This window comes from Papilio machaon, chromosome Z, assembly GCF_912999745.1.
Source record: "Papilio machaon chromosome Z, ilPapMach1.1, whole genome shotgun sequence".
Classification (NCBI taxonomy): domain Eukaryota; kingdom Metazoa; phylum Arthropoda; class Insecta; order Lepidoptera; family Papilionidae; genus Papilio; species Papilio machaon.
The window spans coordinates 6,072,920-6,217,098 of record NC_060016.1 but is presented as its reverse complement, the minus strand read 5'-3'; the positions used below and the strand labels follow the sequence as shown (position 1 = coordinate 6,217,098).

Below are 144,179 nucleotides of genomic sequence, written 5' to 3'. Positions count from 1 at the left end.
ATATAAAGTAGAAATTTACTACAGAATTGTTATTTTTTTTCTTTTCTCAATTTACAAATTATTAAATTAAACTGTAGAAGGTATATCAGTAATTAGAGCAATTATAATAAGTAAACCTTAGTGTGATTTGCTGTAAATGTGTTTTTAACATATTAGTAATAAATTTTAGTGAGAATAGAATAACACTACCATAAAACAAGGCAAATAGAAATCATGGGATGAACAGACACAAAACTAGTTTTTTTATGATATTGAATGATTTTTCGACAGTAAATCAATTTATTACAATTATTTCTTTACACAGATGAAAATCTATGATTTTCTAAGTAAATCATTGAATATTAAGGCGTACAGTTTTGTTTCTATCCAGCACATTTTATCAGTACATTAGGAATCATAAGTTATGTTAAATTCTATCAAAGCTTCTATTCACCTACAATTATGTTATACAAATATGGTTTATTTATCGGCAGTATTGGTATATGTATAGTGATTAAATATATATTTATAAAGATAAATTACAAATATTATTTTCAATGTATATAGATATAACAAAATACATATACATTGAAAGACAAATCAATTACTTCTCTTTGTTGAAATGAACTACTTCTAGCAATTACTATGGTTACTATTTAGCTTTAATTTTAGTCAGTATAATATTGCTTGATATATATATTGGTAATCATTAAGCATTTAATAAGGCATCTAATGTTTTCAATATTACTATTTTTATATTGCATATGAGGTACGTGCTGGTCATAAAAAGCTACCATTTCAGACACTTGCTTTAGAATATTGGCTTGACAATGCATTAAATACTAAAGACTATATTCTATCACCTTACATTATTTTAAGTTTAAATTTAATGACCATTACGCGACTTCTCTGGTGTTATAAATATAATAGAAACATTATTGCTACAAACTAACCTCACAAGTTCACTTTTAACATGATTAATTTGCAGTGATATGAAATATGTGTGAAAGAATATAACAATAACAGCTATAGAAAAATACTCTTTGATATTTGATATTAATTAATCAATAAAAAACATATGACAACATCGATGTATAATTAGGTAGATACAAGATCTGCGCTCGAAAAGTGGAGCCACTAAAAGTAGGCAATAAGCAACTCTCTTTTTCATATATGTTACGCTGTCTATTAGGGATAATGAAATGACAACAATATCAGTAATGCCTGGTTTGAAATAAGATTGTGTGCATCCCAAATGTACTTAATTTACATGTCTGTTGTAAAGAGTTCATGCTTTATTTCCTCATTAAATTAATTTCAAGCCTCATGTTTCTTTTGTGACATTCAGAAAAAAAATCCAAAATATGTTAAGTGCAAAACCGTATCAAATGGTTTACGACGTTATTGTGTGGTAATAATGTTTTCATTTTAATGGCTTTATATTCAATATAAGGGTACATACACCATGTTTATGTTTGATTTATATATAAAGTTTGTATCTACCAAATAGTATATCAATGTGTAACAAATACATTTCAGTTATTACATTGCGATTTTTTATATAAACGATAGATTTTGTAAATACCTATGCTAAGGATAACCAGTGAAAAATTAATTCCTATATGTAATGTGGTAAAAAATTGTCAAAAAGCATCTTATCATGTTGTTATATATTCTATAGACTTTTTTATTTTTAATACTCTTATGGAATAGTTCAAAAACATTATGGGTTGAGCATGGTAGCTCTAAGGCATCTACATCATTGGTTACTGTATAGTTTTATAAAATATTTGTATTTAACATCTAAGAATACATTGTTATAGTAAAAATGTTAAAAGTGTAGATTAATAGCAGGCAAAATATGCGCCAGACGTGGTGTCGAGGAAACCATAGCCCGTACTACTACTAGCTTGTGATATGTGTAGGCAAATATTGAAGCTGTGCTTTTCGAGATAAATTATTGTGTATTTTTCTGTGATAACTATTAACTATTACCTTTGAATAAACTCTTATGAAGTGGATTTGAAAGTTCAGGCTGTATTAATGATGGCGTTTAATATTGTGGCTTGATGCACAAGAGACGCCATGATTTTAACTGCTAGTTGAGCATTGTATGTCTATCGTAGATGTTACGGCGTTGCTCACGGACCTGTCTCTTCCACTTGTCTTGCTGATGGGTGACACGGTTCAAGACGTTGCCTCTAACACCAAGTTGCTGTGGCGGTCCACTGATTGTGCTTTCATCCTGAAATTATCACACTAACTATTTTAAGATCTTAACTGACATTGATGACTTAAATCTAGATTAAAAGCTAGAAGTACTCATGAAAAAAACAACTTCTTGACATTTTCTGGTATTTTCAGGTTTGGTGATTTACCATTTAATAAATCTATGTCTATTATAATAACAATGTAAATCAAACTATAACAGTTAAAGTTCATAGAGTTAAAAAAGTAGCTGATATTGGGCTCAAAAGCCATAAATACTATTTTATACCAAAATGTTAAATAAAGAATGTTGCTTACATCTTCATTTGTATGCTCTTGATAAGATGCCTTAGCCCGCTTATTGATAAGTGGATCAAGACAGATCAGGAATCCCATGTAGACAACTAACAGCATTATTACCCAGATGACAATAATAACTACAACCTGTAACAAAAGATGGTTATTTAAAAAAATCACATGCCACTCATGGTCAATGTAAATTGAAACTCATGAATGTGTCAGCTACATGTGAGGTGGATAAAAGAATGTCTGATGTATTTATACAGCTTCAAATGGTAAGAGTGAATTAAGGTGGGTATAGTATAGAGCATTTACTTGTTTACAAAACAAGACGACACTCAATGACATGTTTTAGTGTATCACCCTTTATAAAACTAGATGTGCTTCGGAAACTGTGTATTTATCTGTATTATACCATTTGTACGAATGTTACATTACATAGAATTGCTTGAAAAAATGCTCTATTATGTATTCACCTTAAGAATGTAATTGTTTGTATAATCATCATTATCTCCCTGGCCTTTTCCCACTCACGTGGGGTCAGCACACAAGGTTATAAAACCTTAAAGTTTAGGCTTTAGTTTTTACGGCCGGCCGCCTGCCTGTCGCCAACCCTACTTGGGAGGAATTTGTTAAAATTAAATATAATATAAGATGAATTCAAAATAAAGCAAAAATAAAAATAAGTAAGAAAACATTATAAATAGAAAAACTTTAAGTTCATGTTGCTGCAGTTACTGATCCCCGTATACTTCAGTAGTACTGTTATTCTTTACCATCTCTATATTCTATATCTATATATGTTTGTATAATATATTTTATATATAAAAATTGTCTTTTTGCTAGGAATAAGCAATAAATTTGTTACCTTTATTATTGTGGTATTCCTACTTTCATATTTGCATTCACAACGTGGGCAAAATTCTTGTTCTCGTCCTTTTATTATTTCTCCAACTCGGGGCAGGATAACACCATCACAGTTGCTAAAAATATTTAAAAAAAGAAAGGTTTATTTTTCGTCATTTCTAAATACAGTAGATAATTGTTAATAGATGTGTATAGGCTATGACTTACAAAATACATAGATCCATTTTAGATCAATTATAAATTTGTTCTTACTCCTAATTATTTCTTGTCCTTAAATATTTTTATATAGAGGCGGCGAATAAGGAAGTGACCAGTTCAATTCAAAAACCCTGGGAAGCAACCCATAGATTTCCACAATTGCAGATGCACTGCCTGAATTTTAATTGCCAATTGTGGGGACACAACGCATATGTCAACATTCTATACACCCCTGCTCTGAAAACTTCTCTTCTTTATAATAAAAGGTTTGCAGCAAAAGGATTAAATTTTGGCCTCATGTAAATAGCTCCTTCACCAGGATTTTTTATTCACCATTTTGTATTTATAAAAACAATGGTAAAAATTTACTTCTGTAATAGTAATTTCAGTGAAAATATAAAATTTATGTAAAATACCTTTCATAACATATTCTAAAAGATAATTGCATCAGTATAAATATTTTTTTACCATTTGTTTGGTGGTACATTTCCAATGTACAGTTTGCGGTCCGATCCTGCTGTATTATTGAGAACGGCTGCTGGGCTCGGGCATACACACATACATCGCTTATCCTCATAAGATTGGGCCTATGGTACAATAAACATTTGCATTTTGTAATGTTTAACAGCTTTCCCAATTGAAATGAATGTTAAAATAAATATGCAATTTGCAGACTTAAATTCGAATCTATCGTCAAATTATATAGAAATAGCAGTTTATGCTGCTTTGTTAGGGTCCATATCACATATAGGTCATATCAATTGTTACAAGTGTTAACCAATCGTTTAACAAACGATCTAATATTAGCAGCTTCTGCTAGGAACGTTAAAGCAATAAATGGAGCAATTTAACATTCGTGCTAGGAAAAAATAATTTCTTCAATCTCTCACTCTCAATAAAATCTCATTACCTTAATTTTGTTTACATATTTCCTCCATAAAAATAAATTCAAACTTATAAATATAAATAAATACTTACGGATGTGAAAACTATGCATGTGACCGTGAAAGTTAATATCACAAATTTAAAATACAACATCATAAAAGTGTTTGGTAAATTTTATACATCAAAGATTGTACAAATCAGGTACGCAGTGCGCAAATAATGGAAAATGGAAATAATTTGATTTGTCGACCAAGAGACGAAAAATCGAAACTGATCTCTATAAATGGATAGATCATTGCTTGGAAATGACAGCTTCTACTTCGTTCCAACTTAAACGCGTCCATGGATGTTCCTGACAGATGTGTAAATCTCTATGATTAGTTCAAATTCTGACCACCGCCATTAATCGCGACCGTCAGCGCCAAAATGGTGGAAATCAGATAGATACAAAATACACGGTGAATAGCCTATCCATGTGCAGAGATCATTGAAACCAAAGAGTATATACATCTCAAGTGTATAGACAAAAAAATACCAAAGAGTATGTAATGTAAGCGGAAAATGAACATTTTGTTCAGTGTTATATTTTTAAATAGCATATTTTTTACCCATATTATTTGCACGTAAATGGACAAAATCAAACATGTCCTTCATATTATTAAAATACTATGTATTGTTACAATGTTGTTGTTATTCATAGTGCATAAAGTAATGATCGACACAGGTCTACAATTATTTCCCACTTTTTCAAATTTTTTTTATATTATAAGGTGCAAACGACCAAGCCGGCCACATGATTCTCATAGTGAAGCCATCGCTGCCAATGGACAACTGCAGTTGCAGATGTTTTGCCTAGCTTTAAGGAACGGAGGCGGGGATGCACTGAGAGAGGATATTTTCCCTTCCCATGCGTTCCCTGCTCCGCCAAATCCTCTTTCCATTTCCATAATTTCCTTAAAGAAAAGAGTGGAAAGGGAATGTGGACTAAAATTAGGTCTCCGGCACCACACTCATCAGACGAAACGCGGAATTACTTTCACTTCATGGTTGGCTTTTGTGTCTACACAGCTATAACTGTTCTGATATAGACATTTTTATTTGTGGGTCACGATGAATTTCAGGGTCGCTTCTGATTCCGAAAGGCACATTAGAAAAATATCATCATCATCATCATCAGCTCACTACATGTCCCCACTGAGGGGCTCGGAGCCTACCCCGAGTTAGGGGTGACTATGCTTTAGTCAACCACGCTGGCCCAGTGTGGGTTGGTTGACTTCACACATATCTTTGAATTTCTTCTCAGATATGCGAAGGTTGCATCACGATGTTTTCCTTCACCGTAAGAACCTCGGATTGCAAGTCAAACGCTTAAACCCTGAGCCACCGACGCTTATTATTATTAGAAAAATATAAATGTTTCTGTTTTTGCACTAGAGATTGTGACAAAGAATAAAGTTTTTTATGATTATTTTGATCAAATTTCAATCAGTTGCTCGAAGTTATAGACACAGTAAGTATTTTCTTATATTCATTTTCAGTTCAACTTTGTTTAAAATTATTAAGTTGTATTTTAGTAAATTCCAAAAAATAACGCCAACACTTTATTCCTTACAGCAATAAAACTTTCCTATAAGCCTGTTTACAGGACCTACTTATTTACTATTTATGTATTGTAAACACTGTACAAAGGAAGTAGCCACACAGGAGGTAGACCGCTGCTATTCAAACTTGGGGTCGTGCTCGGAAATATGACAATGCTTTAGTATACGCCAATGTGAGCGCACCTTTAGGTATCGTTGTCGGAGCGCTAAAACGTTATTCGTCTAGTAAACATTACTCCATTCCTTAATTTTTACTTTATTTTACAGTTTCAATAAGTTATACTGTAGAAATTATCTTGTAAGTGTTGTTTAAATTAAAATGAAATTTTATTTCTGTGTAGGTTCTTACATGGTGTAAAACACTAAAGGATATTATTATTTTGGAACTGAGCCGTGTGTTGTGTAGCTGAAAATGTTATGCATGAAATACTAATTAATAAAATCAAACAAAAACCTCTACAAGTAGAGTAGGAATCACACTAGTACTGCTTTAATCTGTTACGTATATTTTCGTAAGTTGGTCAGATTGTAAATTGATCTCCTAGAAAGTAAGTCAATTTATCTTTGCGACAAAACTAAAGCTGCATTTTAGCGCAAACCAGCCGTTATTGTTCCCAATGGAGCGAGCGCGCGAAATTCAACGCAAAGACTACCTACCTACACCTCCAAAGTTTATTGCGCACAAATTGTATGCATTATTTATTTAATTTAAAAGCGAAGAAACCCGAGCGCGATCATACGGCTCTACGCCGAAATGAGAACGCGAAAGAATGCGAGGTATAAATAAGTCGTCAGACAAGAATATAAAGGTGAAAGTACGTTGTTTTGTATGATGAAGCTTGGCTTGCTGAGCAACTGCGGCTTCTACAATTGTAGGCAAATATTTTGAAAAAACTACATTTGAGTCTTATGTATTTGCTCAATTTAAAAAAAAAATAACTAAGACCAAAAGCAATTCTTAGTGGTCACGATTCTTTAGTAATTAAAAGTTTAAACACTGTTTAATTGGTACGAGTATTAAATTTAGTCTAACATTTTTGTAACGTCGATTTTGGTGTACAGCGATGGATAGTATTTAGACTCCAGAAAAAAATTAAGCGTTACTTGAAAACTATCATCTCTTAATACGTAATAAAGATAACACTACTTAATTTTAACTTTTTAATACTTTTATATTACAAAAACTATAGTCAAATTAGAAAAACTATTAACAAAATCTTCTTGACAGAGTTTATCAATAGAATTTGGATTGTTAATGAGCATATTGAGTATCATAAAACAATGATGATGATAATGTGTAAAAATGCTCACTTCTCTGTATCTGTATCCGCATTTAATGCTAAATGTAAGTAAATAAATATTTATGTTTGTAAGTGTAATATCACTATGCCATTTCTAACGTGTCATACTTTAAGCTAAAAGATGGCGCTGGTTGTTCTGTAAACGAAAGTATCTTTATGATCGGTATGAACTTTTCGGTAACACTAACATTCTTCTAATAATAATAGTAATAATGTAAATGGTACATTAATAACGGTATCGAGAACACCGAATCCGAGGTGCGTATGAATGTGGGAGGCTAGAGAAGAGTAGCAGATCCGTGCCGAATGGGAGTCCGTAGTCTCTGTCTACCACCATGGATTACAGGCATGAGTTGTCTTTTTGTTAAAATAAGTATTCATGAGTGTTTCAATAAATTAAAGAAAAAGGTTACTGGAGCTTTTTTTAAAGCGTCATATGCACACTGTGTTCATAGTTAAAGTCTTCGGCTCTTCGAATAATATATATCGAAGAAAATTCTTTCTCGTTTTCATAAGTTATTTAAAAGTCCTCATCGTTTTACGCACCCGGGCCACGTCCTCGGATAGCGCGGCCAGATGACAAAATATCGTATAAAATACAAAGAGCACGGGGACTGCTTTGCATGTTTCATGGACTTTGAGAAATATGTGTTTAGTCTTACATAGACACAAATGTCTATGGTACTACAGAGATTTCATATTTTTTATTTGTCTATGTTTATACAAAAGGCAGTATGTGAAAAATCACGTATTTTTGCACTTCAAAACAATATTAATTAATTAATTTAATAAGATACGTTTTCTATTTACTTTACCTAATATGATACAAATTAATCAATATACGTCCATCAGTTCTCAAAAGCCCACCGTTAGAAGCACTATTAGAGGCTACATATATCTCAAACCAGTTAGATAAACGATATTTTAAAACTTATAACGAGTGAAAAATAAACTAAAGCGTAAATTGTGAACGTCATATCATTGTGATTAATGTATCATTTGCTAACAATTCACAATTACAAGTCTAAACCCGCAAAATTGACAATGAAAATAATGTTGAGTCTATTAATTCCCTCGACAACCTATTAACAAGGGGTAACACTCGTATTAAAATGATAAATGATTCTAATCATCATTTCTACATGACTGTTCATAATAGACCTCCCTTGGTCTTATAAAGAAAAAGTATTTTACTTTGAAGTATGATATTTAAGCGACCACCATGGTTCTTGTTAAGTTGGCTCAGTCTACCCTAACTTGGTCGCTATGTGCGTTAACTTTAACAAATTACCAAAGCAATGAGAGTGGAGTTGCGCAACTCAGTGTTGTCTCGCAGAGGTAAGAAAGATGAATCGTTCTTTTGACCCTTTACGTAAAAATTATTACACTCATCTAGAAAATGAGTTAAAATTTGTTACCGAAGCCCCAGTTTGCTGAAGGGTATGTTTTGTATTTATTACGACAAATTGATTGCAGTTGTAATTGTTTTATTTTGATACTTTATTTGTTTATTCATAGTTAGTTGTATTTGTATGTTATCGACTTAAGAATATGACAGATATTTATTTTTAAGTTTCGATAGTATTTAATAACAGAAATGAGAACTAAGAAGTGTTATCGAATAATATTAATAAATGTTTGGTGTTATCAAATTACAAGTTAAAGGAATTAACTAAAAACATTGCTTATTTTACTTTTTTTCTCTTAATGCAGTGGATAATGCAAATCTATGGCCAGACTCTAAATACATATTAATTTAAACGCAACCGCTAAAAACGGAAATTCAAAAGTTGCTCTCCCGAAAGGGTTGCTATTATTAAAATTAAAATTAGATTACGTTTTTCGGTTAAAGCCGTTGTTTTGCGAGGTAATTATCTTGGAGGGAGTGAGGTGGGTGATTAACAGCGCGCGATCTAATTCGATAGCTGTTGTAATATTAACAAGCATCTCGGTGAAGCAGTTTTTGGTATGTTTTTGATTGCAGTTTAGTCCCGATGATAATTACTTTTGGGAAAGGGTTGTAGGAACATCATGGATATAGGGTGTTTTAAATTTAGGAACAATATATCAAGTGATATGTTCACACCTTAAATATTTCAATCCTTTTTTACGATTTAATTCCCATAGAACAAACGTATTACATTGTTCTAATTACAAGTAAAAAATGTGCGTTGTAATAGTATTATAAAAATTGTTGTATGATAATCTTAAAAGCTCTGTATAGACAAAATCGTCAATAACTTAACTCATTACGCATATCAGAAAATGTATTATGAAGTATATCATCGACATATTAAGGGTAGAATTGAATTAGAATCAATATTATAATTATATTATTATAAAAGAGTACTAGCAATATGTGTTAAAGGATAATTAAAGGTGTAATTACTTTGAATCATCCTGTACATAATTCCGGGCGGTTGTTACTGTTATTGTGATTATGTTCGGGGCGAAGTTAACCCGGCACGGTATGACAGTGTTACGTCTGTGTACATGAATAATGGAATTACTTATAACTTGTATGCCCCCGGTGATAACTCGCTCTAAACACATAGTTAAAATTACATAAGAAATTTATGCGAAGATTCTACATTGTACAGTAGTAGAGAAATTATTTAAATTAAATTTAATCAATTTAATACTTATAAGTATTTAATGGTCAGTCTTAAATAACATTATTATTATATCGCTAGCTATCGCAAGCGACACAATCACAATTAAAAAAAAACTTAGCAGCCTATGTGTTCTTCCAGACTGTGTTATACATGTATATCAAATTACATCGAGATCCATGCAGCCGTTCGGGAGATACCTTGTAATAAATATTTTATATCCAGGATATGTTTGTTATCCTGGATAGATGGATGTTGACCAAAGAATAAAAAAATCAATTTTTAGTTTTAACATTAAATAAAGTGTACATTTTTTTGCTTTCACTACGACATGATTTAGATGTTACGTTAATTCGTCTACATTGGACATCAGTAGACCCGCACAGACAATCACAATTGAAAGTAGTAACTTAAAAACGTAAAGTAATAAGAACTTAAGCTTCCCTTAATTTATCAAACAAAAGAATTTCTAAACTAACGTTTTTTTTAATGCAACACCAAAGTTGTTACTAAAAGTCAGATTTACATTTATAGTACTTGCATATTTAATTTTATAATATTCGTATTTTTCTAATGCATCTAGTTCTAACGGCCGGCTTTAGGAAAAATTGTCTTTGAAGGGATGATCGTCTTAAAAGAAGTGTGATGGAAATCTTTGAGATACAAGTAAGAAGTAACTTTAAAAATCTCAGTGAACGGTTTAGATAAAATTTTATGACCATACATTTTGTCAGTAACTATATTCGATTGAATTACTAACTCGATTTCAAAAAAAAAAATTCGTTTTTTACATTTAATTTAGAATTAAAAGTTATTGCATAGATAAAATGTTGGTATTTTGATCGAATTTAGCCGTCTTTTTTTTCGTGCGTAATATAAACACTAAACAAAATTCCAAAGGTCTTGAACAATACTGAACATTTTCCATTTTTACTACAAAACATTTACGTAGGTTTTCTTAATAATTCTTTTGAAACTGGCAAAGTAAGTTGTATCCGATCATAAAATTATATTACCACAGAGTACTGTCGAATGGGCGGCCAGGAACCTTAAGTCCCCTCACTAGCACCATCTAATCGGCATCCTATGGTCCCTATAAAATCACATTAGGGCCCACAGTATACGTCTGGGGTCGCTGAGGGCTGTAACGCTGTAATGTAGACCTTTAAATACTGGACGTGACACACAGTTATTTTCAAATAAAAATAAGAGAAAACAAAGACTCAAAAGAGTTTAATTTTTTAACTAGTTTTTTTTTTCGGATATACGTACTAAAGTAACATTGCAGTGTCCTCATTAATAAAGGTCTCATATAAAAAAAGTATTTTCTTAAAAGGCTAAAAAAGTGGTCATAAATTGAGGGTACATTTTCAAGGACAATTTACATTTAGAGATGACAGATACAATATAGAGGAAAGATAGAGAATAGAAAAAATATTTTGTTTTTATAATTACGAGTATAAAAATTAAAAAAATATATTTTTAGGACATCAATTATATTACATTTAAAACGATAAACGATATTATCTAGGTTTTTTACATCCATGTTGTTCACCTTCTGCGCACGTTTTTGTAGATTAAAAATGTAATTAATTTTTTATTGCGTACTCTATTGGCTTGTGCAAATGTTGTTTTTATTTTTGACTTGCAAATACGCTCGCGGCAAATTAAGTGAATTGTAAAGTTTACTCTGCCTTGAGGCTAACGATTGCTTCATATTGCAATTTTAACTATACCTCTGATAAATTCGTAAAAAATATTACTCAATTGAAAATAACGTATACCAAGTTAATGGTCAATGAATAACAAGGATGTATGAACCGAGAAAAAAACCTCACTTCGTCGTTCAGTCGTCGTTCGTCGGTCGTTTCAGTGCATTAATGCCTTATTTGACATTGTTAATTAGAAGAGACAAAGAAACCAATATTTAACTTGAATTAAGAATATTCTTATTATTTTCTGTTTCAGTTTTATACGCACTAATATGTCTTAATTTAAATTTAAAAATGAAACTCGGAAAGTCTACTTATGTATAGGTCATAAAAAGGGCAGTTGAAAGCATTCTCTGTTAATCAAATTGGTAGGTACATTTTTTTTAACAAAATAGCGAGAGTTGCCACCGCACAAGTGGTTTAAGGCGAGTAGTTGTAAGTTGTAAGCAATAGTGAAACGTCACCCGTTGCACCGAAAATAATCAGATCAGGGGCACAAGTGGAAATTGAATTAGGGAGAATTTGACCCATTGGGTACTAAACTTAAATATGTCAAAGTAATCATGGACTCTGCTGCTATTGACACAAAACTTAACATCGTTTGAAATTTGAGCTACCGTGCCGCCTTTAAAAAAGCGTCTCTATTGCAGCGTCTTCAAAGGCGACATTAGCGCGCGGCGGATGTATTGGCATTGCAGAGGGGTGACCAGCTAGATCAATGCTTATTTGTATCTAATAGCAAAAAAACCAACAGATGCAGACATTTTACGGGTATAATAATGTACTTAGTCGGATTTAGATAGGCCTGCTTTGATCTCGGCTTTGCACTCCAGTGCTACCAACCTTTTATTGTCAGGTGACTGAAGATAACTTTTATTTTGGGTTCGCAGTACAATTGGCTTATGATTTGGAATGCCGATTGTCTATAATGAGGTGTGACGTAATGATGTTTGTGTTACAGCATTTGGGGGATCTCGAGAGAGATTTACTAGGGACAAATATTTTAAAAATTATTTTAAAAAGAAAGTTTTTTTATTCTTATACCAACATGGGAATTATTAACTTATAGGATATAGAAAGGCTACTGACTCTCATATACATCATCCTTCCATCTCTTCAATTAGGATGTGTTTGTAGTGAAACTTGGTGCTTTTGATTTTTCCACAATATCTTTTTTTAGATTCCAGTAATTTTTTTTTAATTCTTAAAATAAATAACGCACAATAACAGCTATTGTCTTATTTCGTTGCATTGATTAAACTAATTTGATGACTTAATAAATTCAATTTAGGTTCTAAAATCAGTTGCATATTTTTGAAATTGATTAAAATTTATAATATTACATATGTCTTTGATGTTTTATTAGTGTGTTGATTGACGAGTGCTAATAATAGTTAAAAATAAACAAAAGTAACATATTTTAAGCAAACAATCACCCTTATCCTTTCAAGCAGTCAGCCGTATAATCCCATGGGTACAGAGATACAATCCAACATAATCGATTATACGCCCCGAAATTTATTTCTATACTAGTATTTATGCAAGTTTTAATTCGGTGGCTTGCATTCTATTAGGCATTTATTGCTAAGATGATAAAGTATATTTAAGCTTGATCAATATTCTTGCAGCGGCAACCAGTTGGGGTCGGTGTTGTTCTACGGTTTGCTGGGCCATTTGTCGGGCTGGGACTCAAACCCTTGGTAAGCGCATGGGCGGAATGTTGTCGGTGTTCAACTCTAATTTTATTGTTATTTCAATTCTATTTGCCGTACCCTACATTGTACGAGTACATTTTTAGGGTAGTTTTTCTGATAATCATTGTTTGTGCTGTTGACGTTTATTGTTACTTGATTATTTATTACCACTTGCGCATTTGTCCTGTATCATATTTAATACGAGCGTCGGTAGCTCAGGGGTTAAGGACTTGACTTGCAATCTGCAGGTCCTGGGTTCGAATCCCGCCATGTACCAATGTGTTTTTCGATTTTCGATTTACATATGTACATTTATCCGACGTTCTTACGGTGAAGGAAAACATCGTGATGCAACCTGCACATATCTGAGAAGAAATTCAATGATATGTGTGAAGTCAACCAACCCGCACTAGGCCAGCGTGGTTGACTATGGCCTAGTCACCCCTAAACTTGGGGTAGGCTCCGAGCCCCTCGGTGGGGACGTATAGTGAGCTGATGATGATGATGATGATATTTAAATACCTGTATGCCTATTATTTTACTATGATCTGGATATATGTTATCACAATACAGAATTATATACAACATATTGGAACGTTATGAAAACAAAGAAGATTTTACAGCGATTTTTTTGGAAATCGCTATTTTAGTTAGATTTAATCTCAGCTAGACCATTTTAATAATTACAGCTAGGAGAATTCGATTTTCCTTATTTTAAAATCGCTTGATGATTTATAACAATTCTATAAAAAGTTTTTACGATGAAAGCCTGAATTTATAAGTATTGTAAAATTTTCATAACCTAAAATAACTTCTACAAAAAGGCTGACTGATGCTAACACCGTCTCAATCCTCACATTACGAAAAATTTATCCGAAAAACTTTCGACAGATCCTCATTTGGCGCAGAAAAAAAAAACAATTTGTTGAGTTCTCGCGGGGCAACATAGGACTGTCAACAATTTTATTCGGTGCTGAAAGTTTCCGCGCCAAATAGTATCATAAAGTGACGTAATGGACAAAAGTGGCTCTAACGATGCGCCGGCTGTAAGACCGTCTTAATCTCGTAAATAAAATATTAAGAAGAAATCACTGGAACCCAGAGAGGGGAAACGGTACAATTTTACGGCATGGAGATTGGACAGTTTATTTGTGACTTGATTTTTTTTGGTTCTTAAACCATCCATTAAGTTGCCATGTTTTTAGTCTATTTATAAGCGCTACTGTAGTTTGTCATTAATTTTTTTATTTAAATAGTATCAATTAGTTATAGTATCAATTACAAAAAAAAGCAGTTTAAAAAAATGGTTAATCGGTAACAGGTTTATGCTAAAAACACCATCACGTAAAACATCTTAAATCCAAATTGATTGATATAAACAAATACCATTATTATTGGGGTTTGATTCCTCAATTCGTGACCATCACTGAGTATAGTGCATCATACATATATTTTCCTTACTCCATAATAAAAATGTTCCCAACCAGACTGAAACAATATTAAAAATACATAGCTTCATGTTATGTCAGAAATTTTTCAATTGTATACGTCCATGGCAAAACCTCGAGGTTTTCCCTCGTAAATTATTCTACATTTTTCCTTCGCAAAGACATAATTAAACCCTACGGATAATAATTCGGATAGACTGGCCTCTTACCGTTATTCCCTTTAGACTCAATTTAGCTTGAATTTTAATGCGCATGAGTCGTCACTGAACATTCCTTAGAATTACCTTGATTGTTTAATTTAATTGATGTTAAATCGCATCGAAGGATACGAATTGTAATTGAAGTTCTATTAAAATTGAATGAAGCTGGTTCAGATTATAGAGATAGAAGGATTACCCACAAAACTCTATGAAGAACAGGCAACTATAAAGGAAATAGGGGAAAAAACCAGAAAAGCCGAATCAAGGAGTACGTGGTGGCCCACACTCAACGCTAGTTTTTAACATCTTTATTAAATATGGTATTAATAATAATTATATAAATACGCAGAGAAGGAATTAATATAAATTATATTACATAGATGCAGCATTTAAAATTTTTGGCCACAACATGAACACAAGTAAAACTAAAACAACGATCACATCTAAAACCCGGGAATAGCCCAGTCACAGTAAATAATAAGCCCATAGAACAGGTACATTCATTTAATAATTAACGTAGTCTAATCACACAAGGTTCAAAATGCACAAAGGATTGCAAAGCAGAATTGCAATAGACAAAAAAGCATTCAGAGATAATAGAGACCTATAGCGTTGTGCACACAAAAAGATGGCTAGAGACGTTTGAGATGAACTGTTGGCAAAGAATGGAAAAGATCACAAATCAGCAAGTGCTAGAAAGAGTAAGAGAAGAAAGAATAATATAAAAAACAATAGATGAGATTAAGGGAAGATACATGAAAGGTACATATGATGCTACATGACATATTTTGTATGGCGTGACACCTTATAATTGCAATAATAACAGGAAAAATACAAGGGAGAAGAAACACGGGACGTCCAAGGATATCGTTTGTGCAACTAGTGAAAAAGAGAGTAGACGTCATGCCGTATAAAGAAGTAAAGATAATAGAACAGAAAAAAGAGGACTGGAGGTTACTCAAAAGGCGACGTTGTAGTCCATACAATTAAAAGGTTCTTTTTAATGTAAAAAACGTAAATGACTACGTTAAATCATAGTAGTCTTTCTAATTCTAATCGTCTCAAGAATGATCACTAAACCGTATGATATCGTCATGTTAATTATAAACAAGTTGCTATGATAAAACACCTGTATAAAAACAAAGTGTTATCTCAGCTTTTGTACGAGTGTTTCGACAGTGATAACTGATGGTAAATTTATTATTATTAACTGATGGTTATTCATACATTGCCATAGTATTGACGATAATCAAATAATACGAATTAAACATTTATATATTATTTTAGTTATTTATTAGTATTTTAGATAATCGTTATTTTTTTTTGTATAAGTAAATTAGTATAAAATGTAAATAACATTGTTTTGTAGTAAGGTGGCAAAATAGTAAAACGCCATCTAAATTCAGAATAATAGCGAAGTAACCACTACTCCATAGACCTCATTTGCTAAAGCGTTGCCTACTTAGACAAATATCAATTGTTACCACAACTCTTTTATGCTTCATTAACGTTAAGCAATATCAAGAAAACACAAAAATCACCCCCAAAATTACAAAAATAAAGAAATACTAGGTAAGTGCTCTTACCTTTCAATTGTGACCAGTTACAGACGATATGCAACTGTTAACATTTCTTTATATTCTCGTAGAAATCTAACACAAATCGATAGAAGACGGAGGTCTGCGTGTGTTGGTTAGGGTAAAAGCCCCAAATTTTGTCGCGTGGCTCACACGTGCCTCTGGATTGTAACCCATCAGTTAAAGTTTACATGACAATTTGATGTCAGGTCGCTAATTGTTTACGATTGCAGCGGGGTCGTTTTGTTATCAAGTTTATTTGTCGCCGGAATTCGAATTTGTAAAATGTTATCCATTATTATTATTATTTTTCTACTTCACTAAATTCAATTTATGCAACCAAATATGAATTTGTCTCTTTGGATTGATGTCTGACATTTGTGTATTTTACATTCTTTAAGTAAAAATTCTCATATTGGTCAGTTCGACTAAAATCTAAAGTTATAAATTATTTTCATCGTCACTGTTAGGTTGCAAACCTGTGTTACATCTGTCAAGTCCATTTTAATGCAGACAAAAGGAAAACTCATATTTTATATGCGATTCTTGAATTACACTACATGAACACACAATACACAATACACACAATGAACGACATAAAATTTAGTAAATGTAATGTGTAAAATGACAACTTACCATTTATATTTCTCTTAGTTGCTATTTGCATTTATCACAGTATATCTAATATATAAAATTCTCGTGTCACAGTTTTCGTTCCCGTACTCCTCCGAAACGGCTTGACCGATTCTCATGAAATTTTGTGAGCATATTCAGTAGGTCTGAGAATCGGCCAACATCTATTTTTCATTTTGTTTTTTTTTTTAACTGCGCGCGGACGGAGTCGCGGGCGACAGCTAGTCTTATATATAAAATTATCGTGTCACAATATTTATTACAGTACCCTGTATATATTAGTTACTGTACCACTCCGAAACGGCTTGAACGATTCTTATAAAATTTTATATGCATATTCAGTAGGTCTGAGAATCGGCTACTATCTACTTTTCATACCCCTATTAAGTTTTTTTTTAACTGCACGCGGAGTCGCGGGCGACAGCTACTTTGTATATAAAATTCTCGTGTCACAATGTAAGTTACCATACTCCTCCGAAACAGGTTGACTGATTTTATTTGAATATTCAGTAGGTCTGAGAGACGGTTACTATCTATTTTAATAAATCTATTAAGTTTTTATTAACTGCACGCGGACAGAGTCGAGGACGAAACTAGTATTATGTAGGTATTTCTCGGGACTTAAATGTTTGATAATAATTATGTTTTAACATTATGGTGTACTTTTCTGGTTTTCCTAAACAGTATAGTGCAACAGGAAAAAAATATTAGAAGTAATTTTTCCAAAAGGCAATTAATTGTGACGAATATACATGAAGGGTCACACACTAGACTTATCTCGTAAGTCTAATGCAGAAATTTAATCTATTTGCGATAGATAAACTAATCTATTCGCTATAGGCCCGCCACGTGGCGAGTTCTCTTTCTCCCTCGAGACCGCATGACTTTTATCTCTCCTTCAGTCGCTAAGCTCGTGTCATGCCTTAACTAAATAATGCTATGTATTAAATGTTTTGAAAAAAAAACAACATTGTACATAATTCTACTGTAACTAAGTCAACGGTATTGATTATTATAAACTAGCTTTTACCCGCAACTCCGTCTGCGCGGAATAAAAAAACACATGATAAAAAAGTTCCTATGTCCGTCTCCTAGTTCTAAGCTACCTTCCCATCAATTTTCAACTAAATCAGTTCGACCAATCTTGAGTTATAAATAGTGTAACTAACACGACTTTCTTTTTTATATACAGACTAGCTTTTACCCGCGACTCCGTCCGCGCGGAATAAAAAATAGAAAACGGGGTAAAAATTATCCTATGTCCGTTTCCTGGTTCTAAGTTACCTGCCCACCAATTTTCAGTCAAATCGATTCAGCCGTTCTTGAGTTATAAATAGTGTAACTAACACGTCTTTCTTTTATATATATAAGATTATATCTTTATATAAACGTTTTTGTAGCGAAAGCTATGAGTTTAAGGGAACTGCGGGTATAGATGAACGTGAAAGACACGGTTAAATACAAGTATTTTAAATACAAAATTCACTAATAATTACTTACGGTTCCGTTCAACCTTTTATTGGAATTTTCATTATTGCCGATATTTTTTTAATTAGACCTACGAGTTTCTTATTACAGCACGAGAAAAACATTTTATTGTATTACTATAACACAAATTTAAGTGTATAAATAGATTACAAGAGTCCCAATAGTGTACTAAAATAATTTGAGCCCTCGATGGCCCTGCGACGGCACGTGACCTCTAATCATACAAATTGAGACATGCTCACTTTAACGTTCAGATAAACAATTAAGCTCTGCATAAAATGTATACGTCAAGTTTTGTGTTATTTAAACATTATAATTATATACGCTTTTTTATTTACATTAGTCAAAATTTTATTTTATTCGTTAAATTTGCAAATGCAGTAAATAAACAGAAAATAACAATAAGAGGAAATAATAATTGGATTTAGCGCTCGCTTTTAATACAACGTTAATTATGGTTTTAATTGAGGGAACGCGAATAACATATTTCTTCATTTTCACGAGCACAGGTTATACCTCCATCCCTGTAAGTACCGTCGGCAGACGAAAGCGCTTTTATAAAAGAAAATTGTTTGTGTGATAAATATCTAGAACGAATTAAATGTAATCTAATCTAATAATTTTTCTAATATAATGTAGAACGAAATTTGCATATTCAAACCTTAAAATTCTATTGCTGTGACATGTTTTTAAAAACATTGTAGTTTTTTTTTGTGAATGAGAACAAAAGGGACGATAATATGTACTAACACAAATGAAAAGGTAATGGAGTTCTAAGGTAAGAATTTTGTATGTGTATGACAATACGAACATAGATCGTCGGTGGCGTATTTGTTAAGCGCTTGACTGGACCGGAACAAAATCTATAACATTCAGGTTTATTCCCTGCTATATACCAATGTGTTAACTTCGAATTTCGATTTTCATGTGTGTATATTTATCTGACGTTTTTACGATAAAGGAAAATATCATGAAGCAACCTGTACATTTAGGCGAAAATGATTCAAAGCTATGTGTGAACTCAACCAACCCGCACTGGTCCAATGTGGTTGACTATGGCCTAGTCATAACTAAATTTAACAGGTTTCTGAGGGATTGGGGACATATATGTGCTGAAGATAAAATTTAAATATTTTTTTATAAGTAATATCAATCGCCAATCATGTTTTAGATTTTTTTTAAATAAAGCACAGTTAGCACAATTCACACGCTCGTGTCCTTATTAGTAACACTGAAACACTTTTTAAAATACCAGTTTTTAAATACTATTTATTAAGAATGCGTAAATTATGTGACTAAAAAGTTTTCAGCAAGTTTATTGATAGATTGATGTTTTATGAGAAAAAAAAAGTTTTAAAAACAGAGTAAACCGAAGCTTTATTTCTTATCAATGGTATAAGGTTATTTGATAAAATTTATTTGCAATCGTTACGCTGATTTTTGTCGGAAGGGCTCGTACGCTTCCGGCGGAGCTGTGGGGGGATGGGAGGCGGCCACATCTGCCGGAAGCTGGTACCCCCGTTCTATGTAACGTAGCCTACTACTGTCTCATTTTGTTTCATACATGTAAAAGATTCGCTAACTGTTTAATGTACAAAAGTTAGTTAGTTTTTGTTCTCAATTGTTGAAGAAATATTAAAAAAAAAAATTAATCAAGCTGTGAAATGAAGACTCAATAAGATTTTTTTGTACAAGTTTTAAATTTTTTAAATAAATGTTTTTTTTTTAAAACATATTATTATTGAATTTATTTTTGGTGCATGTTTGGAAGTCATTTTGAATTATTCAGCTATAATTATTTAGTTTATATTATATTTAATTTTAAGAAATTTCTCCCAAGTAGGGTTGGTGACAGACAGGCGGCTGTCCGTAAAAACTTTAAGGTTTATAAAACCTTGTGTGCCAACCCCACATTAGTGTGAAATGGCCAGGGAGAGGATGATTTTATTACTGAATTTAAGTAAATATTATAAAATAGGACTTTTTTTCTTTAAGCAGCAAAATGTGGTTTACTTTATTATTATTAAAAAAAAAATAGTTAGACACTGTTCAGTTATTCCGGTCTTTGATATTTTGGATGTCAACGTGGTTATAAAAGTGTGTGTGGGCTACAGATAGATAGATATTACCTAATTATTAGATAAGTATCACCAAAACTGTTTCCGGTAAAAACACTTTTGCGTACATTTCGGAAAACTGCGCATAATCATGTTTTTTTTTTTAAATAGTAGTTGAAACACGGACTAATTTGTTTATGGTTAGGCCCTTACTATTTTATCAAAAACTAGTTCAATGTCAAACGATTAAAAGCAAATTTTCCACGTACACGCTGGCTTTTGATGTTCTTTACTTGTTTGATCGTAATCATCCTAAACTTAACTTCAATAACATTTTCTAATGCACGTATTATACTTACTATATTTTTTTATGTAAAATATGACCTTCAAATAAGTATTAAGAAATTAACGATAAGGATCTATCGATTTTGGGGTAAAAAAATTTAGAGTTTTTACAGTATTTTCTTTTGATTGGTGATGAATAAATGAAAATGTGGTTAAAATGTACGTAGGAGAAATGTGGCACGCTCCCAAACCACCTTTCTGTTGACCATTTTCTATAAAGGAATAAAGCTTGTATGCATGTAGTTTAGTCAGATAAGAAATAATAATGTGATATTATTAGTAACTTTTACAATTTTTTATTATTATTAATAATACTTAAGTTACAAATGTATCGCATTATTATGACGACCTGAGTACCTTATGGTGCATTGCTTTTTGCTATTGCGAAACGTTGTCTGCGCCCATCCGTGGTTCCGCGTCTATCTACAAGACCCTAAAAAGGGTACATTGTGTTCTGTTGGTGCATGTTGTGAACTCACAGCGGACTTTGTTTAAATGTCATCTGTAATCTACAGTGTTCATATACCAATTTAGATGTTTTTTTATTACAGTATACTTGCAGTTTCCCTGGAAGTAAATAAATTTCTGGATATTCTGATGCAAATTATTTGATTACTAAACAATAACCTTTCTTTACTAAATAATACGCAGTGGGAAAAATAAAAATGTAATTAAAAATGACGTTATTATATCAACTTAAGATAAAAGAAATTTTATTATAATACATTTCTGTCTTAAGCCTTTATCATTATATTTTTTATCTTTTGCTAATACTAATGAGTATTTTTGCTAATATTAATCTTTTGCTAATATTTAAATAAGTACTTGCGTATTACAAATGCAAAAATGAAGTCCGCTTAAGCGTGTGTCTTAATTAATTCGCGGTATACTCCCGAAGGAACCACAGCGAGCGATAAAAGCGTCATGCATAATGTACGGCCGGCCAAAATCGAAAAATTAAACTCCCGCCATCTGCCGGCCGGGCTCGGATAATTACGAGAAGGGTTGCTCTTGTTTTGACATGTATCCGTCCGTTTGCAGGGTTATGATCTCTGCTAATTTTGCATATACATATCACGTATCATAACGCTACCCTCTCCACGGGCGTACGAGGACGGTGCAGTGCAGGTGCCACCTATGAAGGGTTTCCAGCTTTTGTATTCAGGTTGGAACAAAATGTAATAAATTATGTAAAATTAAAAAGTAAATTTAAATATAGCAAATTTCTTTATCGATTACAGTAGTGACATGTTTAAGAAAAACAATCTCATGTTAGGTTTCGACTCCGTTAACGTATCATCAATGACATATACTGTACTCTCTCTATTATTCTCTTTTAAAAAAAAGAGATATCGATATGTTTTTGAGATGTTTCAACAATAGCACGTTACCAGGAATCGTAACTAGCCCCCATGATTCGTAGCGTTATGTAGCGAGAAAGGTGTACCACGATAGTAAAAATACTCTACCTACCAAATTAAGGATACACTTAGAGATACAAGTTACGTATACATCAAAATAAATATTTATTAATCAAATAACATTGTTAGTACAAAAGTAACTTCAAATATCCCATTCTGTATCGTAGAAACACAACAAATTACCAGACATGCGTTTGTTTGTACTATTTTATCAGTAAGTTATTTTATATATGTGTATATATATATTTGCAAGTGGTCGCCCGGGACTTCGACACAGCGAAATTCAGAAAAATGCCTACCTTTCCCCCGCAAACATCAGCTACGTTCCAGTTAAAATCGGTCCAGATTTTTGCGAGATTACAAGGAACAAACGCGGATTTGCGGAAGCACAAATATATGTCAATTAGAAAAACAAAAACGGTTTTTCGTTATAAGCAATGTCATTATCGTGTTCACGAAATATGGGCTCATTTATTTTTATATTACTTACAGACATGCCAATTTCATTAATTGTATAGACATAAATAATATCAGAATATCCTGTGTTATCATATTACACAGTAATTAGTCTATAACAGTTTAGTTATGTACACAGTAGTAACATTAACATAACTATAAGAATTCTAAGTACGTGAAACCCACAAAGACAGAAGTCTGACAGGCGCGGTTACCTATACCATCGATACTTATATGTACAACAAAACTTGTTTGTTACCTTTCGCTATCGATTAGGGCATAATTAGGGATTGTGCGGAACACGTCACGTCTCATCCATCAGGTTTTCGGAGTTAGAAGCGTGAAAAGGTAACAGACACGAGAAGTGAATGGACCAATTAAATAATTCACTTAATCGTGAAGCCGTCGGCGGCGACGTAAACATGCGTGTGAGGGACGCGGGGTTGTCGGAGGAGGGCTTTCTGGAGGGGCGAGGGCGTGGCCGGTGACGTCACGAGCCTCCCGGCTCAGTCGGTCATCACCCGGCGCACGTAGCGGTCGCGGCGACGCGTCGCCTTTTCAACCCCAAAGTACGATAAAGTCGCCAAGATTTTCGACCGCCAGTATCACTCACCCTCCAAGGTGTTGAAGTTGGAGGACGACCCTTGGGGGTCATGTGCGATGTACTCCCCGGACAAGATGAAGTCCGGCGGTGGCCTGATGGCACCGCCGGGTTGCTTCCCGGGCCGGTACAGTCCCACGTACCGCACCAGCGACCCCCGCCGCTGCGTCCCCAACCCATCAGTGAGTACCATTGACTAACCTAACGCTCATCTACATCGTGCAGATATTCTCTCGTGATGTACCACGTGATCAAAACAAAGCTTTGTTTACAGGCTATAGGTTATTAATGACTTTTACTTTTCAGGAGCGGCAAGAACATTTTGTTTAATAAATATTTATTTTATTTGATGGCTCTGCGATTTGTATTTGATTTTCCGCTGGCATAAGCTTTGCGAGTGACATGGAGCTCCATGGGGGGGTGTTGTTGTTGTTTCAGCGAATTAAGTATTATATGATGCATAGTTTTTAGATTCAAAAGAGTACAAATAAAATTTTACTAATTTATATAAAAAATAGGTAACGTTTCAATCAGACATTTTGTTATTCAATGAAGTCTACTTTTGGCGACAGATAAGTCTGTGATGAACCCGACGGTTCCCTCGCCCAGTATTAGCAAATTTTTAAATAATTTAGGTAATTAAAAAAATGATTTAATTTTTAATGAAGAAAAAAAAAACTTTTTTAACTTTTTTAATTTTATGCGATATTAATATCGTCAATATTAACTCAATATTAACAAAACTCTTATGAGACTTGTGGTTTGACGTAAAATAAAATTAAAATACGTTAAAACGTACATTATAGAGTAAAAGAAATAGTTAAACATAGCAAGGGATGAAAGTTCAGCGATCAAATGGATGACGCCGACGGCTACGGCGTAGCGGCGTAGCACTACTGTTATACTCGTATAAGTAATGTCTTTATTAATTTTAACAAATTAAATACACATAACTAATTCGCATTCTTTATTCTATTAATTTATATCGATTATTGCATGTAAGGAGAAATATATAAATCTTTACATTTACAAATATTGAAATAACATTAAAGCAATCAAATTTCAAAGGTATTTTACATTAGTTACAATATCGTAATGTTTTTTCACTTATAGTAATATTAATTGTATTCGTTATTAAAAAATATCTTTAAAAAATATTCAAACTTTACATAAGCAACGAGGAAATAAAAGCATAATGTTTACATTAAAAAAAATATTGTAACATTATACAATAATTTACTGTTATTTCTAAGTGTTAAAATCAGTATTTGCTTTAATAATATTCGCATTATTTCTTAATTCTAAAAACTATGCATCTATTTTTAAATTGATAAATTTTCTTTCAGGTTTCACCAAGCACATTTTAATACTTAAATTTTAGTTTCAGCACGTTTTATAGATTAATTTTGAAATACGATAACACACATGTAGTCTGTCGAAATAAACAGAACACAATTTAAAATTTTTATTAGTTTAGGGTAAAAATATGTAGGTATGATTAACGGTTATAATAATGTTATAGAATAATATGCCGTAAAAGTTCTGATAAACATTCGAGATTTACCGGTGTATCTCTTTGATATTACATAAGATTGAACTACTTTTGGATTTTGGATTCAATATTGTTTACGGTCACGGATATTTTACAATCTTTTGTTTAACATTAGGATTGACGACCGTCCCTTAAGGGAAATATTTGGAGAGTGTAACGCTAGAGTATTGTGTGGGCGCGAAGTTTTTATTTTATTCTTTTACTATTATCGTAGATCCACTGTATAAATCGAAATACTTTCTACAAAAAAAAAAAAAAAACTAAAAATAACAATAGAAAAACTAAGAATACATTGTGTTTTATACCGTCCTTTTGCCAGTGTAAATAAAATAGCGTTTATATAAGACAAATTGTCAACGGAATCGCTAACGGATAGTTCTTTACACGGTTCGAATTGATACTAATAATTCCTTTATTGCTAAAAAAATATGCGCGTTTTTACGGACCAAACTCGCATCATTATTATTATGCTTTTCGCTATGTCATTTTTATATGTTCTTTTTCATAATCCACTTCATAAAAAATGGGTAAAAGCACCATTTAGCATTAAATAAGTAACAAAATTATTGTTTCATAAAATGAGAGTTATACTGACATTTTATAAGTTCTAAACACGACGCTCAATTTCATATACATTTTTTTACTATAATGGGTCTATTGTAAAAGCTTTTAGTAAAAATTATATTCAGTCAAACAGAGTTATAATGCTGTAATCAAATACGCAAAATAATTTATTTTTTAAAATAGTTAAATCTCTAAAACATTAAATATATAGTCAACGACTACGTTTGATGTTAACGATTAATTTTTAAAATAATAAAAGGTCATCTTCAATAAAATAGTCACGAAACGTAATGAAAGTTGTTACATTTCAAGATTAAGAAAATGTTAATAGTTAAATTTATCGTTGCAAATAATAGGTTAAAGTTATAAATAACACGGTGTTGTTTAATATTTGAGTGAATGATTGGATCTAAATACAGATATTTAGGTTGTAGGTATAGTGAAACATGTGATATTGTCCCACTGGATACAACCCGGGCTGTATCGATTCAAAGTATACATTAGCGTTCATTTAAACGGAACGGACTTTGCCCAGTTTGTATCTACGATTTATTTATTGTTCGCTGCCTTTGGCTTGATTTAGCTTATAAACTAATGCGTTCTAGCTGTTCAGGTTTTGCAATTTTATCTGATCGAATTTAAAAACTAATTAGTCGAAATGGTTGTGTAAATTACAGTCTAATGATAGAATTATTAGGTTTATTACGATATATGAAATAATACTATACTAATACATTATTATGCTTCACGTTAACAGCGACAGCTTCACGCAGCCGTCGAACGGCCAAAGGCAGTTGACGTTCGACATTATACCGGATTTAATACCAAACACTGAACCACAAACAAACTACAATTTACTCCAAAATATAAAAATTACAATATATTTATGGTAATACACTTTTTCACTCACATTTTTACAAAATCTATGTATGTAGAAGAAAGTCGTGTTAGTTACACTATTTATAACTCAAGAACGGCTGAATCGATTTGACTGAAAATTGGTGGGCAGGTAGCTTAGAACCAGGAAACGGACATAGGATAATTTTTACCCCGTTTTCTTTTTTTTATTCCGCGCGGACGGAGTCGCGAGTAAAAGCTAGTCTATATATATAAAAGAAAGTCGTGTTAGTTACACTTTTTATAACTCAAGATCGGTCTAACTGATTTACCTGAGAATTGATGGGGAGGTAGCTTAGAACTAGGAGACGGATATAGGAACTTTTTTATCTTGTGTGCATTTTATAATTCCGCGCGGACGGAGTCGCGGGTAAAAGCTAGTATCTAATAAAAGTCAAATATTAATATGAGCCTTGTATCGAATTTGACTTGCCTATGTTTATTTAATTTAGACTTTCAAAGGAAACGAACCTCAGACGAATAGCAGTTTCTATTCACCACTAAAAATGTATGACAACCACTTGACGTTGTCAATAGCGACTCCGTCCGCGCGGAATAAAAAATAGAAAACGGGGTAAAAATTATCCTATGTCCGTTTCCTGGTTCTAAGCTACCTCCCCATCAATTTTCAGTCAAATCGATTCAGCCGTTCTTGAGTTATAAATAGTGTAACTAACACGACTTACTTTTATATATATAGATAGATATAGATAACCTGAATGAATATATAATATTAAAATGTCAGCAGTAAAAATAGCTCAGTCAGTTAATTTTGACACTGAATCCGCGGAGGTATGGTTCTAAATCATAAAATAGATTCAATGCAGAAATATATTTTTGACTGATATCTGTCGGTTCCGAAACTATCATTGCTGCGATGAATATCCGATTTCAGATTTTTAGATAAAAACAGATACAATGTGTAATAAGTCTTTTATTTAAAAATATCTTTCCAGGGGAGCTTTTTATGGAAAAACATAATTTCTACTAAAAATTGCTAATATATAATTAATTCTTTATACACAACCTTTTTTCCATTTATATAGTATTGTAAATAGTGCAATTTAATATTATTATAGTATAAATAGTTAACAACATTAGCTCGATAAAAATTTTTCATATGTCCATTAAAATAATGCCTTACACCTTTTTGGTTCATAAATATTAAAAAATGGACAAAGAAAATACGAACGTAACCGTCTGATTTTTTTCAACATAAATGAAATAAGCAATATCATTACCCAGAATTAAAGAGAAATTAACACGTGCGAATCATCCGCTAAGCAAATAAAACAACATATCTACCTAACTCGCCAACCGAGCTATAACCTTCTATATAGCACAAATCTCCCGTGTAGGCGCTCAGTTTTATTGCATTTCTCGATACGACCTTCTCGTTTTGGCGCATTTTGTAATTGCCAGCGGGGAGTGAGACAGGTAGAGTCAGCCGGTGCTATCTTATTTTATTCATGGAGGCGCGAAGCTCCGCGTGGCGAGAGAGCCTTATACGGCGTATCTTGCGAAAAGCAAGGACGGCGAGCCCTCCCATGGCCGACTGCAAACAAAACACACCGGAGGGTGAGCGGCCACCGACAATTGTTATTCGACTTATATAGTAACGTCTACCTTCATAAAAGGAGGAATGATAATAATAATAAAAAGGAAAATGCATCTATTGAAACCTTTGATAGTATGTAAACAAGAAAGGGACGGCCTTCGATAGCTTCCAAATGGAATGCCGGCGTACAAATATCAAAATGTTTTATTTAATTATTGCCACATCAAATACTGACGTATTTTTCTTAAAACTTTTTTTAGTAATAAAATATTTAATTTCCGACGGCTTTCCAGCCTTAGCGGCTTAGATTAGGAAACCATTAAGTTATATTCTCCAAAGAGATAAGAAAGGATTATTGGCAGTGGTTATTTTAAAAAAAATATTCAAAAGGTCTACTACTACTACTTGAAGAACGGAGCTATTAAATCAAATAAATATGTTTTTCAACCGAACTTCATTTTCAAGAGCTCGACAATAACCAGACAAGTCCTTACTTTATTTATGTTGTATATCCGAGAATCGTCGTCGTCTCCGGAGACGGGATTAGAGAATGCACTTTCATGATTTTTCATTTTAAAATTTACTAAGAAGACTTTAAAATAAAATCAAAAATTTTGAAACTCGGTAAAGGTTTCATTTATTTATAATATTTAAGTTAAAGAGTTTAATATTATCGCACAAAGACCAACTGTTAAATAAATCTTATTAATATAATAAATGCGAATGTTTGAATGGGTGGATGTTTTTTTGAAAGTATTTTGGAACGGCTCAACGGATCTTGATGAAATTTGGCCCCGATAAATACGTTTTTCTTTATAATACTGCGCGAACGGATTCGCGGACGATAGCTAGTCTGCAAAATTTTTGCATTTGTTCATTTGAACTGAAATAATTGAAATATTTAATTTTAAATATTTGTATTTTTATACAATTAATTTTAAAGAAGTTAAATATTAATTATTATAGAAACGTGTACTAGTATTATTCAACAATCTTTTCATACAAATTTTATTACACTTTTGTCTCCTAACGTAATTGAACCTGTATTTCGGTAATCAAAAATATTTACTTAATATACTATTATAATATTTATAAAAATATTACTATAATGTTATAAATGCGAATGTTTGGATGGATGGGTGGATGGATGTTTATTTGAAGGTATATCCAGAACGGCTCAACGGATCTCAATGCAATTTGGCATAGACATAGGTTATAGACTGCAAGAACACATAGGCAATTTTGTTTTTTTAATAACGCGCGGACGGAGTCGCGGGCTACAGCTAGTCTTACATAAAGTTATCCAGTCGTTTTGGCGATTAAACTTCTACAATAGGTACACGTAAAAGAGCAAAATCACGCAAATACATATCTGTAAATCGTCCTTTTAAAATATAATATGACATCAATTGAAAAATGAAGTCAATAAAATTGGGTTCCAGTGATTTCATCCCCGATTAGAGACCGACCAATGCTTTCACTTGAAAGTACGGTACGACTTTAAAGATTTTCACAGTTATTTAGCTTTTTATTTCATACTAGCTTGTACCCGAGACTCCGTCCGCGCGGAATAAAAATAATGCACACAAGATAAAAAAGTTCCTATGTCCGTCTCCTAGTTCTAAGCAACCTCCCCATCAGTTTTCAGCTTAATCAGTTAGACCGATCTTGAGTTGTAAATAGTGTAACTAACACGACTTTCTTTTATATATATAAAATACAGATCAAAATGTTTTATTTGTTTTAAATATCTATAAGGGAATTATGTCAATAAAATAAACACAAAACGGTGTTTTTCATATAATATTGTATTGTCATCAGAACTAAAGATGTCTATCAAATTTCATTTCAATTTATCAAAGTAAGTATAATTTTCGCAAACAGACAGAGCATGTTAAATAAAACCGTTTAAAGACTAAATTGTGAAAAGTGAACTTATCAAAAATCTTAAATATCGAGAGGAAGTAGCTCTAGAATAACAAAAAAGTGTTTTATATAGCAGCACTTTTTTTTACATAAAAACATATTTAAAAGTACATATTTACGTTACATTGTAGATCATATATCTTCTATCTAGATAGAAAGAAGATATCTGATGCTAGATCATAGATCTAGCATCAGATATCTTCGAAAGAAAGAATCGAATCGAAGAATCGAAAGAAGATATCTGATGCTAGATCATAGATCTAGCATCAGATATCTTCTTTCCTTTAAATTCCATTTTGTACGTTAGTAGGTAGTTGGTGTTCAGTTTTGTACAATTCTTTTATCTTAAGACAGCTTTAAAATTCTATATGACAGTTGGAAGGCTCCGAGCCGGTCAGTATGCAGTGGACCAAAATCAAATATGTCACAAGCGTTGCATAAGATTAATATTTAATATTTTAGAAGGAAACACTTTAAGATATTACGTTTATCTGACATCAATTTAACAACAAAGGACGTTCTATTTAATCAATTCTTAACGGTATGTATTATTAGGTAAAACCATATGGAGAGAACAGAAACATTTGTCGAGAGAATAAAACCCATCGTACATACACAAGGAACGTAAATCGTCGAAACTAATATTGTATAGTTGCGTCGTGCATCGTTGAATCGTCGACGCGAGTCGTCTATTCGTTTAGTACAGGCATAGCGACCATATCCATCCTGAAAATTTCAGCGACTTCTAACGACGATCTCGATAAACAGTTTGGGAGCGACTGTCGTTGGCGATAACAAATAGATATGTCGGCTTCGGGCGCTGTAAACAAATCTTTATGACATTTTATTGCGTAAGTCGGCTAGTGACTAAAATCGTTGGATTTCGAACATTCACGTTGCGTTGTGTACGAAGGGCTATAGAGATCAGTCAATCATCAACATCTATAGTGAGCAAAAGGCAGTTTTTCTCCCCATTAAAAATGTAGGATACAGGGTTTTACAAGTCATTTTAAAAAGAACATTGTTAAAACACCGTAAACAACACTAGCTAATTTAGTAAGATCCACTTGGGATTTTATAAAATACTTAGTGTTTATTTTAAGTTAAATTTTTATATGAATAATAAAAATAAATAAATATAATGCGACATGGGAACAGAACATTTTTATAATATACTAGCTTTTACCCGCGACATCCCGCGTGTCATGGCGGTCGGAATGTTGAGTCCCAATATTGTCTGGACTTGGTCAGACCAACGGATAGGCGATCGTCCCCTTGCTCTTTTACCCTCAGCTTTCTCTACTACAACCAGTTTGTCTAGATTGTCTGTTTCTCCGGGTAATATGGCCAAAGTAACTGAGGACTCATCGGTAGCAAGTAGTGGATAGGCGCGCGCTAATCTTTAGTTGACGGAGAATGGACTTGTTGGTTCTTTTTGCTGTACATGGTATGCGCAACATTCTCCGTCAACACCACATTTCAAAAGCCTCGATTTTCTTTCGGTCGGCTGCTGGAATATACCATGATTCTGATCCGTACAAAAATATCGAGAAGACTAAAGCACGCACTAGCCTGGTTTTAGTGGCGTTTGACACATTTCTGTTTTGCCATATTCTGGTCAGTTTGCCATATCCTAAGTTGTCCTAGAGTTACATAATAACATAAATCCATTCTTCCATTCAAAATTTCGCATTCATTATTTTAGTAAGATGTCATTGAGTAGTTGAATGCTCATATTCTGAACTCGATTGAAGCACTTTTGCTTATTTTCGTCGCCCGGGTGCTGCTCAAACGCGACACAATACGGCGGAGCGGTGAATATTTAACTTGCAGTTAGCGACACATACCGAGTTAACTCGTGGTGCAGTTAAGTCATAATTGAGTGCGCACCGCTAACCGAATAGTTTGTCGCCCGCAAACTCCACTTCTGCAACTTTTCCTCTTTAAAGAGTGTGAATCGGCTTTTATTTTATTTAATACTTTTTTAATAAACATTTAATCGGAGACACAGGAACATTTTTTAGGACCAAACGACTATCATCAAACTGCTCTTTTGTCTACGAGTATGTTTTCCTCTTCCATGCATCTTTATCAGCCGTTAATGCGGCGGTTCAAACTACGCAAACGACCATGTAGATATTAAACCAGCCGTACAATTGTTGCTGGCATTTGTAGCCGCATGAAATCGATGAAGATTCAATGTAATTGCTGTTTCTGGTTTCAAAATCTAAATTACGATGCATATTGAGTATAAACAACCGGTAAACTAATGTTTGAATTCATCTTAAATAAATAATGCCATCGTAACCGACAATAAACTGCCAAATTCTATTCAATAATTTATTAACTTCATGACATATTATAATAAAACGTTTATAACTGGCCAAGAATTTACATTTTTAGTTTAGTATACAAATAATTGGTCCAGTTCTGTTTAACCTCTGTCATCTCTTCTAAACCAATAAATTAAAACATACACGGTCGTCAAAAAAATATAAGTACAAACATGAATATTGTATTAACTAGTACTCGAAAATAGTTTAGTTGTATTTTGATTAACATTATTTTTGAAAATCTCGCCAAATTCAGGATACTTAGCAGGCTTTGAGATTAGCGATGGGAAACTCGGTCTTTATTAGTGATTCCCACTGCGACAGCTTACTCGATTGGCTTTCATCCACCGCCACGGACTCAATTAAGCTGCTTTCATACTTGTGACGGATTTAAACCGATTTCAAAACCTTTGCTTCAGCACAATCTCATTATTCATCGACGGATTACGATTTAAGCATAAAATGGTGGAACTCAACTTTAATTGTAATTATAGACAAAGAACTGTTTTTTTTTTGTTTTAAGTGAATTCTTATAGAATAATGAGACAAACTAGCAAACAATTCACTTGATTTAAATTATAATACTGATCTTCAAACAATAGTTTATTTGATGAGAATTAAAAAGATTGAAACAAATTTTTGTACTGGTATTTGGCCGTGAAAATCCACGTTAAGAAATAATCAATACATTATTAAATAGAAGCAGCGAGAACTCTTAATTAGAACACAGACATATGCATTGCTTATTTATAGGTTTGAACTTGACACACAAATCTAATACTGCACTGATTCTCGAATGAAATTATTTAAAATTCCTCACTAACTATATACGAGTATATGGAAAATTGTTTTGTTTTTATTACTTTACTAGCTGTCGCCCGTAACTCCGTTCGCGCGGAATTAAAAAACTTAATTAGTATCCTATGTGTTCTTCCAGGATAAGTTCTACTGCCAAAATTTCATCGAGATCCATGCAGCCCTTGTGGAGATACTTTCTAACAAACAAACATCCATCAATCTAAACTTTCGAATTTATAATATTAGTAAGATTTGTTTTCATTAAAACCTCTACAGGTTTTGCTTGTTTAAATCTCACGCGAAGCTGTTACATTAACTGTTATAGATATTAGTTTACTCTCTTTCATATTATGGACTCCTACCTAGAGTTTTTTTTAAGTATTACACCCGTGCTTGGAGTCAGAGGGGTAAGGATCTACTGCGGATTTCCCGTGGCTTCTTCAACATTCATACTACGTACACACTAGTCTAGTCGTTTCTTTAGAATAGGAAATAGTATTTGATCTATAAAAGTATAATTTTTGGGAAAATTATTTCGTCTATACGACATAACGTTAGAGTTCATTTTAATTAACCCAATTAAATATGTATATAAAATTAAGGTCTTTGACATGTAATAAATTATTCAGTTTTATTCCATTATATTGTATTGTATTCACTTGTACAATGCTTTTGCGCTTGTGTAATGTTAACGGCGCTTATAACAACTTTTCTCTAGGAACGGAGTTACCAAAACCTGTTAAGCTGTAAGACGTTGCCATTTTAATAACTGAGAGAACGGCGGCGGCGCTTCGTAAACTTGAAATTAACTTGGTGCCCACGGGAGAGATATGCACTCCGCCCTGAATAAGCCGCCATGTTCACTTCTCTTACCGACTTTAATAACGTTTTAATATCACAATGAGCTTAAATATAATTAATTGAGTGAGAAATATGAGCTATATTTATTATGAATTTTCGTGACGTCATTTGAATTAGAATTGTGAGATATTTTAACAGTGAAGAGACAAAGAAGTCTGTTTGGTATTGCAATAAAAGAACCATAGATCACGATCTGAGCTTTGCAATAACAATCGTATTGATTGAATTCGACAATCATTTAATAGGTTCTGAAATTTGTAAAAATACATGTAAAAGATTATCTTTATTAAAGCCGGTCTGATGAATCAATAAAAAATCCTTTACAACGAATATTGTAAGAAAAAGTATAAAGCAAATAAAATACAGTGGCGAGATAAGGAATAATTCAACGATTCCTCGAATCACGCCTGGGCTGATCGGATGCATATTATCATATCTACATTTTAGGGGTGAATTTATGCGTGTTATCATTTTTACGAGAGGCCGCGGTGAACAGTCGTAACTTGACAGCTCGTTGGCGCGGGGTCGAGGGGCGGTTGGATTTCTTTATGCTCTACACCTTAAATGCTTTGAATTAAACTTACTCTTTATGCCAATCTTAAAAATATTTTAAAGCGTCCTTTGTTACTGTTATAAAAGTATCTTTTCAATTTTCTTTTCATTAAACTGTGATAACGATTAGTTCACTTTAAATACTTATAATATAATTGTACGTACTACGACATAAATTCCGACATTAAGATCTGTTCTGTTTACACTTGAACGAATTTTTACACAACAGTTGAAGCGACACTTATCATTGCGTTGCAATAAATGTTGCAATCAGAGACACTCGTGTTTGTACAGATAGAGACATTCGAAGTATACACTCAGTGTGTCATGTATATTGTTGTAGTCTAATAGTACCTTTAAAGTTTTAATCAAACAGCTTGTATCAAGTTAAATATCTTAACAGTTTTTTCCCCTAAAAAGTTTCTTAGGTAAAGTCGAACTGCGAGAATCAAACACACGACTGCTATATTTTAAGTCCATGCCTTAACCATTAGGCCATTGGCGCTTGAAATGATTTAAAGATGTGCAGGATTTCAAATAAATAATTTAAGCGATAGATACTCAGCCGCTATTGTCGGAAAAAGCCAGTTATTTATTCCGCCTTCTATACTGTCTATCAAATGTATTTATTTTTACTGTCCGAGACTATTAACGATTCAAAACTATTCGTATAATGTAGAGATTATTTATATCCAGTAAAGTTTTTAAATAAGGCGTGTGTTTCTTTACATATAAATTGTTGTTATTGTTTCAACTGAAGGTGTAAAATCGGCACATTTGTTTCAACGTATCATAAACCTTGTTTACAATGCCAGGCCATGTGCATACTCACACGCCACCCCACCTGTTCTAATTACATTGATTTTTTATCATCGATGAATATTTAATTTTTATAATATAATTTTATTTTAAAATTTTTTTTTACAATAACTTATATACTAAAAAATTAGCAGTTTCAATTTTAGTTTTCTATTCATGCCACTTGAAATCATTATATTAAAGTATTCCAGTTAAGGAAGTAAAGTAACGGACGTCTGAAAGTAGCACCGGTAGTAGAAAAATTGAGACGTAAATGGTTAGCGTGCTATGGGCATGTTATGAGGAAGGAAGAATCGCATGTGGCAAAGAGAACGTTAAGTATGAGTGTAGAGGGGTACACCGGTAGAGCCTAGGAAGGATGGATTGCGTGAAAATTGACATGTTCAAGAAGGGGGTGACAATGGAGATGACGGTAGACAGATTCATTTGGAGGACGGAAACCTGGTGCACCGACCCTACGTAAGTAGGACAAGGTCAAGGAGATGATGGAATTAAAGTGTTCGAGTTGGGTATAATATGACCATTTTTGCGTGTAAAATCTGAAAACCACATTAAAAGAAGCTTGTTTATTATTAATCTAGACTATTTTGTTTTCCATCAAACGTGGATGGCTAGCTTTTATTTAATAATTTATAATAAAAAAAAAACGATAACGTCGAAACAAAATATACTCTTTATTTAATTGTTTTAGTGGAGAGTTATGATTATAAACAAGCGGTGGCAGTAATTAGCAGCACGTGCGACGTGGTGGTCACCACTCGGCTATGATTTGGGGACAGTACGGTTTCCGGTCCCAGGCACGCGATTTCTCTACACAATACATAGAAGTTACAAACATTTGGTATTAACCCAAAATATATTTAATACATCGAAAAAGCTTTCCATAAAATCACAGCTTTTTAACTGTTAAATATTTCACAGACTTTTTTTATTAAACTAAAACAAACTAAGATGTTGTTTGTTTTTTTTATCATATTTTCATTAAAATAATGGTATTATTGTGAAGTAACTTAACAATCTTACTGACTCATATTGTTTTTTATGAAAAAATTCGACACGAAGTGGGTAAATTTCAAACGAAATATGTCAATAAAGCCAATCAAGTCGTCAGAACTTTCTTAAGTTGTAAGTGAACACAATTTATCGATTTGAGGCGGCCTTTGCTACCCCATACGTCAGTTTACAGCCGATATTGATAGTCGGTGACAGAAGCTTCGCTGTCGTCCCCTATGGCGGTTTTTACTCACCTTATTTTCCTGTTATTCTATAATCATTCAAAAGATATTCGACTTTATTCCAACTGATCAAGGATGTCGACACTTTTGTACACATGCAGCCCTGTAGCCGTGAGTGCAAACAAAACTTACGCGACATCCAAGAAAATATTTTCTTTGAAGAAACGTGCGGAGGTTTTCCCCAGTTAGAGGCTTAGGTGGATTTTCTTTTTTCTCCCTCAAATGCGACCTTTTCATAACTGTCCGGGATCGATTCGGTCGAAGCTTTGGTTTCTAAATCCAGTTTTATTCAGTTCTTTGACAGTAATAGTATTAAACTCTTTCCCGCGGTGTTTTTGCTAAGAATTTTGTTTATTTACATACAATAGATTTAGTATTAATTGCGATTAATAAGAGTAGCTAATTTCTTAAATAGCCGCAAAGAGTCAAAATGAATTTATAATGTATTACAACGTCTGAAAGCCTAAAAAGATTCTGTCTCTCATACCATAGGTTCCGAGGGTTGTCATAAACTTTTGGCAGACAAATTACATATTTAATGATTGTGAATATTCATTATTCACAAAAATTTTAACATAGAAAATAATAAAACAAAAGCGTAAACAAAATTACCACAATAATTGACAAGAGGCGGGTAGTTGGTTAAACCGCTAAAGTAGTCTAGCACTTGTCGTAAAACTTTAATACAATTCACCGACCGTTGACGACCGCTGCATTTACGTGCACCGCAACGGAAGTGTGTAGTTAAAACAAGATGGCGGAGGGGTGCGGTCACGTGACCGAGCCGGATTCACCCCGGCTTCCGGCGCTCATTCACAAACATGTCAAGTGTATTGCGGGTAGTTTGATAATTATCGGCGTCATTACTTCAACCCCTAATGTTTTTATGAGTGTTATTTTATAACGGTGCATCTGTTATGATTTTGCAAAACGATGAGTTTTGACACCCTATCGTTTTGTGCACGATCGCCACTTTATTTTAATTTTAAGAAATATAATTTTACTAAATTATATATATATTGATTAATAATTTTTCAATAAAAAATATATAATTATTAAGATAATTATGTCTCAGAATAATGTAAAATTCGTGATAAAATAATATCATTACCGAAGACTTTTTTCGGAGATACATAAAACAACTTACATGAAAAAAGAAACAAATAACTATTTTAGTAAATAGAATAAGTTTAACTTCGTTACTGTCAGATTTGTGGCTTCTTGTGACAGATACGTACCTGAACTTTGCCAATGCACGATCGATCAGGTTAAAGTTATTACCAACAAAGAAAATTCCAAGTAGCGAAGGGGATATTTTATAAATTGGTACGTTTATAAAATTAAGACTGCTATACACCTTTAGTTTTAGATAACTGCAATCGAATTGCACAGTTAAATAGTAAGTGTTTAGGCAACATTTTTACAGTCAGTTAAACTGTACAGTACTTAGTTTTCTAGCTGAATAAGTGTAGCGGGCTTTATTCGTTGCACTTTAATTCCGAAGAAGGAATTTATAGTTTAACTAGTTGTAACTCGCGACTCCGTTCGCGCTGAATTAGAGGAAAACTTAATTAGTGGTGTGTTCTTAGAGACTATGTTCTTTATTTATGTCGAATTTCAGCGAGATGCGTTTAGCCATTCTAAACTCCTACATGCAAACATTCGAAATAATAAAATTAGTAAGATTTAATTGTTTCAAGTAAGAAATTATTATCTCATTTTTTATACTATAGTTAGTGCATTCTGGGTATATAAAATAGATATTGTTGTTATGGTAAATAGATTGTTTAATTGTAATGTATCGAAGCATATAGAACTACGTGATATAAATTTTGTCACCCTTATTTAACCTATGAGAGACTGAGCTTTTTTTAAAAAAAATGTATCACCTAAGATCAGTGATTTATTGTAATCGTTCGGTTCATTTCAACTAATTTACGTTTACGATTTTAGTATTGGTAAGTAACAAATTCGCAGATTATTATCAATAAAATAAGCATGGTGTTGCATCTGACGATACCGGATAAAATCATGTTAATTATTCATATTAATAATGTATTTGTAGGAAATAATCAAATAATTTCACACCGTCACAAGAATAAATAAAATAATATTTTCTATTTTTGTTAAAACTTTTCTTTTTATTTCATAGTTTTGTTAGCTTATATTTTTAATTTTCATTTAGTTGTAAAATTGTAATTACTTATACTTGTGATATATATATTTCAATATTTTTGTACTATTTATTGGAAAAATGTTAAATTTTTTTGTCAGATGTTTTTTTTTTATTTACTTGTACTTCCCCTAAAAATATAGACGTACATGTATATGTTATAAATCATATTCTCTTCACAAAAAAGGAATCGTTAGACAATTTTTTATTAACTAGTACAAAGATACCATAATAGTGCATAAAAACTGCCTCCTTTCAATAGCCAATAATTACATGAAATTAATCACCATTACGTTCATTCCGTATCGCTCAGTCTCCCCTCAAAGGACACAATAAAAAGCCGCCAAAACGGCGTGCGTCTGGCTGTCAGTCCGTCTGTGTCAATCAATTAGACTGGTGTAGAGCGCAGACCGGCACGCAGCGTCAAATCTGAAGCCCCGCCCTATATTGATCAGGCCCGCCCAGTTGCGCTGAAATTTGTATTGCGCACTACAAATTTCAGCGGCGTTATGCTTCCATCTACTCTTTCGTAAACCATGCTGTTAAGAGGTACAACGTTCAAATGTTTTGCGGCTGACGCTCGAGTTAAATGCAATTCCTAGTAATTTCAATTTAGCAATGAATTCGAAATCTGCTACTCTCTTAAATTCGTTGAAACTTAAATGCAATTCGATGCTTACCGGTATCGGTTAAAATGTTCGTTAATTCATTAGTGTGCATTGAAGTTACAAGATAATTGCCTAATGAAGACAGCCTCCTAAAGTATCTTGTAAATTTTAATCAACTTGACCGGCACGAATTGTAGCTACCTACAAAGTTCTTGAATAAATTATGTACAAATTGATCTAATCGATTTACTTTTGAACAAGAAGTTGCTTTAATAAGATTACGAGTTACAAATTAAGTACATGTTTTGACATTGAATTTTGATTTATAATTTAGTATTTTTTTTATAAACTTCCAACCTCCTACAATTATCGATATTTTATGAAAGTCAAAAAATTTAAAGAGCTTTCCTTGTCCCAAACCTAGTTGCCTAGATTGCATTATAATCTGATCTGTAAGGAATAATTGAAGAAATATCTACATAACATAACATAACTCGTAAAACGAGCCTCTGTTAAGATCCGTTTTTTTGTACATAAATTATTAAAATAAGAATAGATAAAGTAATAAAGGTTCTTACAATTTTTTATAAGTATATACATACATAACTAACAATTATAGATATCTCTTTCGATATAAAAAGACTTACTTTGTTTTGTTAATTAGGTATACTAACAGTGTTTGTTATTGCGGTAATAGGCTCTTATTTCAGTGCACTAGCGAAATAGCACAACCATTAAATGGCTTAAGCGTTCCAGTGTCTATAAAACTAAGTACCTCCAATATCTACGGCCACATTGAGACAGCCGTGGTCGTAACGTGAATGGCGCGCTGCTAATGAAACTCGTTAACGATTATTGTTACATCTTAACTGATTAACCCTTACTAACCTACGTATACAGTTATACATCTAGAATAAAGAAATTTTAATAAGTAGCCGCTTAGTTTTTCCAGATTATGTTATACATAGTTGACAAATGTCAAAGATACGTTGAACCCTCCCAGAGATACCTTCTAACTAACATCCATCCATCCATATATCCATCTAAACTTTCGCATTTATAATATTAGTAAAATGTGAATGATGTTCCTGAACTGACGTTTTTATTTACACATGAATCTATTTTGATGATTCAGTTAATTATTGGAAAATATAGTTAGGTAGTTTGCTGACTTTTTAATGAATTACATTTTTTTACTAAAGCTACAATACGATGTGTCCAGTGTTTTTCAAACGAACAGTGAAAACTATAGATTTTTATTCAAATAAATATTCTTTTAACTATAGTTTAAAGCTTAAGATGTTTTTTGGCATAGTTGTTAAATCAAATAAGCCACCTTATGATAAAAAAATCTGAACTGTAGAAATACGAGGAGTAAATCTAGAACTTTGATTATTTCTCGAGATGAAGCTGATACAGCAATTCCCGTCAACTTTTTAATCAGCTTATTAAGTTTTTAACGTGGAGGTTTAAGGTGGAATTACCTATTGCAAAAATAGAACGGAATTTTAAACGTCAGTTTTTTTACTTGCCAATCTGAATTCAGCTGCATATTAACTGCATGTTATAATTAAATGTTTCGTGTAAAATTAATTGTTTATCGTGTCATATTAACGTCCAAGTATTGATATTGTGATTAAAATTTATTCGATAGAGAAAAACAATAAATAAATATAACTCAATATGAATACGATCATTCGTATTGTTTTAATATTATTATATAAGATTATCATAAATATTAAAGTGGTATTAAAAACTTTTAGTACCTAAAGTTGTTTCAACAGTTCAACGTCAGAACTGTTGTAGTAAAAATCCATTAGGCATACACGTTAAACCTCGTTCGAAACTGTCGATAGAGTGCACCCCAATTATCAATTCACAAAATCCAGCTCGCATCCGAGTCTTTTAAAAGCCGCCTCCCTCTCAAGACCCCTACCCCAAAATAACTCCTCTCCGAAGCATTAAATACAATATCTGTAAATTGCTTCTAAGTACCGCTACCCTCATTGGGTATTTTTATCGTCATTACCATAATCTTCGACTATCCGTCCTTTTCCTTCCTCGCTTATTAGAAATTGTCGTCTCCCTTTATCAAAGCTTTAAAATTCCTTGGCAAATTTAAGGCTCATTCTCTCATGATTTAGGTAAGATTGTTCAAAGTTCTCGGGTACTTTGGGTACGATTATGTCGGTGTAATTGCGGGCATAGGCGTGAGTGCTTTGCGCGTTTTTTAAACTTTAAGTTTTAAACTTCCTACTTCGTGTGAAACAGATCAGGTGGCGCCATACTGATAGCCGTGCCCGTAAATTAAATTGTCAGCCTTAATAGTGAGTAATTACTTTAGTAAACTCGCTACAGAGTACTTGCCGCCGTAATTGATTATACGAGTAGGACAAAATTATATGTATAAAAAAGATTTGAGTATTTGCATAAAAATATATGTTTCTTATACGTTTTTGCAAGATTTATTGTGTAATTGAAAAGAATTGGTTTTATTAGTTTCATTACTTAACAAAAATGGCATAAACTATGAGATGACTCTTTATTTTAGGTTTATGAAGATAGTTCAAACTCTAAACTCCTTAAGCTTTCAAACCCATTCCCGTTTTCTTACTTATCATCATCTTAAAGATTAATGCTATAGTACAGATAGTGTTTGGTAAAAGTTTTAGTTCGACATGAAATTTTAAATTTAAAGACAGATTTTTTATTTACTATTTTTGTGTGTTCTGTTAACCTGTATGTCAATAAGTTATTTTTTGATGTATACAATGAGTATTTTAAAAATATATTTATTTTTATTAATTAAACGATCATTCAATCATCTATCAAAGTAATTTAAAGTCATGTGTGGTTATGATTATGTTAATACATCGTAACTTAGATTAATTAATGACTAAATTATAATTTCGTGGCTTGTAAGCGCGTCACCTCGGGGTGATTTCCTCTAACAGTAGTGAAAATTATGCACAACAAACGTTCTGTATTAAAAGTTTTCAGTGGGTTCGGTCAGGGGGGTGTGAGGGGTTCGGTTTGGGAAAGCGTGGGGGGGTGGACCCTCCCTTATTTAGTCAGGCCATTTAACAGGCGCGGCAAAGGGCTAAGAATTAATTATTTACGAGACCAGGAGCGGAGTCGTGCGGAAGATGTCACATTGAACTCTGGACTACTCTCATATTTCGCAACAACGTTTTTCGGTTGCTAAAATGAAATGTATATCTCGTCAATCCAAGTTCAAAGGCTATCACATTTTAATTAAACATGTTTTCATTTGAATATCCTCTCATAAATTCAACATTATTATTTTTAATATAATATTATTAACAATTCTAAATAAAATGTTGTATCTTTTGATTTTGGAATGGTCGTAATTAAGTGAAATCAATACCACAATATCAATAATGAACATTGATAAGAGTTAATCCTCTACCACTCTTCATCATTCATATTCTACGAGTACTTCTATTTGTTCTTTTATTTTACTTATTCTAGGGAATAATAACCGTAAATATTATAAATTAGTAACATCAATTGTAAAAGTTACCAGTTTTTATTTTATTTTCTGTACCAGTTAACTAATAGTACTGAACTCTAATAGTGTTTTTAAATGACTAAAATGCTACAAATGTTAATTGAATGAACACAGTGATCTAAAGGCAATGTGACATGTAATGGACGTTAAAGGCGTTCTAATATTTGTCTAAGCATTAAGAAGTCTTTAAGGTATCGTAAAGAAGTGTGGGCGTAACCGAATAACTGCGTCGAAAACACGTATAAAACTTAAGTACTACCATTTAAATGTTTCAAATTATACGTTATAGTATTGAAATTATACTGTACTGCAATCTATTCTTTATCTTCATTAAATTTGTATAGATTCAATCGTATCAAATGTTCTAAGCAAAATGGCTACTTGATAATCGTAATAGTATAAATCTTACTAAGTTATTTTAGATGGCGTAAAAGTTACAATTTGTCTACTATTTACCGGTCCAATATTTTACTAAATAATATGTATCAATAAACGGGATATCAAGAAACAAATACTTATATACCAAATACTTATAACGTGCATACTTTGTATACACTTGTACATATAGAAACAAGTGAAGTAAGTAGATTAAATTAAGGTTGCAGTTGGTTTCATAATGCTGTTAGGATTGTCTAAAATTATTTGTATAATATGCGAGATTGTACTAAATATTAAGTACAATGTAAAACAACTATTATTAATAAAACTATTACCTATAATAACAATGTAAAATATATGATTAGATTTAAATTAGATAAATATAAAATTAGATTTGTTAGTCTAGTTTGTCACTCTCGTACGTGAAGTGGCATTTGTTTGGTTTACATGAACACTAATGGCGATTAAAAGCAGGGAAATGTTTCTAAGTAGTGTCCGATGGCTGATTTATTTGAATCTATTTCATGCAAACAAGAGTGTTTTCTGGTTGCCAACATCAGCATAATAGACGTAAAGAATCGTACTGTCAGTGAATATAAATATGCATGCAAAAGCACAATAAATTAATCAAGCTAAGTTTTTTATTTTCAGAGCCGAATATTGGAGGACGCGTCGCTGATGTGCAACTCATGGTCGCCGAGGCATAACGTAAGTATTACTTAGGGCCGCTACGCGCGAACAATTTCAAGTTGTCGACAGCATCAGTTTCAAGCTCAGTGGCAACAATTCTGCCCACATCACTCCGACTGCTTGGAGCTGTTCATGCATCGCGGCCCTTATGTGATATGATCTGGCTTCTGTTAATTTTAATTTATAAGTTGCTTAGCGAATAAATGTAGCGATCTTTGGCCAAAGATTATTTTATTCCTGAGCTTTGCGTTAAAAGTTAAGTACGAGTATACAAGATGAAGACCTACTGCATGTTTTTTTATGGATGAATCCTTATCGTTTTAATTTTCTATAGTATAGGACTTGTTGGAGTGGTCATCAGATTCTTGAAGATTATGGTGGATGGGGCTACGTTGAAAATTGACATACATCAAAAAAAAAAAAATAAGAGAACGTTAGATAAGTTTATGTGGAATTGAAAATATGTTTTACTAAGAATATTATTTAGGTATTTTATAGTTAGGCTAAAGCCACTATTGTATTTCATTGAATGAGAAGTTATTAAATTTTACAATTTTATATTTATATAAATAGGTTAACATTAATTTATTATTTCACATAATTCTGTAATAATAATTACAAGTCAAGAGGATTAGGTGATAACATGGTACATAAGGCGTGTGCCGAATTGGGAAATAATGTCTTTTATTCTCTGTATAACCAGGATAGCCATTTTTCAGTATGATTATTAATCTGTGACACAGTGAAATTAATTGTAAAATGGTCACAGGCTGTAATTATGACTGCAACAGTTATATTTGACCACTAAATGTAGAGTAAGCTTATTATCTCATTTAACGTGAAATACATTTAATTAAGGAGAATTTGTTAGGTTAATTGCATTTTACATGAAGCGTTAAAATATATAGTAATAAAAGCAAATGGGTTTTATTCGAAGCTTTTGTGAATTCACATTTTAAACGCCATTAAAAGATTTAAATATTATTATCATTTTCATCTATAATAGAAAGTGCACAGTAAATGTATCATTAATAATAAAATATCGCAAAATCAAATTTGCCATTTTGTCATCTTTAAAAATATGCTGGTACTTTTTATCTTTATTTATAATGCATATGTTTATGGCATTACGTGCTAGGACATCATTACAATAGAAAATTACCGATCGTTACTTCCGGGAAAATACCAAAGGACGTATGCAATTTAAGTGTAAATAATACAAAAAGGATGTTCGGAATCGTCATTACTTTTGACATTTACGTTTCCATTGTAACCGATAGAAGAAATGGTAACATAATAATTAATAGAACAGAAATTGGTATCGTGATATGTCAGACTGTAAGCGAAAATGCTTAATGAATAATTACGACGAAAAGTGTGTCTTGTTTTTGTCGGTTGCTGCATGTAAGTTCCGTGCCTGCCGGATACATTTATTTTGTTTCTATTATCGTTCTATAAGATATTTTTAATAAATTTACTAACAAATTTCGCGTTTTTATACTATTCATTCCAATTAATATTGTTTAGCCGTAACAAATTCGACTTTTCATTTGTTTTCAGCAACACACTCAATTTCAACAAATGTTTTCAACAAATGAAATATCGAGTTTGTTACGACTCTTTCATTATCGTTAACTTTGTTACGTTCGTTTCAATCCGTCAAGAATTAATGATTCAACGTAGATCTAGACCAAATAAACATTTTGAAAATAATGATTGCGTTTATAATAATGAAATTTATTAAAATTTTATTTTTAAGAAAAAAGAGCATTAAAAGTAAAAAAAATACAGTTGAATTTTTATGAAATTAACGTTGTTTTCACCCTCTGTTACTCCGGCTAACATAATCGTCGCGGCTAAGTGCACATCGTATAATCCTACTCGTTGTTGAGCGCCACTGTGATGGTACACTCGCATGCAAAATTGTTTACATTATTTATTAATTTTATATCTGCCTCAATCCAGTCAAAAAAATGATTCTAGTAGTAGTAGTAAGCAATTATTCTAGTCTAGTACTAGTAGTAGATGTACAACTAAATAAGGTAATAGACGATCTGTCAATCAATAATCAGATATTTCGTTGATAGTGACTATCACTTGACCATAACTTTCCTCCTAAGACTCCTAAGACCTAATAAAAAAAAATGTTTTTCAAAGAGAATCATAGGGATTACAACGCTTTTTATTTTTAAGGTTAATTGCACGTGTGTATGAAATGTGTAGGTGTCGTCTAAAAATTCTTACTTCGCTTGCCTTGCGTATTTTAACTATTCAGGTAACAAATACGAGTATGTATTATATAACTCGGGTCCGTACCCTTACGTTGATAATTATATTCACCTCACGACTTCATCTGTGGGATTAGTCAAGTCTCTAATTAAGTAAATACTCTATTCTATGTACAAAATATAAGTTTAAACAACCCTTGTACGAGTAAGTGCTGTTTAATAGAGATTATATAAAATCTTTGCCTACAATTTAAGTCACGATTATGTTTTTATAATTAAGTATATGTATAGTTAAAGAATTAGGTTTTCCACGTACGAATATATACAACAAACTAGTTGCTATGACAAGTTTTCGAATTAATTGCATTGTCAGTCAAATCAAATAATTTTGCCATAGATTTTTTTTACTCTTTTCATTACAATATTTTTTCCAGTTTATAAAGAACAGTGTTGTAAATGCATAAGAATATTTAAAATAAATTTATGTAAAATTGAATACTACATTATCCAACACTTTAGTATGCATCTGTATAGTGTGTTTGACTAATCGGGTGCTAAGACCCCTCAAACCCAAAGCTCTTATATCTCTGTGACACTTGATACAGACATTACGTCGCACAGATGTATCAGGGGATCACGAGATGTCGCCAGTTAACCCTAAAATGAGAACGTTGATGAGTAATAATAGTAATGGAATATTTCAATTTAAGTTGTAGGTAGTGTTACGCAGTTTTAATCAATTCAGCTAATCAATGTTGCCATGTTTATAATTATTGAAACAATACCGGTGTCTGTTATTTTACTAATTTACCGATTTCAAGAAGGAGGTTCTAAATTTGTTTCTTTTATGCTTATTTCATTAAAACTTATCTACGTTAGCCTTGCTTTTAAATTACTTGCTTATTAATTATAATTTTCATTACATTATTAAATATTATTTAATTAAACCCATTTTCATATGTGAGTATTAATTTAATTTAAATTCGTAGCATTAAATACTTTCTCGTTCATTTGGTCGTTAATTTTAAAGTTTATCAGAATTGGCACAAAAGCGCTTTTGAAACAGTAATTATCGATGTAGCTCACAGGCTTTACCCTAGTAATTGAAATTACTTTTTATCTCTTTTGAGGGTGGGGACGATTTGCTTAACAATTGCAATCAGCTGGGAGTTTGTAACGCCACTTGTGTAACACGACTCTAATGATTCGTGAAGGGTGAAAGGACAAGTTTTGATTCCCACGCTTGATTACAGCACCGATAATTACTAAGATAAGTTTTTAGTAAGTTTTTAATACCATTTTATTATTATTTTAGTTATTTTATCGCTAGTTTTTGATACTATTAATTTACTTAAAGTTTATTTTCTTAATTGACTTTGAGAATATCTAATGGACAGATTGTTAATTAAATATTTTACTAAGCCTAACAGGGTTGGCAAAATAATAAATAGCTTTGGATTGGTTATTAATCTAAATTTTGAAGGATCATTTAAACAATATCGTTGAACCTAAATGTTATTATCCACGATCGAATCACTTGTATAAAAATATATTATCCCTTTTCATTGTCTGAAAAATAACAGAAATAGCGATATATTTTGATACTAGTATACATCCTCAGCCCACTATACGCCCCCACTGAGAAGCTCGGAGCCTTTCCTAGGTAAGGGTTGACAAGGCCATAGTCAACCACGCTGTCCAGAGCGGGTCGGTTGATTTCACACATATGTATATCGGCTCAGGGGTTAAGAACTTGGCTTGAAATTTTCAGGTCCTGAGTTCGAATGCCGTATGTAATATACCAATGTGTTTTTTCGGATTTTTGATTTACATATGTACATTTATCCGCAGTTCTTGCAGCGAAGTAAAATATCGTGATAATAGGACTACAGCAATAAAAATTTACGGTAAATGTGTTCGGTTCGTAAATAGGTTTAAATGATGGGACTTTTTTTACGTTTTAAGGCCCAAATTTAATTCCATTAAGTAAAAAAAGGTTGATGAGATTTTATTACTACATTTTGGAAACTTAATATGCATGGCTTAAAAATATTATCAACAATTCATTGTTGAAACGAAAAGTTGCTGAAGCAAAAAATATCCGACTTTTCCAATATATTTTGCTCATACAAAATGAAATACAGTTCAATTTGGACTGGAGCAATTCAAATGCAAGCTGTATCGTGTAAGAGGAGGTCGGAATAAAGAAGCAAACGTGTGCACCGGCGGTAAATCGAAACGGGAAACTATCACTTTAAAAGTGGTCCCTGGCACTATAAAACTGCCTATTTGGGAGTCAGGCGGCACACACCGCATCTGTCGAAAGCGAGTTCGAGAAGCCGCGGAAGCAAGTAACGAGTTGCAGAGGAATACGGGGTCAGAGTCACTCATAAATAATTTAAAGTAATCCGAGAAAAACCCCTGTCCGCGGCCCGCTGGTTGAACAGCCATGACTATTTGATGTGGCCTACGTAATATCTCTCACGAATTAGACCGCCCTTTGAACTAGCTACGGTTGTTTGCACTTGATTATACTTGTGATACAATTATCATTTTCATAGTTATATTTACATGACTTATAATTTTGTTGAGTTTAAATTATTACTATTATTTCGTAGCAAATGAAAGTAGAATTTTACATTTTAAGTATGTACTCTAACCATGTTGGTTGATATAGTGCATATTTAGTAGCGTATTATTTATTTTACGTTTGTATAAAAATAAAAAACTATAACCATGTGGGAATTCTAGAGAATGAATTAAAAAATGGGAAAGTCGTCGGTCGACCATTATTTTCTTTCGTGGCCTTGACTGTACTAAAATATACATATACAAAAGAAAAGATGTTTGCATGTAACTATGCTTTTTGCCCTTAGATATATGTATGCATTTGCGTTTGTATAACAAACTTTTTATTATTGTTGAGGTGAGTAGCGGCCAGAGTTGTCGGCTTCAGATTTCGAGATTTAATATACTAATTTGATGACTATTCTTGTTGTTGTTCTTTTTGATTATTTATCATTTTGTTTGGATTCAAAAAGTACTTTATCAGAAGATTACTACCACACGTTTTAATTCCTTATTAATTTATATACATTGATGTAATTAATGGAATTTAAAACTATTGAAATAACGTAGTTGTATTTCCTCAGGGCGATCTCTTCAGCGGCCTCAACGATGGATTGCTGAGTCGGGCGGAGGCATTAGCAGCGGTCGACATCAGCAAACACCAGTCGGGGCCACAGCCAGGACCTCCGCTTCCGCAGCTCAAGCACGACATGGTTTACCATCACGGTGTCGGAGGCCCACCATCCCACAACGCTAGACCGCATCAGGTACATTTGTGTCTAAACAGTCAGTGGTTCCAGGTTTTCATTGCAAAGCCCAGAGTCACAAGTCTTATTTCATTCAATGTATATCCGATACTAAATTCACTAATACAATCCTAGATGACGATTTAATACGGAAAACTATTTGGCTACAGTAACTGATAAGTATTACTCTTTCAGCACCTACCTTATGCTCATTGTATTTTAAATTCTTAAAACAACCGAAAAATTTTCTTCTAAGATTCTGAAATAATTCAACTTAGTTCGGTATGTAATAAAATCTGTATTCCATAACATACATGTAGAGACATATCAAAGGTAAAGTCGATAGCAATCATTCGAATCAAATTTCGTTGCTATAAAACTAAAGCGGACTCATAAAATTGTTGCCAAATTGGTACGCTCCTCGCCTCTGTAGCGACATAAATAATAATAATAGAAGTAAATGCATTTCTCTATGCCCCATACACCTTGGAAAATCTTTGAGAGTTCATATGTCGGTAAAGGAGGGTTCATTCCTCGGGGAATTGCTCCGAGTGGGGTATACGAGAGGGCTGTAACATGTAAGAAATATATGCGCTACACTATAAAAATGAGGTAATTTTATGCACTGTTCGATGTAATGTTGCCGATTGTGTTTCCGCCCCTACAATTTCGCTTCAATATATTGTTACATGATTATAAATGGGATTACAAGTTGCGTTTATAAGAAAAAACCATGTTCTTTATTGTTTCAAAAAAAAACAAAATTAGTATTTTCATACACTGTCGATGAACGAATAACGACTCTATTGGTTACTATAAATGTGTTTCCCTTTGATACTTATAAAATACTTAAACATTAAATAAATGGATACAATATAGGGATCAAAAATTAGGTAACAACAGACAAACAAAATTAAGCTCGAATTTATTACTGGGAATTATGGAGTGGAAAGCAACATGGATCTGATGGAAATGGATCATGATTTTAAAAGTAATAATAAACTATGCTGAGATATAAATTTATTTAAAAGACATTTATAAATTTATTTTCATTCTACAATTTCGAATATCGCATATATATTTCTATATCTAATCACATTAAACTTTGACCGCGACAACCCGTACAGTGAGACTGGGCGTACATTGTCTGCATAATCCAAACCTTAATCTATATAAAAAAAATTGACAGTGTTACAATATATTTTAGCTGAAACAATAATTTTAACGCAAGCTAATATAATAAATTAGGAGAAATCATGATTAATGAAATAGTATTATGCGTAGACAAATAATTAACAAAGTACTTATACCGGAAAAAGTTTTGGTGATACTTAATTAAGGGTACAAAATACTTTTTTATAACAACGTTGACGTCAATAATATAAATCTCCGTCAATCAAAAAGTTAAAACTCTTGTAGAACTAAACAATATCTAAATGTATTTTTTCGAGTAATAACAGTATGGTTTGAGGAGTTTAAGTTTTTTTTAAATGATTGTAATAGATCCTATCTTTTACAATCACTTAAAAAAAAAACATTATAAGAAATGTTGAAATTTCTAAAACACTACTTAATTGTGAGAATAATTTATTTCATCGAGATGCAAATTTATATTTTCACTCATATTTTTACTTAATAGAACTTTTTTAGGCATATCAAACGAAGATATTAACGGAGTGTATTACAGTGTCTTGAATTCGTTTCAAAATGGAAACCATTTTTTTCCTTTCTATCAACAAAAAGGACTTAAATAAACAGTAAAACTTAAACATGGAGTAAACTACGGCAAAGGGGGAGATAAAAAAACAAGTGTGTACTCGGGGGAGTACAGGACATACGGCCGTTTTTACTAGGTTGCCGTGCAATTGTCGCTTCTGCCACTTGGGACAAGTCTGGAGGGATATGGCAGTTCGTTGTTCGACGTTGCTTAAAAAATATACACTGCCGCTTTTTTTTTGTTTTTAATAGCATGAACGTTTAGATTTTTTTCAAACAATGAGTAAAGAAAATAAAAAAATGTATCTACAAAACAAAAAACTGTAATACTAAAATAAGAACTTTACACGGATAGCAAAAAAAGTTGTGTGTTTGTTGATCTCTATTTTTCCAGATTTATTGATTATACAATGTTTGTACACTAAAAGATTGCTTGATACAAAAGCGACTACTCAACAGAGGCCATTACCTCCGTTATAACCGATCTGGTTATCATTCATGGTTTCATTATTAAAAAAAATTGCATAAGAAATAACAAAATTTATAAAGTCATAGTTATATTTGTTTAATTAATTTTCATGCACCGCATTGTAAAATGTTGTTACTGTTTCGAAAGAATTGGCATGATTCGGAGCGGCGCGTTCGGATCCCAATGGACGTTCAAAACATCATTTTAGTGGCACTCGTAATGCATTCATATCGTACTTATGCTAGTTTCACATGAGGACACAACAGTGAGGCAGAACAGTAGACTTTTTTTTGAATACACACCTATTGATAAAACAGTACTGTTCTGTTCTGCGTGTGCATTGATACAGTAGAAGTACTGCACTGTCTGTCTACTCTGCCCCACTGTTCTGCCTTCGTGTAAACCCAGCATTACTCATGTACAACAGAAGCTAGTGTCAAATATGTTCCATATGTGAAAGAGGTGGGGAAATTGTTGGGGCCATACGACACGCGGCTAGATCGCATATGTTTTTAGATAGTGTCAATTAATTCAAGCTTTTGTATTTAATGCACATTTAATATTTCAATTAGTATAAAACTATTTCTACTAAAAGTAATTTGTTCCAATCGAGACAGTCTTTGTGATCGCTATTATTTTTGTTTATTAATAATAGCCGAATAAATTATTTATAAGGTAACACAATACTAAAATAAAACCTACCGAATACATGTTTCATTTACTTTCGTTTTGCTTAGTCACTCTACTATGTGAATGTTTTTCCATTCCTACAAAATACCGAATAAAAATGTCAGAGGAGGATCGCGTGTTTCGGGGCTCGACGATGTCGTACCCCGAATAAATTCGGCCACTTGTCCAAATCATAACGTTATGATACAAATCACTATTAACGGAATATAATTTATTTAATATCCACTTGCAATTGCTACTGGGGTGTGGGGTTGTTCATATCGATTTGATTGCTTAGGGCTTAGTGTGTTTAGTAATTTTTTTAATGTTACCATTGCTACATTTATTTAAGGAAATTTCTATGTAATTAATGTGATTATAGTATGAGTTTATGTTTAATTTTAAATTAATTACTAAGTAACCGTAACGTTTGTCAACGTTGTTAAAACAACAAGAAAAGAAAAAATAATTTAAATACAGTAAATTATTATTAATTAAAATTGACTTAGAAATAGGGTTTTTAATATAATTTTGCTTGTACAGTTAAACCATTACTTTAAACCTGATTTGTATTTTTATAAATATATTTATTATTATTAATATAAATTATATAAAAATTTTTTGTTTGACAGAACAAGTCTAGTTACATCCTTCTGATTCACACTACGTTTTATTTCAAGAAACAAGGTCGAACTTATATATTTTTAATACCGTAAATCATGACACATGCGAATACATTGTAATTGAACATATGTATATGCGTTTTGTAAAATGAAATTGTAACGTAATTTTCCTACTTAGTAATCATAGAAAAGCGACGCAAAGTGGGGTGGTGATACATTATTATACCACGACATACGCCAAAGCCCCATCAATGTCGCCCCATCGTGTTTCTACCGAACAAATTGTAGTCGCGTTTGAAATTCATACACCTGTGCGTAGAAACCTTTGCGGTTTTTGTAGGCATGGATATACCAGTAATTAGATGTCGTGTTCGATAAAATTAGAGAAAAGTGCAACACGAAATGACTCATATTAACATGATCTAATATCTATATGTAATGTATTCAGAATACAACTCGTTCAAAATATTTTACGAAATGTGTGTGTTGTTGCTTGTTTAATAAAAGCACGAGTGTAAATTATAATATTTTTTATTAGAAAAATAAAGTTTGTCTTTGATAGAACCACATCTCAGGACAAGGTATACGGTATAAAAAGGAACAAAGCAAACCGTTAGAGGCATGTAAGTTTACGTGCAACACGCGGCTAGTGCCTTGTAATTGTGATCTACCGTTCCCCCGGGATTTTCCGCAGTACCGGCTGCACCTAATACAGTACCCCTGGACGCGCCACCGAAAAATTGTTAGCGAAAGACATACGACCTATTTGTATAGTGAGATAGATAGCCTCCGGCATATTGACAATTGATTTAGTGAGACCTCTCTACTTCATTTTATTTATTAAAGAAAATAAATTTAATTAAAAAGGAATTAGTGTTTTACGTGTTCTCTGACATTTTAGTAATTGAGAACCAAGATTTTTGGGTATTCATCGCATACCTATACTTTTCAAAATTAAAAAATAAGATTAAATATTTAACATATAATATACTATGTTTAGAGAACAACAATTGATTAACTCAATACAATACAGTTGATACATCTGCATACGCATACTCGCGTACTTAAAATACTCATTTTCTTTTCAAAGCCGGTCAACAACATAAGCATATTGGTAAAACACTTGCATCCAATCAACGTCACAACAGACTCACCCTCCTATTGAAAAAAAAGAGTGTTTGCACTCATAAAGAATGAGTGCAAATCTGTACAAAGATGATTGTTTATGTTGCCATATCGTCCCCGAGTAGCGCCATTGTTACCACCCCTGCTTTATTTACAATAAAATGTCTGATTTAACATGAATGCAGAAGTTAATTCGGCGCACAACAATAATGATTCCGTCACACCCTCTCTCTCTACTAATCCTCTTAATCGTTATAATTTTGACAGTATGATAAAAAAGGATTACAAAAAGCCATTTTTTCCACAGATGGGCCACCATGGTATGGAAGGACTCGATATGCTCGATCCTTTAACCTCTTCATCGATGACAACTTTAGCTCCCATGGGTGAGTCGGCACCACCGCATCATCAACTGCACGGCTACGGTGCAATGAACCATGTCATGAATCACCATCATCACCCCGGCGGCCTCACTCACGCCCCGCCTGCACACCTCGGCCACCCGGCGGCTGCTCTTCATCCCGATACCGACACCGATCCGCGAGAGCTTGAAGCCTTTGCCGAGAGGTTCAAACAAAGAAGGATCAAACTTGGCGTCACACAAGCCGATGTAGGCAAGGCACTCGCAAACCTTAAACTACCAGGCGTAGGGGCCCTATCTCAGAGTACAATTTGTCGATTCGAGAGTTTAACGCTCAGTCACAACAACATGATAGCTTTAAAACCCATACTTCAAGCGTGGCTAGAGGAAGCCGAGGCACAAGCAAAAAACAAAAGACGAGATCCAGATGCGCCGAGTGTATTACCAGCCGGCGAAAAGAAAAGAAAGAGAACCTCGATAGCGGCTCCAGAAAAGCGAAGTCTAGAAGCTTACTTCGCCGTGCAGCCTCGTCCGTCTGGGGAGAAGATCGCAGCCATCGCGGAGAAGTTGGATTTGAAAAAGAACGTGGTTCGTGTGTGGTTCTGCAACCAGAGACAAAAACAGAAGCGGATGAAATTCGCGGCGCAGCACTGACCGGCGGGAGGCGGCGCGGCGCTGCTGTACCCTGGCGCTGGGTACGGATACTAAGCCGCCGGCCGCTACTCTCACGGCCTCTACATTGATCTTTAAGGGCCTTTTGATAATATATCGCAACGGCGTCAAAAAACGAAAAACACCGTATATAAGCAATAATGAGATCTCGTTTTAATCTTATTCTTTTATCACTTCCTCTCAAATCAATCGCAATTTAGTACTAGAGTAGATATTTTAGTACCTCATGAGCCAATTAAATTTTTCATTAATAAGAGTTTTAATTTTTTTTTCGAGACACAGGGTATATAATTTATTATATACAAATTATTCCAGTAAATAAAAATCGCTTCGTCGTACATAAATTTAATTTTGCGTTGATGTTTGAGAGCATCGAAGTGTACATGAAATTTTAAAATCAGGATTTTTAAGAGAATGTGCCTTGCAAATAATCAATATTCTGTGTTTAATGTTAGTAATATCATCGTGGCGCGTTGGAGCTGACGATGAACACTTAAGATTGAGTCCTTATGATTCGTACATATCGAAATCGAAAAATTACGTCTGTAAGTAGATTAGGACTTTGACTTGCAAATAAATGATTTGATAAGTTTAAACTTCGATTTTATATAAACGAAAAAACATGTTAAATGACCTAATCTAAAACAGACCATTTCGTAAATTACTTATTGTTTACTAAAAATTTGTTGGGCCTTATGTTCTTGATTTTTAAAATTGTACAAAATAATCATAAGTGTATAATTTTTTTGCTATAAGTTGTAGATATATACTATCTAGTCTTAATTTTACGGTTTTTTTTGAGGAGTTTTCTAAACGTTTCACAAATGGCACAAATTTATACTAAGGAGTTATTAGCGACATTTAGCCAAAATAGTGTTAAAGTCATTGTAAATAAGTCACCTTTCTATTTAAAACTAGTCATTAGTCGAACTATAGTTACTAAATTAAATGGAATTAGTATAATACTTGGTGACTTTGGAACACCTTTTTTTAATTAACGATGAAATGCTCTATGGTTTTAGAAACGGATAACTTTTAATAAAAAATCTGATTTTTGTTTCCAAATATTAACTGGATTTATTTTTTACCTGGAATAAAACGGCATTGAAACTAAATTCGAATTATAAATAATAATTTTAAACGATATTCTGTAAATATAGAAAAGAAGTATAAGATAAGTATAATAATAAAACGTGCAATTTAGATCTTGGTAACAAATAATTAAGAGCTAGGAATTTATTAAGTCATCAAGAAGATGGTATGATCTTTTTTAAAATCTAGTCAAAGCTTTTATTATTTATTTTCCAAAGTTTACTTTATAAAGATTTTCAATAATATTATTACATCTTTTGCAGTAATAATACATAAATTGTAAGTTATTAAATTAAGGCGTTTATTTCATTTTTCTAAATATTGTGATGTTAAACACAGGCAGGTGTTGAAAAAAATTTTAGATATAATTTTTTTAACAATTTCACTTACATATTAATTAATGTTATTATTTTGTGTCTGTGGCACATATTGTTATATCTCGTTACCCTTGATGAGTATGTGAGTGTTATTCTTTTTTTTTCATAGTAAAGATTCTATATCAATGCGTAGTTTTAAGTCTATATTAAAATTGATTACATTACTTCTGAACACACACTATAGGAAGCACACATCGGAATAATATGCATAGACATGTTTTCGAGAGCCTATTAAATTATTAAATTGAGTATTAAATTATATTTTAATTTAAATAATGAAGCAATATGCCGTGATGAGTTAAAATAAATATGTTTGTTGATTAGACTATTTATTCCGTACAAAGCAATAAAACAATGATACATATATACTCGTACTATAAGAAAGAAGTTTAAAGTAAAAACCTTAAAAAATATACTAAAATAACTAATATACATTATTAAAAAGAATTCCTTTGTTGATTTAAATATGTTTGTATATTTATATTGGGTATGAGTAGGGAAGAGTTCATAGAAAGTATTCAAAATGATGTCGGCTACATGCCGACAGCTTGAAGCTGGCACTGCCGTCTGCTTAAAGTAGTCCGTATACAGCGGCCGTTAGGAAGTGTGTGAGACTGACTAAAGTTTGTTGTAAGAAAAAACAAAAAACGAAGTATGAAGCACGAATTACGAAACATCACTTGTGGCTTTCAAGTAAATAAGTATTAATAGTAAAAGCTTTTTAGTTCTATTTCTTTTTACCTATATTAACACTGCCATTTAAGAAATAGAAGGTAGCAAATTAATTTAATAATAATAAACGACTTTACTTTAAGAATATATTTAAATAATTTACCTACTCACATACCATCATAACTTGTCTATTTCGATAAACTAATATTAAACAAGTCACAGCTAACCACTATCGAAATACTTAAACAAAAATATATTTCCATCCGTTTTCTATTTGAAAAAAAAAAAAAACTGACTTGACAATTTGTACGGGTTTTGTGAACGACACCAAGGTATAAATTATGTGAACTGAAATAATTTTTTGTTTCCGATATTTTATCTATTAATGTTTTAAACTCTATTTAGTCATTCACTTTTAACAAATGTAGGTATATCACACTTCTTTACCTTTTTTCAGCTATTGCGTTGTTTTGTTTTTACTTTTATGATTACATTTATCATTCACCACAGATATTATGTAGCCTAGCAAATGCATAAATTTGATTCTAAATGTAAAATAATTCAAAAGATAAATGAAACAAATAACAGTTTATTTGGAAAGTTATTACATAAGTTTCAAATACACGTTATACTAGACACTACTTTTTGATTTATATACTTGAAATTCCACTTCCACAACTTGAAAGCCTGTAAGCCCACGGTCAGGAAAATATACGTTCGGCGTATTAAATAATATGTATGCAAATCTCACTAACAATTGCCTGCCATTCGGGTTAGAAATATATCCGTACGTCTGTATTATTTTTACAAGGCTTATATAAATTATAATTTTAAAGTTAATATTATGTACAATTAACTATATTTAATATTTTAAAGATAAGAAAATGCAATAATAAAGTGTAATGTTACACCAAAATATAATTTCAAGTGTAAATAATTGAAAAAATAAATAATGAAACGAATTTTACTGCTGTAATCGTTATAATATGTAATTAGTTCACCAAATCAACGCTAATTTAAGTAGTTATTAGTAGTTTCTCTTGCAATTCATTGATTCTTTATTGTATGATTATTATCAAATAAACTGAGGAAACTTATTTCGAAAACCAATAAACAATAAATCAGTAATAGAAATATTAGTATAATTTTTGTTTTATTGCTCCCCGAATTTATACCAAGTTAAGTCACAAGTGTTTGTAGTAAAAGGAATTTTACATCAAATCACTTATTCTCTACCAAGTAGGGTTGGCGAGAGGTAGGCGGCCGGCTGTAAAAAATTAAGCCAAAACATTAAAGTTTATAATAACTTGTGCCACGTGATTGGGAAAAGGACTGGGAGTTATACTCTAATCTTTCATACTTGTTTTCCAAAGTTATTAAACTAAGAAATAGTTTAGGTATATTAGACAACATAGAAATACATAACAATTAATCGATCAATAACACGATTTCCTCCCTAAAAAACTAAAAAAAACCCTACTGAGTATTATTTGACGCTGTCGGGAAGAAAAAGGATCGAATGAAACCTCACTAGTACACAAGAAAAATCTTCAAACACGGTTTCATCATCACAAATAAAATCCATTCAAAAGATCGATCTTTTAACAGTAAGTGGGTATAAATTCAATTATTAGATTTAACCCAATTGTTAACAGAGCAAGTTAACTGAAACCGTTTTAAAAAACTAAATGATATAAACGTTACCATTTAACATCGGATAAATTTACATTGTAGAATAATTTCAACTAAACCTAACCTTTTCTCTATTCTATATTGTATCTTCTAGAATTATTGAGAAATAATTCAATGGCGTAGCTAAACGTGAGACGATGGCAGGGGTCAGTTATTCCCCAAGGACGATGACTTACAGCCAGCCGAAGCACTAACTCAAACATTTGGCTTTGCCGTCTTCCGTCCACAGTACTGTGTGTTTAAGCAGGTCGAAACGTAATACACGAAATTTTAGGTTACATCTGTTTATTGACGCCGTTTCCTTGAGGTTATGAAACTCGAAGTGTTGAAGTTACATATAACATAAAATAAATAAAGGAATGCATCTCAGTAAATTTTTAATATGTATATTTTTATACGAACCTTGTAGAATAACAAAAAACTGCTCAACTGTATCAAAATGTAATTATCTACGCAGTGCCTAATAAAGACTTTTAAAATGAATAATTAATGTAATTTAATTTAAAAAAATATTATTTTACTAAGTACTTAATAAGTATATGGTTGTAGTAGGCACATCTTATATATGTATTCTTGAATATCATTAAAATCTTGATTAGAATCAAACCTAGTATTGGAAAGCTCAATCATCATCATCATCAGCTCACTATACGTCCCCACCGAGGGGCTCGGAGCCTACCCCAAGTTAGGGGTGACTAGGCCATAGTCAACCACGCTGGCCAAGTGACTTCACACATATCATTGAATTTCTTCTCAGATATGTACAGGTTGCACGATGTTTTCCTTCACCGTAAGAACGTCGGATAAATGTACATATGTAAATCGAAAATCGAAAAACACATTGCTACATGGCGGGATTCGAACAGCAGATGCAGATCGATTGCAGATTGCAAGTCAAGTGCTTAACCCCTGAGCCACCGACGCTCTCTATAATAAAGCTTAATATAATGTAAAAATTAAGCTGTTAATACGAGTAACAAGTTAAATTATTTAACTTACCGTTGGTTTTTGTGATCAAAATCTCCGTTAAAAACATATTGTTATCTCTATTTTTTTCAAATATAATGACAGGAATGACGAATATGTTTTATACAGAGATTTTGGACTCGGAAACCCACGGTTGCTGAACATTAATTTTCATAAGCAAAGATTATTTACGAACCGTAGAAAATGTTTTACACATGGTTTAGTTTTCTTTGATCTCTTGGACCAAATGGTGATTTGTTGTGTTAATTGAATTTGAATTGAATAATTTTTAATTTGATCACTTTTGAAAAACGAATCAATTACAATATGTAAACTCGACCTATATGGTAGGGACCGAGGGGCGCCCGGGGCGTTAGCATGTTGATATACACCGAATTAACAACCTCGCACTTAATTTCAAAACGTATTCCGGTGGCAGAAAGCAATGTAAAATGTTACTTTAGTGTTAAGATAGTGCCATCTAGAAAATACTTCTGATAAATATTTTACATAAAATAACAATATCTTTCGTTTAATTTTTTCAGATGCATATGTGTATATGATTATATAAGAAAATTACTCATTAGACTTTAGCAATGCTTAAAAAATCTCTACATAGTGTTCTGTTCTGTTATTAAAAGGAAAAGTGACTTTTTATTTGATATGCTCATCTACGTTACGTCTATTATATTCGTCGTTATTCGTCTTATTTTATAGAAATTAAAATGAACATTGTATTCAGAATGTTGCACAGATTTAGGATATAGTATTTAGTTGGTTTCTCGGCGCGGTGCGGGTCGTGGGGGTGTGTTTGCACAAGCGTCCGCCCGAGGCGAGCTTTCCCCTTAGTGCGATGATTGTTCCTCCCTAATATTGGATGTATGGAGATTGGTCTCGTATTGTGTAGCACAAACAATATTTGGCTAATCTAGCTGTTTGGTTTAACGTTCTAATTGGATGTATGTTTGCCGATGTTTGGACTGATTCGTGCTGCGTACCCAGTGGAATTTGCCAACAGATCTTGTATCAATTATCAATTACAGAGTAGGAATTGTCAATTGATTGATTTAGGTATCATATTAATCTTTATACACATAAGAAATAGATTGTTACTTGATATAAAGGTGTCATATTACAATAATTATTGATGTTTACAATAAATAATGAGCAGCAGACAATATGGATTCATATATTTAATTGTAAAACTTTAGCTTAAATTAGACTTAATATTAAAGTAGTAAGCAGAGGTTAGGTATAATTGTATGAAGAATTTAATATCTACTTGAAATGCTCTGTGACTAACGGTCTTATGTATGTAGGTATATTCCTAAACCAACCCTTTGACTCGAAAGCTTATTTGAATAGTTCTCCATAATTTTATGGATACATATATTTTACTAACTTGAAAATTAATCCGTACATCAAGTTTACTTATACTTATTTAATGCACATTTTTTGTATAGTATATAAAAAAAGTTTCAGTAAAAGTAACATGCAAGAAGGTTGAAACATTAATTTTATGTATAACAAGTAAGAGAGTTCACAATGAAGTTGATAAATACACAATACTTAAAACATATCTTACTGATAATTTATTAGTTCAGTCGGTGAGTGCCTCTTCGGACATTACATTTAACAATAACAGTGATTTAGTGACACCCTAGGAAAATTTAGAGTTCCCCAGACAGCATGGACACCCCACGCGGTTGCGAATTGATTTATTTATAGAGCAACGTGAGTATCCAGGTTCAGCATCTGATACTGTGTTTACACGACTGCTTATTCTGTATCAAGACAACAGAATTAATAATATTAAATAACATGCTGTTAAAAACATCTGTTTATCCTGGGTATATAGTATAAAATAATTAGTATAGAATTATTAAGTATAAGGAAAATCGGTTCATAACTTAAAGTTTAACAGGATATGTGTCAACAAGGACTCATACACGTCTGATAGATGCTAGACATGTATGACTGATAGACATACAGAAAATTAACTAGGACTTAGGGAAACGATCAAATAGATTTTGAGTTTATTTAGCACAACCAATCAAAAGATATCATTGTGAAATTCAATTTTATGTGTTACTTGAAAGTTCACTCGTGTTTCAATTGACATGAAATAGAATAATCTTAGAAAAAAATATTGATACCTATGCGTTTAGGCTATAGGGAGTTAATTTATTATAATAATAGAGGCTGGGCTAATATAGTTGGCGGGTGCAGAAACAATCTTGCAAAGCTAACTCGAAGACAATAGGAGCGCAGTGCGCTGAGCTGACGGAACAATAGTCGCTCGGCTCGCATAAGCCTGCTACTGAAAATTCACCTTAGATTTATGCTAACGTTATAATATCATACTGCATATAAGTACATATTCATTGCTTTATAAAAGATTGTAACCTTCCCCTTGGTGAAACACCTACTTGTATCTACAAGAGCATTTAGACCAAAGTACTAAATTTTTAAAGTCATAAGCTTCACGACCAGTCTAATAAGTACCAATCTACGTTATCTTGAGCATACGCCTAGATAATTTCAGTTTAATAAAACTTTACTGAGCTTTATCTTTATATTAAATAGAAACTATTATCAAAACCGTAATTTCTCAATATCTGAGTATTATGAACCAACTAAAGCAACGCCGGTTTTTCTAACATGACATCTATTCTAACAAACTGACGTTTATTTTAATCTAAGCGCATTGTAGCGACTTTCTTCCACACGGGTCATTTTCAACTTGCACAGAGTTGCACCATAGCTCCTTCCTAGACAAGTATAATAGTGAAGCAAGAATATTTTATCGATAATTTTCTGATATTTTTTATTATTCTATTAAAAATTCCAGTAACATTACTAATGTGGCCAACCTCTCTCTTAGATCTAATGAACGATTTCAGATTAAGCACTGGGTAAGTCTCCCATGAGTCAACTAAATATGCCATAATTTAAAAATAATTTTGCCATGAATTGTGGATTACTTTTTTCATTTAGTTATATTCATTTAGTTTTTTATAATTTACGACGAATACAATTTTTGTTTAAATAGATTATTGAAATAAACTGATTTCATTTACCGAGGGTTTTTGAGACCAAACATCCCCGTTTAAATCATTATTATCTCTGTTTTGTCAAAGATGACAAGAATGATGGTATGTTTTATACGGAGATTTTGGTCTCAAAAACCAACAGTTAGTTGTCTTATATACAAAATACGCTTAAGTCATGAAGTTGGAGAAATCTAAGTACAACTAACTAGTATATCATTTGTGAAGGTAAAAAAATGGAGTAAAAATCTTGTATCGATATAAGTCATCCCATCTCTATCTTTATACAATTTTTATTAGCAACCCTCATTACCAGTTTTTTTCGTGTGAATTGTTCAGTAGGCTTGCCAGTGATTTTCCTAACTCTTTGCGGAATGTTCCATCTGCCAGGGTGGCACTTTCCAGCAATCGCGCTAGTCAACTCATTATTTGAAAGTGTAACTCCATTGTCATTTTTAGACAAGATGACAACTTTCGTTTTTAAAACTACAGTTGCACATATCAGTCTTCCATGTAAATTTAAATGCAGTTTTGTTACAGGAAATAAACGTCTGTTATGCGAGCGGCACTTAGTTCTAAACTTATACTTAGAACAATTTAGAATTTAAACATTTATATTAATAATCCTAGAAAAAAAAAGAACCTTGCATAGTTATAACATCCTGTCAGAACGATTGCTCCAAAGTCATGGGTACAAGAGCGGCTTTTTGCGTTATGTGATTAAAATTTCATATGTGTTTTGTTTGTTTAATATTTACACTAAGACAAAATGTAGCAGAAAGGAAACTAAAAGTTGGGACTTCTTTATATTTGTTTTCCGCCGGTAAACTTGTATAGCGCTTTTAGTTTTACATCTTTTTAGAATCTGAAAACAAAATCTTAAGCTGGGCAAAGCTATATTTAAGACTATTCTGTAGTTTCTTGTTTGCATAGTTGTTGTCGTTATTTCCTAATAGATGGAGCTGTGGAAAGTCTATGTTGTATTAAATCACCGTGCTGTAAGTCTCGTTTTGTCATAGTTACGAGTATAACATGGTATGACATTTGGTTTATAGTGATTGTTTTCTCCTTTGCTTGTCTAGATTCTGAATATAATGTCTAGAAATCGTTTGTCATTTATTTTATTGCCAAGTCTACTGTCGATGGCGATGGCTCTTGTCACCAGTCTATTGAGCTGATACGTTTATTGGTTTTACGTTCTGTCGAGTCATTCATTCGAAATATTATAAAAAAATAATACGATGTGGATTGTGAAAGAAGCGTGAAAATTAATATTTTTTCTATTGATAAATAAGAAAAGAAATAAGAATATGGTTTCTGAGACCAAAACCTCCAAAGTTTAAATGTTGCTATCTCTGTTTTGTCAAAGATAATGACAGGGATGTCAACGGTTAGACAAGCTGCGAACTTTTCAACATTAACGGTTGGAATCAAGCATGATCGAATGAACATGGAAATAATATTATTTTAATGGTCAAAAGTTTGAAAATATTTTCTAAACATTTTAAGGTTACAACACTTCGCTATCATAATTAATTAAAAGATGTCGTATTTTAAAATTGATACCTATATATTGTTAATCAGTACAAAAAAGTAATCACTTTTAATTAATAAAATGTAGGGAAAATTCTACAACATGGGGACTTATTTTATTTCCTGTGAAATAAAAAAGAGAAAAAAATCTCTTTACGACACTTAAAGCTAACTTAGTTGCGAGTTTGCCCCGCGTTCTACACTTTCATTTAGGGCGTCGCTGACTAATTAATTTTTTTAAAGTCCAAATTAAAGCAGCGTCGAACAGTGCTCATTCGTGCGAAAATTTACAAATTTATACTTCGTTTTATTAGCCCGGGGGTCTTCAAAATGACTTTTTTGGTACATTAATGAAACGTAATTTTAAAAGTTTAAGGAAATTTAATTCATACTTATAAAAACTTCTTGAAATTAGCCTCTATTTGAATATTTTACTTCAAAATGGCTAACGAAATGCGCAAGATTTTGGTGTAAAATAATAAAAAAAAATACCTATATTAAGCTTTAAAAGTTTTTTAATAAACTGTATGTAAAACTAATGAATATGTACATCAGATGTGCTTTTATGATTGCACAAAATGAAACCCTTCTTGTATTCAAATCTAACTTTCTTGATATAATAAGGTATGGCTTATGTCGAAACTTTGCTTAGTTATAACTCTCGACAGTGCATATTTAAGAGGAAATTTGTACTCGTGCCATAAGCCTAACTACTAAAGGGTTGGAACAAACTAAGTTCAGGCCAGGCTATTCAAAAATTTTATTTCCCTTCCATTTCGTTTCGCCTTCGCGGCAATATAACGTTGCACTAACTTACCTCGCCTAACAAAGGCATACGACGCCAAGAAAAATCGACTGAAGTCTAGTAATTGTACGTCCAACAAAACGTCGACCCATATAGAGTCCAACGACACTTACTTATTTTATACTATTCAAACAAATGTACACAATGACCTGGTTACATGGAGTATAGATTTGCTGAAATTACATTTACGACGTACTGGATACAATTTTTTTGTTTCTCATAGTACATTTTAATGCTTACGTAAATTGATGTCATTGTGATGTATCCACCTATCGATAAACATGTCCAAAAAAATATTGTCTTAGCTTTTAATCTATTTGAAAAAATCAGAGTGAGCAAATGTTTTCTATAGTTATTTCCTCAATAGAAATCAACTTTTAATTTCCTGCGTACGATTGCATGCATACTTTTAGATGAGAAAAAAAATGTTCTTCGTTGTAGCTTTATGTAGTTTCAAAGTTCAACAAAATTTCAACTGAGGTACAGATTTGCTCCGCCATCTCAAAAATCGCGACGACTTTTTCGCGACGATCTTGACAAACAGATGACCTAGAACGAATATTCGTAAAAACGTTTTCTCAACGTTATCGACAAAAATTTGTGCAGAGCGTAAATTACGTAGACCAACAAATCTCATACAAACTTTGACATATTTTGTCGATGAAGTTACGAAGGCGCGTGGCGCAAAGACGTTGCGAAAGATGAAAATGTAAGTCACTTAGAAACTAAAATGGCCAGGTACCGGAGATATATGTAGCCTTGTGTATGAAGGGCATTAGTAATAACATAACATAAAAATAAGTGCATATTTTGTGCAATTTCGTTAAGTTTAATTCTATTCGTATATTTTCCTGAGTGGCATTGCTTTAAATTATCAGCGTGGTTTTAAAACAGTATTATTTAATACGGTTTTTTATGCAGTATCCGGTTTCAGTGAATCACTAAATTAGGGCAATGTTTTATATTTGTTTTAATTAAAAACATACAAATCTTACAGTGGTTGCAAACTGAAACATGCAGGTGTGTGTTAAAACAAGTACAAGGTGAAATAGATTGTGTCTGCATAAAATTGACTGAATCACAAGCAATGTGTACATAGTTTATTCGTGCCCGGAGGCCGTTTCAGAATTCATCGAGTTTTTTTTTTCGACAGAGCCAACCGAAACGTGCCGCGGGATGCTATCCAAGTAAAAATATTATTGGTGGTATTCGGACGAAATACATGTACCTACTGCACACTTAAATTTTCAACAAAAGACCGAGAGAAAAAGTGAAACTAGAGTACGCAATGTATCTTATTTATTATTTTTTAGTGTAAAAAATAAGGAACTGGTAGCTTTCAAGTTCTAAAATAAAGTATTTACATTGATTTTATCATATTTCATTTTCTCTTATCTCATAATTGTAAACCAAACAAATCATCAACCTATAATTTTAAATGTTATCTATATAGTTATAGCTATTTTATTTTCACCTTTTAAAAACAATAGGATTGAAATTATTTTTAAATAGGAAAATAGAAAAGTCCTTACAGTCCGTGAGGAAAAATTTAAAGTGATAAGTACATTTTTTGTAGCTGTTATAAATAGTTTTCATAATCAGTTCCCGGATTTCACCCAATTTCACATCGCGCTTAATTCGTTCTGGGAGTTAGTTTCGTACGAACGTAATTAAGGAAAGTTTTTGGATTATCTACCTTGTTTTTCCACTTGTGATGACCAGCCTTAACGGACCCGCCACTCCCTTAGCAATGTTTCCAAATTCGAGAACAAAAGAGAGGAACAAACCAGATTGTAGAGCAATGTAAATTGGTCACTATAAGCAATTTTTCGGCCACTTATTTAGTTTTACTTTATCGCCGTATTTCGGAAACTCTGCGCCCCTAGACAGTGAGATATTCACCAATTTAGTTGCTGTAAATTTGTTTTGTTAGCAACTTGTTTTCGCTCACGGCCAATAACTATTTTCCACTTTGCAACTGTAAAAGGTTGTTACACTGGACATTGTCATAATTAATTTGCTTTACGAAACGTGCGACTAGAGGAAAATGATTATTAATGTTTTCGTTATAAGTAAGGAGAACTAAAAAGTTTTGAATTGTACGACGAGGTTCAAGCTTATTTGAGAATACATAACTATTATAAAAATTGTATACCTACATCAATATAAACTTAAAACATGTCTGGATATGTAAAGAGAGTACGTTATTTTGAAAAAAAAAACAAAAGAAAATTCAGTGAAATGCTCGCCATAAATTGTACTACTCCCGGGAATTGTAGCGTTTGCATACTGCCCGAGTAGTGTGACCAAATATTTAGTATTCATCAGAAAGTTCTGTTTGTAATATAAATACTTATATGTAAATACTTTGAATATCTTATTTCCAATTTGTATTGTCAACAATGTTATCAGACAATTTAAATAGTAACCGTAATTAGTAGCGTAAACTAAATTTATTAATTAATAGCTGCATAAAAATAGCTTACATAATATAAGCGTTGTAAATCTGTCTTTTAGTTTTTTATCCCAAAGTACGTGTACGTGACGTTTTGTAAGACATTATGATTGTCTCACATGCCAGGATTAAATGGTATCTCTATTTTCAAGAATCCACGTACTTGTTGGGCACACACACACACACATAAATACCATTCGTTTAGGGCCGTGCCACTTACTGACTATTTTCGCTTGTGGAAGTACATTGTTATTGCTTCTACTTTAAGCCAGTGCATGATTTCCCGCGTGGTACATCCCTAAACTATACAAAGAGTTTTATCATTCTATCGTTTAACTGTTTTGTACTTATTCTAGACTGCTGGTTACTGAAAAATTAAGTAAAGTAGTTTCTATTTTGGACTACATTTCTTTAACTTTTATTTTTAAACGTCAAGACCTCAGAAAGGTCCTCAATCAATAATCGTTCATAAATGATAACCAATTTATAAACATTGCCCAAGGATATCAAAAATATTAGGAATTGTGCGTTTCCTTTGATTAAAGTGGAAGTACGAGCTAATCGAATTCAATAAAGTAGTAAAAGGTAAGGTACGAGTACATTAACTAGTACAGATAAACTGTTGTACCTAGAGAGTGTAAGTAACTAGAGTATAAGAACTAACACCAACTCGTCGACGCTTCGCCCACCCGGCACCGTCCCGCCATTTAATGTTAGGTGGAATGATAGTCAACGTCCGCGTGAATACATATTAAAATTTTCTTAAAATTTAAATTTTATTTTGTAGGATGGATGGATTAATTTATAGACATTTTATATCCAACCCGCCGTTTTGCTCTTGGATTAATGAATATCAAAAAAAGAGTCTTAAATGAAACAACGATTATTATTCTTGTGTTCTGTATTACAAATAAATAAGCTACATTACAATTTATTTATTCTAACACAATACCAGTTAAGTTTAAAGAAATATATAAAAATATTTATAGGACCGTAAAAAATCTTATGTAAATTATCTTCGTATTTCTTTGGCGAGATTGATGCATAAGAATATTTTTGGAGAATATTACGAAAAACAACAAGAAAAATAGTTATAGTATATTACTAATCGTTGGTTTCTGGGACCAAAATGCCAGTTTAAAACATATCGTCATCCCTCTCTTTGTAATTGAAAAAACCGAGATAACAATATTTTTATTTTGATTTTTGGGCTCAGAAACCAATGATTGATAGTATTAGTTCTTCATATTTACAAATGGTACATATACAATATGGCACATTATACATATGTGATGTAATTTATTAATATGAAAGAAAGCAAACTAAATAAAACTTAAAATATTTGTCTGCTAAGTACAATAAATGCAAGCTAATAAATGCAGTAAAGTAAGTACATAGAAATTATTTGAATCGAAAAAATATAAAATATTAAGAGTAAATTCACGTTACATACACTATTATTAATACGTCTTAGTATGTGATACTGTTCGTATAGTATATAACGACTGGGTTTTATTATTTTGATAAACCTTACCAAAATAGTTTCATATAACTTGGCATATAACTAAATATTTACTGTATCTAAAAAATATTTTACCTTAACTACCGTTTGATTTATATAAAAATATATTACGTAAGGCATATTAAGGCATTCCATTACCTACATTCACTTTATTAGCATTAAGTTTTGTGTAAGCAATTTCTATAATATTCATTTGTTGAGGGAAATATTTATTTGATCTAATAAATGATAGTTTCGTAAAAACGATTTATATAATTAATTAAGTATTTATGTAATTATATTTCATAACTTACTCTGAGATTAAACTACCGTGACATTTACAAGGCACATGTTATGATTAACGACTACTTTTAAAGACAGAGATCACAACATGTTTTATGTAAATGTTTCAGCAAAGCGAACACACGATGACATATCTGTTTAAATATAAAGTTAATAGATTTGATTACTCAAAACTAAATGTTTAAGTGTACACAAATAGATTTCTAGTCAGTACATAAACAAGGCAAACGCTAAAACAATAATCATTCGGTATTGGCAGTTTCTGATTGACACCTATAGAAAGCAGATTCCTGCGTTACTTATGAATCTTATCTTTATTTTAAAAATTAAATATAATGTTTTGAAATTGTATTAATTTACAGAATAGTTGTTATGATTTTAAAAGTACTATAACTTAAAAATTAGAACACGCTCAAACTAGAATCATTTAGTTTTATATCAAAGGTTGTTAAGGCTGCAAAGTTTATATTATATTAGTCTATCTGAAGCTTGCCGGTTTACTGGGACCTTCGGTGGGTTCCAAAACAATCCGCTTGAAACAACCTGCAGGCAATTGATTGAGTATGGCCTTGACATTGTACACTTCACTACGGAGATGATCGTGTTCATCTTGGTATTGTTTTATCCATCTGTTAAAAAAGGGATTAATTAAAACCAGACTTGACTAGGAAATTTTGTGAGACATCTTTATAAATTATTTAATAAAGATTACAGTCACGTATAATTAGTTGTAAGTCGGCATCGACTAATTTAATACACTTTGCGAAATATGCAGCGACCACGAATTAATATCCCAGTCCCATTCGACCTGATGAAGGGCCATCGACGTTCTCGAAATTAGTCGGTGCAATACCGAACTAACCATACGTTAGTGAAGTCGTTTTTATTAAGTGCACACTTGATGTAATATAATAGATCAATAATATAACAGTTGAATAATATAATAGTTATATAATATGATAGTTAAATAATACCTTTGGTGATTATTTTTAGCTTCAGTTAATGTTTTTATCTTGCCGTCTAAATCCACTTTGCGTAATGCTTTTTCTGCTGCATCGAGACTATTCTCTGTAAGATGAAATGTTACACAATATACTCAAATGAAGCGTATATTTGAAAATATGGTACTTATAAAATATTAATTGATACATCTCTAGTTGCAAGTTAATTGATAACTGTGGTGCATCACATATTTTGTTCTTTAAATCATAGTCACATTGCATTTGCTTTTACAGTGATGTGGCTACGAAAATTTTAGACATGAACTTTGAGGTATATAGAAAAATATAATCATTTAAGATGCATTTCCTTTTTTGTTAAAAAAAAAGAAAACTTACGAAGTCTATTAAGGGCATTGTCATCCAACGTTGGCAGATTTTGCAATTCTTCCATGATAACTTTCAGGTCCTCTAGACCTTTAGAGACTTGTTTCGCCGCCTCTCTAGCATCAGTGTTAGCTTGTCCGACCTAGTAAAATTTAAACAGATATTTTATTAAATTGATTTCACTAACCGTGTTTTTCAAATTGCGTAAGAAATAATTAGTAACCCAAAAACGATGTAAAAGGTAAATGAAATGAGATCATCATAAAAATGGCAGATTTATAATATTTGTTTCTTTACAAAGATCTGTAAAATTGTTTACCTTCATCTTAGCGTTGCGAGTTAGTTCCAAATTTTCTTTAGCTTGCGTCTCGCGGTCTTCTATATCTTTGGCTGTACCCTTTACTCGAGCTAAATTGATATTTTGAAGGTATTAAAAATTTACAAACTGATTTTTTTTTACAATACGAAAGCCTAATATTAGAAAATTAAAACAAACTATAACTTAAGGCATAAGGTTTAAACAAACAATTTTAATAAAATAAAATGTAGTGTTATAAGTTTTTTGGTTCTAACGAGTTTATTGAGAGCGATAAAGTGGTTTATACCTTTTAATACTATGTAAAACATTGTCTATGTCAGTAAACATATACGTACTAGATAATTTATCAGCTTCATCTCTAAGCTTGCCAGCTTCAACCCGGGAGGCGGACGCTTTCTTTCTTATCTCGTGCGCAGCCTGAAATATAAAAAATAAATCAAACATACTATATGTATGAGTATCTTGTGCGTAAAAATAACAATATGAAATTAAAAATGGCAGTAGCTTCGCCGAGCCCTAACGTGGCATATACTTAAATGTAATTAAAAAAATGTAAAATCGTATTGACACCTTACCTCCGAAGCTTTATCAGCGTATTCCTTTTGTGCTTTTTGCGCTAAATCTCTAGCCTCTTTGGCTTTATCACTTGCGTTATTTAGCTCTTCAATGATACTAGAGATGCTCTCGTCCGCTGCTGCAACCTTTGCTTGGACCGATGGAACATCTGACGCAGCTTGGTCAGCCAGTCGTCGGGATTCCGCTACTTGATCGCTGAACTCTGAAAATACATTATTAAATGTGAGGGTGCCAACTCATATCCTAAAGGCATTTCCTCCAGCATGCCTAGTGTATTCAACGATGAAGGCGTACCTCGTAAATTCCAGTCCCAGAAGATGAAGATTGACGAAATTAGGATACGGTTATAGAATAAATAACTTGCAAGAAATGAAGGTTTTGAGGAAGAAGGAAGTTTTGAGGTTTGTGATAAGGAAATAATAATTATTTGGAAATAAATTGTAACCATGTATTTTTAAATACCTTTAAGCGTTTTATAAATTTCGTTAGCCTCCTTTAGCGTTGCTTTGGTGAGTTCAACATCTTTTTTAGCTTGTGCCTGTAGTACATCAAGTTTCGCTAAGAGATCATTGAGTTCGTCTTGCCTCTCGTGACCTTGTTCTAGCAAATCTCTGCCTTTGAGAATCGCCTCGTCTAGATTTTTAAGGGTATCCTCATTACTGTTCATTAACTCTTCTAGCATGGCTGCTTTTTCATCTATCTGTAATTTAAGATCCCTTAGTTATATCTACTATGAAATGACAATTTATTGTATGTTCCAGATAAATCTATTGAACTGATTTTGAAGATCGATTCACAAAAAGTCTTCCTATTAGCTCGAGTGAAACAATGATTGATATTTTAAATTAGGAACACATTAAAGAATATCACAAAGTTTTTAGACGTTTCAAATAATTCGGTTCTTTTTCAGTTCGGTCTTTAAGTTGAGAAGATCGGAGTCAAGATAATGATTTAATTTATTTTCATAATCTTTTAAAGCTACTTACTGTTCTGTTCATCTCATTTGAATCATGTCGAAGTTTGCTGAGCTTTATATCTGGCAATAACGTCGTATTAACTTCCGCGTACAATCCCAAAGCATCATCGTAAACAGATTTAGCTCTCGTCAATGCTTGGTCAGCTAGCTCCATCATACTACTTAATTTTCCTGACGCAGCATTTAATTCATTGGCAAGAATTTGAACTTCATTACTAAAAAAAAAAAAACAATTAACTTGAACATAATAAGCCTTATTATTTGCATTCTGTCTTACATTTTAAAAACGTATTTTTTATAAAGTAAGGGGACAAATGAGCACCGGGAACATCGAGGTGTTCAACGACGCTCATGCTCATGGACATCTGCAATACCAGAGGAATTGCAGATGCGTTGCCGGCCTTTTTTAAGATTTGGTGTAAATTTGCACTTCGACTAATACATAAAATGTTACCTAATGTTTGCCTGCTTGTTGATACCATCTTTGGCAATCTTGTTGGCTAACAGGGAGGTATTGTACGCTTTTTCAGCTATATCTCTAATATTTCTTGCTTCATTTTCAAGTTTCTCGGCGAGTAGACGGGATTCTTTTGCCAGAGCTGACATGTCAACGGATTGCTTGCCGAATTGATCAGATCTATTGCGGGCTTTCGCTAGAGCAGCCGCGCCTTCTCCATCAAGATATTCCAAAGCACTCTGTGAACATTAAGCACATTAGTATTATCTTTACCTCTGACTATCGTTTTAAAGGAGTACGGTGATACTTTTACATCAAATTTATCTAACATCAGAAATGGGTCTACCAAAACAAGTTGTGTTATTTCGTTGTTATGTTGAATACTTGAATTAGACTATAAGTATAAAGAATATAAATATAATAATGTAATACTCACATTAATTTCCTTCTGTGCAGCTTCTATAGTATCTTCAGCTTTGGATACATTGCCTTTGCTTCTTTCAACGGATTCATTGCCTTCGTAGCTCGCATCCTCTATTTTATATAGCATATCTCTAAAAATATATATCATGTTAGCAATGTTTTAGGTTTCTGAAAAATCATTGAATGGATGCAATGCAATATGCATTGAAGGGGATGTTTTCTTTGAAATTTTCTCTAAAACTACGAATATTCTAAATGATGAACTCAAAGTTACGAGTCAATTTACCCTATCAATCAAATATACGTACCTGACATCGGCAAGTCTGTTCGCTAATTGAGCTAGATTGTTGGTCAAACTAGATCCAGGACCGCTACCTAGTTCAGCCTGTGCTTCTTGGACTAATCTCTCTATGTCACCTCTAACTCGTTGGAGTTCTTGATCGAAGTCAGCGTTCTCGACTACTGTTGGCGCTTTGGAAATCTTAGCTAAGATCTAAAATAATTCAACGCTATTTTAGTTAGTGCCCATTCACCCTATTCACATTTATATAGGAGTTTTATTAGGAAGTTAAACATAATATAGGGCTTACTTTGAAGTTTATAAGTAAAAGAATTAATGGATATTTACGCTTTTTTTTTGTCGCATTATTCAGTCTCATTTTTATAATATCTTATTTAATAGTGTTCTCTTGTTTATTACATACTAGCTTTTACCCGCGACGATAGAAAACGGGGTAAAAATTATCCTATGTCCGTTTCCTGGTTCTAAGCTACCTGCCCACCAATTTTCAGTCAAATCGATTCAGCCGTTCTTGAGTTATAAATAGTGTAACTAACACGACTTTCTTTTACATATATATAGATAACGCATATACATACTTCGTCTAATTCCTTTAATTTGCGTCGATGGTCATTGACCGCGTCGAGGACCAGGTTGTAGCATGGCGGACAATCTTCACAACCCTGACCATCAGCTCGGCGTTTCTTGTTTTCCATGCACCTAAATTATATAAAGCGGTTCGAAATCATAAAAGACTGCTAATGTTTAAGAAATAAGATATTTTAGTTGTACCTTTAAAAATGTACACACTTCTATAGAAATCTACCATTACATGTATACTATTATTTAATAAGTACATGTAATTTTCTTTTAAAAATAAACAGAGCCATGAAACTTGGTTCATGTAGCTGTCATTACCAAAACTCTTATACGGAAAGATATTGTTATCTCCTTCTCTTGGGAAAAACATAGGTAAAATATTTTTATACAGTGTTGCATCAGAAAAAACCCAAAGTAAAAGTGCCCTAATTTTTAAAGTTTAAAGCTCCCTTAGTACAATCTTATACAAAATTGTTTTCAAAGTAAAAATACCCACCGGTCACATCTACGTCCCTCAACGTTCTCTTGACAGGAGCATTGGCCGCTGACGTCACATTGGTAGTTGGTTGAGCCCCACTCGTCACAGTCGCAATCTTGACATCCCTCCACTGAGAATCCGTAATGATATGCACGGCAACGGTCGCAATGCTTGCTATTTTAAAAAAGAAAAATAATTGTCTATACATTTTATTTCTCTCTATATCTACCATAAATAATACTGTTTGCATGCGTAAATAGAACCAATTATAAGTACTTACCCATCAATACCCGGTTTACAATAGCATTGCCCAGAAACTGCATTGCACGTACTGTTGTAGGAACCTTCAAGATTGCACTGGCAAGGTATGCAGCCCTCTCCAGAATCAATGTTATAGTAACCATCCTAATAACAAATGCTTACATTAAAAATCTTTTGAATCATAAGTTTCCTTATTTTTTTTTTCAATTAAGAGGTAGCTTTAGTAGAGGTTATATTTGAGTAAGAACTTAGAGAATTAACTCTGCTCAGGTAATAATACATTTCATGAATTAAAGCTTGCACAGATATATTCCAAAGGATTCGCGTGTTTTATTAAAATTGAAGCCCCTTACCTCGCATTTATCACAATTTCTGCCAATAACATGCGCCCTGCAAGAGCAAAAACCAGTAAGTCCGTCACATTGAGGTGGGCCTTCTGCGCTTTCCAGAGTTCCGGCTTCATGGCACTGACATGGTTTGCAATCACCTTTCTTCGTTTGATCAAGAGCATCACCATAGAAACCTAAATGTTACCAAGAGTAGTATGATTAGTATTACAAAATTATTCAACTTTTATCTTGTGTGGTATGCTCAGCATTGTCAGTTGTTTTCTACAAATATTTACGCCGAAAATTTTACAAATCGTTACGTGTACATACATCAAGGATTCTATTTTTTTTATTGTTAAGACAACTTAAGATAGTTGGTTTGTTTCTTTTTATACAAATATGACACTGCTAACATTCACTTAAAACTGTACACCAATAGTACCTTTGATTTGAGAAGCAACAGGTTTGAGATTCAACATCGTGAAAATAAATATAAAATTACACAACCTATGATTAAAAATAACTTACCACTCAAACACTTGTCACAGTGTTCACCAGCAGTGTTGTAAATACATTTCAAACACTCTCCAGTAGTTCTATTACAGTTGCCAACAGCATTAGAGTCTACATTCCCATTACATTGACACTCTTCACAGGGCTTCGCGGGACCAAATTGTCCAGTAGGATCGCCGAAGAAGCCATCCGCGCAAACTTCGCACTTTGGTCCTATAATAAATTAATATCGAGTAAGGAAATATGTTGTTTATAATTTTTTAAATTAGTAATAAATGAATTGTTACCTGCATATCCCAAAGGACAATCTGTACAAACGATGTTTTGATCCATCAACTGAATGCAACCACTATCTTTGGGGCATGGACAAGGTTTGCAGTCGTCCGGAGTTCCCGCTATAGCGTTACCGTAGTAACCCTTTGCACAAAGCTCACAATTGCTTCCGGTTGTGTTATGTTTGCAAATACAAAATCCTGGGAAATAAATATTTTTGTTTATAAATAGCACTCACACACAAATATTACATATTGACATCGTTAACAATCTTCACTGAATATTTAAAAGAAGATGATACGAGAATTTTAATGCTAACTAATATAAATTACGTTAAGATTTTTCTAACCTGTGGCTGTATCACAAATATGCGCGTGTCCGTTACAATCACACGGAATACAGGTAGAGTATGGTCCACCATTAGCAGGTTCGTGTTTGAATCCTGGAGCGCATTCTTCACAATAATCTCCCACGTATGCTTTAGGACAAGAACACTTCTCTACCCAATTAGCCGGCGCCGAACCTTTCTCTCTTCCGATGTTAGCAGTATCAAGTTTGAAACTCATCATGTAACCTTCACCGCCTTTGTTGTAGGTTCCCCTAATCTTGATAGCAGTCAGATTTTGTAGTATAGACATGAATTCGAAATTAGAGAGTGTGGGAGTCCATCCATAACGAGGATCTTCGTGGAGACGGAAAGTGTATTCTTGGATCTGAAACAAATTATTTTTATTTCTATCATTCAGAAATCAATATGCAGTGGCCAATCAGTGTATAAAATATAAGAATGCCTTTTTGTCGCAAAGCACAATATTCGCTAAGCAAATGTAAAATATCTGCCGCACCTGATCCGTTGGTTCCGGATTGTTTTGTCCATAAATGTTCATCGAGACAGAAGCTCGGGATCCTTCTAGGATTATGTCTTGAGAGGAAGGATAGCCTCTACTCTCTCCAAGTCGCAGACTGAATTTAAGATCGTGATTATAAGATGGTCTCTGGTCACCAAGAAATAGGTTTGAAGCTATGAAGTAAATTATTTCCGATCCTTTTGACTTTACCGCTGAAAAAGAAATGTATTTGTACTATGGTTTATTATTTCACTTTATTATTTTATCAATATTATTTTGATTCACTGTTCGCACACACCTATATTCTGTGTATTTGCATTAAACTGTAAAGGTGCCGATCTTCTTTGGTCGTCTTCTGCTCCCCACTTTTCTGCATCTCTTATGAAATGTGCTGTGATTTCATTCGCCTGATATTTTGGTGCAGAGCTACATTGAGACGAGTGGCCAAAACAAAAACAAGGAGTGCATCCGAACTCATTCTCTATATCCAGGTTGAAGAAACCAGGTTTACATCTGAAATTTTCACAAGATTGAAATTAAATTTGTAAACTTATCTTTTTTACATTAGAACTTAACTTCTCAGCTCTGTCGTATTACAACTAACATGATAGTAATTATCGTAATCGTTGTGAAAACACAGTAGGAAAACTAATTAACTTACTCTCTGCATTGTTTTCCTTCGACATTTTGCTTGCAGAGGCAGATGCCAGTCTGCGGATCACACTGTGGTGTGTTCGCGTAGGACCCGGATTCGTTACACCCGCACGGTTTGCATCCTTGGGTCGTGAAGTCGAAGTGGTTTGCCGCACAAACGTCACACTTGTCCCCTGTTACGCCAGGCTTGCACTGACATTTACCCTCGGAGTTACATTGAAGACTACGGGAACCTGAAACGGTAATGTAATACATTAGCTAACAACTGACAATTAAAAGTCTCTTTTACTTATTGATGTAAGATGCATTTTAGCAATATGTACCTGTAGGGTTGCAGTTACATGGCATGCAAATGTCTTCTGCGCCTTGGAAGTAATTCTCCTTGCATCTCTCGCAGTTGGCGCCGTCTCTGTTCTCAGCGCAGTCCATACAGTGGCCGCCATGGCCCGTGCGCTCATATAACTCTTTGTCGAAGTAACACTTGTTCGAGAATCCATTGCAGTTGCAAGCTGCGGACAAAATTTGACAAAATTGAAACTAGTAACTTTTGATTCACACAATGAACTTTGTCGCTCCAACTTAGGTTTAATTCTAAGTTTTGCCTTTGCTATTATGGCAACCCCTATTAATTTTAACGATTACTTAAATTTTTAATATTACTCATAATGACGCAAACAATAAAGTAGATTTTAAAAATAACGCTCTGGTTGTAAACTAAGCCATCTATCAATGCTTTCGCAATGTACGTAAATAAAACAAAAATAACTTAAAACTTAAAATAAGTTCCTGGATAAAATTAATAATACTAAGCACAGCAGTTCAGCTTCGAAGTCATTCATTTTTGAGTAATAGGAACATCGCATTGCTTAGAGTTACCATATATAAAAGCATTGCATAGAAAAAGTTGTGAAAAATAATTATATTTAAAATCTAAGTAATTCACATGATATCTAATATATAAGAATATTACAATCGAAATAACTTATTAAATTACTATAAATTCGTTAGAAATAAGTAAAAACATGATACGCTTCATTGTTGAGATAACATTACAAACTAATCTCACACAGACCATCAAAATCCAACATCAAAATAAAAATAAACAATGTTTGTATGTCTGTGACAAATGCGTTTCTTAATCACTAGTCATAATTTGATGAAACTTTGCTTGGATTTTCTGACATTATTGAGAGGTATGTAATCCAAAAAATCCGAACATTAAACTACAGTTTAAGACATCCTTTTGCTTGTACTATTGAGTACATTTATATCATCAATATGCCACTTTGATGTCTTAAAAGACTTTTGATGTTATTTAGAATTTGGTATTGCAACACATTTCGCTATTAACTAGTTCTTTATAAAAAAGGCAATTGGATGGTGAACTTTCTTTATCAGAATTTCGATAAAGTTTTTTATGACCACAATTACGGTAACAACATTCTTATAAAAGCCTTATTTGAAGAGTTTTTAAACATAATTAATTTGTTTAAATAACGTCTATCTGTGCGAAATTTAGATGTAACATAATAAATTCACATAGTATTTGTATCTGAGTATCACAATATAATATTAACATATGTTATTACTTAGTAACAAATTATTTCGCATCGAACATATATATGTATACATATATATATACTTAAACTCGCTTATCAGCAGATTGACATTTTCGCTATACCCATAATTGCAATGCATGAAATACTTCAGCTGGAACATAAACAATAGCAGACATATATTATTCACAAAATAAATGAATGTTTATTTACACTATGTTTGATCAGCTACTGTCACTTACAAATTTCATGTTAGGAATTTTGTTATATTATAATAATTATATTATTATAAATATACTTTGTTGCAGATATATTAAATAAAATTAGAACGCTCAGCGACTATTTTAAATATTTTCATAATTTTAAATATCCATTCATTCTTTTCTTCTCGATAATATAGTAATCCTATCTAGAAAACTTTAAAACTAAAGACAAAAAGTTTTAAATCAGATTTTGACAAATATTATATGGGCAAAGGTGAAAGGTATAAAAAATAATGTAATCGCTCAGTACATAATGACTAATTGTATTTTTAATGTAAATAAAACAACTTACCCTTGCATTCGTGAACGTTATTAGGAGAGCCTCTACCCCAAGGAGCATCGTTGTAGAAGTCCAAACATTTCTCGCATTCACGACCAGCAGTGTTATGTTCACATCTACAAATAAAACAATAAGATTTAATAAAATGGTTAATACAAAATGGTAAAAGTACACCCAGCATATAAAAATAATAATACAATAAAGCCCAGAGTTCATTTTTATATCCTGAAAATACACATATCCACCTTGTCATTTACATCTACAAATTGGTTTAATTTGCGCAACCATCAGGCGACATAAATAGTCATGGCCACAAAACTATGTCGAGAATAATTAAAAAACAAAACAATAAAATTGATTGAGTTAGCTTTGACGTTCAACCTACGGTGTCTTCCTATAGTCTAAACAGCTTGATCAATTTATTCAATTCGTATTCTTCTCCATTGTATTTAATTTGACTATTGCTCTTTTTTTATTACCTGCAAGATCTTGCTCTCGAGCCATCTGGCATTTCAATGGAGTCGCAGATGGAAGCATGGCCGTTACATTTACAACGTGCGCCTACCGACACATCAGCAATGGCGTACCAATACGACTGCAACACTTGGGTATCACCGAAGATCTCGTCTCCGAATGTATTCAGACGATCTAAGGATATACGAAGATCGGTAGCTGTTACCCATTCCTGAAAATATTTACATTCTCAAGTACATATATGTTTTCTATTGACAATCAAAATAAGATAGCACTATATATACTATTACATACAGACACACCAATTTTATGAACATGTATAGATTAAGCATTGATAGGCGGAAATATATCAATCTTAAACTATGTATATGTGTATTTTATGTAATTTACCTGTAATTCCGGACTGCTCTCAAAGGTGTAACCGGAGGGTCGACCTTCCAAAGTTGAGAACACAACGTTACCCCCGGACAACGGGGAGATGTCAGAATATTCGCTTGTGCACAGAGCCCTAGTCTCAGCCCCCAAGTCCGCTGCGCGCTGTTCTAAGACGCCATATGTATCACGACATGACGCACTGTGGACACACCATTTTGTACTTTATCATTTGCTCCATTCATATTAAATACGTCTCTGATAACATTTCCCCAACCATTGTAGAGCGGCCACGCAATTTTTAACATTCTATATACATTTAATTTACCTGTAATACTGGTAGGGTTCCCAATCTGAATCCTCGCTTCTCTTCTTGTAAATAGCAAAACTTTGCGGCCTCGGTGAGTAAAACACGATTCTTATGTAAGTGATATCGTAAGCTTTTCCTGTTAAAACAACAATTTATTATTAATTTGTTAATAATATTGTAAAAATGGTGTACTGATAACCGATTTTTTTGTGTAATATTCTACTTTATTTAGGATTATTTAATTTTAGACAGAGAACTAGCTGTCGCCTGCAACTCCGTCCGAGCGGAATTTAAAAAAAATAAAGTTGATTAGTAACCTATGTGTTCTTCCAGGCTATGTTCTACATCTGTGCCAAATTTCAGGAAGATTTCTGTAGTTGTTCAGAAGATACCTTCTAACCAACATCCATCCATCCGTCCAAACATTCGCATTTATAATATTAGTAAGATTAATACTAACCTAAATGTAAAGTGAGATTTACTTGGTTGGGATACTGAATCCCTTCCTTCATAGTTTCCGACTGCCACCATGTTTGATTGTCCTGTTCGTAATGCAGATCAGTGAGGAAATAGCTTGAAAACTGACCAGGCTGACAGAAATCGCAAGACCTGAACAAAAGGTATGAAACGGTTATCAAATGATAAAATCTATATGTTGCCAAGGAATGGGAAAAATGACAAAGATCAGATTTGTAATGTACTAAAAGAGGTGATAAAAGAAAGAGTAGGAGCAAAATGTATGAATGTGGAATAATTAAGTGAGGTATGCCACGATTGTATGAAAACTCATAATCTCTACTTACTGCTATGTATTGTATGAAAATTCTAATTACAGTTACCTTGTACCAGAGGAACTACCAGCAGATGTCTGTATGCAGTACATTTTGGAGCCATTGTCACCGCATGTATTGGTGGCTTCCATTTGTACCATGAAAGCCGCGTTTTCGAACTCCGGTATACATCTCTATAAACAAAGAAATTGAAATATTTTAATGATCAAATGCTGTCTGTGAAAAAATAAATGTAAAATTTAAGAATGAAATTGTAAGTTTAGCATTAAAAGTTTAAAGCATTGTTGGTTAAATTTTTCATATGAAATAAGAGATACGTTAAAATATACAAACGATAAAGTATTTAAGGCGCAAAACAATTCGTAAATACATATTTGATTTTTACTGTAAAAAATTTTTTTTGAATCGACGAATCCCCAACCTTCGTGTGGATAAAACACTTAAGTTTGATGAGTGCAGAAAAACTTACAATATGTAAGAAGGAATCACATTTTTGAGAGCATAATTAAAAACCAAAATTCTATTTCGTAGTTTTGTATGGCCTAAAAAAATTAACTCATTTTCTAATTACATTAATGAATGTATTAAATGGGTGCAATTTAGTAGAGTTATAAATTTAATTGTGTATTGAAATGGTTCTTAAAGTTTCTTCCTGTATTTCGCTAGCAAACTTCAATAAATTAACTTGAATATACGGAAATATGTTTGAAACCGGGACCGCAACAGATGGGAATTTTGCCGCCAAAATAGTACAGCTTTATATATAGAGTAAGCGTCCCAGGACGTTGGCACCGGCACCGCTAGCCTTAGTCACGCTGACATATTCTCAGTAACGAATATTTTCAAATTAAAGTGCTTATTTGAATTGTTAAAAAACGACTCACATTGTTTCCATGAGATCGACATTGAAAAATAATTGAAAACTTTTAAAGTATAAAAGCCATTCACAATTTAAACAAATAACATAACCAACACCCAAGATCAAAACATTCAGGACAACATCGTAATTGAAACTTACTATCAATTTACAGCGAAACAATGCATTGTTTGAAATACGCATTCTAAATCTACTAACTATAAGATCTTTTGTATAGCAGTATTTGTAAATTGGCAATATTTTACAAGATATTAAGACAATACATCTCTCTTTTGACGAATTACATCGATAAGACTAACTTGGATTTGAATTATAACTTAATTACGTGTCAATTCTATTAGATTACGGGATATGAAACTCTGGTCCCGAGATCCGAGGGCAAACATTTGTGCAAACGTCATTTACTTTTAATAAATAATACTTCAGGACGTCTTCATAAGAACAATTCCTTTGAAGTAATAAGAAAGGTGTGTCTATTTAGTTCGTTCATGCTGAAGAATGCATCCAGCGCGTGACGATAAAGTTTTGTATTGCAAAGATGAGTGTCGATAAATGTCGCATTCCTTACTTCGGGTTTCCACTATGGAAACACCTGCAAAGAAACATATTACAGGTATCTCTGTTTTCTTCGAAGAGAATGGAAAAAATGCTTATTTGGTTTTGTTGTTTCAGAAATTCTCAGCTATAATTCCTCTAGATGGAATATTCCAAATTATACATCATGCAAACGTAAATAATTTGGAATTAAAATTTACGTTGTTTATAATGACTGTAGTAAAATGTCCTTTATATCACAAATAAATGTTTCATGTCTAACCAAATAGTCGCAAAAAAAACTTTGTTATGAGATAAATATCAGTTGAACCTACTGGGTTATAGTCACGTATTTCACGCAGATATTAAAAGGCATACAAAGAACAAATTTAGATCATAAGTCACAATTACACTTGAAAAATAAAATTTTAAAGGAAATAAAGTCACTGAACTGTAAAGAGTTGACCCACTAACATTTATCGTGTATTACATTTTTATAGTTATGTTTTGCATTGCTTGTGATATTTTGATGTCCTACTTAAGCGAATTTCTATTGTTGATAAGAACAAAAGAAGAGAGTTTTATATCTGTATCATAAATAGAACAAATATGGCTTATCGAAGAATAGCGTTTTCAGGCGAAGATTAGTGATCATCTATGTCTGTGCAATTTAATTCAGAACGAAGTTATGGTGACGGCGATTCGATTATGTTCGTCACATACATATGTACATTGTATTGATATGTAAAGTTCACATAAAGTTTTAAAATTATTAAATCTAAGACGCCCAATAAAATAAATTAGTAATTGCTGTAAAAGTTTAAGCAACTTTATAATTTAAAACTAAATCGTTAGTTTGTTAGTCATTATTTTATGACAAAAGTATTAAATAAAAATGCGAAATGAAAAATGTTTAGATAGATGGATGTATGGATGTTTGCTATTACGTATCTCCAGGAAGCCTAACGGATCTTGTTGAGCATAGATGTAAAACTTAGCCTGGAAGAACACATAGGCTATTAATTGAGTTTTTTTTTAAATCTGCGCGGACGGATTCGCGGGCACTTGATAGTGTATAAAATTTGATGAAATATGTGACATGAAATGTAACAATCGAGTTTGTAGTAAGCTGTATATATCTGGGTACAACGGATGTGTAGTGATAAGCCCGTTCCGTTGGCCCCCGATAACAAAACATTGGGCTCTCAAAGTAAACGAACTCATTAAATGTATCAATGGACTTACAACATTTATTGTACCAAGATAACCTTACGATAATCTATGAAAAATCAAACGGCTAGTAACGATTTATAATTAGAAACTATGTTTAAAGAAAATTATAATGGTTTGTTATACAATATATATGTAATACAACAATCTAATACTATTTTTTGAGATTCCGGAGTATGACATATAAAAACAATAAATAACCCCATTTATTATAGCATAAAGTTGAAGATTAGGTTCATGAACTTGGACACTAGAAAAATCTGTAACAATGTAGTAAAATACATACTTTCATTTACTACAATGGTGCCATACGAAACCGTCAATATAGTCAAAACTTACTCTCAGTGTATGATGTAAACATAGCTCATATTTTACAATAAAATAAGCAAATAATAACTTAGTTGAATGTAATTTATGCGTAGACTTAATAACAAATTTTCGTCATGAACCTCTACAGAAAACTATTTAACAAATTAATTCTAATGAAAGGATATCTCTAACTAATATTGCAAGTTTACTTAAGTTCAATAGACAAACTTTGAGCATCACGAATTAAACAAATACTCAACTTGTCAAATTGAACACAAACAAAAGCTTTTAAAAGCTCTACTTAAAATTTTAGGACTTACTTGAGGTTGTCCGTCGCTGTTATAACAGGTCGCCAAGTCCTGTGAACCGATCCTTGGCGTGTGGTAGTAATCCTGTGCCGACGCAACAGCCATAAACGTTAGAAAGTGTGTGTAAATGAGAAGCTGCGCCATTTTGTGAGAGCGCGTGGAGCCTGCGTCGACACGCCTGCTGGTCGACCGAGCACTGACGCTTTGCGCGTTTCACAACACTGCGACAAAGATCAATGAACAGTTATACCGCCAAATGAATTTGTCTTTATTCATTTTGAGGATACTAGCACTCTGTCTCTCAGAGAACATTTTAGTTTAGCTTATAGTTATTGTTTAAGTTTAAAAGTGGGTATATAACTTAATAAAAGCCTTTAAAATATTAATGATGAATGAATCTTCCAAAACATAACCAATACTTAATACTCATATGTATCTACGCAACATATTAAGTATTGGTTATGTTTTGAAATAGTAATTTGATTTGACATATTTAATTAATAATAACTATACATGTTAGTAATAAATATAACATACAAATGGCATTGCCAAGTAAAGTTAAACATATATTGTTTTTTTTTTAATTTTTCCGTTGATCTTTTTGAAATGATTTATTAATTACTGCTTTATTTACTGACCATTGATATGTAAATAAATTAATAAAAAAAAAACAAAAGAGATTTAGACCACGCATAATATAAATCTGTACCTAATCTCTGCTGATTGAGGGTGAGAATATTTTTTTTTCTAAATACTAGATAAATCAATAAAATCTGAAAATTACTATACTTTAAAGCAAATTTTATTCTTTGTTTTGATGGCAGCACGCATTTCTAAGCGCGGTTTGGTGGCCTCATAGCAACCGTTTTTGTGAACGGACCTGAAAAGGTCTGAGCTTTTGTTCTCGGCCAGAATGCTATTATATACGGCGCGCGGTAGATTTAGGGAAAAAACAAAAGGTTCATTTTTTATGGATTTTGGATTATCGCTGTATGCGAGGAACCCTGAAAGTGATAAAAATTAATGTTTTATAACATTCATAATTACAGTTATGCAAGGTAATTATAGTAAGAGTTAATTATAGACACTGACAATAATGAAAATTCTGATAGCGACTGCGTTTGATAAGTGAAAAGTAGTACGTTTCCTTGTTTTATACCTAATATCGTAACTACTCGAATACGGTCGGTGTGAGGCTGACGCAGAGACGGAGACGAGTGCATTAGGTCACTGGATAGCGACATCTCACTCACTCTTCGGTCTCTATCTCGTTCATCTCAAGAGCACCGATTCCACGAACTTGCATCATTATTACATCCATTTACTCGATCATCTCATAAGAATACGATAAAAAATTAAAAATATATTAAAATTAAGACACTATGAAACTATTTTAAATGTGAAATACGAGCTCAGAAAGCGCGGTAGGAAATTATGGAAAAAAAAATTCTGAAAACTTGATAACATTTTAACTGAAAGCAAAAAATAAACTTTAGCCGAAATTCACACGTGCATGTATTATCCGAACTTAACCGCTGTCGAGCCTGTGATAAGCGACAAGGGAAACGGCGGTCGAATACTCGTGTATTCGACCGCCGTTTCCCGTTTCTATACGAATATAGAGTATACTCTGCGATACTGTGGCGACGTAGACTTTACAAAATGCACTTATAAGCTAATACTAAAAGAACGAGGAAAAGGTTAGATTTTCATCTATCTCAAGATATCATGAGCGATGGTAACAACAACAAAATAACTCAAGCCCGTAACTCAGAGCGATAGGTAGAGATCACGGACCTCCATTAGGCGCGGTCCTGACACACCTCTCTAGCTTCTTCCCCATTCAAACAACTACGCACACATGCACCTCAGTTTTGGATGCTGTTGACTTTTTCATAAATCAGTAAAGTTAATTATGGTTTAAGAAGCATCTACTAAGATATATGTTGATAAACATAATTTTAGTTGCTGTTTAGATAATATAGTCCAACCAAAATTAACTATCTTACAGGAAATTTGTCTCAACGGTCTATTTACTTCAAATGTTACATGTGGTCGACATCTGGCATTTGCTACATCATAACTACACAGAATTCATTATGTAGCCTTTTGACAGATTACTAAAACGAATCCAATAAATTATTGGCGTGTACGAAAACCAACCAAAAAGGATGAGAGGGATGACAAAACGTAGTTTCGATAGTGAAAACACACAGAAATATATTTCAAATATACGAGTAATATAGCTGTAACCTGTCTATCGTCTATTGTTTGGTTCGCTAAAAAAAATATACTTTCATATTCTTAGCGATATGTCTGTGCCTGTAACAGACTATAAAATAAAACTATTATGATGATAACGAGGAGCCTAATTTTAAGCGTTTACGGAAGCGGATTTTGTAACGAAATACGCCTGTGAACATCTAACACTGCGATAACAGGGGTCAAAGAACCTTATGTACTGCGATATAGCTACTTTGTTTAAATCATGTTCCCATTTTTAATAGATCTTTTTCATTAACTTAAAAAAATATAAAAAATTTACATAATCATGTACCTTTAACTAGCAATAATATATAACTGTATACTTTTAAATTCAATGTTAAATTGTGCACCAATATTTTATTACTTTTATAGAGTTTTATGGAAGAAGATAAAAATTAGCTAAATACGGATTATTAAGGATGTGTTTCTGGTCGTCATAAAATTATCAATCAGAACAGTTGCAATTTTCTTTTTGGGAACATAGATAGGTATAGTCGAATAAGAAAGAGGACTGGTCATAATTGATGACTACTCCATTTCACCGACAAATAAGTTAAGGGTGGTCCTCACTTCATTCATCACACAAAAATATTAATACCAAGCTTTGTATTTTATCACACCACATTTTATAGTCTTTACTTAGAATGGCAGTCTATTAAACAAGTTGATAATAATAAAACTGTCATCATAGGCATGGATGACAGTGAAATGCGAGCCATGGTATCTTACCCCTTTTAATAGCCCACCTCTGCTCAGCTTTACTTGTTAATTACTATCAATTCTGATGTGAAATACTGTAACTCCTAAACTTAATATTTTTTAAAATTTATTCTAATTTAACAAAAAAACACATTTTGTAATTACCGATTAGTTTAATTTAAAGTTTTATTTAGTCACATGTGTTTAACGGTTTCATTATGCTCGTTAAAATATAATGAGGTACGTGTATTTTTACCTTTCGCATTTACCTTGTGATGCAATCTGCCTTTAATCGTCACATATTAGTATACGTACTACACATATACGTACTATGCGTTACGTACATACAATATTTAATGAATTTTAAAGTTATATCTGATCATAATTATCTATACTAATATTATAATGAGAAAATATTTGATTATTTATTTGTTTGTTTAGAAAAGGATCAGAAATAACTTAACCGATTTGAAAAATTATTTCACTGTTGAGAATTTACACTATCCAAAAAAGACATAGGCTATATCTATTACTAGATGTTTTTAATTTCACGTGGACCAAGTTGCGGGCAATTGTTAGCGTGGAATAATATTCAACAGATAGTGAATCTAATTAGGCCATAAGCACAAGGTGCATTGCCAACAAGCAATTAAATAAAGTAACAGTTATTGCGTTTTTTAAGCATAGCTCAGTTGACAATTAGGATAATCGTTGGTAGAGCATTTTACCACCTGACCTGTTAACACGCTTTGAACGGGTGGAGCATCAGTTGTCGTTTAGGGCTGACGGTGACCGCTTGCCTGACAATATGGATGCCAAGGTAACAACTGATTTGACCACTTTCTTAAAACTCTATCTTTCTAACGTCTTTATTGCAAGACATATCTGAAACAGCACAGTTTCAGCAATGAAGTTAGATGTTTTAATTCGATTCTAATATAAACTATTTTTACTTGAATATTTTTCACAATTTTGTACTACATATAAAGGTATTTTTAAATGTACTAGGTTATTACTTTATGTATTCACGAATACAATAATAAGTAGTTATAAAAATTACTCGTTATATTAAATTTAAACATTATTAATAGAATTTGATGACATGTCATTTTAATAAAAATATTTAAGTATATTGCTAGTTTACAAACACCTTACATTTATTTAGGTTTTGTTTCGTACAATTGTTCACGAAGGTTTACGAGGGGCGAAATCGAACCTGCGACCTTAAATTTCACGACCTGCACTACAAATTAACAAGCTAATGCCGTTCACAATACATTTTACGTACTTTTTCTTGCTTATTGTATTCATTATTTATTTATCTTAATTTATCTTCTTCAACTCAGGGCAGAGAGAAGGGTATTCTTAAACTTGAACCCCGTCCTCGAGTGTTGGTCGAATCAAAGTCGGAACTAACACCACAGGTAATATATATTTAAACTTTTTAATATTTGTACAGAACCAAAACTAAATTCAATAGATTTTAAATGGAGTGAGTTATAAAATCTGTCATTCAGGCAAGCTTTTTATATGGTCACATTAGATAGATACGTTGTATTTTAGTTAAGACATAGACTGATGTATGGGGCATTTTATATTTGATCTGTTGGTTTGCTTTTAATTAATTATCAATCAACATTAGTCTACTGAATCGATTGCCTAGCATTCAGTCCGCCATTACGTCGCATCGCTTTAAACCTAAGTGTACATATACAACGAAGCAATTCAATGGTCGAAATACTAAGAACATGTTCGTAATCAGTTCAAAAGAAATTGCCATAAATAACGTCCACAAAACATTTGTAATTAGGACGGCAATCGGGGCGCGGTGCGGCTTCGCTAAATAACAGCAAATTTGAGTCAATTAATCGAAGCACAATATACTTAACTTACGCGTTAAAATACTAACGGTATTTAGGTTTAAACGTTCGCTTTTTAATTTTCGTGGAAAACCTTAATTAAAGTCGTAACAGAGAATTACACGTAATTCTCGGAAAAAATATTGAAAAAGTTAAAGATAAAATTTCACAAAATATTACCACACCTTGTTTAGTAAACTACTAAGGTGGACCCAAAAACATTGTCGCTTTTCTAGGACTTTTGATCATGTTTCATGTGACATAAACTTGACAAAAAAAGTAAAAAAGCACCTGAAATTAAATTAAATTCATTATTATTATGTTAAAAAATTATTTGATTTTCCTTATAATCAACTTTCCCCACAGATAATTTTTGAAAAAAAAAAACTCACTAATAGGGGTAAAACAGTTACTTATCGTTTCCTATTATGTTTATTATTAGTAAATTGAGTGTTATGTAATCTTTAAAAATGTCTACCAGTCTTTGTTTATACAAAGAAACAAGCAGTAGGCTTCTAAAATTTTACTATTTTCCATACTGTGAATATCTTCTGCTAAACCTATTGACAAAACACAAAGACCCTCATCCCTCTTATTCTCCGGAAAAAAACTAAGATAGTTGTAGTTGATTTGTTGTGTAATTTTTCTGTCTGTAGAAATAAACGTTTATATTATGCTTATTTAGTATACAATAATATCTAATATCAGCAATCTGAATGAACATTTGGAATTCGATATCGACCGACATTCACAAAAAAATCACTTCTTAATTATGGTGACTGATATAAACGCAAATGGGGTTTGGGACTGTGAGGGTGTGCTTGTTAATGGAATGAATTAGCAGGGCTGCCTCTCAAATTACCCTTGTTAATTATTTCACACCTACTGTTTTTTTCTATTACTTTAACTAAAACTAGTGCAAGTTACGTAACATTGACTAATTATCTTTTGCGTTATAACAAATCGCAGTTATTTTGTATTATATTATCTGTCTAAGAACAAATTGGCGTTGGCTTCTACATATTTCAAAGTTTGGATCTGGTTTTTAATTATTTATACAAGATATAATAATAATAATAATAATAATAATAAAGCCATTTATTTCCATACAGATAAAACAAAATTAAAAAATGAAATAAAATGTACAAAGTAACTTACTTCTATTTGCAATTTTTTACAATTCCTTAATTTAATTTAATTTTTTTTTTTTTTTTTTTAATTTTTTTTTTTTTTTTTTTTTTTTTTTTTTTTTTTTTTTTTTTAATAAACTAATCTGTAGGAACCCCTCTTCGGGTAAAGGCCTCCTCCAAAGACGCCCATTTCTCTCTATCCTGCGCCACCTGTGCCCAGGAAGTGCCGGCTGTTTTCTTTATTTCATCCTCCCATCGTGTAATAGGTCTTCCTATACCTCTTCTTCCTTTCGGTCCCTTCCATAACGTTGTTCTAACAGTCCATCTCTGATCACCTAGTCTTGCAACATGTCCCGCCCACTTCCATTTTTGCTTTAATGCATAACTCAAAGCGTGTTTTGCTTTAGTTATATTTCTTATTTCTGTGTGTCTTATTCTATCTGCTTTTCCAACATATATTAGTATACAAGATATATTAGTTCATAATTGCGCGTAATTTTCAACATCAGACGAATAATAGAAATTGTCAGAATTGAATTAGAATTGTCTTCTTGGACTTAAAAGTTACTTTTACAACACTTTATTAATTATTTGTTGTTAAAGTTGACATAGAAATAATGTTATTTGATTTTTTGAACGCTGAATTTAACTTTGAATTGTCTAATATTGAATTTAAATACTTGTATTTAAATAAAATAAAATACTTGTATTTAAAGGCAATATGCAGTGTACAGAGTTAAAAAATGTTTTTATACACGCGTTACTTGGCTTGAATGTATACTTAAGTCGTAGTGAAGGTTAGTATTGGCAGCCCTCGACAGCAAAGTTAATCAGAGTCCACGATTGGCGTTCACTCATTGACTCCCATGGAAGACTGACTGCTCTCGGTCACGGCACAAACCAAGGTGTGGTCTTCTGAAGACCTTTTGATTCATTATGCATATCAACCATCATTAATTAATAAGTACAAAAATAGAGGACATATTCTGTCCTGCCCATTTTTGTAGTGATTTTTACATTTATTGTAATGTATCAACTAAAGTCAAGTATGAATTTACAACCTTATATTATTTTAAAAGACAAACTTACTTTGCTCTGTTATAATGAACCACGTCAAAATTTATACTTCATATTTATCCAAGGTTCGAAAGGGTTATCGTTTCTTTTTTCTAAACCAACTGATTTCATAATCGTTACTAGATATAAACTAGTTCATAGATATTATAATAATGTCATGTAAGTGATAATAATACGAGTACTATTCAAAATTTATCTGTTCGTAAAAACCACTTGTCATTGGTTTCAGAGGTTAAAATTTTCAAAAAATCTCCTGAGTTGAAATTCAAATAGTTTTGTAACAGAATTTCGTTACCGATTAAAGTCAACCGAACGGAAGTCACAAAAAATCTTACTACTATTATCAATAACAATGTTTAGATGGGTGAATGTATGGATGGATATTTGTTAGAAGGATCTCCAGAACTGCTAAACAAATCTCGCTGATATTGGGCATAGGTTTAACTCTATTTTTTAACACCGCACGATCGGAGACGCGCGCGACAGCTAGTGATTTCATAAAATGTTTAAATCGATTTTAAAATTCGAACAACGATTGGGACTTTTTTGTAATTGTTGGAAAATATTCACACGAAACTTTAATTCCGTTCGTTATCTATCAATCGAAGTACCTACCTCTGTATAATCATTAACTGTGTGATTTATTAGTAGGTAGGCGAAGTCTCGCCCAGGTTCAGTTCGCTATCGGAAACGACAGTTCGACTGCTGCCTCCACTTCGCTAAGTGCACAACTTTTCGTGTGAGAAAAAGCTGCCGGTCAGTGGAATAAAAAAAAAGTCTAAGACAACAGCTACAATAATACAATATAGATCGTTTTATAAAAAAAATACTCAATTTCGTCTTGGATTAATAAAGATTTTGAATTAACTCGTTTTTTACCAGGGAAAAAGTGTATTAAAACCAAGGGTTATTACAAATATAATTAATTGTGTTGAGATTGGGTACACGAGTAAAAAGTATTTGATAAAATAATTTTAAAATATTAGTTTAAATAAAAGTTTTCTAATTTTATTTTATGCTATTAATATAATTATCGCCTTTTACGTAAAAAATGTAGTTGCTTTGTAAATGTCCCTTCTAGTAAAACCAAGATTAATTAACATCAGACACAAAACCATTAAATCATAGTAATTGTTGTAACATGTTTTGACTAATAGAAGTGAAATATAAAAACCAACCATTAATAAAGTGCCTGCCATGTTCGCGACATTGCCACATTCTCGTATTATATTGCATGAAAATATGAACACAAATTAATCCTAGTTGCCTTAATAAAAGAGTTTTACATATTTTTATATACAATTTTATCCCTTGTATAGGTATAGGTGTAACTTTTCATTAGGCATCCCGTTTCATATCTGCATGTTCGATTGTCTGTACTATAAAAATATAAAAGATCAAAAAAACAGGATGTATCGTACATTAGGGTTCATGTGATCGTCCACCGTCGTCACCGCAGCCGTCAGTTGATCGTCTCTCGGTGACGTGGGCTGACCCTGGCAGTATGACTTCATCTGGAGTCAACTTATTCCACATTCCATCTGAGACACCGATTAGCAATGAAGTCAAGTTTTCACCGACGGCCGGAGGTGAGTATTTAATTTCATTCATCACAATTAACTATTGTAATATAAAGTGTTTTCGTTTTTTTTAACTGCAATTTATATTTATAAAAACTTTAGTGGTAAATTTTTTGTGCATTGTGAAAGTTATAAGATTTTAAATCACTCAAAATTTTAATACATTCGTTGTGGAAATATGAAAAAAATCCTAAAATATGTTGTAAATATATTTTTTCAACATTTTAAACACAACACTGCAAAGGGATTCCGCGGATTTCTGATTTTATTTATTTAGTGCGATAATGCCAAATGTCTCGTTTATTCCTTATTAAATTTGACACAATTTCTTCACTAATAGAAGTATCGGAAGACGAGGATTATTCGGCGAGCTTAAGCGCGGTATTACGTCAACGACGTGCAAGCGTTCGTCGGTCCCGTAAGGGTCGCAGCAGGAGACCATCATCTCCCTTTTTACCAGATGAAACTCGATCTCGAAGACGTTCATCGATTTTTACTACCAGTTCCGGCGAGTGAGTACAATACTGGGCAACTAAATGTTCATCACATAGCTACGTAGAAATCTTTGCTTTTGGTAGACTATCGGAGTTGAAAAATGAAGCACAATATGATAGATTTATAAAATATGAACACTCGTATATCTCAACCTGATGCACGGTGCCATAGTTATGTTTGATTGTTGTGAGATTGTTTTCCTAACTTAGGTAAATTATTTTTGTCATCAGTACAGCGATTTCAATTGACGAAGTGCCACTGGTGACACAAGAGCAGATTTTCGAAAACATTCATCTACACAAGGAAGTGCTCGGCTCTGTGAAGCAGCAACCTTTGGGAATGCGACGCAAATTGAAGATTGTCCATCAGGTAACTGGCTTTAATTTCTGCCACCGGCTTACCTTTGTAGAACATATTACACTCAAATAAATATCGAAGAAAGAATTTATTTAAAAAAAATTCTCTCATTGGTCAGGCAAAAGGATATATAAAACGGCATGAGGGTCAATTACAGGAGAGACTTGCACAATCAAAGAGCACGCGTGACATCTACGCTCGTTTCAACATATTGATAGCAACGGTAAAACCTTTTTTTTTAAACTAATTTGTAGCTTTAAAGCGACCTCAACTTTTATCTCTTAATATTATACCTTTATTTCTTAACAAAACCTTACAATGAGAATTATGCACTTATTTAAAGTTTTTTTAATTATAATCGCCCTAACAATGAGAGTTACAAACAAAAAAGAAAAGTTAATATAGCTATACAATACGAATAGCGTATATTAAATCTAAAGGATTGATTTTAAAAAATGAATTACAAAGCGGCCTTTATAGTGATGTAATTTTATATGCATAGAAATGGCAGCAACTGAAACGAGAGGCGGCCAATACGTCCAACTTGCTCATACCTTGGGAACTACGCATCAAGGAAATCGAATCACATTTCGGATCAGTTGTGGCATCCTATTTCACTTTCTTACGATGGCTCTTTTGGGTGAACCTCGTTATCGGATTTATTTTGCTTGTGTTCGTGATCACACCAGAGGTATGTAAATATCTAATACATTTTTAACTTTTAGAGTTGACGATAGGAAGTCTTTACATCTTTAAAATACATTATTTTGTATCTTTTGTATAAACTTGAGCAAAACCATAAAATTCTAATTATTAATATTTCAAATTTGCAGTATCTCACAGCAAATCCTTTGCAAGATGGTGAGAGGAAGATTATTATGGAAGAAGAACGTCGCAACTCGACAAACCTACTTACAATGTGGGAATTTGATGGGGTCCTGAAATATTCCCCTATTTTTTACGGCTATTACAGTAATATAGAAAGACCAGAGTATAGAATGCCTCTAGCCTATTTCCTTACTGGTTTGGTTGTATACATTTATAGCTTCGTCGCTATATTGAGGAAGTGAGTTAAATATATCTTTTATGAATACAATGTGCACAACGATGGGCCTAACGATCGTTGCATTCTGTTACATAAAATATTTTTGGTGTATTTTATATAGTATTTATGCAAATCAGATACTCCAAGGACTTTTTTAATTCGTTATAAAAATATGTCATTTAATAACTTCACTTTTAGGGAAGCTTCAAAGAAACACTTAATTCTGTTCCTTATTTCCAGAATGGCGGAAAATTCAAGAATGTCAAAACTATCAGAAAAAGAAGATGAATGTATATTCTCTTGGAAATTATTCACCGGATGGGATTTTATGATAGGCAACGCAGAAACAGCTCATAATAGAATTGCATCTGTTATTCTTGGTTTTAAAGAGGCATTGTTGGAGGAAGCTGAGAAAAAGAAAGATCCAAGAAAGTAAGTAACTTCAGTTAATAATTCAACTCTTGTCAAAAAATTATGTTTATTATGATTATGTTTTTTACAACTATGTAATCTTCTCAAATTGACGGTATAAATAAATTAAGTTCCTGTGTGTTTTTTGCAGTTGGCGTATTATTTCGTTACGGGCGCTTGTTATTATTTGCGTTATCATACTTCTTGGCCTATCAGCATACGTTGTTGTAACAGTCGTAACACGATCAGATGATAATTCTAAGCCCCGAAGTTGGTTGAGAGAAAATGAGACAACTCTTGTAGTAACTGCAATCTCTCTAACCTTTCCAGTGTTCTTTGATTTATTGGGATTGTTGGAACACAATCACCCTCGAAAACAATTAAGATTACAATTAGCAAGGTAAACCTCTTAACGAAATAATTAATACAATTTAACTGTAGTTTCTACAGAATGGGAGATTAATACAAACACTTTTTTTTTTCAGAATTATGTTGTTAAATTTGCTCAATCTTTACTCCCTAATTTTTGCTCTTTTTAGCAAAATTCAAGGTATGAGCGCAGAATTAGATTCGTTACAACCAAGTTTTAATTTGAATACGTCTGTCATGGCAGACAGTGCTATTGATATAAATATAGCATCCATAAATGGCATCTCAGGTACATGCCATGAAATTATCATACCATGTTTGCCATGTCATTTACTATCGTCATCAGAATTTGTTCCGAAAGAAAGTACTATAGTTGAATTTTCTTCAACTGAAGTAACAAAACCAACAACAAATATTAAAAACTTAAACTCCCAAAAGTTGTTAAAAGAAACAAAGACAATTGAGCCAGAAAATTTAAAGATATATGAGGATAATGAAAATAACATTATGAATGACAAAGGACTTATAGATAATAGTATTTTACTTCTTATGGAAGAACTTGACAGATTAAGAAACATAAGTTTATTAACTAACGATTCTATACAATTTTATGAAAGTACAACTGATAATTTTGAAAATTATGAAACCACGCCTTTGGATATAAGTACTGATTCTAGTTCGTCAACAAGCAGTGATGGAATAATTACGAGCGAATACAAAGACGATTACTTAGATACACATTTAAACAATGATCTTGTTTCCTCAAATATTGATTATGGAGAAAAAGAAGAGACAACGACGTTCACTGATTCAAATTTTGTCAATGTAATAATGTCGGAAACAACAGAAAGTACTTATTTTGATTGGAGTACAGAAAAGCAAGGAAATGACAGTGACTTACATCGAGGAGCAGAACTAACAACTGATGTTATAATAGAAAGTACTGAAATCAATGCTTTTCCTTCAGTGATACCTACAGTCACAACAAAAGTATATGATGACACAAATTTAAGTTTTAACGGAGAAACGGAAACTACTGGGAAAACAAATTATCCGATTTATGTTGACGAAAATAATGAAAGTTCAGATAACTACACAAATAACATTGACACTACAACTACAACTGATGAAAGTGAATGGAAAGAAAATCAAAATAGGACGATTTCGGATTTTACAACAACATCAACAACAATGATTAGTTATTTAAATAGCTGTAAAAACATTTCATTCAATTGTTCGTTTAATTGTAATGGCAAAAATATAACAAAAGTGTTTTTTATGTCCAATTGTACTATATCTGATATCAAATGTTACGTTAATCAATGCGAGTATAAACACACTCTAAAACATGGAACAAAGAACCAATTCAATTTAACTGTTATTGATAAAGTATATTACGAAAATAATAGAAAGATGTATAACTTAACAAAAGAAACCAAAAAGAAATTACTAAAGCTGTGCTGGGAAACAATGTTTGGACAGGAATTAGTAAAACTAACTGTTATGGATTTGGTAATATAATTTATATTACGTGTACAAAGTAATAACAAGCTAGTTAAAATACATCGTAACACAATTTGACTCATTGTTTTCAGGTGGTCGGTTTACTCGGAACATTATTTTTGGATTTCTTCCGAGCTTTATTTGTCCGATACATGAACCAATTTTGGTGCTGGGATTTAGAAAAGAAATTTCCTGAATATGGTGATTTTAAAATAGCCGAAAATATACTACATTTGATTAATAATCAAGGAATGGTTTGGATGGGAATGTTTTTTTCTCCTGGTCTTGTAATTTTAAATGTTTTTAAACTAATGACTTTAATGTATTTAAGATCTTGGACTGTTATGACTTGTAACGTTCCACATGCAGTTGTCTTTAGGGTATCTAAAAGTAACAACTTTTATTTGGCGTTATTACTAACAATGCTATTCCTATGTGTTTTACCCGTTGGTTATACGATCGTATGGGTAAAGCCTTCTTGGCATTGTGGGCCTTTCTCGGAATATAAAAAAATATACCATATTTTAACAAACAATATTTACAAATTACTCCCAAAAAGTTTAAATTTTGCACTACAATACATTGCCTCACCCGCAATAGTAATTCCATTACTTGTTCTTCTAATACTCATTATATATTACCTTACATCACTTACTAATTCGTTACGAGAGGCTAATAATGATTTAAAGGTAAGATTAATTATCAAAATCTGTTTTCAATTCTGTTTTGTTATTATTATTATTTATTTATTTACAATACAATAATAACCTAAAATAGAACTATGTCCCACAAAATTATATAAAATAATTTGACTGTGGAATCAAAAAATTTAATTTAAATTTAAATTGATATAAAATAAAATTAGATAAGTATGATAATTAAAATTAAAATAAATTTAATTTAGATTTAAATTAATATAAAATATTATTAGTTTAATACTTTAATTAAAATAATTAATTTTTAGATTCAATTACGCCGTGAAAGAACAGAAGAAAGAAGGAAAATGTTTCAATTAGCAGACACAAGAAGACGTACAGGATCATCTGCTGTTGAAAACACACCCTTTACTCGTTGGAAAAAAGCGTTGCCAGCTCTCCCGCTCTCTAAATCAATTGACTCGGATGATAGAAAAACATCAGACGAAACTAAAGAAGATTCGAAGAATTTAAAACGTAAAGTTAATATGTATAATATCTAATTTAAGTCCATATATTTAACTATTGCCCAGCACTTAATATTCCTACTATTGAAGGTTGTATTTATATATTTTTTTATTACCAGGTGGTATATTCGCAAAAATTGTTGGGCTCGCACTAGATAAAAAGCCTGAAGTAGAAATTACGTCGCCATCTTCATATGCTGTAGATGGCGATAATGAACTCTACGAAACTTTACCCAAAGAAATATTAAAAACCAAAGACATATCAGTTCCAAAAATATCAGACCATAAGAAAAAGTCCAACGTGGAATTCAAATCAAACGACAGCGATATTACGAAATATAAAAGTGAACAAGGTTGTCTTAAAGTTAAAATTGATAAACTATGTGAACGTACAGAAAAGAAAGCTGTTCTGGAAAAATTAAAAGAAGACAAAATTATAGAAGAGGAGTTGACATCACTACCATCCAAAACTATTATTAAAGAATCTAACACTAAAAATGACGGTAGAAAAAAATCTTTCGATACAAAACAAACTTCGGAGTCGAGCACATACTCAAGACAATCAGATTCTATAAGTTCTGTTATACCAGTAATAACTATTAGTACAACAGAAAGTGACGAAGAACAATTACAGTATCCCAAAGTTGTAGGAGAGCAGAAAAAGGATAGAAGTCATACAAATTCAAATCCAAAACAAGAGTTATCTAAAACAAATAGGAGTAGTTCAGACTTAAAATCCCTTCGAAGACAAAGTAGTGTTGATAGTATAAATGATAGTAAAACGCCAAAGGAGAAGAAAACAGAAGATGGATACAAATATCAATACTCACTATAATTATTAAATAACACTAATCCTTTTGCGAAGTATTGCTTTGCCCGATGTTTGTAGATTCCTTCTCATTTCTATAAGCCTAGGTTCGCATGTTGATAATTTTTGGTTGTTAAAGATTTTTTTTTGTTTAAGACCTTAAAATTTCTTCATTTCCGTTAAAAAAATATGTTCCCAGTTTAAAACAAAATTTTTGAACAGTTTTCAAACTCTCCACATTTCTAGGATTTAAAAATAAATAAATAGTCACTTATTAGCGCACGCAAAATGTACTTTACTTAAAATGTACGTTATTTATGCTTTAATAAATTTTTTATCGTAAATAAAAGAATTTTTTACTATTACTACTATTCTAATCTGATATCAAGCCATCATTATCATCAAGAATTAGTAAAAACTATTTGTATTGTTCGTCGAACTATGTACGAGTATTTTTAAATGATATATTTACACGATTTTAATGCAAGTCTATTTGCATATTGCATGATATATTTGCGACGTTTTGTGTAAGTATACAACCAATTATATTGGATTCTACTGAGGAAATTTCCTAAAAAAAATGTAAAATCAAGCTTTCACAGATAATAATAAGTTATGAATTGGTTGCATTCGTACCAGAATCGATCATATGGACAAACAGGTCTGCGCATAACCTATCTCTTCTCTGAATTAGTAAAATAAAAAAAAAATAACGTACGCTACCCTTCCCGAACCCTGAGGCGTAGTATCGGCGAGTGAAGCTTCACTCGGTGGCTGGCCGGCGTGCGCGCAACATGGAGCGTTCTGTCGCGCTCCTACTTTTATATATAAGCGTCGCGCGCGCAGAAATATTGACACCCCCGTATTTTAACTTAGCACTCGGAAAGAAAATTACCGCAACGGCGACGTGCGGCGATGAAGGTTCGGAGCTCTACTGTAAACTTGCCGGCGCCAACGCCGACCACGACGAACATGTGATACAAGGACAGGTATTTTTTTTTTCTTTATTGCACATTCACCTTCTAAGAATTTTGTGACAGTTAATAATATTATTGTTTACCTTTTATGTCCCGATATGGCGCACCACCGCGACTTAAGCAAACAAATAAGTTTTTTTTTATTTGAATCTTGCATACTTACATTAAGTTGCATATATTTATATATTTTTACTTTATTTGTGCCAGATTAATACGAGCGTTGCAAATGTTACAATTGCAAAAGATAATCGAATGCTAATTTCATGTGTTACGTAATTTTTACTCGTATTAGAGAATGACGACAACTCAGAAAGTATTGACTTCTTTCCTCATATTTGTTAAAGTTAGTCGCAGCTTCCCAGCGAGAGTAGCCAATAGCAGCCTAAACGGGAACTTGTGATAACACTGTTATCTCAAAAGCGACGCGTCCTGTTAGCCAACCATACCACTGATAATGAAAACAGTCACATCGCCTCTACATTACGAAACCTAAACCTACTAAACAGTTTATTCAGAACTTTTTAAAATGTGACTACTATTATTAAACAACCCTATTATTATTTCTAGTTAATTCTTATAAGAAGAAATAACAGACTAAAGGTGACTTTTCCCAGTTCTTATGTATGTCTTACCTTAAAATTTGAGGTGTCATTTGAGTGACATATATTACCTAGAGTAAAATCAAAGTCATGATAGTGTAGTGGCTGATTATCCCAAAAGAAATAAAGGCCCCTGCCTGGAATGTATTCCTTAGGGACTCCTAATTGCCGAACTTAATATTGAAATTCTAAGAAGAGCAAGAAAGTTTATATTTCGTCGGGCGCCAAAAAAGTCTGTACCTATAGGCGCCTCAACTGTTCAAATTCTACTCGGTACAATGAGTATATAAAAAAATTTACGTATGAATTATTTACATACATTTCGATGGGATCAGCGTTTTGTTAAATAGCATAGAATATTGAACTATTCATTGAGGAAACTTCATTAGCATACCGAAATGAAATAAAATTTAGACAAAACTGAATTATGTCATCAGATACAATATTTTATAATAGAACCGGTGCAGCCAGTAACCTTTTTTATTTTAATACCAATCCTGCTTGTACACAAAACATATAGCTTTATAAATGTCTTGTCTATTGTGATAACTATTTAATTTTACAATAAAAATAAGAAAGTCATTTAAAGAGTCTCAAATAGCCAATGTCAAACAGGAAAGTGAACAACATAGAAATTTTGTTTTTTCTAAGAAACGATACTAGTATTCATAACCATCAAAACAATAATCTCCAACTATTCATTGATAAAGTTTCACTTTCCTTTCGCATTATTAGTATTAAATATTCTTTCATAATTTGTAAAGGGACGCCAGCGGTACAAATGTAGGTACATTTTAGTTAGTCTAATTAGTAACAAAGTGGTATGTAATATATCTCACAAACTTCACGACAAAAGTTCATTCATCGTTATCCGGTGATAGTGAGGTCATAGGTTAAGAGAACATTTGTAAATGCCATTACACTTTAAAGTTTAAATCTAAAAATGACAAGTCAATATAATCATTACCACCAATAGGTGAGCAGTGTTAGAAAATTTACTAATATGAATTAACTGCAGTAATTATTATACTTATAAGCTTATTTTTTATTTCCAAGATAAGTTCGATACCAGTGTATTGAAACTTTAAAAATTATAAAAGTGCCGTCCCTTTCTATGTTTTCTTAACTAAATAATTAAAATCGAAATAAAGTCCGTCTTAAAATACCATAACGGATAACAACAAGCAACTAACACCAACCCAATTAACCATAAATAATAAAAAAGTTGTGACTAGACACAACCTATTAGGTTACTTCGTGACATTTCGGAGAACGTCGTTCTTCATCGGCTCGACTATTGGTATTTTTGCGGACATCTGGTGGCCAAATGCGCTTGCGCATCCAAACCTATACCGATCTTTTGTTTCGCTCCAATCTCACACAATGCCGTCCAAATTTGTATGGTCTTTTTGTAGGCACATGCTATTCGCGTGTACCGAAAAAGAACGAGTTTGTGAATGAAGGGATTTATTGGGTGTTTTGAAAAGATCCCTTTCTTGTTAAGAAAGTGGAAAGACAAAAGATAAGATGAACCGAAATATTGTTATCAGTGTCTCCACTTATTCAGCCAAAGATTTTGTAATTAAGATTAATGTATTAACCAGGCAAGTTGTCAAAAAGCGCCGTCGTTGAAATTAATTATGAACCTTAAATGGTTATTAATAAAAAAAATCTATAAGCATATCTGTCTGATTCCTTCGTCTTAAAAAGAGATCAAAACGGGTAACCCAGTGGAGATCACAATGTTATGGACATACATACATAACAAAAGCCTACTTACCTACTCTCAAAAAAGATTACTCTCTTGTCAAGAAAAAACATCGATGCTTGTATTTTCTTAAATTCTGATATAAATATTCATCCATTATTAATTCTATTTTTATAATCAGGTTTGCGACATTTGTGATGCCAACAATGAAGCAAAGAAACATCCACCGGAGTACGCAGTCGACAGCATGGAGACCTGGTGGCAGAGTCCGCCCCTGTCGAGAGGAATGAAGTACAACGAAGTCAACTTGACTATTGACCTCGGTCAAGTAAGTTCCTAGTTGCTGCATAGCTTCGCTAATTCTAACACTTACATATATTTATGGTTGGTATTACTTACATATTACTATAGATATTTGTACATTGTACAATATACATTAAAAAAAAAACATTGAAATAAAATATCGTTACATGGAAGACTAGACGCTTGAACAACATAACTATGGATAACCAAAAAAAAGGTAGGTCGTCAAGTTTTGTTTCGTATAATCTGATGGTTTTATCTTACTTCTTACTAATATTATAAATGCGAATGTTTAGATGGATGAATGGATGTTTGTTTAAAGGTATCTCAAGAACCGCTTAACGGATCTTGATGAAATTTGGCTACTTATTGCGTTTTTTTTTAATTCCGCGCGGACGGAATCGCGGCTAGTTAGCTTTAAAAAGAAACAGTATTAAAGATTCTTTATCATTCATGTTTTAATGACATCTATTGGTAATGTTGTAACGTACTTTTCAATTAACGTTTATCACTCTGATACTTGTCGGCTTCTTTTTGTTAACATCAAAACATCAGTGGTAGAGACCTTTTCTACTAACAGTTTATTCATGCTAATAAATCTTTAAGCAATCACTAGTATATATAAAATATAAAAGGTTAACGAATAACTTATTTTTTGAACTTATTTATGTTGTATTTTAAAAGAACAGTAACACATAATTATATCGATCGACTTGTACAAGTTCACTACAAATTGAAATAAGTAATTAATTCCGAAACAATTCTATTCCATCAAGGATAATAACTATACTCCAAAATGTAGGAACTATTGTTGCTAAAGCGAGTGATTTTGTCGACATGTTTCCGTCTACGCTGGTCGCAGCATATCCCAGATCCCGAAATAGTGCCATTATACGATACTGTTGGTGCGTTGAACCCAACGTTACCTCACATTAAGCTGTTAGAGACATTAAAGTAATAATAGACCAGATTTAATCACTACAGTATTATCTAAGTCTAACTTCTATGTGCTAAGCGTTGATACAATTATACTTATAAATATATAATATAAAAAAAGCTCTGTATGTCAATTTGAAAATCTTTAACTTTACTTTTTAATGTACAAGAACTTAATTTTCTTACGAGTATTTTTTTGTGTAACTTTGTATTAGAAAATATAAGTTTGTTTTTAATTTTGGAAGTTGTGAATACGATGATTTTATTTGTTTATCAATTACTGTTCAAGTATTCCATCTGGAGTGGGTACGTATATAAACAAATACTTAGCTTAGCTTAGCGAATGCTGAGATAAGTTTTCCAATTGATGCATTGTGGTCACAGCGAAAACTAGCGCAGTATATCTATTTTTGATTTGATTATTTTAAATCCGGGTAAATTTAAAAACCAATAATGGACAATTATTGGACATTGCTTTGCTTTTAACTTAACATATCATCTGATACGATCATGCCACATCAAAGTGATGTGTTCATGTTGTTTTTTATTTTCAAAACATAAAGGTAAACAAAATGCTTTATAGGCCAGTTCATGAAGACAGAAAATGAAATAAACAATTAACTCTAATTCGAACAAAATTAATATTTTTTGTGAACATTTACGCAACCAGTGTTCGTTTCATCACACATTTAATGCGTGTTTCGATATTCATACAGGACACTGTGGGCGGCGATAGCATACTATAGATAATAAAACTTTTATACCGTGAACTAATATTTAAGGGCGATGTTACGACGTCCGTTATTATACGGTGGTGATTAGATCAAAATAACAGTCTTTTTTTATAATAATACAAAACTAGCGTATAGCGATAACCTTATTGAGATAAACAGCGTAACCTATTACATTGATAAAAATTAACTATTTGGTGACGTCAAAGAACATTAAAAATTAAGTACGTTTTGTAATTACTTCCATAAATAGAAAAAAACAAACGTTTACAACATATACATGTCTACTTCCTATACTACCTACGGATCCTAGATATATCTACTAAAACTTTTAAATAGCTTAATCCTTCCTTTTCTGATATAATGTTAAATAACGAATATGTAAGTCTTTAATTACTTTACACTTCGAATTTGAAATTTTAAACTTAAATAAGGGGCACTCACCTATATAGAAATAGTATCACTGCTTCTAAATAACTACCTACATCTGTCTTCATTTAAACTAGCGTGGCGACGACGATGAAGATTTAACAAGTATTATTTATTTTCAGGAATTCCATGTAGCGTACGTTTTTGTTCAAATGGGCAACTCACCCCGCCCTGGACTCTGGGTATTGGAAAAGTCAACTGATTATGGGAAAACCTTCAAACCTTGGCAATATTTCTCAGATTCACCTCAGTAAGTTTTTACGACGCTCACCGAATGTGAAATATTTCAATCTTGTCTGAAATATTAAAGAAATAATTAACGCCCTAACTTAATTTTTTAGAGATTGCGAAAGATTTTTCGGAAAAGAGAGCTTGCAGCCAATAACAAGAGATGACTCTGTTATCTGCAGCACTGAATATTCTAAAATTGTTCCCTTAGAAGGAGGAGAGGTAGGACAATCTTTTGTGTAATATCGATTTGCAGCTATTTGGTTCTCTGTATATTTCATGACATTTGTCTTACAGATTCCTATCTCACTTCTAAATTACCGGCCGTCATCTAACAAATACTTTGACTCGCCTGTTCTACAAGAATGGACAAGGGCAACTAACGTGAGACTTCGGCTTCTCCGAACAAAAAATTTACTCGGACATCTCATGTCTGTGGCAAGACAAGATCCTACTGTAACGAGACGAGTAAGTTTACATATTAAATAAATAAATGAATAGGGATAGATTAGGTGTCAGCCTAAAATCAAATGGGTGTATTGTGCCAAAAATTATATGACCAAAGAAGGCGTAACTATTGAGATCACGACTAATATAGATAAAAAATTCTATTCTATTCTATTCCTATTCTTCAGGTTAATAATCTAAGTTCTATTTTAGTACTTTTACAGTATCAAAGACATCAGTATCGGCGGTCGTTGCATGTGCAATGGTCATGCAGACAATTGCGACCCTGCCGACCCTCAGAGCAATACCAACATCTTGGTGTGTCGTTGCCAACATAACACATGCGGACCACAATGTGCCGCTTGCTGTCCAGGTTTTGAACAAAAGAAATGGCGCATTTCACAAAATTGGAATAGATTCGCTTGCGAACGTAAGTAAAGAACGTAACATAAGGTTTAGAAAAGAAATGTCTGAACGACCATGTTTTAGGATCAGTTTTTTAAGAAAATAGTACTCTTTTATCATATTTAGCTGCCTCGATCAGTGTAGGGATCTGGGTACGTCATAAGAAACGTAGATTCGTAAATAAGACTTAAATATCAAATTATAAATACTTATAATTCAACAGCTTGTAATTGCCATAATCACACAACTGAATGTGTTTACGACCCTGAGATCGACGAGAAGCGTCTCTCCTTGGATATTCATGGCAATTACGAGGGCGGTGGCGTCTGTAAGAACTGCCAACACAATACTGAGGGCATTAACTGCAATAAATGCCAACCAACGTACTTCAGGCCCTATGGAAAGAAATGGGATGAAATCGACGTATGTCAGCGTAAGTAAAGTTTAATTTAAAGTCTTGGATCTACACGTGACTCTAATTAAAAGGATTTATTGATAAAATAACGTTACGAAATAAATTTCGGTCTTGATATGGATTCCTTGCTTACCCCAGAATTAAGCATGGAGACTAATCTATTTATTATTTTGTAGCTTGTAATTGCGATCTGCACTACTCGACCGGTAATTGTGAAGAAGAAACAGGTCGTTGTGAATGCAGACGTGAATTTAATCCACCTAACTGCGATTCTTGTGCCTATGGATATTTTGACTATCCGAATTGTAAACCGTGTACATGTAATTTGAACGGTACAGAGGGTGATAATTGCACACCAACAGATGGCTTAGTAAGTAAAGAAAATACGTTTGTAGATTTTATAAATGAAAATGAGTTCCAAGAAGTGTTTGCATAGACTGTTTAAGGCTTAAAGGCTTCTTACACTATCTGCTTTTATTCTTTCAAGTTGTTTATTTAGAAATAGACATTATAGAGAATATTGAAACGTGAAACTATTTATGGTTGAATTTAAAGAACTTTTAAATGATTATCTTATAATTTGCAGTGTCCATGCAAATACAATTATGCAGGAAAATCTTGTGAAATTTGTCAAGACGGCTTTTATTCACCCGAATGTAAAAGTAAGTTTCAAAAATGTCGTCTAATTTAATTGTTTTCCATTTAAATTATTAAGTATCTGCCTATTCAGAAAACATTACTAATTACAATGTTTTTTTTCAATAGATTGCGAGTGTAATTCAGTGGGATCCGTATCTCACGTTTGCGACAAAGAAACTGGCAACTGTACTTGTAAGAGTAAATACAGCGGCCGCACTTGCAATCAGTGTGAAGCTGGTTACTTCAACTATCCTACATGTAAACGTGAGTATTTCTTTATTTGAGAGTTGATGTTTTCGACATTGTGATATTAATAAAATTATTTTCAATTTAGACTGCAACTGTGACACCAGTGGAACAGAAGCTAGCATTTGTGATGACGTCAGCGGTCAATGTATCTGCAAAGATGGATTTGGCGGTGCACGATGTGACCAATGTCTTTCTGGGTAATAGACTCGTCGTATAAACAAATTACAGTATGTTTACAATTACAATGCAAGAATATCTGGCTCGGTATTTATGCCACATAGAAAGAAAAAAAAGTTGATATGAGACACATTCAGAAAAGACAACTCTAATTTAACAAAGAAGATTTTCTCCGTAGAACTCTTCCAAGTTCTTTTTAAAAACCGGCAACACATATCTGAATTCGTGAATAGATACATTTAGATAATAATAGATTTAAAATGGTTTATACTAGGCGGCGATCAACAGATTTTTATCGTAGTTCTATTACATTTTGCTTGCACATTTATAGATACTATATGGAGGTAAAAGGCCGTGAACGTCTCTGTGTGCCGTGCAACTGCTCACCAACTGGCTCCACATCTACCAGTTGCTCCGCTGATGGCAAATGTAACTGCCTCTCAAACTTTGGAGGAAAACAATGCGATCAATGCTCGCCTGGTTATTACAAATACCCTGAATGTTTACGTAAGTAACTATAACTTTGGATTATTCAAAACTCTCGATAACTCTCTATAAACTCTGTTCCGCCTATTGTTTTCTAATTCACGACTAATTGTGTACCAAAAAATACTAATTGCCACGTCTTTAACCGTTTTGTGTCGTTTTCTTCTAATTTAGCTTGCAACTGCGATGTGTCTGGTTCCATTGGCTCAACGTGCGACGACAACGGCCTCTGTCATTGCAAACCAAACTTCGATGGAGCGAAATGTGACAAGTGCAAGGAACAATTCTATAACTACCCAGCTTGTGAGGAGTGTAATTGTGATCCTAGAGGTGTTATAGCCTCATTTGCAGGTAATTCATATGAATAAATAAAATTGTTGCACCTGAATATGTCAAAAGACTATGTAAGATAACGATTAGCTCGGCAAAGGTTGTTTGTGAACTGAAGAATAACATAACAGACAATTTATGTCGATTTTATTGTTATTTTACCACACACTGAAAAGACACATTTAAATGTTTTACACCAGGTTGCGGGTCCGTGCCTGCTGGTGAGCTATGCCAATGCAAGGATCGTGTGCAAGGTCGCATCTGTAACGATTGTAAAGCCTTATTCTGGAACTTGCAAGAATACAATCCTCTGGGATGCGAAGGTAAGATTACTTTAAATAAATCATATACAATTTATCAGTATGACTTTTATTGGCACGTTATTTATTAATACAAGCTGTTGCCCGCGACGCCGTCCGTGTTGAAATAAATCGAATACTTTAACATGTACCACATGTTGCTATGACAAGTTTTCGACTTAATTTTGAGTTTCATAAAACCTTTCACCGAATTGGGTATGAAATGAAACATCCTCGGCTGAACATACTGGTTTATGTTTTTATTGATGATAATTTTGGTATACAGAATGCAGTTGCTATCTGGCTGGCACGCTGGGTGGGTTGGGCGCGTGCGATACCCGTTCGGGTCAGTGCACGTGCAAGATGAACGTCGACGGCTCTCAGTGTGATCAGTGTCAAAGCGGCTTCTACAATCTGCAGAACAACAATCTTTTTGGATGTACCGGTATATTTCGTGATTTTGTTTTATCTAAGTAGAAAAATTAAAGAGTCCAACACTTAGCTCATGGTGTCCATGTCAAGTGAGAATATAATGGTTTCTCAAAGTATCATTCATATTATTGAAGAGTATGATTAGAATTGTTATTTAAAAAAAAATACAGTCGAATTGATAATCTCCTTCTTTTTGAGGTCGGCTAAAAATAGTGTAGTAGTTAATAATTTTTTTTACACTGTGCTTACATGTTCCGCGGTGTGTCTTTTTACCACAAGTATGTCATACCAATCGGCATTTAAAAAACTTATAATGCAGAGTGTGACTGCGATATCGGCGGTTCCATCGACAACAACTGCGACAAGAGCACTGGTCAATGCCGCTGTCACTCGCGCGTCGACGGCCGACGCTGCGACCGTCCTATCCGCGCCCATTACTTCCCCACTCTTCACCAGTTCCAGTACGAAGTCGAAGAAGGTCTAACACAATCCGGTCCAGTCCGATACAGAGATTCAGAAGAAGTCTTCCCGGGTTATTCCTGGAAGGGATATGTTGTATTTTCTGTGCTCCAGGTATTAGCGTCTTTTCTCAATTATTTTGTCAAATTATAATAAAAACACTTTTTTTTTGTAATTTATTACTAATATTACTACTAGAACTAACTAAAAAAATACTGATTTAAAAATACTAAATTCAAAGAGGAAGCTTTTCTAACAACGAGTAAGCGAACTATACTTTGTATTAGAATATAAATATTCTAAACATTTGTTTTGTTTCCTAGAACGAAGTAATTAACGTGGTACATATCGGCAAATCGTCTTTGTACCGGATGGTGTTAAAATACGCCAATCCTCTACGTGACTTAGTAACCACCTCGATTATTATAACACCAGAAAGCGTTGTGGATACGCAGCAAACGTAAGTAACACGGAAATATGTTCCTCTTACCATTTACTTACATGTATTAAGGGCAATTACACTAATGTGTTCATTATTGCTTAGTTTTTTTAATATATTACCTCTTTACAGTATGATATTTACATAATGAACCAATAATATTGCAGTAAAATCCTACCAGAGTATTGTCATCTTGATCGTAGCTAAGTGAGAAAGTTTTAAAAATATAACATTTCTGTGTATAGGTTCAATGTATATTTGCGACCTACTGAACAGCCCCAGCTGGTAACTGTAACATTGGAAAAAGGCAATGCACCAGCACCGTTTGTAATGAACGCCGGCAACTGGACTGTCACAATCAAGACAACGAGAGAAGTTATGATTGTTAGTATACATCCATTTACTTATTAAAAATTAATAAAGATGTCGGATATAATAATCAACGATTCAACAAATCAATTCAGTAACTATGAGCTTCCACTCGTAGTGACGCTTGTATTGTCATCCCTCAAATTTTCTTTGAAAAATCGAAGACCAAAATATATGTAAAACGGTAACATCAATCAGTGGACAGTAAAAAAACGCAAAAAGCTTATTAACATTTATATTTACAGGACTACTTTGTACTGATACCTGAGGCATACTATGAAGCGACTGTTCTAACTAAATTAGTTGACAAACCCTGCGCGATTGGAGAACGCAATCTTTGTCGCCATTTTGCTTACCCAAGTCTCAACGGATTCCCTACAGCCAACATAACAACTCTAATAACACCAGTCACTGAATATGTCAACAATCCAGAGGTAATAAATATTTGTTTTACTTTTAATTAATATAGATTCTCAATTCGTTTACTTTATATCTTTTTCCTATAATACTCGTAGAAAATTCACGAATTTCAGTCTAGTGTTTTTTCTTTTTTAATTTTTGTTCCTACTTAACTAGAAACAAGGGGAGATCGGTTTATCAATATTAATAATACTCAATGAACATCTTTTACAGCAACTAAGAGAGTACAACTTAGGGCCAGCTGATATCCCACTATTGATCAGTGATCAAAGTGAACTACAATACGACATGAACATCGAACCAAACGGACCTTACATTCTTGTAATTGAATACGTTACACCAGTTAATAATACAGGAAGTGGTGCTCAAATTGATGTAACTATATCAAATGTAACAGACGATTACAGTCCAAAAGGAATTATTACTATTCGTTTCCAATCCGGTGATGGGCCTGAGATGGGTGCGATTGTGAACCTAAACGATTGTCCTTACACTACTCCTTGCAGACAAGTTGTAGCTGATGATCTCTCAAAGATCATAACTGAGAATGTTATGGATCCCAACAACGTTGTCTACCTAGAGGTAAATGTTGTTAATTAGTACTACATTTTTATTCTCATGTGAGCATTAGCACTTACACTTACAAATTACTTTGATTCTTAAATTATCCTGCATGTTTTGAATTCATACTTTTGATTATGAAATATCGGATTGGGTGATACTAAAATATGGAATGTTTTCAGGGTGACACTGATACTCTAGTTGGAATAAAATCGATAGTAGCAATTCCTGAAGCAATCTGGCATCTTGACTACATAACACCTCGTCCGTTCTGTTTGAGACGTAATGGTAAATGCAGTCCGGGAGTGTTCGCGGCGGCAGTGGACTCAAAAAAAGTAAGTTTATATTTCTTTTAATAGAAATTATATTAGATATTCTAATAATTACATTTCTAGAGTATCTACTTTTCTAGAAATCTATTTTTTAATAAGGTTCATTTGCCGCGATTCGGATAAACCTCTCCTGTTTCTTCTACATTCATATATCTACATATACATGCACGGTTTCGAGTGCTGTTATTGGGCGGTATTATCTGGAGTATTTAATCAATCTGGATGGTATAAGTCCGTCTGGGACAGTCCATCTTATTAATTCCTTTGTACTTCTTTCTTACCTCTACAGGTTGAAATGGAAGCAGGTACGGGCGGGGGCCACTACACTCGACCCTCCATACTCGATAATTCAACATCAGTTGTTTATCTGGATCCAACCTCGGAACCTATTAAGTTGGAATCTAAAGTTCCTACACCCGGAGACTACGTCTTTGTCGTACATTACTTCCAGCCTAATAATCCAGGTAACATGTTATTTTATTTGGTATAATAAAAATTGTTATTTTCAGCTACATTGCAAATATAGTAAAGCCATTTTCGTTTATGTTAAAATACATTTAATATTGTAGAGAGCAATGCAGAAATAACTGTCACTATCGATGACCAGAAATACGAAGCATCTTTACCCATAGAACATTGCCCGTCTAATTCTGGATGCAGAGCTCTAATAACACTGGCCAATGGAAATACACAATTTTCTGTTAACGAAAACTTCACATTAAATTTCAAGGTAATTTTTAAACCATCAGTACACAATTTCGATTTAATTTAAAAATATCAGCTTAATGAAAATAGATTAAAAAAAGGTAATAAAATTATGCATCTTAATAAAACTTCGTTTCTGCTTTACGCCACATTGTTGTATACTCGGCCTAAATTAATGTCTTCTTAATTATGTTTCAATAGGGTAACACAAGTAAAGGAGTTTGGTTGGATTACGTCCTAGTTATAGAGAAACCAGACTACATGGACACAGCGATTAAAGAAGCAAACACACTCGATTACACAAGAGAGTTTATTGAAAATTGCGCTATGAATCATTATTATATAAATCCCAATGAAACTGGTAAGGTTAATTTCAAAATACGTTCACAATATACGTGTGCTAATCACATGGAAAAGGTAATTATTGTTAGGCAAAAAAAACATAAATTTCGACGATTAAGTGACAACTTGGGTACGTCACTTCATAAAATTTTATAAAATTTTCATGCTTTGAGGGTTCACTGTCGAAACAACAAAACAGGTTGTTATTTTTTTAAAAGTAAATTACAGGAATATCAGAAATGTTTTGTACGAGTTTTGCGTAGTGGAATCGTATGGAGTAGATGTTAATCAACAGCGTACGTTGCCTATGAAGTTGCCTAAACTACAACGTGGATGCGCACGCAATTTGACGTGTTGCGCACGCATGCACCTGTACTAACTTCATTCTCCCAAAACTGAATATCTTTAGATTTTGGTCTCGACGAGATGCGTCTCGTTCCGTCCGCTCTGGAGAGTGGACGGAGCGATCCGCGAAATAAATATTAAATATGTCCTCTGACTTAAAACTACTATATTCTTACTACTACTTCTATGTATATTATATATTTTACCTTAGCAACAATTTAATATTGCCTACATTATTATGTCGCATTTTAATTTTATGTTTGCCTTACTGATAGGAGGGTAATCCTTTTCCCTGGACATATATCTCCATTCAATTATGGTTGCAGCTAGCCTAACATGCTTCGAAATTAGAGGTAATATTCGATTCGTATTCTTCTCAGAGGACTTCAGTAAACCAGGCCCTAAGTTATTTAATCACACCATTGCTAAATTTTTATTTTCATCTTAAGGTTTCTGTCGAGACGCAATGTTCTCTATCACCGCCGAATACAACAGCGGAGCGCTGAGTTGCCTTTGCGACTTCATGGGTTCTACAGAGCTGGAATGTAACACATTCGGTGGACAATGTCCGTGTAAGCCCAACGTTATCGGACGAACTTGCAGCGCTTGCAAAACTGGTTTCTACGGTTTCCCTAACTGCAAACCTTGCAATTGTCCACTGACCGCCATTTGTGATGATAACGGTACGTATTTACTTCTGGTATAGTATTATTACCATAAACCATAAATGGGTAAAGTTAAAAGTAAATTTACTTAATATACATGTATATAAACATTATTGTATGTTTATAATTATACAATATAAATATCCATCGTAACATAATCAAGTCATAAAAGTAACTAATTATATTTTAGGTCAATGTATTTGCCCAAAGAATGTGGAAGGCGACAATTGTGATCGTTGTAGGCCGTTCACCTTTAACTTCGACGTGCAGCGCGGTTGTGATGACTGCAACTGCAATCCTCTCGGTGTAGTCGGCAACCAACTACAGTGCGAGGCAGACAGTGGTAACTGCGAGTAAGTTCAGTCCTTATTTTCACAGGTATAAGGTACATTTTTATCAAACGCATTTCCATATCCTATTGATTTTCAAACTTCTAGTAACTGATGCGTATCTGATTTCATCTAAACACGAATGATATTATTTAATTGATTGTTTTACCTTTCATTGAAATCTGTACTAATATTATAAAGAAGAAAAATGTGTTTTTATTTTTTAACTTTGAAATGGCTCCGAAATAACTGAACCTATTTGAAAAATTCTTTCACTGTTGGAAACCTACACAATCCCTGGGTGACATAGACTATATTTATTATTATATATTTTTTATTCCATGCGTACACTACTCATAAATAAGGAATAAACTACGTGCGATTCGACAATTCGACTAAATGTTTGCGATGTGGTTATTTTCAAATTACAATTTATTATTTCAGTTGTAAAGACAACGTAATAGGAAGGACCTGTGATCACTGTGTACCTGGCCATTATGCATTCCCCGATTGCTTAGAATGTACATGCAACTTGTACGGCACCACTGAAGACGTGTGCGATCAAAACACTGCCCAGTGTTATTGTAAAAAGCACGTCAGGGGTCAAGTAAGTCACGAACATTAAAATAAACTTCCATTTATTTCATTTAACCACATAAAATGAAAAGGCGAAAGAATGTAGAACCAAGAATGAGCGATTACATATCAGGATTACGCCTAGCCGTGATTTTAATTAGTGTACTACAATGTGTGATTCTTTTACTTCACTGAATTAGGGTTTATTACTTTAATATCTGCTTTTAATTCTTCGCTTAATTTTTGGAATTATCATTTTCCCCTTTCAGGCATGTGACACTTGCAAAGATGAATACTTCAACTTGCAACCAGACAATCCCGATGGTTGTACAAAATGTTACTGTTTCGGCAAGACAACAAGGTGCACCAGCTCGTATTTGACGTGGGCTGAGGTATGATTTATTAAGGGTTTATGGATTCAGTACAAGATAGACATTCAATGAGTTTGTTGAAACTGTTTGAACTCTCATTATTTTCATATCAATAACTCACTACAAAAAAAGAGATTGAAATATGTATTATTTTGATACAGATTAGTGGTATGAGCGATTGGTACCTAGTAAACGTCGAAGTGAACCGCACTCTGAACATTTTCCCGTACACCATTGCCCCTACTATTTTGAACGAAACGGTAATCGGCGCTGAACTCGTAAGTAGTGACGATGAAGACCAAAAACTAGTTTACTTTGGTGCCCCGGAATATTATCTCGGTGAGTAAAATGTGAAGACCACATAACAATAACAACATTGAAATTAAATAAATAGATATATGTATGTATAATATAATATAAATATTAAGTAAAAAATACACACAATGTAATGTGAAATTTTGTTAGAACATAGATGAAACTCATAGTAGGGTATATGTTTATTATGAATGTTTATGATCGATCAATCAAAATAAACAAACGAATGAAATAAAAGAGGTCGTATTATGACATCATTTCTTCGTTCATGTCGCTGACCGATAAGGTAACAATGTTGCACGCTTAATTTGACTATTGCTGACTATGACTGGATTCGGTAATAGTTATTATTTGCAGTCTTTTGTTGTTCATTTCTTACTGACTAAGTAAATATAAACATAAGGTGAATGTAGATGAGAGTAAAAGACACATCAAACCTAAACTGGAAGACGTGTAAATTTCTTCTTAGATATAGACATGGTATGATTTAATTTTAGGACAACGTCTGACGTCATACGGAGGATATCTCACATACAATGTTTTTTACACCACACGAGATGATGGATTTGCCGTGATTGAAGCTGACGTTATTATTGGTGGTGCTAACGGATACATAGTACACAACAGCGTAGAGCAACCACCATCAGTTGTCAACTGGAGACACAGCGTCAGAATAAGCGAGGATGAATTCACAAACCTGGATGGTTCTGCGGTCACCAGAGATCAATTTATGAACATACTTGTTAATGTAACCAGTATTTACATTCGAGCAACTTATTGGCATCAACCTGTGACAACAAGGTACGTTAATCAGATGTCATTATTATTATTATTTTAATGGTGTTTGTTAATGTTGTGATGTTTTACATGGCGTAAAATCAAAATATTTCTTACAGCCAAAGCGATTATTTGTTTTACACGTACATAATATTTTATCACAGCGAACTACAAATGTAAGCTTTTTGCAAATAAAATATGTTTATAGATTGATGGGTGTAAGTTTGGATGTCGCTGTAGAAGACTTTGCTGACGGTAGACAAGCTTCATCTGTAGAAGACTGCCAATGCCCCAAAGCTTATCGTGGTCTATCGTGCGAACAGTGTGCTGAAGGCTATTACAGACTTAGTTCCGGACCCCATGCCGGATTCTGCGTACCATGCCAATGTAACGGACATTCAAACGAATGTGATGTCAATACTGGTATTTGTCTGGTAAGTTGAAATCTAAAAGTTTTTACTGTCGGTACCTTTTTTAATTTACACTTTGTAATATAAAATTTATTGATGCATAATACGGATCATTATTTTCTAGGAATGTACGGACTATACAATGGGAGATCACTGCGAGCAATGCATTCCTGGTTACCATGGCGACGCGACGGTTGGCACGCCTCACGATTGCCTCATCTGCGCTTGCCCAATGCCCTACCCATCTAACAAGTAAGTTACGAACGTACATTATAGATTTGTTTTTGTTCATAAATATGATTGTGAGTCATGTTTATTGATATTTTTTTTAATACATATACCCTTTTTAAGCTTTGCCATTGGCTGTGAATTAAGTGGGAATGGTTCCCTGATCTCTTGTGATTGTAAACCCGGCTATGCTGGCGCAAGATGTGAATACTGTGCGGCAGGATACTATGGCATTCCCGAAAATATTGGTGAGTAATCTTAAAATAGACTCTATAGACTAAAGAAAGATGTCACCATAATGCTTACGAGATCTTGTCATCATAAAAGGCAACCATAACTGTTAACAGTTTCTTTTTTATTCTGACTTACATAAATCACTTGCTTAGATTTCTGTTTAAACAATCTTAAACTCGTAAAATGCTTTGTAAAATAGTGACGTGTAAAATGGTGTATTAATTTCCAGGCGATTATTGTAAACCTTGCAACTGTTCGGGTAACATCAACCCTGAAGATCCCAGCTCGTGCGACAGCATCACTGGTGACTGTCTCAAGTGTGTCAACAACACCGCTGGAGCCGCTTGTAATCTATGTGCCCCAGGTTTCTTCGGAGATGCCATATTTTCTAAGAACTGCACAGGTATTTTCTTTAAATTATACTATCATATGCTCTCTTTTCAATTTTTATAATTAATATTTATGTTCATTTGAATGGAAATTCCATAGTGATATTTTATAATCGACAAAGTAATTGGCAACGATAATTTTTCAATACTCCAATTTCAATGTTAACCTAATCACCTAATTTTTTTTTTTGCAAAAAAGACGTATAAAGTTCGTACAATTTTACTTGAAAACTTATCGTAAACAAGTAGACGAAGTAATTCACTGCATAAAAATCTTATTATATCATTTTTTCTATTTAGATATAAAAGAATAAAATAACAGCAAAAAGTAAAGAACTTATTAGATATATATTCATCCAAATTCATACAGCCATTCTAGAGTTGTATTGTAACATCCACATCTCCAAACTTTTACATTTACTAACATATTAGCAAGAATTAGTAAGACAAGATTTGTAAAACAGCTTGCGTGTGCGACGAGTTTGGAATGGAGCGTTGTGACCCCACTACTGGTACTTGCGTATGCCGGCCGGGAGTAATTGGAGACAAGTGTGACCGTTGCGCGCCCGATCATTGGGGCCTCAATAGCGGTCAGGGCTGTACCCCGTGTTCCTGCGCACTCGCCTCCGAGTCTTCACAGTGCGATGATAATACTGGACAATGCAGGTTCGTAGAGGGCAAATGCTACAATATTTTATAAATAAAGAGTCTATCATGTCGTTCGAATGGTGGAGGAACTTATCGTGGCGCAACCTACACATATCTGCACAAATCAAAAATGTGAGTGAAGGTAACCATTCCGAACTTGGCCAGTGTGGTTGACTAAGGCCTACTCACTCCTAAGTTAGGGTAGGCTCAGAGGTGATATGTCTGTACCTAAATATAACTCACACTTTATAAGTTTATGATTTACTGGTGTTTTTTTAGATGTGCAAAAGGAGTCACCGGAAAACAATGCGACCAATGTGCTGCTGGCTATTGGAACTATACCAAATACGGATGCGATCGTAAGTTAAAATCTTGCCCTAAATCAATTTGTGTATTTACAAAAACACTGTCTAAATAAGCACGAACTGTACAGATGAGCAAAAAATACTATCTGTATTTTTAAATCCAATCAGAAGTCGAGAATCATCAAATCATACTTTGTTTCGTAATTTCAGATTGTAATTGTAATACTGGATACTCTCTTGGATTCATGTGCAACGCCACTGGCCAGTGCGAGTGTCTACCGGGTGTCATAGGAGAAAAATGTGACCGTTGTCCTGAAAGGTATAATTATAATGTAACTTTCACAGTAGAACTCCACTGCCGCGACACTTATATTCTCCAAACTTATACTTATTGATACAAATTGTCAACACTTTTATCCTTTTTGACAAAACATACAAAAGTATGTCACAGCAGTGAAGGTTTACGGTTGCAACTAGGAGTATGTACTGACGAATTTTACAATCATGGCATGTCTGCAACTTTTTAATAATTTTTTTTGTAATTAGGTGGGTGTTAATACCACACGAAGGTTGTCTCGAGTGTGATTCGTGTACCGACGCTTTAATATTCTCTGTAGAAGACTTGAGTTACATGTTGTCCAATGAAAGTGTAGAATTTAAGGTAAAAGTATTTTTATTGTATAATATATTTGTATTGACTTTCTTCATAAGTTTTGTTTTCAATAAAACATTTAGAGTTCTTTTAAGTACTGAAGCTAATAAATGTTCAAAAAATATATTCGATTTTTTATATTTTCCAGGATAAGGCAGACTCATTTTTCACTACACAACGACTGAACTATATTTCCAACCAAACTGAACAACTTAAGCCCAGGGTAACAGAATTACGTAATGTCGATTTAGGCGAAGTTACAACTGCGGTAAAAGCTTTGGAGACTAGTTCTAAGAATTTGTTAAGATCTGTAAGTATAGAGTATATTTACATGTAATTTATATGTTTGTGTAATAAATTACAGATAATACAATTTTCTTCTAGGCCGAGTTTGCAGCAACCGATAGCGAAAATCAGATCGGAAGGGCTGCGACACTAGCAGCAGACGCTGACAAAATTTTAGCGTCGGTTCGGGACAACGGTCAGAGAGCTAAAGATATCGTTACACACGTTAGTGACTTGGCCACAGGCCTGGAACTCAGTCAACAACCTAAAGTAGACAGCGCTTTAGCAGAAGCTCGGCAAATTAAGAGCGACATTTTAGGTATGGTTCGAATAACAATTACTGTAAAGAAGTTTTATCTGATTTTTTCAACTTTTATCCTGCCACATATCTAATTTCATTCTAAGAATAAAATTCCTCACACATAACAATTATTTATTTCAGCCAAAGACCTCAAGCCAAAGGAAGAATTAGCAATTAGTGCAATAAATAATGTCGACAATCAAATAGAACGAATGAATATTTTCGTCCAACCTGTTATTGAACAAACAAAGGTATAAAAGATGTTCTACTTATAACGTTTACTGGATTTTTAACAACTTAAAATGTTTCATAATCTTAAATTTACAGAGGTTCCAAATATTAGTAAACAAAACAAAAGACTTGAAGGGAAAGTTAGACGAAATGTTACAATACACGAATATTGCACAGAAAACTGCTGATGAAGCTAAGATGTTGAATGATAAGAATAGGTTTGTATCGTAGAATTAATATTTTCTCTCGTTTTACTCATTACACTACAGAACTAACTAAAAGGTAAAATAATAAATAAATTATTTTAGAGAATCAAAGTTTGGAAACAAAGTTCTATCGGTCACCAAATTAAACAGTGCAGCTATGAAAGATCTTATTGATGCCGCTTTAGATATAAATAATGCCACATTCTTCAATGCTTTGTCTGGAGGTATCGTAAATATTTCTTCGAAAAGATTAGAAGATTTAAACAACGGTAACAACGAAATTGAAGAAATGCTAGAACTTTTAAAGGATGATTTTCCAAATCTAACAAATTTGACTGACGTAGCTTTGCATCATGCAGAAGGATTAAGAAACAGGGTAAAATTAAAAAATTGTATTTAGATTACTAGATTTAATAATAGTGCCTAATTTATATTTTAAAAAAACTATCTGAATTCATAGGCGGACAGTCTACGTGCTTTAGCAGAAAGGGAAAATAACAACACTAGGACACAACATGCTTATAGTGCAGCCTCTGCATATTCTTCTATTGTACAAGAAATCAGTGACGCGAAAAAAGCAGGCGATGAAGCAGAATCATCAATTCTAAACGCCACGAAGATCGTAAGTATAGACAATATTACAAAATATGTATTATAAAGAGCTGAATAGCACACTCGATCGGTACAATGCCACGAACACACGGAAGATACGCTTTTTGTCTGATTAATTTGTGTGTCGGTGGCCATATTCTAGTTCTTTCACCCTTCCGACTATTTCCTTGTAAGGTCATTATGAAAACAGAAGTAGATTTGGTGGGAGAGAACGTACAAGAAGTGAAAATTTCCTCTTTCTGTACGTCCAAAAGCAGACAACGCAACTTCAACCTTTGAACTTCTTTAAGATGACTGCGGCCAGCGGTCATTTCACTATTTTAGGGAAATAGTGTGGCTGCTCGATCTTTTGCTATCTACTGAAAATAAATAGTGAGCTTAAGTCTGTATAATAAAAAAAATATTGTTTTTAGAATAATATTCTACAAGAAAACGTCACCCCAGCAAAGAATAAATCAATGACACTGTCAGAAACTGCTTTAAGTGCTCAACAGACCGTTGAACAAAAGCTAAGGCCTAATCTTACCCGTGCAGAGGAAGCATTAAAAGACGCATGGAAGATTCTTGGTGATGCGGACGATGAAAATAATGCAATACAGTTGTAAGTTTATGATTAAATCGAAGATGTTATAAATTATAACCACAGCTATTTTTATATTTTATTTATCTTTACGTGATATTACTTATTATGCAAATTTGGCGTTTTATTTACAGATCACTTCCGACCAGCACATCAACTTCACTGGAAGCCGAAACTCAAAAAGCTTCTAAAGTAATGGAAACTGTCAAAATCACGAGTAATATAATGTCGCAACTAGGCAAGGATCTTGCTTCTAGTAAGGAATGGGCTCAGTCTCTACCAAAAGTAGCTGACGATGCACAAAAGATGACATCGAATATTGAGAACCTAGGTATGCTGAATTATTAACACTGAAAGTTTTCAAAATTGTGATGTACGTTCAATGAATTCAATAGCTTGTTTTATTTTTTGCAGTGAATAACATCAAAGATATGGATCCTAAGATTTCTTCCCAGTACCGTGTTGTAAAAATGAAACAGGAAAGTCTGGAACAACGTCGCAAAGAAGCAGATGAAAGGTTGAAGAAATTGAGAGAATTAGTTGAACAGGTACTCTATAATTTCAACATAATTGTAATGAGTAATTTTGTAAAATGTGTTTCTCTCTATAATATAATATTTTTCTCCATCAGGCCCGTACTGTAGCCAACCGAGTGCAATTCGGGGTGACATTCGACCGTTGGTCAACACTACAACCGAGACTTCCTGATACTGTTGACGAAATGTCTACATCCACTCACGTATCTACATACTTCCGCACCAAAGAAAAGAACGGATTCATACTTTACTTAGGCAATCCAAAAGACACAATGCTCAGGCGAACAAAATCTGTAAGTTGCAATATTGAAGTTTTATTTTGTTGCCGAAAAAGAAACACCACTTTTATATCACGGACGATTATAAATAAACATCAATTATCTTTCAGGATGACTTTATGGTAATTGGTATCCAAAATGGATATCCATATGTGGTAATGGACATCGGCGACAGCGCTGGAAAAGATCCTACCAAGATTGGCAGTGATAAATTTGTCGCTGATAATAAATGGTATCAAGTCATAGTTGACAGGTAAACAAATATTATACTTACCCCCCATTTTCATATTAATCGTGAATTAAGTAATCTATATTGTTAAGTCAACCTATATTGTTATCTGATATTAGAAATCTCTCATCGTCATAGTCCTATTCTCGTTGTCACTGCCATTGAATGGCGAAAATGAATTCAATAAACTTATATTGTTGTATGTAGTTAACATAAAAATACTTATTTTAAAAATTACATGTATTTTCAGAGTCGGGCGGAATGTCAAGTTATCCATACGCGAATCTTTAGGCAATGGCACAGAATACATACATTCGAAAGACGCAACTTTACCAGGACAGCATACCATCTTCAATTTGGACAGACAAAAGTCCAAACTTTATGTCGGTGGTGTTCCATCTGATGCGCAACTGCAAGGAGTGAGCTTCCCAGCATTTGAAGGTCAAATAGAAGAACTTATGATAGGTGATACACCTGTAGGATTGTGGAACTTCATCAGTGCTGATAATTTGAAGGGAGCTAGACAGAGGTAAGAAATTAACGTTATAAAAATGCCTTTAGCCATAGATAATTTATTTCAATACGATTTCTTTCAATTTTAGAGACAAATTGATAACATCACAGAGTGGGCCACAAGAGTATCGATTCAATGGTCGGTCTCACGTTACAATGCCAGGCAGAGGATACCTTGTTCCACAGAAGAACCACGTGCTTCTCTTCTTTAGAACATATGCTCCCGATGGCCTGATATATCTAGTTGGAGAAGGTAGTCACTTCTTCTCCCTTCAGATGCAGGATGGACGCATTTACTTACAGGTAAACATTTTGTAACTTTAATAATTAAGTAACAAAATCTTTTTGCGTAATAAATTCAAAATGTAAACAATTCTTATAGCCAAAAAAAAAACAACTGATACACTTATATTAAATACTTTATCTGTGGATAATTTGTATGACCTGTCTGTGTATATTTCTTGATATTCTTAATTTTTGTTAATAGGTATCTCTCGGAAACCCTGACGATCTGACTATAATTGGGACAACGAAAGCTTACAATGATGGCAAATGGCATAGACTAGATGCTGGAAGATATTTGACTACATGTTCACTCAAAGTCGATGGCGAAGTTCTTAAGACAGTTTCAACTTCAGAAACGAAAGAAATCCCCGATCTAGACACGATGAACTTTGGTGGAAACAATAAAGGAATTATACAAGTTACTAGTAAAGGATTTGACGGTTGCATTCGACAAATTAGTATAGATGGTGTAAACATTGATCTGAGCGAAAACATAGAGTCTGTTGGCATAGCTTATGGCTGTCAGGTAGACTATTTACTAAAGACTAAGCATATTTTAAAATACAGCAAAGTTCTAACTACTAATTATTACTTGTGCATTTCAGTTCGCATCACTTGTCTCTCTATCGGGCGACAACAGTTATCTACGCTACGTTAATCTTACAACAGAAAACTTACAATTGACATTGAAATTTAAAACATCCAAAGCAGATGGACTTATTTTTGTATATTTAAGTAGAACTCAAACTACTACAATGTCCGATAGTATATCCTTATCGTTAATTGGCGGTAAGTTAAAATTTTCAGTTAAGTAAACATAAAATTGTAAAGTTAACTTCTATTAAATGATATTTTAGTAATTTTGTTTATCTGCAGTGTACTAATTTAATCTTCAATAATTTAATGTCTGAATTTTCAGGTAAATTAGTGCTAATGAGCCAACGAGAACAGCTTGACACAGGCCTCGGTACATACAACGATTCTCAGTGGCACGTCGTCACCGTAACGCACAATGACCAAGCGTTACGGCTAGTTGTGGACGATTTTGATTACTTCAGGTAAGAATTGAGTTGTAGGGAAAAGCTGAGGAAGGCATACTTTGTAGGGCGCGAGGGCAGGAAGTCATCCAGAGGTGGTAATGTAACCTTATAAAGATGATGTTCCTGAAAGTTGATGTTCCCAACATAATACTTACAGGACCTTTCTACTTTATTTCGCATAAGTAACTTTGACACGGATATCAGTTCATTTTATGGGAGGAAAACCTACCTACGCTGCCAAGTTTGCACACTGCAGTATCAGAAAGTCACATTCAATTACAGTCAAAATCTGTTATAACGACATCGAAGGGACTACTCATATTGAGTCGTAAAAACCGATAGTTGTAACAACCGGTGACAGGTATTAATAGGAAAGATATGTATATTCATGTAGGAAATTAAACCGCATTTTGTTTACTTCAATACAAACGTATAATATAAAAGAACAATATAATTTTTCCATCATTTTTGTATGCATAAAATCTGTAATTTTAGTTTGTTTGAAACATTTCTGTCGTGCATACACATTTTGTAACTCACGTTGGATTTTAATCAGTGTATCGTGACACTTTCCCTGCATGTGGAACTCTTCATTAAAAAGAACAATCTTTCGTAATACACTAACAGCATTAAGACCGTCAATCAAAGTTGGCACTGTAAATTGTTCTTCCGAGTCTTCCTGTTCATTTTCATTTTCCTCTTGAACTCCACGTACAAATATCATCTTCCGTAGCTGGTGCACAAATTGCAATAGACTGATCTACATCAATGAACTCGTGTGTTTCAGTAGTAGATAAAGCAGGTCGTAAATTTTGGGCTAATTGAGCCAAAGAAATATTGTCCTCTTCATCATCGTCAATCACATCATCTGAGGTTCTTATTATAAGACTTGTAAGATCTTTAAAACTTGCATGCCCAAAGCAGTTAGCTATAGTTTTTTGTGAAACTTGACTACTATACTGTGCCAGATGTGTATACTGTTACCTATTCAAATTGTTTACAATACAGCTGAGCCGGTCGTTCTACAGGTATAATTCTCCGAAAAAATTAACCAAATGTGGTCGCTTAATGCGGTATGTCGTAGTAAACAATGTCGTAAAAACCAATGTTTGCGATAAAGCGGTCATATAACATTCAGCCAGGACCTGCCTGCCTGATGACTGCCTGATGTCGCCATAAACGGTTTTGACTGTATTAACATTATTATGTTTTCATTGCCATTTCCAGTACTGACACAGCGCCAGCTCCACTGCACATACTTGATGGAGTGTTATTTGTGGGCGGCGTACAACCGGGCTACGTAGTCGGTGGCAAAGTTGGGTCCAAAGCACCTTTCCAGGGATGCATAGCTGACGCTACAATAAATGGCAGGATGCTTAACCTGCTCGAACCCTTCAGTAATAACAGCGTCATATTTGGCAGATGTGGCACAACAACTACAACAGGCGGCGTGCCCCCAGGTAAATTACTTTTTAACCATATCAGAGCCGTATAAGATTTCGTAAACTAGTTTCTTTCTTTTAGTAATGTAACTTTTAAGAACATTCGTATGCCAAGTTGATTTCGACTATCATATTCTTCTAGCTAGTAATTACAAAATAAACTACATATAAAAAAGATTTTTGAAGTAACATATCAGGATGACCTCCAAGTTTTTTACGTACATAATGATTAACAAAAATTTTATTATACTAATGAACTATATCAGATCGCTTGATCTGGGCGGCACCCGCGCCGGTCGACGTGCTTCCCACGCCCACGTCACTGCCGCCATTGGCCACACCTGCCCCAGACGTTGTAACCGTTAAAGGTAAATCATTATAAGTATTTGTTCTTAACAAAAACAATAAATTCGACCGACCGATTTTATTACTTTACAAATTCAATGCTATTCTCAATCAGTTAACAATGAAAGAAGTACTGTGACAATGTCAGTCTATTTTTACAGTTAATCCAGAAGAAAATGAAATCGTGACAATGACACCTACAGCACCGCCAACTACAACAAGAGCGCCATTCAAAATAACAACGACGACCGTCCGACCATCCACCACCACTCGAAGACCTCCGCCCCAGCCAGAAGCTGGGTGCGCATTGGCTTATGACACACACTATGGCTTTGGTGACCCTTCAGAAGGATACAGATTCGGTTGGTTAATTAAGCCGAATGTTATTTTAATTCTTAAGCCAACAACAAAATTACTTAAAATTATAAAATGTTTTAGTGGCGTTTGCTTTTGGAATTATTTTACTGTTGATTATAATATCATTTGGACCAACACTTTTCAATTGCAGGCACTCGCAATGACAGTCGCATAGAATATTCCAAGTTGCCAGGCCGCCAGCGGGAAGGGTTTGACTTCACGATCACCTTCCGTACATTCGACCAGCATGGCGGTCTTATTTTCTACGCCGAGGCTGATAAGGCCCCTGGCCAGTTCTTAGCATTGTATATGAAAGACGCAAAGGTACATAATATTGAAGTTAAATTATTCATCATCATTTCCCTGGCCTTATCACACTCCCGCGGGGTCGTCATACTAGGTTTTACGAGTATGAACCATAATTTTTTGGCTTAATTTTTACGATCAGCCGCCTACCTGCTGCCAAGCCTACTTATATATGCCATTAGTACTGTTTGACAAGGATATTGACGGGAACGACCCGGACTAACAGGACTCAAACGAACTTTTACGGAAACCAATGAGATTTTTCCATACACATGGTAACATTTACCCTTTTATTCTATGTGGATGCTCGATGGTCAATTTTGACTAACGCTGTCAAGATGACATTGTTTGTTATCATGTCATAAGTCACAACATGTTTCCATTTCGATGTTTTTTTTTAACGGAATGTAAACAAAAAATTTAGTACTTCTGTTAAGTCACAAACAATTGTATGGAATTGTATGTCTGTAAATCATAAATTAAGGGATACAACGGTTATCTCAAAGATAAATAGTTCAAAGGCGTTTATTTAAAAGAAAAGAATTAAAACTTGCTCTCAATCAATTTGTTTTGCGAAAAGCTAAAAAAAATGTACTAAGCTAACTAAGACAAGTAAAACAAATAAACAAAGAGGCTATGGGAGAAAGTAACATGCGTAGTTCCAGTATACTGATCACACAAAGTAAAATTATAATTAGTTTTTCTAAAATATTATCCAGTAAAAAAGGAATTTCACGCGAAGGCTATTTTTTTAAAGCATGCCATTTTATGTATAAAAACATTATTTTTCTAGCTTCATTTCACATTCAATTGCGGTGGAGAAACCGCTTTCGTACAATCAACACAAACATATAATGGGACAGAATGGCACACAGTGACCTTAGTCAGGAAAGAAGGTCATGGAAAATTAACTGTTGATTCAGAGCGCATCGGGGAAGCTAGTGTTACATGCATATCACCAGCTATTTTAACACCACCATTCTACTATGGAGGTCTCGGCAATTTGTCTTCTGGAATCCGCCAGAATCTCATGGTATGTATTTTTTGATATTCTCAATATGCATCTTTGTATTTAAAAAGACCATTATTTTGAAAGCAACAATTAGTAAATGTTTGCGGAAAGTCAAAAGCTAACAATTAGAATGTAGTCTGTATTGCATTCAAAGAGCAATAAGCTGTATAACTGATGATAAGTAATGACTGGTTTAAATATATGACAACTAGAGACTTTATTGGGTATGTTGTTGATAAAAATGTTGGAGTATGGTAAATTAAAGAGATGACGCTGCTCATTTGCCTTCTGTTTGAGAAATATAAACCAATTCATAATTTTTTTTTTGATTTATGACCAGGACTTCTACCAGCCATTTAAGGGATGTCTAAAGGGACTGATGATGAACGGACAGTATGTTACTGACATTATGTATCGTGTCAACTCACTGCGTTGCACTGACAACATTGAACCTGGTGTCTACTTTGGTCCATCTAATAATGTTCACAGTAACTATTTGAAGGTTGGTTTAAATAAGTCAAATAATAATACATTTCTTATGTTAAACCTCTATCAATTTTAGATAAAAGATTTTTTTATATTAATATTAAAGGAGATTCCAAACTGGTAATTGGTTAAGTATATATACAATATCAATTGATTATCTTTTTGTTCATTTATATTCTAAAATACTCTCTTCTTAGGATAATAGTTGTGTACAAGAAATGAAATATAATTTTATAATTTGCACCTTGTAGTAACTATACTTGACACTATTAAAATTCTAGCTTCTCGAAAACTTCAAAGTTGGCTTTGAGATTTCCATCTCGATGGAAGTGAAGCCGCGGAATTCCACGGGTTTGCTGTTGAGTGTACACGGCAAGCGAGATTTTATGATCCTCGAGCTACTGGAGAATGAGGTTATTGCTAATGTTGAGAATGGAAAGGGACCTTTCCATGCAAGTTATAAACTAGGCAATAAGTTTACACTATGTGATGGGAATTGGCACAAAATTCATGGTAAATATCTATAAAATCTTTTTATATTGATTCGTAATCTTCATCCTGAAGTCTCTGTCCATCAATTTCTTAACCACCTCTCTAACAAGTCTTACAATAACTGTTTATATAAAAAATATTGCATTCCAATATTGATGATAACATTTAAATTTCAGCTGTAAAATCTCGGCATGTGGTTTCCGTTGGTGTGGACGGCCACTTTTCCGACGCTGGTCTGGGACAGTCTGGTTCCACGGACACCAGATCTGCGCTTTATATCGGTGGACACGAGCGGCCGATATCGAAGGTGCGTGGCGTTCGGTCTCGCCGTGGCTTTACTGGCTGCATCAGGAATATCGTCATCAGGGAAACACCAGTTCAAATACCCCTGACTGCCGCCGGCCGTAATACCCATGTTGGTGTCTGTCCAACTGATTAATATTTTTCTTCAACTCTAAACCTAAATGTATTACTACATAATGCATAAAATTTAATTATTCTATCAAGTCCATTTCGCTTCATGACGAAGCATTTTTTTATTTATTGTATAAAATATATATATATAAATATATATATATATATATATATATATATATATAAAATATATTCCATTGAAATGGGTGACATCTTATGATATATATCATATATATATATATATCATATTCTATTTATATTGCTTAACAGCCTTCATAATTAAAGCCATAAAAATCAAATACAACTGTAATAAATTCTATCTACCTAAAACTGTAATAAAATTATCTATCCATACAAAACATTCAGTGTTTTATTTACTAAAATTTATCGCCACTTGGAAAGAAATATAAATTCAGGCCTAGCCAGCCTTATACTCGTATAATGTTAACATGTTAATATTATAATAACCATGGATTGATGATGGATTAAATCAAAAATGTGATTTAATTAAACTTCAATGAACGGTACACAAAAAGAAAGGTATAAATAAAAAGAAAGAATCGCAAAAAAATATCATCAACCAATCGATGGCTCCTACGAAATAAGGGCCAATGTGCAGTTTGATAGCTTTTCAGGAGAGGCTCTCAATTACAACCATATAGGAAAATAGGCCGCACCGGCCCTTTTACTTCAACAAAAAATACACATTTATACCTGTAAATGTGTATTTTTTTAGTGCATGTTATTAACTAATCTAAGAGGTAGCTTTTAACACAAAAAGTAAAAATCATCAATTTAATACTTTGGCCCTTATACACAGGACCCATCACTATGTCTGTCTGATACCTTGAACACTACGTGCACCCAGCAACTCTCTGCCGTCTGCACTTGGTCATCTAACCACCTGCAGGGAGCGCCCTACGCTTCTGCACCCCAACAGTAATCTCCATTCCAGAATTTCTACCTTCCTCTCATCTGAGATCCTCATCATAGCAGGCAGGTTTTCTCCTATTAATAGTAGAAGCGTTGCTGGAGTTTCTTCCGCCACTTCTTTTCCCAGCGCTAACGCTTTCCGAAGTGGTAGTAATGTTAGCTGTATTAATCATAGCAATCAGATAATAGCAACCGATCAAGCCGAGGTTCGGCCCTCTCGGGCACCCTTGAATCGGAATGCTAAACGCGTAATGAGTGACAGCCCAAGCCGAGGTCCCCTCTCGGGGGCCCTTGTGCCCAGTCACTCCATGGAGCGTCCACCGAAGCGACCTAAGAGCTCGGTGACCTCCCAATCCGGTAATAATAACGAAGTAACAGCCCGAGCCGAGGCTCCTGAGGGAGCCCTCGAGCCCAGTTACTCATAAACGAGGTTTAGGCTAAGCGCCATCTGCGCCCGGCCACCTCAAGCCCGGTGAAGCTGTAAATGCCTCTTCAAGGCAAACAGTGACGACTCAGTCACAAAAAAAAAAAAAAAATCTGAGATCCCATCTTATATATTTGATTCGTCTATTAAAAATTAGTTAAGATGTATTAAGGTATTAAATATACCTCAATGTTAAAATACAAGTTTCCTATCCCTTTAGTTTTAAGATACTACGGTATGATTTTAAAAATGGAATCATAACTAAAAAAAAAAACATACCGACATGAACATAAAACATTACAATAAATAAGAATAACTATCAATAAACAATGTATAATTATATTTTTTAATTTATAGAATAGAAAACTTTTCCGAGCGATCGTTTCTATCTATTAATTTAAACATTTAAAATTTCTGAATTTCTTATTTTTATTAATAAAAAATAGTCATACATTCGCTTTAAATATTGTGTATATTTAAAGCGAATGTATGACTACTTTTTAAAGTGAAACTTAAAAGTTTTTTTAACGTTAACACGGTCAATGTTTTATAATATTATCTGGCAAGTTACAACCGCCCACATTCTAATCATCCAATCTCGAGCAAGTTATTATTGCGCACTTCATTAGGTGTAAACATTACAGGTATTAAGCTTATTTACATACGATTCATCTTCGGTACATCGCATGTAACGTGTGTCAAAGTGCAATTCTTTATCGTTAAAATACTCAGCCGTAGGTAATTATAGAAGTAATACATTGTTATTTATCAATGTTTACGGGTATGTCGTTCTTAATTAAAGCTGTTAAATGATTAAGTTTGAAGACGCAGTGCAATTGCGTGGTAACATGTAAGGTACCTATGTGTTATCTTGAAATGTTCCTTTAATATAAATATATATATATATCAAATACGAATTATATTTAACTTAATTTGATATCTAGAAGGATGGATTAAAGATATATACACGTACTTCTTATGTATTGGGTATATATTTATTTATATTACACTTTTAAGTTTTTAATAAGTTATTAATTAATCATTACATTATAAAATTGTTTAAGAAAATTCTATCATTCTTGACATATTAATGACTTCTATTTACACATATGGAATTGGTAGCTTGTAAATAATGAATTTGAAATAAAATCTATTGATTTAGACTTTGATGATATTCAAGTAATTATAGATTAAATTATAATCCTATTGTGAAAGCTGGCTAAGTGTAAAGATGCACTCGCAATAAAACTTCATGTTTTATTTCTAGTTATACATATAAACAAGCTCACTTCATCTTACAGAAACATATCATATAGTCTTAGGTATGCAAAATAAACAGCAAGCGATATGTTACGCTGATATAGCACTCTAGTAGTCGTGGAGACTAATAGCTTATTGATGCACTTTCGGTTAGAATTATCAATCATTAGACATCATTTTTTTTATAATGAGAGTCAATTGAATCAATATTTTTATTTTTGTCTCTGAAAAACAATGGACACATTAAAAGTATACATTTTTTTAATTATTATTATTTAGCTGACAACACACACTAAAAAATCGGATAATAGATTACGGACATTCATTATTACATGGCTATACATACTCTCAAAATACTTACATCTAACTTACCAATCTGTTTGTTCTTTCCAGGACTAACTCACAAACATCTGATTCATTTATTTGTCCGCAATGCGAGCTTGATAATATGAATTATAATTAAAAAAACAACCCTTTGTCGCGGATCTTCGTTTCGAGGGCACTCCCCTGGTTGTCTCAACCAATACTGATAGTATTCTCGGCGTTGACATATCGAATGACGTTCAGTTTCGTGGTCATTTGGAAGATAAACCCAAGCTGGCCTCCAAAAAACTGGGTATGCTCGGCAGTGCGAAGCAGTATTTCCATCCGGGCCATCGCTTTCAGCTGTATAAGGCGCAAGTTCGGCACTACATGGAATACTGCTCGCATCTCTGGGCTGGAGTACCCCAATACCAGCTTCTTCCCCTTGACCGCATACAACGGAGAGGCAACGACCAAGTTCTTACTGATCGGCTCTACACTCTGGCGTTGCGGAGGAGCGTTAGTTTTCTCTGCATTTTCTACCGCATCCACCACGAGGAGTGCTGAGAAAAATACTTTGGAATAATTGCTGCCGCCGAGTTCCGTTATCGGATGACACGACAGACCGCCAGGTTCCATCGCACCATCTCGATGGCTGGCAATCCACAACCGTGCGGTTTTCGCGAAGCTTTCTACCTCGTACAGCTGCGTTGTGAAATGGTCGGACCTCCCTACTGGACCTAGGGTCCTTCAAGAGGCGAGCGTATCGCCATCTTAAAGGCCGGCAACGGATCTGCGATTCCTCTGGTATTACAGATGTCCATGGGCGTCGATGAACACCTTGGTGTTCCCGCTGCTCGTTTGCCCCCTTCTCTTATAAAATAAATATTAATATAAAATACACTGTAATTTTTTTATTACCCGAAACAAAAATCAGGTAGAATACATTTATAATTTTAAATAATAGTCATTATTTTTTTACTCAACGATAATGAAGTTAATAAAAAATTTAAATTTAAAAAAAAGCTATAAAATCATGGACATAATACTTTTTACAAACAAAATACTACGAGGCATTTTATTAATGAATATCGCTAGGCCGTAACGAGGTGAAGTGAGTAGGCTGGGAGTACGTAAACGTCATTGCGGCTTTTTATGAATAGAATGTGCGGAAATAATTATTACAAGCGATAAATATATCAGTATGCGCGTACGCACATTGATATATTTAAGTTTATCTAGTAAGACCAATAATTAGGTTTTATGTAGGATAATTTATCGATTTTGATTTTTCATATTTTTGTTTCTCAAATTTATAATTTTTGTTTTCTGATAATTACAAAAGAACTATGTATAATACTGTATTTAAGCTAAAAAAAAAAGTAGATTAACAAGATGATGGTGATACAAATAAAATATTCACTAATTTAAAAACCTATAAATAAATATGGTACAAAAAATATGCTTAAAAAACAACATTTAAATAAGGTTTAGGTTCAATTTTAAGGATATTTAAGTGTATGATTATTCTAATTTTTTTTTATATTTATGTTTATTTTGTTATATTTCTAACGCTACGAGGCGGCTACGAAATAATGCGTTTGTGGGACGAAGAGATTCGATTGTAACGTGACATGAAAGAACATGAGTTTATTTATTTATACCACCATCTCATAGATTACTTAAATCCTATATACATATATACACTATAAATAATACATAATTTCAAATTTAATTTGGTTGATACTATAAATCGACTTAATAACCTGAATACGCCGAAAGAGCGAAGCAACAGCTGTCCATAGACATCTGCAATTACAGATGCTTTGCCTACCCTTAATCGACGGAGGACGGATAGAAAAAGGATATATGCCCGTTCTTTTGCATCCCCTTCAAAATTCTTCTTACATCTAATCGACTTCCCCTTTCTATCCTATCCATATAAGAAAAGGATGGGAATGAAAAGGAGACTAACATCAGGCCTTCGGCACTCAGACTTATCTGATGAAACTCGAAATTGCTTGATTTTTACACCAGTATAGTCGTGGTATTTCACCGGGCGAGTTGGCCGATTCGTGCAAATTAAAGAATTGAATATAGGTACCTTATATAAAGTTTTTCTGATGATGTTTTAATTTCGATTGTTACAAAGTTTAAAACAATGAAATAATTATATATTTGTATCGACAACCATGGATTTCTACTGCTACATAACATAATGACATACCTTACATGTTTCAGTAGTGGAAACAGTAAGAAAACACAAAGAATGTGCGAGCCGATATTTTCAAAACCGCTCCAATATTAACACAAACATATCAGTTGCCGTGACATGAAAACTTATCGTTAAAATTCGTACAGAATCAAGATTGCGTACTTCCCAATTCTATTTCAAGTACTATTTAGCTCTATATTTCAAATAATAATAATATTTCTAACCAGAAATATTTTTATAGAAGATTTCAAAAATATTTCAGTTTGTAAACTTGCAACATTGTACGCGCTTATCGATTTTTGCACTCGAGACATATTACCAACTATAAGTGATAAAAAAGTTCACCAAATAACGTCATGTAAAAATTTTATAATAATTGGAAGGTTCCCGAATTCAACAAATTCAAATTTTCAATATAATTAAACTTAAAATTATAATTCAAAGAATGTATTTGCTACACTGGTGTGTTTTAAAAAAAAAGGCGGTCTGCCACAAATCAATGTAGGACCGGTACGCATGCGCGCTGGATATAAGGGGTTCTCAAATAGTATCTAGTACTTAGGCGCCCTAAAACGTGACCTGGTCAATACCTGGGAGCAGTTCGGTATTGTCTGTTGACATTTACAGTCGTTTCAGTCGCTGGCTTATATCGGTGCGCTCATGTAATTTATTCAGATATCCCCTTGTTGGTTTAAAACAACTGCGGTGCGATATTTCGCAGTGCTTCGTGCGAAAGTGCGATCGGAAAAGTGAATTAAAAGAGAAAACTCTAAGAAGCCTTCGCGAGCCAACATAATGGGTGGTAAGTTAAATTCCTTTAATTCGTATGAAGTCCTCCATTTTAGTATATTTCAACTATTATTTTCTTATTTAAACTTAATAAAACTCGAAAAATTTTTTTTCATAGAAAATTTCAGTAACAATATGATACCGTAATATTATAGAACAATTATGAGATTCATTGTAGCTAAGTGATCCGGAATACTTTCTTATGGTTCCTGAGGACTTGATTCGAATACGGGGATGTTATTTTTACAGTTTAATTTTTGTTCATTTTTACACTTGTATTAAAGATGCATAAAAAAGGTGTATTTATCTTTGAAATTAGCGTCAAACCACTTTAGCAGGGAGTTTTAACGAATTAAAAACTATAAATATATATAGGTGCTACGGGAAAATTTTCTGAAAACTGGAACAAATCAATACGCACCAGATGTCGACAGGCTCAATACGCCGCCGCTTGCAACAACAAAGGAGTTGTCAGTGCAATTGCAGCCTTTACTTAGCTAAAAGAGCTAAGTTTAACTATTTATTATTATATTGGTATTTTATCAAAAATATTAGGTTTCTATCAACAATTTTAAATATTACACGATAACGATACAATTGTGATGTAAGTTGACTTAAATAAAATTTAACTATTGTTTTATTTCATCATGTTTCGTATCTAATAAGTAAGGTTTTAGAGAAAAAAAACCAACCACATGCGTTACTACTTGAAGCATATTTTTTCAAAAATATCTTAAATAATGTAACCATATTGTTGGTACAAATGAAAAAAAGGTACGTAAATGCATTATAAAAGCGAATAATTTGGAAAAGGTCTGAATGTGAAATATGGGCAAGCGGTGCAACGCCCATAAATAATGCACAACATTGGAGCCACAAGTAGGTTGGTTTTGTAAAAAAAAACGCCATTTTATAGCATCATGACTAATGATATTTAGTTTGAAAAACAAGAAAAATAATCCTATCTACAAAGCTCTAGAAGAATAAAACGGTACGCGATTACCATACGGTTAAACATCAAAATTCTTTGCATTCGATTTGTTTTTTTATTGTTTTTCGTAGACGTCTACTCAGACACAGGATTTTTACTTGTACCGGAATTAACTTTAAAAGTTTAAGCAGTCTGATAATTCTCCGATATACTTAATGCGATATTTAAAGTTTGCACTCAATGAATGAGTTTACACTTACGTTTATATTTAACAGAGTTCTTACGCTGAAGGAAAACATCGTGATGCAACCTGCACATATCTGAGAAGAAATTCAATGATATGTGTGAAGTCAACCATCCCGCAATGGGCCAGCGTGGTTGTCTATAGCTTAGTCACCCCTAACTTGGGGTAGGCTCCGAGCCACTCACTGGGGACGTATAATGACCTGATGATGAATGGGTTTAAAGGACTACGGAAACAAATTGCGATTGCCACAATTTACTGCAAAACAGTATAAAAGGATTACTGCATTCCGGTTTGAAGTGTCCGTAATGAAATAACTGAGCGATGGAGAGGAGAGGTATCAGGGGACGAGAACGATCCTTTGTGTAGTTGCTTTTGACACCATTTAGCATTATCATTTCTTTGTTTTGCAATTTTCATAAAGTCATGAATGTAAATTAAGCATAGAATTGTTCATATAGCTGTAAAGGCGTCACAATATATAAAAAGTAGACAGCCGATCACCTGGTCGTAGGTTCGAATCCCGGCGTTCTACTGTCGTGAACCAGAACCTAGCCTAGATTCTAGAGCTTAGTTATAGCGGCTACAAAAAAAAATGTATCCAAGAGTTTCCTCTGCCGAAACACCTGTACAAATCTTTTTATATCTCATGAGAGATGACGCTATGTTTTTGTTTCGAGAACGAAATTGACATACATTAAATGCGACTTGTTTACAATTTTAGTAATAAATGCGCATTGTTAAATAAAATCTGAACCCCTCTCAAGCCCAAGACAGCTATAAAGCAGTATTAATAGTTGGTGTACATTTGTTTGTTATCGAGCCGCGCGCAATCCCCGCTCCCGGCGCAGCGGTTGCATTCGCGGAAGAGCACGACGCAGCGCTTGACGCTTTTTAATCGAGATAATATATTTATCGATCCTTTTATTTACTCAAGTATGTAATATAAACAATCATTGTTATCTTTTCAAGTGTTTTTATTTGAAAATAGTGCAAATATCTTGATATATTTCAATTCGAAAGTATTAGTGCGGGTCGGGATCTGCACGTTTTTAAACTACACTGAGAGTATTAAATTTAAATTTCCTTGCAGACCGCGGCAGGATGTACAACGAGCGGAATAATAGTCGCAGCAACAGCCGAAACAACCGCATGTCCGGTTCCACTGGGTCTGTGGACCGCGATCGCGATCGCAATCGCTCCAACTTCAATCACATTCGTAGACCAATACCCGTGCGCCCTGTCAACCCCGTGAATGAAGTTCACTTCTACGAGGAACCAGCGGAGAACTTCTACCCGGCTAGGTCGCCCATGGGTCGCCCACTCTACTACAGCGGTACGTGCTTATAAAACTTGATGTCATATGAATACATTACCTTTAGGTGCGATAACTGCGCATTATGTGGGGGTTTAAATGACAACGTAGTGTTACGGGCGTAAACAAAACGTACTTTTATAACCACATCACAGTTGTGTGACCTCCAAATGTTACAGACAGCCTTGATCTTAACGAAAATCTTGTTGTGCTATTTTTGTTTTTTCATGTTATCGGTCACATTCGTTTCCACATTTAAAATACTTTACAATGATTGAAATATGTTATTCAAGTACGAATAATGATAATGTTTAAGACGTAGTTATATTTTCTGCTGCATTGATTTTTTTTATAACGAGAACGCATTTCAACATACATGTACTTATAGTACATCTGAGCTCGCGCCCAGCCGATCAATTGATTTATATATACGCGATGTACAAAACAAGCTGCGCTTCTCCACGCTTGCGCGTTGCGCTTCCAGGTCCCGGAGCGTCCTGCTTCGACGTCCTAGACCTACTTTTATACCTAGAGCAATTTAATATTCTAGCGCGTGCGTTACAACCTACTTTCAACTTGTCAATAAATTGCAACATGGCGCTGAACTTTGGATTTATCATAGGAAAGCTCTTATGATTCATCTTTATTATATTACTTAAACATTTCAATCTTATCTTGCAATTTATCTTTGGTGACGAATAATTTCATAAGATGGTTTGGAAATAATTTACAAAGGCGTGGATTAAACATTTAATGTGATAAGTTCATATTGGTTTTCAAATCGCGTTAAATTTAAATCTGTTATTGTTAAATTTAAATCCGCATTTGTTACGGGTAGTCTTACTGATATTATAAATGCGAATGTTTAGATGGATGGATGGATGGATGTTTGTTTGAAGGTATCTCCGGAACAACACGTCGGATCTTGATGAAATTTGGCATAGATGTAAGACATAGCCTGGAAGAACACATAGGCTACTAATTAAGATTTTTTTTTTATTTCGCGCGGTCGACGTCGCGAGAGGTAACTAGTTCCGAAATAAATATAAAATAATTTTGACTGGATTTTTTTAAATTAGGTGTGCGAAATGGCACGTGAAAATTATAACATTTGGCAGTTAATGCAGCCAAGTTACTTTACGTTTTTAGTACGTGCTACGGCTCAATGGCTAAGGTTTACGTGCGTTTTAACTGTGTACGAGTCTGAACAAACTGTTACTTTTATTTTACGATGTTCTTTTCGGATATGTTAATTAATGTCAAATTTTATTTAAACTTGAGCGCGTTGTATTTTGAACAAGCAAATAAGATTTAGTTATTAAACCTTATCCTAAACCTTAATAGGCTTTATATGCAATAGGATTTAGTCTTTACGCGTTAAGATGATATACGAATTGCAAATCTAAATCGTGGAATCTACGGGAATTATTTTCAATATATCCTATTTTGTAGTCTTGTAACATAGCGTTTTGAATCACATTCTTGCTGACAACAATACCATCGGAATATTTATGCCAAAGAGCTGATACAGCGTTAGCAGAAGCGCCCGCCGAGGAGTTCGTAACAAAGTATCGGATAACATTCCAGCGAATTCCTAAAGCTTACTCTATAGTTACGGCGTTACGTTTCGAAATATAAAATAACATCCCATTCTGGTTCGATGATTAGAATACAATCCAAACTGAATCGCATCTTACATCAGAATGATTTACGGTACTAATTTATACAGCTTATGTCGCTGAACTAAATGAAATTTTATTCGTTGGCAATAGTAAATATAAGAACCACTTACTTAAGAAGAATATCGTTACCGAGTGACAATAAATTCTGCAAATTACTCGTAATTTTAAAAATAATTACGTCTCAGTTTGACAATGCATTTTAATATGATTTATGAAGATAAGTCTCTGTTGCAGCTCAAAACAACATGCCTGGTCTGGGGATGGATGAATACCATGAGTATAACATTCGCCCTCAAGGACCATACGGAGGGCAACAGAGAGGAGGTGGTGCATATGGCGCAGGTGGTGCATATAGCGCAGGAGGTGCATACGGCGCAGGAGGTGCATACGGAGAGGGGGGTGCATACGGAGGGGGCGGTGCGTACGGAGGGGGAGGTGCATACGGAGGAGGAGATGCATACGGAAGGGGAGGTGCCTACGGAGGTGGAGGTGCATACGGTGTAGGAGGTGCATACGGCGCAGGGGGTGCATACGGTGCAGGAGGTGCATACGGTGCAGGAGGTGCATACGGCGCAGGAGGTGCATACGGCGCAGGAGGTGCATACGGCGAAGGAGGCGCATACGGAGCAGGAGGTGCATACGCCGCCGGAGGTGCATACGGCGCAGGAGGTGCATACTGCTCAGAAGGTGCATGTTGTGCAGAAGGTGCATGTGGCGCTGGGGCTATGTATAGCAGCCAATGTGCATGCAGCGGCATAATTGTATGTGGTGAAGAAGCTGCATGCGGTGTAGGAGCTGCATGCGTTTCCGGAGCCGCATATGCTTATGGAGCTGCATATGATGCCGGCGCTGCAGGTCCGGAAGGCGTTGCGAATGCGGAAGGTGCTGCATGCGCTGAAGACGCAGCACGCGTTGAAGGCGCAGCATGCGATGGTCGCGCTGCATGTGCTGGAGACGCTGAAGGCGATGCATGTGATGAAGGCGCTGTATTTGCTGGAGGCGCTGCATGCACTGACGGGGCTGCATGCGCTGAAGGCACTACATGTGAAGAAGACGGTTCATGTGAGAAAGACGGTGTATGCGCTGAAGAAGCTACTTGCGCGCAAGAAGCTCTTTGCGCGGACGGCGCTGGTGAAGAAGGTCGTGTGGAGGGAACAGGAGCTGGAACTGAAAAAGAAGGCGCTCTGGGCGGCGCAGCTGCTGAAGGTGAGGGCGCTGCGGGCGGCCTAGCTGTAGAAGCTGACACTGAAGAAGAGGGTGCTGTGGGCGGCGTAGCTGTAGGAGTTGGAGCTGAAGAAGAGGGCGCCGTGGGCGACGTAGCTGCAGGAGCTGGAGCTGAAGAAGATGGCGCTTTCGGTGGCGTAGCTGCAGGAACTGGAGCTGATAATGCGGGCGCTGTGGGCGGCGTAGCTGCTGGAGCTGAACGAGGGGCTAGACCTAGATCTCCAGCGTAAGCACCTATTTTGCTATGAATTAGTAGCCATCACAGGTGGGCACAGTTAATCAAAAAGTTGTCTTCGTTTATCGTTGATTCGTTAATTAAAAAGTTAACTTCGTTAATCATTGATTTGTTAACTAAAAATTTAACTTTGTTAATCGTTAAATTCTCGAAAATTTAACGCAAGTTAAAGTTAATCGTTAAAAGTTAACCATACCAAAATAATACTGCTTTTGGAGCTGACAGAAATAGGTCAAACAATTGTAAAGAAGATCGAATTGCTCGAACTTTTGTTCATTGAATTTACAATTTCACACTTATTGTGGCGACACTTGTTTCACTATTAATTCTCAACATATTAATTCGATCTTTTCACACTTGATTATTTTGATTGCAATGGAACATGGAGTCAGTTAGTGGTATTTTTATCTTAAGCATAAGACAAAGTGTAAAAGTATGAATAGTAAAAATGTTTTCGAACCTTTTGATTTTGTCCTGTTCACGTCTTTCCCGGACGCTCTGATGCATCACACTTGCATGCGAACTTCACATGTATCCATTATGAACTCCTTCGTTCGCCATTCGACGCACTGACACTCGCCGAACATAGCTGAACTTACGAGCGTGGCGTGGCGCGTTATTTAAACAAAATGAAAGCACGTCTCTAAGTTTACATTAGTAACGATTAGCGGACTAAATTAACCGAAGTTGAGTTTAACGTAAGTTAACAAAAGCGTTGACACTATTTGAAGTTAAACTTAAATTTAATCTGTTAATCAATATGTTTACTTCGTTAATAAACGATTAACGGACTAACGAGTCAATGCCCACCTTTGGTAGCCATCCATCGTAAAATTTACATTTATTAACTACTAAACATGATAGAACATTGACAAACACTTGTTTCAGACGCTATCGGAACGGCAACTATCCTCGTCATATCCGCTTCCCAGTTAACGCTTACGGCGTGGTGGCTCTTCTGCCGCCACCTCAACGCTTCTGTGTCGGATGTCACGTACCATTGGTATATCTTATATACAAGGGGATAAAATATTATATTCATTAAATTGAACTCTCATATTTTTATTTTGAAGTTTTCCAATAATTTGAATGTTTTTCAGGGTAATATGAACATGCACGTCAACATTTGCGGGGCATGCAACATCCCGATGCACCGTAGTGGCAATCCATTGCGCAACTACCAGCAAGTGCGTAACCCGATTCGCCAGCACCGACTGCGTGACCAAATGCCGCTGCGCGACCAAAACCCGCCACGCGATGACAACCAACCGTCTCCCCCTGAGCACTAGTAACTACTTTTATAATCAACTATTCCTTTATTCAGTTAAATTTCTTTTTGCTCTATTGATGTGGTTTTTTTTTTCATAGCAATATCGCGCTGGGCGATTTGGTGATTCCGCCTCTCAGCCAAGAGTACTACCCGCCAAGATATTATCAGAACCGCGTCAGTAAGTATTAATAAAATTGCAAATTTAAATATAAATGGCAAAAATAATTACATATGTTGTTAAATTAGCAGTAGTAACGACAAAATAACTGAGGTTGACACGTGGTATTATTACAGTCGTTTATGGAGAGCCGTGCTTCTGCCCGCTGCCGAACTTAATGGTGGACTTCGGTATCGACTATGAGATGCCGCCGCCGGACGTGATGCTGCGCCGCTGCATCCACAACGTGCTCTCCGCCGTCTGCAACACCTGCGTCCCCGGATGCTTCATTCGTCCTTATTAAATAACCAAATTCAATCCATAAAAATATTGATGTTGTAAAATAAATGTTGGTAAAATTAATCGATATCAAAGATATGATTAAATTTTATTAGATGTAAGCATGCTTAAAAACTCAAATATATATTGAAGTAAACTAAATGTTTACTTGGTGTAATAATCTACATATTATAATAAATATAAAGATATCTTCCTAGTATACTATCGATATTATGATTGCTTCTAAATGTTGTATCTAGCTTTAAGGTTTTATTCAAACAATAAAAGCATCGGTGTTAAATAAGTGTTTTATTTATAACCCTAGTATGTTATTAATTTACGCATAGAAAACACACGTACGTGAGGATCATACAAATATACTTAGGTACTGTTATATGTATAGGTCTACCACGATCTGATGGCAAAAAAAGTTTAAAAAATGGCGATTTTCATATGGCAACAAAGAAAAAATGACATCTGTCAACTGAAATTACGAGGAATTCTTTTTGGTTTGGGTTAAAATTTCCTTTAAAAAGTGATGAAAATGTCGAAGAAACCTCTTCGATCGCAAGCAAAAATATGGTTTTCAACGTTTAGCAAAGAATACTTGATGAACAATGTGCAGAACAAACACAATCGTCGATATTAGGCTATGTGCAAGCGTTGACTGGCTAGTAGGAATGAAACGTCTTGATATTTTGGTTTATTGCATTTTTCGTGTGTATTAATGTGTGTTTCAATAGACTTGCAAGTCATAGAAAATCTTAATCTCAAACTAGCTTTTACCCGCGACTCCGTCCGCGCGGAATAAAAAAACATTTTTTTTATTCCATTATTTTTACATAGGAATGTCCGTCTCCTAGTTCTAAGCTACCTTCCCATCAATTTTTAGCTAAATCAGTTCGACCGATCTTGAGTTATAAATAGTGTAACTAACACGACTTTCTTTTATATATATAAAGATGAATGGCGAAAATCTTGTAAACATGTAATAAAAATTTAAAATCAGTTCATAGAACAATATCGATAAATTGAGATGCAGGAGAAAAGTTTTATCATAAATAATGCGTGAGGAAGACGTCTTCTCTTCGTCTTCCTATTCTGATGAAAAATTTTTAATGGATGTGCAGTATTTGAAACCATTTTCAAGTTCTGATAGTCTATAATTAATTAATAAACTCAGGAACAGAGTAATTGGAATTTTCATCTAAATTTCAAACCCCACATTTGTGGCGAACAGAAGTAAGAT

The 144,179-nt window shown here is 33.5% G+C and overlaps 6 protein-coding genes across 12 annotated transcripts; 4 read left to right on the top strand and 2 right to left on the bottom strand.

Annotated features, from left to right (window-relative positions):
- Positions 1–2,021: 2,021 nt before the first annotated feature.
- LOC106717318 (uncharacterized protein CG1161) lies at positions 2,022–4,795 on the bottom strand. Its single transcript, XM_014511161.2, has 5 exons — positions 4,531–4,795; positions 4,021–4,139; positions 3,356–3,470; positions 2,506–2,631; positions 2,022–2,224 (listed from the first exon to the last, which is right to left on the bottom strand). The coding sequence occupies exons 1-5, from the start codon at positions 4,591–4,593 to the stop codon at positions 2,078–2,080; spliced, it is 570 nt and encodes a 189-aa protein (XP_014366647.1). The 5' UTR covers positions 4,594–4,795; the 3' UTR covers positions 2,022–2,077.
- Positions 4,796–23,642: 18,847 nt separating this feature from the next.
- LOC106717185 (inhibitory POU protein) lies at positions 23,643–55,218 on the top strand. Of its 2 annotated transcripts, none has more exons than XM_014510918.2 (4): positions 23,643–23,765; positions 44,021–44,077; positions 49,440–49,622; positions 54,484–55,218. In XM_014510918.2, exons 1-4 carry the CDS (start codon positions 23,643–23,645, stop codon positions 55,216–55,218), a joined length of 1,098 nt encoding a protein of 365 aa, XP_014366404.1. The 2 variants fall into 2 exon arrangements, with proteins under 2 accessions (XP_014366404.1, XP_014366405.1); XM_014510919.2 differs by having other exon boundaries at positions 23,661–23,765; positions 54,511–55,218.
- Positions 55,219–69,601: 14,383 nt separating this feature from the next.
- On the bottom strand, positions 69,602–85,519 carry LOC106717211 (laminin subunit gamma-1). The gene is made up of 29 exons (XM_014510946.2): positions 85,311–85,519; positions 82,089–82,213; positions 81,710–81,858; positions 81,268–81,385; positions 80,958–81,141; positions 80,573–80,778; positions 80,106–80,209; positions 78,318–78,503; positions 78,002–78,227; positions 77,639–77,853; positions 77,338–77,552; positions 76,842–77,205; positions 76,507–76,692; positions 76,235–76,432; positions 75,731–75,900; positions 75,397–75,521; positions 75,135–75,290; positions 74,638–74,758; positions 74,067–74,251; positions 73,772–73,889; positions 73,333–73,574; positions 72,889–73,093; positions 72,365–72,602; positions 71,902–72,104; positions 71,662–71,743; positions 71,327–71,415; positions 71,020–71,149; positions 70,657–70,750; positions 69,602–70,311 (listed from the first exon to the last, which is right to left on the bottom strand). Exons 1-29 carry the CDS (start codon positions 85,440–85,442, stop codon positions 70,161–70,163), a joined length of 4,917 nt encoding a protein of 1,638 aa, XP_014366432.2. The 5' UTR covers positions 85,443–85,519; the 3' UTR covers positions 69,602–70,160.
- Positions 85,520–93,832: 8,313 nt separating this feature from the next.
- Positions 93,833–100,085, top strand: LOC106716995 (transmembrane channel-like protein). Its single transcript, XM_045686027.1, has 13 exons — positions 93,833–93,917; positions 94,249–94,420; positions 94,634–94,772; positions 94,879–94,983; positions 95,263–95,451; positions 95,594–95,826; positions 96,046–96,237; positions 96,368–96,616; positions 96,702–96,891; positions 98,008–98,097; positions 98,181–98,777; positions 99,053–99,260; positions 99,370–100,085. Exons 1-13 carry the CDS (start codon positions 93,833–93,835, stop codon positions 100,083–100,085), a joined length of 3,165 nt encoding a protein of 1,054 aa, XP_045541983.1.
- Positions 100,086–100,810: 725 nt separating this feature from the next.
- LOC106717210 (laminin subunit alpha) lies at positions 100,811–129,780 on the top strand. The gene is made up of 62 exons (XM_014510944.2): positions 100,811–101,047; positions 103,524–103,670; positions 105,864–105,991; positions 106,083–106,191; positions 106,267–106,437; positions 106,630–106,846; positions 107,045–107,254; positions 107,413–107,606; positions 107,823–107,898; positions 108,002–108,139; positions 108,210–108,321; positions 108,633–108,808; positions 108,962–109,138; positions 109,318–109,440; positions 109,703–109,861; positions 110,168–110,421; positions 110,631–110,767; positions 110,992–111,130; positions 111,361–111,549; positions 111,749–112,117; positions 112,279–112,431; positions 112,718–112,892; positions 112,998–113,158; positions 113,335–113,494; positions 114,270–114,503; positions 114,676–114,838; positions 115,259–115,421; positions 115,660–115,782; positions 115,923–116,100; positions 116,574–116,877; positions 117,062–117,287; positions 117,388–117,515; positions 117,615–117,739; positions 117,955–118,128; positions 118,579–118,780; positions 119,042–119,121; positions 119,278–119,386; positions 119,614–119,728; positions 119,868–120,029; positions 120,104–120,323; positions 120,447–120,556; positions 120,633–120,754; positions 120,845–121,118; positions 121,203–121,364; positions 121,768–121,955; positions 122,069–122,265; positions 122,349–122,482; positions 122,566–122,763; positions 122,859–123,001; positions 123,228–123,506; positions 123,580–123,793; positions 123,978–124,301; positions 124,381–124,564; positions 124,695–124,833; positions 126,043–126,275; positions 126,524–126,625; positions 126,764–126,964; positions 127,111–127,283; positions 128,059–128,298; positions 128,618–128,779; positions 129,045–129,276; positions 129,432–129,780. Exons 1-62 carry the CDS (start codon positions 100,853–100,855, stop codon positions 129,692–129,694), a joined length of 11,049 nt encoding a protein of 3,682 aa, XP_014366430.2. The 5' UTR covers positions 100,811–100,852; the 3' UTR covers positions 129,695–129,780.
- A 1,899-nt stretch (positions 129,781–131,679) lies between these two features.
- LOC106716994 (glycine-rich cell wall structural protein 1.8) lies at positions 131,680–143,050 on the top strand. Of its 6 annotated transcripts, XM_045686168.1 has the most exons (8): positions 135,386–135,606; positions 137,862–138,104; positions 140,000–140,089; positions 140,129–141,215; positions 142,113–142,227; positions 142,325–142,512; positions 142,593–142,672; positions 142,789–143,050. In XM_045686168.1, the coding sequence occupies exons 1-8, from the start codon at positions 135,600–135,602 to the stop codon at positions 142,953–142,955; spliced, it is 1,977 nt and encodes a 658-aa protein (XP_045542124.1). In that variant the 5' UTR covers positions 135,386–135,599; the 3' UTR covers positions 142,956–143,050. The 6 variants fall into 6 exon arrangements, with proteins under 6 accessions (XP_014366166.2, XP_045542123.1, XP_045542122.1 ...); XM_014510680.2 differs by lacking the exon at positions 135,386–135,606 and adding an exon at positions 131,680–131,764 and having other exon boundaries at positions 140,000–141,215; XM_045686167.1 differs by lacking the exon at positions 135,386–135,606 and adding an exon at positions 131,812–131,876 and having other exon boundaries at positions 140,000–141,215.
- Positions 143,051–144,179: the final 1,129 nt, after the last annotated feature.

What these genes read in the sequence shown, in the direction of transcription:
- LOC106717318 (XM_014511161.2), bottom strand. Translation starts at nt 4,593, where the DNA reads ATGATGTTGTATTTTAAATTTGTGATATTAACTTTCACGGTCACATGC. An exon ending in AATGTACCACCAAACAAATG is followed by an intron (nt 3,471 to 4,020) that starts GTAAAAAAATAT and finishes AAATATTTTTAG; the next exon opens with CAACTGTGATGGTGTTATCC. An exon ending in AAGAGCATACAAATGAAGAT is followed by an intron (nt 2,225 to 2,505) that starts GTAAGCAACATT and finishes TGATAATTTCAG; the next exon opens with GATGAAAGCACAATCAGTGG.
- LOC106716994 (XM_045686164.1), top strand. An exon ending in TCGCCCACTCTACTACAGCG is followed by an intron (nt 138,105 to 139,999) that starts GTACGTGCTTAT and finishes TCTCTGTTGCAG; the next exon opens with CTCAAAACAACATGCCTGGT. An exon ending in GCTAGACCTAGATCTCCAGC is followed by an intron (nt 141,216 to 142,112) that starts GTAAGCACCTAT and finishes CACTTGTTTCAG; the next exon opens with ACGCTATCGGAACGGCAACT.
- LOC106716995 (XM_045686027.1), top strand. Translation starts at nt 93,833, where the DNA reads ATGACTTCATCTGGAGTCAACTTATTCCACATTCCATCTGAGACACCG. An exon ending in AAAAAGAAAGATCCAAGAAA is followed by an intron (nt 96,238 to 96,367) that starts GTAAGTAACTTC and finishes TGTTTTTTGCAG; the next exon opens with TTGGCGTATTATTTCGTTAC. An exon ending in AACTAACTGTTATGGATTTG is followed by an intron (nt 98,098 to 98,180) that starts GTAATATAATTT and finishes CATTGTTTTCAG; the next exon opens with GTGGTCGGTTTACTCGGAAC.
- LOC106717210 (XM_014510944.2), top strand. Translation starts at nt 100,853, where the DNA reads ATGGAGCGTTCTGTCGCGCTCCTACTTTTATATATAAGCGTCGCGCGC. An exon ending in CAAATACCCTGAATGTTTAC is followed by an intron (nt 108,809 to 108,961) that starts GTAAGTAACTAT and finishes CTTCTAATTTAG; the next exon opens with CTTGCAACTGCGATGTGTCT. An exon ending in TATCAAGTCATAGTTGACAG is followed by an intron (nt 123,002 to 123,227) that starts GTAAACAAATAT and finishes ATGTATTTTCAG; the next exon opens with AGTCGGGCGGAATGTCAAGT.
- LOC106717211 (XM_014510946.2), bottom strand. Translation starts at nt 85,442, where the DNA reads ATGGCGCAGCTTCTCATTTACACACACTTTCTAACGTTTATGGCTGTT. An exon ending in ATCCGGAACCAACGGATCAG is followed by an intron (nt 77,206 to 77,337) that starts GTGCGGCAGATA and finishes AATTTGTTTCAG; the next exon opens with ATCCAAGAATACACTTTCCG. An exon ending in AACAAGCAGGCAAACATTAG is followed by an intron (nt 73,094 to 73,332) that starts GTAACATTTTAT and finishes TTTTTTTTTTAG; the next exon opens with TAATGAAGTTCAAATTCTTG.
- LOC106717185 (XM_014510918.2), top strand. Translation starts at nt 23,643, where the DNA reads ATGTACTCCCCGGACAAGATGAAGTCCGGCGGTGGCCTGATGGCACCG. An exon ending in GCTGCGTCCCCAACCCATCA is followed by an intron (nt 23,766 to 44,020) that starts GTGAGTACCATT and finishes TTTTATTTTCAG; the next exon opens with AGCCGAATATTGGAGGACGC. An exon ending in CATGGTCGCCGAGGCATAAC is followed by an intron (nt 44,078 to 49,439) that starts GTAAGTATTACT and finishes GTATTTCCTCAG; the next exon opens with GGCGATCTCTTCAGCGGCCT.